This window comes from Neofelis nebulosa, chromosome 6 (assembly GCF_028018385.1).
Source record: "Neofelis nebulosa isolate mNeoNeb1 chromosome 6, mNeoNeb1.pri, whole genome shotgun sequence".
NCBI lineage: Eukaryota > Metazoa > Chordata > Mammalia > Carnivora > Felidae > Neofelis > Neofelis nebulosa.
The window spans coordinates 20,472,800-20,594,695 of NC_080787.1; the positions used below are offsets into that span (position 1 = coordinate 20,472,800).

General features: G+C 44.9%; 1 protein-coding gene and 1 long non-coding RNA gene across 2 annotated transcripts; both read left to right on the forward strand.

The window, feature by feature from the left end:
• The first annotated feature begins 48,247 nt into the window (after positions 1-48,247).
• On the forward strand, positions 48,248-50,356 carry LOC131513783 (uncharacterized). The gene is made up of 4 exons (XR_009262787.1): positions 48,248-48,313; positions 48,447-48,586; positions 49,547-49,719; positions 50,251-50,356. It is a non-coding gene; the product is annotated as an uncharacterized LOC131513783 (long non-coding RNA).
• Positions 50,357-55,212: 4,856 nt separating this feature from the next.
• On the forward strand, positions 55,213-120,738 carry ADTRP (androgen dependent TFPI regulating protein). Its single transcript, XM_058732999.1, has 6 exons — positions 55,213-55,540; positions 65,652-65,786; positions 67,187-67,288; positions 97,558-97,673; positions 110,893-111,044; positions 119,746-120,738. The coding sequence occupies exons 1-6, from the start codon at positions 55,388-55,390 to the stop codon at positions 119,778-119,780; spliced, it is 693 nt and encodes a 230-aa protein (XP_058588982.1). The 5' UTR covers positions 55,213-55,387; the 3' UTR covers positions 119,781-120,738.
• Positions 120,739-121,896: the final 1,158 nt, after the last annotated feature.

Consider the following 121,896-nt stretch of genomic DNA (forward strand, 5'->3'; position numbering starts at 1 on the left):
GTTTAGACTGCAAGATGTTTGTAAGATTGTTATAGTCAATGCCCTCATTAATAAAAATTGAGCTGGAGGGTCTTATGCTCAGCAGAATTAGTCAGTCAGAGCAAGACAAATATATGACTTCACTCGTATGAGGACTTTAAGAGACAAAACAGATGAACATAAGGGACGGGAAACAAAAATAATGTAAAAACAAGGAGGGAGACAAAACAGAAGAGACTCTTAAATATGGAGAACAAACTGAGGGTTGCTGGAGGGGTGTGGGAGGGGGATGGGCTAAATGGGGAAGGGGTGTTAAGGAACCTACTCCTAAAATCGTGGTTGCACTATATGCTAACTAATTTGGGTGTGAATTAAAAAAGAAAAATTAAATTAAAAAAAATTGAGACCATTTCCCAAAAACGTTTGCCCGGGATAATTTTTTCTTTCTTTCTTTCTTTTTTTTTTTTTTTTTTTTAAATTTTTTTTTTTTTTCAACGTTTTTTATTTATTTTTGGGACAGAGAGAGACACAGCATGAACGGGGGAGGGGCAGAGAAAGAGGGAGACACAGAATCGGAAACAGGCTCCAGGCTCCGAGCCATCAGCCCAGAGCCTGACGCGGGGCTCGAACTCACGGACCGCGAGATCGTGACCTGGCTGAAGTCGGACGCTTAACCGACTGCGCCACCCAGGCGCCCCCCTTTTTTTTTTTTTTTTTTTTAATTCAACATTGGTCTCAGCAAATGGAAGACAACTGCGGCTTCCCTTTGTGGCTGGAGCAGAGTTGTGGGGCTGAAGACCAGTTTCCCTGCCTCATTTTTGTCAACCGTCATGGAGATTGTATCATCCTCCCTGGGTTTCTCAAAGGTGCAAAGAGATTAAATAAGGCAAAAGGTGTGATGATTCCCTGGAAAATTTTAGTTGATGTCCAGCGCGGCGAGATATATGGCCCCGGGGCCGTGTGATTCTATGTGTGGTTGTAGTCCATGGTGGAGACACCCATTGTGGACGGCGAAATGGCAAAAGCAACACCAGTCGGCCTTAGGCAAAGGGGAAAGCACTGAGGCATTATGTAGGTGCCACTTCCTGTAGGGTTGCTGGTGAGAACCACACTCTAGCCCCACCAAACACAAATATGGCTTGTCCTCCAACCGGACTGCTTTGTCCCTGTCTCCGCCCCCCCCCCCCCCCCCCACCACAGCTTTCTTGTCTCATGACTCTTCAAAGCAACTTGAGATGTCGTGCAAATGAGGTCAGACATCACTATCCCCCGGGGTCTTTCTGCATTTTAACATGGAACAGTGTCTTAACCCATAGGAATGGCTTTAGCGACAGGGATCTTGGTTTCCTCTTCCTTCATTCCTCGCTGTGTTCTTCCAGCTTTTGATCACTAATCCAGCAAATGTTTCTGGGGTGTTGACTACGTGCCAGGCAATGTGCTGACACTGGGAATACTAACTGAGAACAAGAGGAACATGGTCGGGGCCCTCATTAAGCTGCCTTGGAAATAGATACCCAAATAGACATGAGTGCTGTGGCAGGGCAGCCTGGGGTGCTGTGGGAAGCTTCTAGGACTTGGGACAGGCTTCTTGGGAGACCCTGGGGGCAGCATGTAGGTTTTGATGCCTACGACTTAGGAGAGTGATGTCTTCGTCTACAAACAGGGCCAGTTCTGTCCAGAAGAAACTAATTGGGAAAGGACAAAAAGTATCGGATTGGAGGTCAAATGCCCTAAATTGTGCCTTAGATCTGCTTAACCAATTATGTTTTTCTGGAGAATTCCTTTAACTTTTCTGAGCTTCAGCTTCCTCCTCTGCAACACAACACAAAACAAAACAAAAACCCAAGGCAGAAGAGGTGAGTTTTGTGGTCCTTATCGGTTTTATACTTTAATTTTTTTTTTAACATTTATTCATTTATGAGAGACAGAAAGTGCGAGCAGAGTAGGGGCAGAGAGAGAGGGAGACACAGAATTTGAAGCAGGCTCCAGGCTCTAAACCGTCAGCACAGAGCCCGACGTGGGGCCTGAGCTCACGAGCCATGCAGGAGATCATGACCCGAGCTGAAGTCAGACACTTAACCAACTGTGCCCCATCAATTTTATACCTTTGTATCAAAGTGTTTTCCTAATACCTAAATTAACCTTTTTAAGCCTAAAGGTCTAAAGTGTGGCTCTCCTTTGACTATTTCCAAAGGGTAAATTTCATTGCCCACCTATTTTTTTCCAGTGAAACTATTTCTTGGCCACTGATCATTGCTGTGGGAATAACTTTCTTGGAAATCTCCCGTAAGGACCTTGCTCAAATGAATGATAACCATGTGTCATCTGTTGTAATCCCACAGGCGCTAAAGAATGGGCTGCTAACCAATCTGGGATGTTCAACAAAGCCCAGCCTTCCCCATCAGATGTCTTATCATCTCAGGATTGGAATGCCTAGGTCCATTGCATATGGCAAACTTAATGAACCTAGCCAAGTGGGGTAATGGGAAAGATTAAAGGAAATAGTAATTCTAGGATAGATAAGCATACTTCGTCATGCAAGCTTTCCTTGTGATACAGCTTTAAAAAACATGACCCTCGTAGAGCCAAATCAAAATGACAACTTCTCTCACGCATATCATTATAAAAAATGAAAGGCATGTTAAAAGCCATTTGATCCAGAGCCTACACTTCAGAGATGAGGAAATTGAGGCTCAGATAGGATAAAATGTTTTGGCCAAGAACCCACGGATGGCTGGAAGCAGACCAAGACCAGAATTCAAACTTTCTGATTCCCAAGCTCTGGGATTCTCTCTCTCCTTCACCTTGCTACCACCCCCAGATTGTACCATTTGTCTTTAAGCTGTTCATCTTCCAAAGTGACCCCAGGCTGTTTTAGAGTCTGTTCTGGGTCCTCACCTCTGGAGAGGAAAAAGGATTTCCTTACTTATCCTTAAATGTGCTACCACTTTAATTTTTTTAATGTTTATCTATTTTTGAGACAGAGAGAGAGAGAGAGAGAGAGAGAGAGAGGGAGTGGGGGAGGTGCAGAGAGAGAGGGAGACACAGAATCCGAAGCAGGCTCCAGGCTCTGAGCTGTCAGCACAGAGCCCGATGCAGGGCTCGAACCCACAAACTGCGAGATTAAGACCTGAGCCAAAGTTGGACGCTTAACCAAGTGAGCCACCTAGGCACCCCACTGCCACGTCTTTAGATCCCTCAGCACTCACTCTTTGGGTATCTCTCTTGCCGGCACCTCTGCTCATGGCCTCTGGATACCCCATTTCCTTAACTGTCTTTCTCATGGCCCAACAGTGTCCCGCTTCAACCAAATACATTCAGATTCAGCACCCTGCGCCAAGTCTGTGACGCCTTTGGTTGAATTGGGGCCTGGGGCAACCCCTTCCACTGTTTCCTGCATTTAAGAGGGCATGTGGGCATGGGGGACACGTGGGTGGCTCAGTTGGCTGTGCATCTGACTCTCAGTCTTGGCTCGGGTCATGAGCTTGTGGTTCATGGGATTGAGCCTTGTGTCAGGCTCTGTGGGCTTTTCTCTCCCACTCTCTCTGCTCCTCTCTCTCTCTCTCTCTCTCTCTCTCAAAATAAACAAATAGACTTAAAAAATAATAATAAAGAGGTCATGAAGTAGGACCCGAGGGAAAGGTGACCGGCCCAGCAACCCTGAGCTCCAACATCAGCTTTTGCCTCTAACAGTGAACGTTCCAGCCCCAGGAGGGAACATGAATGCTGTGCCCCTCTTCTTTCTCCTGTACAAGGGACGTAGACTTTGATCAAAATGATTTCTGCAAATTCATCCCCATGTTCTCCGAGAGAGAGGAAATGTGGGCATGTTCTGCATTCTCTTAAGACAAGCAGCAAACACTTGGCAACCCACGTTATAGGAAGAAAGTCAATAAGCAACGAGAACAAGATAAACAGATGATCGTATTAACTTATACAGAGCAAGGACCACTTTCAAAACCATAACCTCCGCACACATACCCACACTTACAAGCTCACTGTCAAGAATTGTTCGTCAAGCAGGATGCAGGCATTTACTAACGATCTATGTGAATGGCACTGGACTAGTAATGATCTTTGGCATCTGAATTCCAAAATTAAAGCGGATTTATAAGCAGAAAGATATGGTATTATCTAAGCGAGAGGAGAAAGAAAGCCCTCAAGTATCCAATACATGCATTGACATGATGTTTGCAAAGGCCACGTCACCCACCTGTTGGTTATTTTAAGAGGGGGAATTCTGGCAGCAGCTGAGGCTCTGCCAGAAATAACTTGCACACCAATGTTCCCACACTGAGCCCTTCTTGTCATCTCTTTCCAAGGGACCTTGATTTGGGAGGTGTCTCAGGTGACCATTCTCTCTCCAGAGCCGTAGAAAATGACAGAGGCCACTCTGCAGCCATCATTTTTCTTCCTGCCGGCCCCTTCCACGTGCAAGCTGCCTATTGGCTTCAAGAGACTTTCCGCTGTTGGAGGCTCAGAAGCACAGCAAAGGCACAAGAATGATCACTGTCACCATCTGAGGCCATTTACATCAACTGCATTAAGTAAACCCACTCGCATGTCAAAATCATCCAATAGCTCCTCATTACCACCGATTTTAACCTCAAAATCCCTATCTGAGCGTTTGAAGGTCTGCCAAAGCTCCCCGCCTCCCCACGATTATGCTCCCTGCCACCTGCAGCTGTATTGGTTCCTTCCTGATTGCATCTGACTCTTTACTTGATCCACTGGTTATCGCCCCAGAACCGTGGCTTTCCCATTACCGAGAAGAGCTCACCATTCACCTTCTCCCCCAAAGCCCTTCCTATCGTGCAGAGTGGAAGAAGCTTTAACCAGGGACGTACATCCTACACTCCCATGAGGTGTGTATGCACACGCGTGTACTTTCTGTGCCCCAGGCCATTTATAGGTAGGCTCACCTGCCCAGTGTTAAAGAAAATTCAAGTCATTCCAAACCACAACCCAGATGAATTCACCCTCAAGACTGGCATTAAAACAATACCAAAAAAAAGCCACCCATAACCAAGCGAGAACTTGAATTGCTGTCTTAATGGGTCTTTGTCAGAAAAAAAAAAAAAAAAAGAGACTCAGAAGGTAGCTCAAGTATCTTTTATTTCGTTTTGTTTTGAGAGATAATTAATGTATAGCATTATATTAATTTCAGGTAAACAATACAGTGATTTCATATTTGTATATATTGCAAAATGATCACCACAGTAAAGCTAGTTAGCATCCGTTTCCACACACAGTTACACATTTTTTTTTCTTGTGAGAATTTTTGAGATCTACTTTCTTAACAGCTTCCAAATATATGACATAAGGTTATTAACTATAGTTACCATGCTGTGTATTATATCCCCATGACTTAATTAATTTATAACTGGAAGTTTGTATCGTTTGACCACCTTCAATCATTTTGCCCACATTCCTACTCCTGACAACCACCAATCACTTCTTTTTATCTGAGTTCAGGTGTTTGTTCTTTTTGGTTTTCAGATTCCACATTCTAAGTGAGATCATACAGTATTTGCCTTTCTCTCTGACTTGTTTCACTTAGCATAATGCCCTCTGTTTTGTTTATCTCTTGAATGGAGTTGGAAAATTTTTGTTGCTAGCACCCTTTTAAAAAAATAAAGTGTTCATGTACAACATTTTGGGGGCTTTGACTGGCATTTTTTCTTCCAAGGGGGACATTTACAGACAAGGGAACCAAACCATAGAAATACCTTTACATTTAAGCTCAAGCACAATTCATACCCCACTTCTGTGAGTAAGATTTAACCACTATGTCTCAAATCTTTATGAAGAAGCATATCATCTTGAAAATACTCTAGTCTCTTGGGGCGCCTGGGTGGCGCAGTCGGTTAAGCATCCAACTTCAGCCAGGTCACGATCTCGCGGTCCGTGAGTTCGAGCCCCGCGTCAGGCTCTGGGCTGATGGCTCGGAGCCTGGAGCCTGTTTCCGATTCTGTGTCTCCCTCTCTCTCTGCCCCTCCCCCGTTCATGCTCTGTCTCTCTCTGTCCCAAAAATAAATAAAAAACGTTGAAAAAAAAAATTAAAAAAAAAAAAAAAAAAGAAAATACTCTAGTCTCAGGTCTTGTCCCCAGAAGGTACTCAGTAAATGCTTCTTGATGTAGTCACTGGGGATTTAGCTCACGAGAAATCAACATAACTGAATTTACCTATTATCTGATTTCCCAACAAAAAATATAAAGTCAACCTCACCTTTGTTTTCGTCTATAGATTTCAAGAGCCTATCTACTTTGGAGTTTTAGGATCAGCTTTTGCTTCAATTGCTTTTCTTTCATGCTGAATATGCATTTATGGTTTTATTTTTTTTTTTAAGTTTTTTTTTTTAACATTTATTCATTTCTGAGACAGAGACAGACAGAGCATGAACGGGGGAGGGGCAGAGAGAGAGGGAGACACAGAATCTGAAACAGGTTCCAGGCTCTGAGCCGTCAGCACAGAGCCCGACGCAGGGCTCGAACTCACATACCGCGAGGTCGTGACCTGAGCCGAAGTCAGACGCTTAACCGACTGAGCCACCCAGGCGCCCCGCATTTATGGTTTTAAAAGATACCAAGCATATTCAAGCTATCATTCGACTTGACATTATAAGAAAAGAGTTATGCTCATGGAAGTGTTTTTCCTATTCACGGGATGCGAGGGAGGACTTTCTGCTAATTGTCTGGTTAACTAAGGGTCAGTGAAGTACATTAACTGTGCCATTGATTTCACATCACAGAAACGTGGATCCTTGGGAACCGGTGTCCTACTTCCTATCTTTCTAGGAGTAAACAACTAATTTCCCAAACTGGTGTTATTTAACAGTTATATTCCTATTTTTAGGCGGGTTTTTTTTTTACATTGTTTTATTTTCAATTAGTTTAGATTAAGTGGATCTACTCCTCGAGTGGAAGATGAACGTCTGTGAGCCAATAAGAACGATTGTTGTCGGTTTAGTTTGAGAATTTACAAGGCAATCAACCATGAATCCCATGAAAATATATGCCATTGTGCCATGAGCCCCGTGTCCCCTGCTGTTGTTCTTTCAAATGTCTCTTTCGGACATGCACCTGTATGCTAGCGGGTTTATATACGCCACTTTGCAGAAGGGGATGGCTCCCAAGAAGTGCTTGGTTTTGAACAGTTAGAGAAGCTGGAATGTAGATACCATTTTCTATTTGGGCACATCCATTTAGCAGTGTTGAATAGCTGCTATGCGAGTAATACAGACCCACCAAGGACAGAGGAGGTGTTGGGAACTGTGACACATCCTTCTGTGACCTCCTGCCACATGCAGAATGCTAGGTAGGCGGGGACTTCCAAGACACTTTCCCCTTTGTGTCAGCCACACCCAACCTTGGATTAGAGGTCCTTGTCCTAATGTCTGCCTGGATGACAGAGATCATCAGCGGGACCCGGGCAAGGATAACTCAACTCAAAGCAGTCGAAAAAATCAGTTTACTGACCTTTCCAGACCACCAGCTCATACTCCACACCACCGATTCCACTGAACTATACAAGGACAGTGTCTTGCCCAGGACTACATCCTTAACACCAGTACAATGCCTATTGCAGAACAGGCCTTCAGTAACCAGATTTCAACTGGGTGAATCGCATGAGCTGTTGGGGTAGCAGTAAGGAAACTCCAGTATCTTATTTCCACAACTGCTAAAGTTCACAGTTGTCAGGCCCTTAAGCTCCAAGGTCAGCCAGGGAAGGGCAGCTGGTAGAGGCTACAGTATTTACCCAGGCTTATGCTTAATCTTTGGTCATTCCCTCTAAACCCACTGCTGAATGGAGCTCCTTCGGTATCTTCAGTAGATACCAATGCGACTAGAACTGCCCAGAGCTTTCTGCTAAAGCTCATGTTCCTTGGCTCATGCTGGCCTGTACCTAGGCTTGGAAGGATGTCTGTGCCTAGTGTGATAATATGGCTAAATGTAGGCTCATGTTTGTTTTTTTTTTTTCATATTAACAATACTCAGGCCTCTCTTGGGTGTTTACTATTCTGTGACTTTGTCAAAGTCAGTTGAATTTCCTCTCTCTTTCCTGCTATGTTCGGGGCGAATAGGAGATATTTGCCATTCACATCACCCAAGCCACACTAAATGCTTTTCTTTTTAAACATTTATTTATTTTTGAGAGAAAGAGAGCGCAAAGGGCAGAAGGGCAGAGAGAGATGGGAACAGAGGACCCCAAGAAGGCTTTGTGCTGACAGCAGAGAACCCGACACGGGGCTCAAGCCCGCAAACCGCAAGATCATGACCTGAGCTGAAGTCAAACGCTTAGCCGACTGAGCCACCCAGGTGCCCCCTTAATTATTCACTTTTGATAGTATGTGAAGTTATACCATTAGTACAAATCCTAAAAGAAAAGTCAAAATATGTCTTTAATATTATATAAAAGTATGTATGAGGAATTTATATGAAAGATACTATGGAGAATCTACCTCATGGTAAAATCAGAAACTATTAAGCATAGAAATCAGAGAATTACTCACTATGTCTATACGTACTACAATAGCCAGTTATCTTCCGCCAATCGGCCAGACTTTCTGTCACTCCGATTTGTTGCAACGGTGACAAATCATTTAATCGTCCTTCTGGTTTGTCCATTCTGGACTAAGAATACCCCCTGCTCACCTCGGAGCTTTGCTCTGAAGAGATGCCATTGTTCTGGGTCCCAAAAGGGCTCTATGAAGACAAGGACACATCTGTCCTGTTGATTGGTGAGAACGTGGTGCCTTGCACGATGCCTGGCCTATAACAGATGGAAGGAATATTTGTTGAATCAATTAATGAATGCTTGAGGTGTTCAATATGTCTGACAAATCTTCCCTTACCCTAGATAAGAGTTACAGACTTTGTCCCTGCTCAAACAAACAAGCTTGTTATGGCTTCTGTGGGAAGAAAAAAAAAAAAGTCAGCCCAATAGGATTTTTTTTTGCCCTTGTATATAAGAGCCATGGTTTCTCTCTTTGAAAATGGAATGCTTCCTAACTCGGCAGTCACTTTCGATACTTCAGAACACATTACTGGGTTGACAGAAAGAATCTTAGAGAAACGCATCTGGAAATTAAATAATTAAACACCATCATGTCAAAATGACTTGAAGAGATGACATGTCTATCCGTTCCCACACTGCGCTCATTTACTATTCTAATCGACCGACGCGTGGCATTGAGCAAATATCCAATAGCTGCATGTGTCACAGGCTTCATTTTCCCCCACATGGACCTCGGATTAACCCCTCACCTTTCACTCTACAGCTAATTAGATCCAGCGATGGTTCAGTGGCACATTCTTTGCCGAGATATTTAGTGAGAGGGTCTTAAATTCCTTCATGTGTGTCCCAATTGCTCTGCTCGCCTCCCCAGAGTACATCTGCTCCAGTGCCACAATATTTTGGCAAAAATTACAGGACTGCCATGGCAACAATCATAAACTCGTCCCTTGCCCAGCTCTTCAAGGAGTTTATAAAAACCCAGCTGTAAAAATTGGCCATAGACTGTAGGGGCTGGTTGTTTTATGTGTGGCTGTTAACCTTTCTCCCCCTTTCTTTCTCCATCATTCCTACTTGCAAAACCACTCATTTGAAAATATTTGCAAAGTAATTTAGCATTTATGGAGCCATCAAAGGGGAAATGGGAGTTCAGCTCAGGTTGACTTTCCTTACTACCATGTGGCTTTCTAAGGTCAAAATTGTCACTTTGTTTCCTTCCTTTTTGCCATCTGGGTGATCTCAGCTAAAAACAGTTTTTCATCCGCCTATCATGTCCTCTGGCTTGGACGTCTTCACTTCCCCGAGCTCCTTTTGAATCAAGGGGGAGCCCCCTATATAGGAAAAATGCACAATTATCCATGGGGTGGGCGAGGAGACAGGTATGGGGGGAAGGGGAACAGATCGCTCCAGGGGTTAATCTCCATTTTACTGGAACCCATTTAACTCCACTTGAAACGGGGTGAAGTTGTTCCTTTTATTTTTTTCTTCAAAGATACGTTACATAAGGCTTCTGTTCTTCCATTATTCCTAATGGTTAGAGGGGCTTTTCCCCCTTTTTCTTTTCACTGATTTTGGGCACTTGTGCTAAAGTCCCATTTATCCTTCTCCTAAAGTTGTAGACAAGGTTGCGTGAGGTTACATGACTCACAGCGGGTAGAGTTGACACAATGGAGCTCTGATGTCCCCAAGGAAAGGGCCATTCTGAATTTTTTTAAATAAAATTAACTTTATTAGGCAAAAAGAGAGAAACAAAAACACTCTAAAAACAGTCAGCCAAAATCCACTGGAACTATTTTGAGTTAGAGCCTTCGAAAGAATATAAATATTCAAGTATACCCATATTAATTATATGACACTTCCTAAATTAAGTGCCCTTGAGCAAAATTCGGTTAGAGCTTTCGACACAATTACCACTGAAGCGAATTTACCTCAGGACAAACATAGAGTCATGTAGCGAAATAGTTCCTGGTGACAGAAGCTTAAATGGTCAGAGTTACCTATCCCAGCCCAAACTGGGGTTTGGTTGTCCCAGAACAAACATGGGTGTGGGACTGTTCTGAGGTGGGCCAGCAAAGGTGTGTGTGGCCAAGATGCATCCAGAGTGATTCTGAGACAATTGGCAAGATTGTGACACTGATAGGCTCAGGGAGCTTGCCTTCGGGATCCTCCCATCATCCTTTCTCCTTACCTGTCTCCCTCACTTATTCTCACAGTACTCCATACCTTGTACTCAACGCATGTGTTCTTTCTGAATGATTTGATTTTCTCTTTTTGTTTTTAGTTAGTAATACTTAATAATGTATGATCTCAAGAATGTATTATTACATCTAAAATCTAAAGAGCTGTAATATCTTGAAACTGTCCACCCTAGCCCAGCAAATGAAATCCCTCAGACTAAAAAAAATTCCCCTCTTCCACCACTGGCAGGGTGTGGTAAGAGCATCAGAGTCCTTAATCATAAAATGACAGAGCCACAGAGTGTTTTCAATGTCGATGGTTATCAGTCAACTTTTAAAAATCATTTTCATGCATCCTGCAGCTTGGAATTCCCCCCCTCACCCCGTCACCTTGATGTCAAGGGAAGCTACACATGTGGGTTCTCTGTAAAGGGTGATACAAGTTCATCTGAGATTACCCTGGAAATTCCCTCCTATGGGTGTCATGGTACAATGCAATGGGAGGTGATTTTACAGATTAAATGTGTTTCAATACAACAACCATTCTGAACAGGGGGGAAAAAAATTGCACTGTGTTTTGCTCGATGCCTGTTATATTCCAGGCAGGGCAAATACGTGGCAAAGCACTGGTCTAAAGATTTTTTTAAAAAACAAGTTTTTTGTGTCTTAGTGAAAGAGAGCCATATGGAGAGATGACCTCATGTAGAAAGTGAGTATAGAGCATGAAGGGAAGGACTTGAAAGGGAAGTTTGAAAATGTGACTCTGAGAAGTGGTCAGAAGAACAGGGGACAAACTAGGAGCCCATGGGCATGCAGAAAACCAGAGAGGAAAGGGTTTCAAGAAGATATGTAGGGACAATCCTCTTGAATCCTCATATTAGGTCAAGTAAAATAAGCAAATGAGAAAATTATTTAGCTTACTATGAACGGAATTATGTTCCCCCAAATGTTGAAGTCCCAATGCCTTGTGTAACTGTTTTTGGATATGGAGCCTTCGAAGAGGTCGTAAGGTTAAATGAGGACATTGGGATGGGCCCTAATCCAGTATGACTGGTCTCCTAAGAGGAAGCAGAGATAATAGGGGTGAACACACACAGAGGAAAGACCCCTGAGGACACAGGGAGAGCACAGCCATCTACAAGCCAAGAGAGAGTTCTCATGAGAAACCACCCGGGCCAGCACTGTCGTTTTGGACTTTCAGCCTCCAGAACTGGAAGAAAAGAAATTTCTGTTGGTGGAAGTGGCTTAGGTCATGAATTTTGTTACAGTCTCCCTAGCAGACTAATGTAAGTAACAAGGGGTCAAAGATAACCTATGATAACATGATTTGGGGGATGATGCAGGCAGAAAACTGGACTGGAGTATGTTGAGGATTGGGCACCAGGTGAGTAAATAGATGGCAACAGGGAACAGCACTAACTCTTTCACGAAACTTAAATATGAAGAGAAAGAGAAAGAAAGAAAGAAAGAAAGAAAGAAAGAAAGAAAGAAAGAAAGGGAGAGAATTTGATCAGCCATGAGAAATGTGGGCTTTTAGGATTAGGAGGATTAAACCCGAAAATTCACAAATAAGGAATGAGATCATCTGTGCAAAAGCCACCTTAAAAAGACAAACTATTTCTCAGATTAAACAGCAGAATTAGAATTCGATCATAAAGTCAATAATAATAAAAGTGACGTGAAACCAATATTACCATTGATTGACCAAATAAAATAACCCAAGTTGCAAGCATCTTGCTTCATGTATTTTCTCTTCATAGAATAGTGCCTGGAACATGCCAGGTATTCGATCCATATTTACTGACTGAATACTGAATATTTATTGAATGAATGACATTACAAAATAGATATTATTATTATTCCCAACTTATTCCTAATTGATATATGAAGAAGTTAAGGCCTGCTAGTTTAAATACCTTGTCCAAGGTTTATGCAGTCCTAAATAATCCATAATGCAGACACATTGAAAGAAAGAATTTGCTAACCAAAGGAAAATATGCTAAGTGAAAATTTTAAAAATGGGAGGTTAGGAAGGGAAAACCTTTATTTGCTGTCCAGAGGAGAGGAAGCGAGGTACTATTAGCCTTGGAGAGTCCAAGAAGCTCTTGGAGAAAAGTATAAAAGGTTTGAGGTGTCTAGTGATTAAAGTCATCACAACACTCAATATCACCTGGGATCCGGAGACCAGCCTATGGACCTCTTAGAAGATGTGAGATGGGAAGTTATTGGACGGTTTGAAGCAGAGGAATTTTATCACCTCATATATTGGTCTGTTAGGGATGCTATAACAAAACATCACAGACTGTGGGGGGGGGGCGATTAAACAACAGAAATTTATTTTCTCACAGTTCTGGAGGTCAGAAATTCAAGATCAGGGTGTCAGAAAGGCTATTTTCTCTTGAGGCCTCTCTCCTCGGTGTGTAGATAGATAGCTATCTTCTCCCTGTCTTCATGTGGCCTTCTTTCTGTACATGTCTATGTCCTAACCTCCGCTTCTTATAAAGATTCCAGTTGTATTGGCTTAGGGCTCACCTTTACTGACCTCATTTTGACTTAATTACCTCTTTAAAGAGCCTGTCTCTAAATGTCACCACTTTCTGAAGTGCGGGGGATAGGCCTTCAACATATGAATTTGGGGGTACAGATTAGCTCATAACACCTCGCCTTAGATTTTTAACACGATCACTGGGGTGCTATGATGAGAACAGACTGTAAGGTTGTAGGGACGCATGAGCGTAAGAAGGGAGAACAATTAGGATTTGCAACAATTCAAGTGGCTCTGTCCAAGGTGACAAGATGGCTGAGGTGGTAAAAAGGGGTTGCACTTGGGAAATATTTTAAAAGTTGAGCCCAAATAAATTGCTTTTAAACTGAGTGCAGGCTATAAAAGAGAAATTCAAGAATAACTCCAGGGCTTTTGGCCTGAAGAGATGAAACAATGGAGTTGCCACTACCAGAGATGAACAGATTGTGGGACAAGGAGACTCAGTGAGAAGTTTAGGAGTTCTGTTTTAGGACATATTAGATTCAAGATGCCTATCAGACATCCAAACAGAGACGTCTGGCGCGTACGTGAGACTGAGTGAAGTTTGAGTAGAGATATGGGCTGCAGGTATAAATTTTGGAGTCATTATTCTGTAGGTAGTAATGAAAAACAAGAGAATGTATGAAATTGTTGAGGGGTTGGTGGGTATCGAGAGGAAAAATAGGCCACGAGTTATGTTCTGCAGCACTGCAATGACAAAGGATCAAATGCAGGAGGAAGAATGAGCAAAAGAGGCTAAGAATGAACGGCCAAGGAGGAAACCCAAAAAGTATGGCCCTTAGAAACCAGGTGATGACATTGTTTCTGGAGCAGAAAGAGTGTTTGCCAAGTGTTAGCTCTGTAAGATGAAGACCATTAGATTTAGCAACATGGGGGTCACCAGTGGGTGACCTTAAATATAAATTTACTTAATGTGAATCAGTTCTTAAGAACGAATCAACTCTCAGGCACTGAAAAGTTGAATTTGTGGATCAAACTACAGAGGGAACAATGCCAGGAAATACACAACCTTCATGGCCTGCCTACGTATCCAGCTGCCCTCTCTAGGTAATCTGCTGCCTCTTTGCTGATCAAATCACAATGCTCTCTTTGTGTCTCGATGATGAGGCTTAAAATGAAGTCAACATAACTTGGTCTTTGGGCTTCTGTAGACTTCAAGTTTTTGTTTCTGATGCCTTAATTGTTTCCACAATGCTTGGGATGTAGTAGATAACCAATAATTATCAAATGAATGTTGTTGGGCAAGTAGACATCAGCCAAGAACTGGTTTTCTTCCTCTATTCGGTGTTAGCCTGCATCCTCCAAGAAAGAGACCTCAAGATGAGATTAGCGATGAAAGAGATTTATTAGGGGACATGCCTTTGCAAGAAAGATAGGGAGGAGGCCATCAGACCTTAAAGAAGATACGGAAGGAAGGAAAGTTGGTTGAGTGGAGGCATCTTACACTAGAGTACAGTGAAGAAAGTATTGGCAATGCTTATGGGGGATGCTTGAGCCATGGAAGCCCGTCAGGGGAATCCTTGTCTTCCAGGAAAGGACCTGCCTTACAACCCACACTCAGCCGTCGGCTGGAGGCAGTCCTAAGGAAGCATGGCCTTGGCATCAACGTGGTGGAATTTCTCAGAGTGGAATCCCTGGGGCTGTTGGTCAATCATACGACCTGGAGCCAAGATCGGAGAGGAACTTTTAACAGCCACCTTATTTCCCATCATGTAGCTGCCTACTCAATATTTGATATAAACGATTGAATGTAAATACGAATACCACAGGAAATCAGAAGAACTCTCTTTTTCAGACTCTCTAGCCAATTCCCTGAATACCCACAACACTATTCAGTTAAGCAAGTCAATAAATGGCAACAAACCATAATTCAGGCAACTTAAATTGGTAGAAGATGAATCTTTTGTCATTATCACTCTCTCATAAAATGATTTCATAGCTTCTAACAGACAGGATAAATGAAAAAGATAAAGAACACTGTCTCTGTTCTGGTTTCCATTTATCCCTTTTGGTTACTAGCCTTGAATCAGCCCAGACCCCAGCTTGCCTTCTCCTCTTCTGTTCTAGCTCTTTCTCGACACAGAAGTTCTTATCAAAGTTAGTCCTTAGACTGCTGCTTAGTTTCTATCCCAGAACGTCCAGCAAAACCTTTTGCTCTCAATCTATGTTTCAAAGGCACCCTTCCATCCCTGAATGCACACTTGTGCTTTTATCAAGATGTGATCCAACAATCATGTACTCAGAGCACACTTTTCGAAAGATGGGTATCGATGAGTCAAAAGTTGATGATTTTTTTGATAAAGGTAAATTCTGAAGGGGAACATCCGATGGATTTTTTTCAACCCTGTGACCTAAGAGTTTTGGAATATGATGTGTTCACTTTCAAAAGAAGTAAACCGAGTCACGAGATGAAGAGTGATTTTGTCTTTACATTTCCTTGTGAATGAGGCGAAAGTCAGAGATCTGAGGTTCTGATCCTGCACCATACTCGACCACTACCTTGTGGTTGTGCTATTTCTGCAGGCTGAGCACATCAATACGGGAGACCCATGTATTGTGTGTGTGCAAGAGTAAATGACTCTACCTTTGAAACTGAATATTGATTCTTCAGTAGTGTGTCTATAATAGACATACCATTTCATTTGAATGAAGCGATGTTCTTTCAGTATTGCAGAAGAAAATAAAATACTAGCCACGGGACAGATTTGCTTGCCTCCTGGTATATTAGTTACAGTTTTTAATTTACTAGTAACCATGTCAGTCCCTGCTTTTGTCATTCCCCCCAATAATATTTATGTGTTTAGGATTTAAAGTTGAGGATGGGTAGGTGGGAGAGGATCACAGATCAGGGGGAAAACTGAGTTTCTCTTTTTTTCCGCAGGGTGAAGGGAGCCAGGAATGCATAAGTACCTAACATCTTTTGTAACTGTTCTTTTTCTGCTGGGATTGAAGGTCAACTGCCCCTGTCCATGTTGCACTGATACCAGCATCTTCTACGGTTTCTAAAGATGAAACAAAAACCTTATAGAACCTCACTTACCTTCACTTAAAGCATTCAGTCATTCTGAGGTTTAATTATTCCAAGCAAAGGAGTTGAGCAATTCGGAGGAATTACAACAGTATTCTCAGGTCTCCAAAAGGCCATTCCTATTTTAGAGCCTCAAGGTTATAGACTCACAGTCCCTGGAAGATCCCTAAGATGTGTCACCTACTGTTTTGTTCAATACAGAAATGGGAAAAACACAGCTTGGAAAAAGCAGTCACTTTTCTCGTGCAGCGCTCTGCAACAAGGGGGAAATGGCTGCTCTCAATTGTGGTGTGAGATGTAATACGATGTTTTTTAACAGACCTAGTATGAAACTACCACACGTATATATCAATTTTATTTCACACAATAAATTACTATTTTCTAAGTGTGGCCTTTGGTCAGGAACACTAGTGAATTCTGGTTCCCATCCTTATTTAGTTTGGCCTCACTTCCTGGAATCCTATGGACGGAATTAAACTTAGACTTCCCGTACAGATGAAAATCTGTAAAATCTTTGGTCTAGTTTACAAAGACCTCAGGAAGACAGATTATGCAAGTTTTGTTCCAGAAAATTCTTTTCCTGTTTTTTTTCTTCTCTTCATGATTCTTACTCCATTAAAAATCTTTGTTCTTCTGTTTAAATCTTTGTTCTTCTGTTTGTGCTCCCTTAAAAATGTTTGCTCTTCTGTTTAAAAAATATATATATACGTGTGTACCATGATTAAGGATCTTTCTACCAACTGTCCAGGATAATCATTCTTGTCTTCTAATTCATTCAAAGCTCTTTTATCCCAGGGCACCTGCGTGGCTCAGTCAATTAAGCAGCCAACCCTCGATTTCAGCTCAGGTCATCATCTCATGGGTTCTGGAGTCTGAGCCCCGCATAGGCTCTGTGCTGACAATGTGGAGCCTGCTTCGGATCCTCTGTCTCCCTCTCTCTGCTTCTCCCCTGCTCTCATGTGTGCACTCTCTCTCCCTCTCTCTCAAAAATAAACATTAAAAAAAATTTAAAGAAAAAAGATCTTTTATCTCAGACTTAACCTGAAAGGTTGTATTTTTTTTTTTTAATTTTTCATGTTATGAAGTATTTGGGTGTCTGTCTTGGGCAAGGCCAGCACTGAGTGCTCTGGAGAAGGTCTGCAGCTGACCTAGATCTGGAGTGTCCCAGGGCAGTAGCACATGGCCCCAAACCATGGAGGATGCTCCTTCTGCGTGGATCTTTCAGTCTGATGAACTTTTCTGTTTGCTTCATCATCACGTTGCTAGCAAAATAGAGAAAGAATGGATGGGATGAAGGTTGCCTCTGCCTCGTTTTTGGTCCTTCTTTTATTTATTTCTCTTTTTTAGAAGCGAGAAAATTTTCCCTAGAAATCCTTCCTAGCTTTTCCCTAACCATGATTTGGTTATAAGATCACTGCTAAAACGATTGCTAATAAAAGGATGGGATTATTATCTTTGGCTTATTATTATCTTTGGCTTTATTATTATCTAACCATTTCGGATGGGGAAGATATTGGGAAGTCAACCAGAAAAGTGACGCAGGCATGTACCCAAGCCATAAAGTACCAGGTAGAGAGTGTTGAACCATAAAAGAAACATAACTAAAGTGTCTTGGGTGTGAAACCTGGAGAAACTTATTTCCAGCTGGGGATTTAGAAAGAACCGACTTCTGCCTTGAAGACTGGAGTCAGGCACAGAAAGATGAAAAGCAACACTTTCATTTGCCAGTCAAGAAATCGCAGTGGGAAGGAAGGGGACGAGTATAGAGTTATGAGTTACATTTGGCCGAGATAGAGGTCTCCGAAGGTGTACCGATTAGCTTTTGCTTTGGCAAGACCCCCCACTTCTCAGAGGTTTATTGCCCCAATTATTTTTGTACCGCTCCTAGATCTGCTGGTTGTCTGCAGCTCTGTTTGGTCCTAAACCACATGTCTTTTTATCCTAGGGAGCCAGGCTAAAGGAGCACTCTTTTTCTGGGATACACTCCTCGTGGCACAGAGCGAAACCCACACCGATGATGAAGTTTCTAGGGGCCCAGTGGTCTGGGGAATGTTGAAGTATTCCTTTGGGATGAAAGCATAGTCACATCATCTTGCCTGTCCTACCACTAAGAAAGAGGCGCAGAGGATGGTGGGATTCATTAGATTCTGGAAGCAGCGAGAGTCAGTTAAGTATACACTCTTTTCCTTAATCTACAAAATAATCGTTAAGTCCGAGAGTTTTGCGAGGGGTTGAGAGGGCAACGGGTCCAGGCTACTATATAAGTACTTTACAGTGTATGTGCTTTGACCTAGCAGACCAAAGGAGCAGAGGCTCTGGGAGCAGTTGTGGTGACACCAAGTTGGCAAAGGGACAAGAAATTGGAAAGACAGATTGGGACTCAATCACGGAGAACCTTAAGTGTCATACCGAGGAAAAAAGCAACGGGGAGTCATTTAAGGTTTTAGGTAGAGGAGTGGCATCATCATGGATTTACTCTGAAGCTCATTCAAGTTCTCTGTAGGTAGGAAGGTCACACAGGTGGACCCAACAGAGTCACGACACTTACCCCTTAACTGTGTTCCGTTATTCCTAGCCCTGAAATATGTCCTTTCATTTAATCTTGCCGCTTAAATCCTTGTGATCCGTTACAGGTAATCCTTCATATATTATCCTTGTGAGGGAGATTTTATCATCCCTATTTTTGACATAAGAAAACTGAGACTCAAAGAGGTTAAGGAATTTGCTCAACTCCCCCCAGCTAAGAAGGTGTAGGAGCTGGTACCTAGGTGGGCTTTCCCTCTCTCGGCATCCCAACACCCACTCTGTTAGACTGCCTCTCCCCATGAACAAAGATGAAAATCCAGGAGCCCCACAGCCAGAGGAGGCCCAGGTGGCATGACAGTCTGAGGGGATGACATCTCCTCTTTGCATGTATTCATTCCTCCATTCAACACATCACGAGGAGCTAGAAGTCAGGCAATGCCGAGGAGAATTGAAGGGCACAACCCAATTATAATCGCCGATATAGTTGTCATCCTCTCCATTAGTCTAAACTCCAACAAGGTAGAACTATGTGTGTGTTGTAGCCCTGGTGTCTAGCACATAGTAAGTGCTCAGTAAAGACTTGACGAGTAAATGCTGGAGTGACTGAGGGATGGCTGAATGAATAAGAACCACACGGAATTTACTTCGACGGTGGTAGGCTTTCTCTCAATGATGGGACGGGTTTTTCAAGCCTGGAGCATGCGCGGTCCCTCACACGTCCTCCAGACTAAGAGCTAATAGTCTGAGAACTCTTGTCCAACCTCAGTCTGACTTCCTGCTAATCCCTTGCCACGAGGGAAAGTGTCTAAAACAAACACTCCGTACATCATGGTATTCTCCCAGTGACAAACCTCCAAAGATCCTCCATTTGGCTCCAACGTTCAGCATGGCATCGAAATTCCCACCCAGAGTCTGTCTTCAGCCTGTCCTTCCAGCTTTCTTTCCATCTCTTACCGTAAGCTCCTCCATCCAATGCCCTAGATCCTATGCTCCGTCCAGGCGAGTCTGTTCGCAGTTGGGTAAATACTCTGGTTCCTCCTCCACTTCTCCACTGGGACTCCAACGAGCCCTTCAAGATACAGCAGCTCAAAAGTTGTCTCGACTGTCCCATCTCCTTCAGGGTTACTCCCATTTGTCACTGAGATCAACGACACTTGCTTTAGAACACTGCTGTGGCTCCTCCCATAGTGCATCCTGGTTATGAATTTCGGTGTCTCGCTCTCCCCAGACTGAGAGAGAGCTCAGCAGTGAGGCTGCATTTATCTTTGCATGGGTGGTTCCTAAAGAGGTGGCCAGCAGGTCATAGGTGCTCAGGGAGTCGTGGTGGATGAACGAGCCTACCAGTGAGTGGTGGACAGGCTTCCATTGGGCCATGACACTTTGATCTGGGCTCCTCTTCTGGCTACAGATACTTCCATGTCCTGTGTGTGCCACTACAAGTGAAGGAGGAACTTGGCACCACACGTCAGCGCCGCACAGGTCGTGTCTCTTCGGTCACAAAAGCGTCCTCTGCTGGAAGCAGTATTCTGGGGTGGTGTGTGCGTGATCACGGAAGGTCCCACGAGATCTTTCTCTGGAAGAGAGGATGAAGTTTATGTATATATGTATGTATGTATGTATTTAATTTTGAGAGAGAGAGAGAGAGAGAGAGAGAGCGAGTGAGGGAGGGGCAGAGAGAGACACACACAGAATCCAAAGCAGGCTCCAGGCTCCGAGCTGTCAGCACAGAGCCCGAAGCGGGGCTTGAACCCACAAACCATGAGACCATGACCTGAGCTGAAGTCAGGCGATTAACCAACTGAGCCACCTGGGCACCCACCCAGGCGCCCCAGAGACCTAGCGGTTTACACGTGAGGTGCTGACCTTTGGATCAGCCAGACCCAGTTTCTTTTTTTTAATTTTTTAAAATGTTTTAATTTATTTTTGAAGGAGAGAGAGACAGAGCAGGGGCGGGGGAGGAGCAGAGAGAGAGGGAGACACAGGATCTGAAGCAGGCTCCAGGCTTCGAGCGGTCAGCACAGAGCCCGAGGTGGGGCTCGAACTCACGAGCTGTGAGATCATGACCGGAGCCAAAGTCGGACGCTCAACCAACTGAGCCACCCAGGAGCCCCCGGCCAGGCCCACTTTAAACCTGGCTTTGCTGCTCTAAGTTGCCTTGTAGTACAGGCTAATTTATGACAAGAGAAAACACACAGTTAGTTGTTTTGTCAAACTGTTGGCTTGTGTGCTATTCATCAAGGCATGTTCTCAAAAGGGGGTAGATATAAGGTTGCCTTTTTTTTTTTTTTTTTTTTTTCAAGTCCGGTAATGTTGAGGATAGGACCAGGCATGCTCCCTTTCAGCTGAGCAATATTCCCCTCTCCTTTGTGGCCGAGTATGAGAATGACAGCCAACTTTCATCTTCCCTGACAAGATAACTCAGACATTTTCCTCAGGGAAAGGCGATTGATCATTTGGTTCTGCTCAAGGATAACACGGAGTGTATAAAAGCACTCACAGGGCTCCATTCTTTATAGCCACCTCCTCTGAACACATACGAGGACACACAGAATGTTCTTCATTAGACAAGGAGCCCACTTGTGATTTTTATTTCTGAAGGCTCTTAAGTACTGGGAGGTATGACAGGAGGCCATTTCTGCTTTATAATGCAGACCAAAAGAGCTCTCTGCTGGCCCCCAAACATGCCCCTCACCTAACTACTCCGGTCGACGTTCATTTCTCGACTCTCTGAACTCTTAAAAGCTCTTTCTGCCTGAAGTCCATTGCGGAACGTTTATTATAGATTATACTGGGTCATGTGTTCTCCTCTCATGTTTCATATTGTTTCAGGGAGATGTAAAACTTCTGAAGGACAGAGGACCCACCATGTGCTTCTTCAGTAACCCTCAGAGTACCTCCCCCAATGCTGAGTACGTAAATTGTGCTCAGCAAGTAATGCGATTGATAAACTCCCAAGCATAGAGTGTGACCAAGATACGTGAGAGACGATGAATTGTATGATGTCACCTTCTCTTTGGGGAACTTCATAAGTAGCCATCGCTAACTCATCACCGAACATCATTTTTTTTGGAACCTGGATAACAGTGCTCCACGACCAATGACACATATAGTTCGCTGTCAACATGAAGTTGCTCCTGCTAACATGGGGATGGTTTCTAGCAATAGAATTGAGGCAACATCACAGTGTCGAACCTAATCAGGATATACCTGCCTGAAGAATTCTGTGGGCCATTCTGTTGTCAGACCTTAAACATGATACCTGAGAACTGCAGAAGCCCATGGGAAGGCATTCCAAGAGTAAAGCGATCGGATGAATTGTTTTAGGAAAAACAGTTGACATACTAGGATTTTTTTAATCCGGACCACAGAGAGGCTTACAAACTTACAAGCATTAAAACTTACAAAATCACGAGGATGAAAATAGAGTGACCAGAGCATCAACTACCAAATCCTATAATTCTACCACCTAAAGACACTTGGCAAACAACAGGCTTGGAGAATCCCTCATTTAGTGATCATATAACTAAAGATCTAAAGAGATCTTAGAAGGATTGGAATCAATTCATGGTGAACAGACCCACAACATATTATTAAGGAAATCAGGAACACTTGGGGTTCTATAAATGACCGTGCCTTCCTACAAAAAATGTACTTGATGGCCTTTTCAGACACGTAATACTGAAGAGATGAGCATATTGGCTTTCCCTGTATGTCTCAAATTGTTATTTCCAGTCTGAAATTATTTTTCATTTCCCTGGATTCCCACAGAATTTTACCTGTACCAACAATGCAATCTGTATACTTTCTGCCTCCTTTTGCAACTGTGTGCAGATTATTTATCCTGCTAGATTCAGAGGTTCTTAATAATGGAAATAATGATAAGGATGATGATGATGATGATAAGAGCTAACATTTATTATACTCTTCCTGTGTGCCACCCTTTAGTGGGCAACATTGATTCCGATTCGTTGAGCCACACCGCATATTTATCTTTGTATGTCCATTAAGCCTAATAGCACTTGGAATAACATTATCTGTGAAATCAACAAATGGTAAGCAAGTTCAGCCGTTCATTTCCCCCTTGAGTAAACTGGGAACGTGGACACATTTGATCGAGATCTAAGTACATGGTTTTTCTCTCTGTTTATCACTTTTCAGAAGCCTCTTCTAAGGCAAGAAGGGTCATGTCTTGTGATGACATATTTCCCTCCCAGTCCCTAGTGTGGTGGTAACTACCTAGTAGGTTCTCAGAAAATCCCCCTTGACTTATATATTCCACAGCACCAATTATGAAAAGCAATGATGATATGCATAGCAATGATAATAGCTTGGGGATATTGCCATAGGTCATATACAGGTAACAGTCTACCGTTTCAAATTTGCAACGAATCACCACTCAGTGTCCCATAAAAATCACGAGGTGTTGGATCTATACAAACATTGAGAGGGCCTTGTGTGTTTACAACTAATTTGTCTACCTTTTTGAAAGTGGGTGGGCTCTAAAACGCCTGGGCTTGAAGCCTTTGAATACCATGAAGATAGTCAAAGAGAAACTGCAAGTGTCATTTTGAAGCTCTAAAAGTTTAAAAATAAGTTACAAACATCCTCGAGAAACTCCCACTCTTGGGGAAATTATTAACTTGTGAGTAATGTGAAGACATTCTCAATAGATTCCCAGTTACGTATCCCATCGTCTTCATTGTTTACTCTTGAATTACAGGGAGACTGTCTCATACTTCTTACGGACTCCCAAATGCATGGAACGGCCCAACAAAAATAATTCCTCTTCCTACTCCCCTCTCTGGCATTTTCCAAGGACTACAGTCTCCTGAGGGAACTTACCCTGGGCCAGTGGAGGTTGAGAGGAGAAGGGCCAGGGGATGTGAAAGTGGATAGCTATGGCAGCCTCGAGCTCCCTCACTACGCTGAAAAGTTCTGCAGTGGGTAGAATTTACCCCCAAAGAGGAAGTTCGATGCTATAGACTTTTCTCTTTTCTGATTAGGGGAGTCTTAGCTGCTGGCACTCAGACTTTGCCTATTTCTTTTTGGTGGTGGGCAGGAAGTCAAAATGGCTGAATTCCCAAGCTTTCTGGATCTATGTGAAAGTTCTCAGCCTCTGCCCAAGCCTTTTTTTTTTTTTTTTTTTTTTTTTTTTTGCTGCCAAGTGGTGTGATAAGAGTTGTGAGAACAGGTTTTCCATGCGAGGTAGCTGATGCATCTGTATCTACTTTTGGCAGAAAAACCAAGAAAGAAAGGACTTGGAGAAACCTTAAAGAACATCATAAAGGGCTTAATATGTGCGCTTTGGGAGTTTAATGATTATTCCCAAGGGATGTGATTTTTGTCTGACCTTTATTCAAGCAGCTTCTCCCTGTCATAATACTCACGCTTAGCTATAACCCAGCGAAACTAGCTGGGACCTAGGCAAGTCACTTTTATTTGGATGAATTATAAGACTTTTCCTGTTCAACATGATCAGCATGTGGCCTAAGAGATTTTTTTCAACGAGGAAGCTGCACCATAATAGGGCCTTTGACCTGTTATAAGTGTCAGAGGTCTCAAAGGCTTATCACTTTTGATCCTAGGATAGAATTGCTCTATCTGTCCAATAAATCCAGTGATTCGAATTCCTCAGTGAAAGCAACATTTTTTTTGTTTTCCACCCTTTCTCTTTAATAAGAAATAGAACCAAAAGGAACATACGTGGCCATGGCTTTTCATCAGAAACAAAGAGGGAACGCTGTTGTGTTCTCCCGGGGCTGAGGTCTCTCTCCACTGGCCTCCGAGGGTGTCACCGTGATCAGTTTTTAACTTTTGTTTACCTCTCCACTCAGACCCAAGGAAGCAGCCGTGGGGACCGAGTTCTCAGCTCTTACCACAAAAACCCAGCAGCTGTTTCATACATGCTTGATGGAGATTCCAAGCCTCAAGGTCACCAATGTAGATTTATAAAATGCTTTACTGGTTATCTCATTGAACTCTGAAGATGAAACTTTGGGGCAGATGTTGTCACCTGTCATTTTAGAGACGAGGAATCAAGATTTTAGTGAGATTAAGTCACTTTTGCTATATTCAAAGCGTGCTCCGTGGACAAACAGCATCCGCATCAAGTCGGGTGGGAGTTTGCTAGAAATGGAGGATCTTAGGCGCTCCCCAGGCCTACAGAACCTGCATGTGACCCAGATCTCAAGTAAATTGTATGCGCATTGAAATATGAGAAGTACTGTTCTACAACCTAACTATTGCCGGCCGAAGGGAAGTTCAGCTGAGGCCCCAAATGCAGAGCGACCTAAGGAGACGGATGTTTCCCCAGGAGGAAACTTATCGCAAGCTCCCTCTGATTTTGCATTATTTATTTGTGGTTAATCTTAAAAGTTAAATCCTGCTAGCTTTTCCAAGTCCAGTGAAACAGAATCGTAGCCTTTATGGGGCAGATGGATCTTTGCTCAATACCCTCTTGGAGGGGCAAAGGCACTGTTTTCATGTGAATCTTATTGAAGGTCCCTAAATGGAAACATGTTTATTGCTCCGGTTAATGTTAGGGTCCTAGGTAATACGGCTTTTTTAAAAATATTTTTTTTAATTTTTAATTTATTTATTTTGAGAGAGAGACAGAGAGAGTGAGCAGGGGAGGGGCAGAGAGAGAGGGAGAGAGACCATCCCAAGCAGGTCAAAGCCTGATGCGAGGCTCGAACTCATGAACCTCGAGACTATGATTGGAGCCGAAACCAAGAGTTGAGCACTTAACTGACTGAGCCACACTCAGGTGCCCCATTATGGCTCTTTTGAAAGCCCATTTAGTTTGAATATTTTTGGAGATATTCACAGATAAGCAATATTGATATTTGCTTGAACAAAAGATAACTGGTAGTGGGGGGGAGGAGAAGGAGTTGGGAAGGAGAGGCTTATAAAGGTCCCCACCAAGCTGCCTCTGACTTCATTCCCCTACCTGAAAAGCATCTTTTACCAAAGAAGGCTGAATAGGCCACTCCGGGTCTGTCTTTAAGACGTCCTTATCTAATCTCATGGTTCGTGGGTTCGAGCCCTGCGTCAGGCTCTGTGCTGACCGCTCAGAGCCTAGAGCCTGCTCTGGATTCTGTGTCTCCCTCTCTCTTTGCCCCTCCCCTGCTCATGCTCTGTCTCTCTCTCAAAAATAAACAAACATTTAAGAATGTTTTAAAGAGATGTCCTTATCTAAATAAAAATATTTCTGGATTCTTTTCACCTTCTATTCTTACGAATTGCCCATAAGAGTGGTCAGGAAACCAAATAGCATGATTTCAGATATTGTGAAAGTCCAGTTGTCCAAAAGGGATCCAATACCCTTGCCACTATCTGCTCTCCTGCACCAGGAATTTCATCAATCAGTGAATCAGGGTTTTTGCTCAAGGAATACTCATTCATATTCTAGAAATCTCAGAGTGGTTGATTAAGGAGCCATAGGTCCTGGGGCACCTGGGTGCCTCAGTCATTTAAGCATCTGACTTCAGCTCAGGTCCTGATCTAGCAGTTTTGGAGTTCAAGCCCCACATTGTGCTGTCTGCTGTCAGCACAGAGCCCACTTGGGATCCTCTGAACCCCCCTTTCTCTACCCCTCCCCCACTCTCTTTCTCTCTCTCTGTTTCTTAAAACTAAATAAACATTAAAGAAAGAAAGAGAGAAAGAAAGAAAGAAAGAAAGAGAAAGAAAGAGAAGAAAGGAAGAAAGAGAAAGAAAGAAAGAAAGAGAGAAAGAAAGAAAGAAAGAAAGAAAGAAAGAAAGAAAGAAGAAAGAAAGAAAAAGAGAAAGAAAGAAAGAAAAAGAGCCACAGGTCCTACTGCACAAATGTGATGATTTTGGGAAAAGATTTCAGGCCCCAAGCTTAACGTGTTTATTTGGGGGCATTGGGACTCAGAAATCCAGACTCTGTGACAAAATGACTCCTCGTTTTTCTTTCCGTCTTGAGTGTCCTGGGTCCAAGCGAAAGCTGCCTTAGTGGACAGATGTGATTCTTCCCTTTCTGTGCAGGCTGCCACATCTGGGATGCATGGCATGATTCAGGCTGCTTGGATAACTCTATATTGTTAGAGGACAAATGTGTGACAATTTTTAGCATGATCTTTCTCAGGCTGTGGCTTTTTCATTTGATCAACTGTATACGAGCTTGAGCCCCTTGTATATTATTTCATCTTTTTCTGTTCTAGGACAAATATAGTAGCTCTAACCACAATCTGTCTAGACTCTAGTTAACCCTGGCCTCTAAGAATCCAAATCCAAAGTGCCCTACCCCATTATTCAAAACTCACTTCACCCCTCAAATTCTCCATAAACCTCTAGGCATTCTGAATCTTCTATGTTAACCTAAATATTAACTCTCTCTTGTGCCTTTTGATTTCTCGTTCTGTTTCTGGGATCGGTGACCTCGGCATCTACACAGTGATGATAATTTTGCTCTGTCAAATCTCTACTCCAAACAGCACGTCTGTATTGGAAAATTGACCTTCAATTCAACATAAAAACCATTTATCGAAGTGAAGAGTTTATTATGTAATCAATGAGGAACATTTAGTTGTTTTTCAACGAGAAACTGATATGATTTAGTCTGTATTTTGGAAAACTCGCTCGTGAAGCAATGTGAAAAGGAAAGTTTCAACCTCAGAATGAATGACACTTCTCTCCCTTCCCAAACTGTGAGATTTACTAGAAATTGCCATGTAAGTAGTAAATATAAAGCTTTAGATACATGCAATGTATAAGACTGGTTTCTTTTTTAAACATCAGTTCACACACACACACACACACACACACACACACACAAGCTAGGCAAAAAAATGAGGTCTTACAGGACCTATTTTGGCTATCCACGGCTGAGTGGCAAATTACCCCAGTACCTTGTGGATTACAAAGGTAAGGTCTTTCATTATTCTTGCAATTTGGGCAGTTCTCCTTTGCATGATGTTGCGGGGGTGCTGGGACAGCTGGAAGATTCACAATGGCCTCAGCCCCATGGCGGGTAGTTGGTGCTGGTGGCTGTCTGGGAACTCAGCTGGGAGCTTTGGTTCTTCTCCATATGAGCCAGTCCACATGTCTGCTTGGGCTTCCTCCTAGAATGGTGGTTGGATTCCAAGAAGCAGCCTCCCAAAAAGTAAAGACAAAGTTAAGGCTTTGCCTTGGAGGTACACAGCATAATTCTGCAACATCATATTAGTCAAAAGAGGTCACTGGGCTGGCTTAGATGCAAGAGGGGTAGAGAGGAAATAGGCTGTACCTGTTTATGGCAGAAAGGCCAGATCCTAGTTCAAAAGACCTATAGAATGAAAGACATTGTTGTAGATACCTTTGAAAATGGAGTGCACTTGTAATGAGCACCGGGTATGGTATGGAAGTGTTGAATCACTGTATTATACACCTGAAACTCATATTACATTGTGCGTTAACGAAATGAAACTTAAAAATTTTTTTAAAAAGAAAAGAAAATGGAGTCCGCCACAAGGTCATTTAAAAGCCCTCTTGCATGGCACTTGAACTGTTCAGAGTGGCAGGAAAAATATTATGGCGCTTTAAGAAAATAAAGGGTAGGATACCTGAGCTTTTGATAGACCTCCTGCTCTAGAGGTGTATTCTTATTCACTGGGTTCAATACATTCCTAACCAGTGTACAGGGTAGAGAAGGACCAGAGTTCATTTTCACCACTTGAACGAAAGTATTAGTTAGCACTAACTAATGGAGCATACCAACTGTATTAACTGATTGCAGTACATTTTATGTGTTCCCTGTTTCTAGCACTGTACTAGGCATGGGTTGCTGCACAGGGCGAAATAGCCAGTCCTTGCCCTCCAGCACTTGCCCCCACGTCTTGCGTACCTAGATGCATGCTTGAAATGAGAACTAATTCCATCAGAACGGAGCAGCCAAAAGTCTACCTAGCCATACGCTTCCGAGAGTCCTGGGAAGTTTGGTTAAACTTATCAAGAGTTTAATGGAAACAAAACTAAGGAATCATTTCTTGACTTGCTACAACGCTTCAAGAACAAATGGTTGGTGGAATCTGGCCTAGGGTAAGATGCAGACCACTCTTCTGGGGGAACAAGTCATAGTAGCAAGTCAGATTAAAGTCAAATTAAAAACTGGAGGCTCTCTGGGGAGTGCGGGAGGTTTGGAAGAAGGCAAAATCTGGTGCATGTTATCCAGGCATGTGGCTCCCAGTTGCCTGACCCCTTGTGGTCGCAGCTTAGTGTAGGATCGGAAGCTTTGTTAGATGACCTTAACCTGGACAGAAAGTCTCTTGGTGCAGTGAACTCTGGCAAGAGAGGAACTGGGCACTCCGTAAAATAATCTGGTTGTGTTATTGGAGTAAGAGACCATAGCGTGATTTGTCTGTTGGCATGATACAAAGCTTATTCGTTTTGTATGATGAACACAAAGATGGGTCTCAACTTGCCCAGAATTTGTATGATGAATACAGAGTTGGGTCCTGACTTGCTCAGAAGTAGCAGATACGTAGTAGGCATTCAGCAACTGTTGAGTGGATAATTGCATGATTCGAACAGACAGATCAATTGAATTTCCAAGTCTCCCCATCTGCCCTCAGCTCCCACCACCATACACACATGCCTACCATTTGAGTTGCCTTCAAGGACCCAAGAGACTATAAGCTGCTCCAGATTCTGAGGCATTTCAGACCAAAAGTTTAGTACATATTTCCTAACTCAAAACCACACAGACTGTATTCAGTCAGTCCTACTACTTGGGAACAGTTGCTTTCCATAGCAAGACACTCAGCAGTTGTAAGTAAGAAACAGGGCTCAAGTGGAAAATATTTGTATAGGGAACAAAAGCAAATGGTGTTGTGTTTGCCAACGACATCTTGGAAAACCAGTGGGTAGTAAGAGAGAGAAAACAAAGAAGCCTGATATTATAATATGCCTTTCTTTCAAGCACACACATACACAAAACCAAAATAAGGCAAGCCCCTGTAAGGGGGAATATTTCTGGCAGAAATAATTACTCTATACTTATTGCTGTTGGAGTTGTGGCCCAACAGGGGAATAAGAAGTGCAAGGCAATGGAGTAGAGCAGCAAGGGGGGACCAACGGGCATTGAGCAATTTATAAAGGGCTCAGTTTGTTCTACCTGGAGAAAGGAGTGTATATTTTAAAATATCACATTTAATTAACACTTGAAGAGAGGAACCTAATGGCTCACACAGTGATTCTAGGCAGCTTTTGTATGAAACAGATGAAGGGGAAAAAACCTGATTAGGCACTGGCCTTAAGCACAGTTTCCTTGGATTTCCTTTTTCCTCTTTACCATATAATAACATGGCTGAAAATTAGTTCTGACGGCTAATCAGGGTGAGTGGCTCTTTCTTTTCCTGGAGTGGTTAACAAGGACTGTGCATTGTGCCAACACACCGTACTACTGAATGGATGTGGGAAGGAAAGACCTGATTAGTTATTTCATTGTAGGCAGCTCTGTGCCTCCCTTCAGTTGAATCAGAGGGCTCCTGTGGTTACCAGGGTCTGCTATGTGTCTGAGGGCAGTCTGGGAATTTCAGAATTCACTTCTACTAATATGGTGGTTCTTCCTTTTCCCTACTGGTCCTTATGTGCCCCCCATCTGTCTCCGATGTCTCCCACTCCTAATTACTTCTGTTTCTGATGGTGTATTGGAAATCTGTACTATTAAAGATGGAGTGTGGTGCTATATTTAAGCTATTGAATGATGAGGCAGGAATTAACTAAAGACAGAAGAACAAAATCAAATCCTGGTTGGCTCAGAATAGGACGAGTATTCACGTGTAAAGGTCAGATGTGAAGCAAGGTCATCCCAGGTGTGTAGGCAGGTGCTTCCCTCACTAAGGGGGTGTCTTTTACTGGGTTGAAGGGAGTTTGCCTTACCAAGAGTTTTGTTTTTCCAGCTTGGGATGCTAAAAGGGCTGCAAAGAAATGGAACGGAGGTAAGGAGCCTTACGATACTCAGAGGAAAGCTGTGCAAAGGAGTGCAATGATTGCCCCACCAATTAAAAATAATAACAATAGCAAAGGTGGTCAAAATGCTGGTATCTGGACCAAAAAGAAGCCCGTGGGATTCCATGACACCTGCCCTGGAGTTGATCTCATTTGAAATCCTGAAGAGTATCCCTAATAGTTTCTGACATGTCCCCTTCCTAGGGAAGGAGCCAAGGGAATGGGTTCTGCGTTTAACGGGAAACATAACAAGCCAAGGACTGAACTGTGGCATCTTCGACTAAGCTAAGAGTAGCCACGTCCATAACAGTGAGCTGGGGTGCTTGGTTATGCCCAAGTGTGGTCCGGGCTGGACTCCTGAAATTTCTCCCTTTTAGATCATCCTTTGAGGGAGGAGTGGGTACTCATATTTTCCAGCCCAGTTTTCTTTGGCCTTCTGGAAAGAAGGGCCCCTGAAATAAGAGTGAGCTTTTTAAAAATTTGTATTTATTTATTTGTATTTCTTTAGCACAAATGTCCTGGCATTTCAGGGCTCTGTTTCGCGGTGTCCACGCAAGACGTTCAAAAGGAGAAAGAGAACCCAAGCCTTCAAAATTGCTTACAAAATGCACAGACTGTATTTTGCCTGGATAGACACTTGTCCTGTCCTTTTTCATAACAGAAAACTTACATTTGAATTATTTAAAAATGTACAGTTCAGTGGCATCGAGCGCATTCATAATGTGCAACCATCACCACCATCTAGTTCCGGAACTTTGCATCACCCTAAAAGGAACTTGTACCCATTATCAGTCATTTCCCATTCCCACCTCCCCCACCCCTGGAAACCACTGCTCTGTTTTTTGTCTCTATGGATTTGCATCTTCTGGATATTTCACGTAAATGGAATCGTACAATATGTGGCCTTTTGTGTCTGGCTCCTTTCACTTCATATAATGTTCTCAAGGTTCATCCGCATTGTGGCACAGATCAGTATTTCATCCCTTTTACGGGCGAATAATGTTCCATTGTATGGATATACACTATTCAGTTTATCCATCCATCAGTTGATAGACATTTAGATTATTTCCACCTTTTGCATCCTGTGAATAGTGTCGCTATAAACAATTGTGTGCAAGTTTTTGTTTGAACATTTCTTTCCAATTCCTTTGAGTACCTGTCTAACAGTGGAAACGCTAGGCCATGTGGCAATTCTATGTTTTACTTATTGAAGGACAGCTAACCTGTTTTCCATAGAGGCTGAGCCATTTTGCGTTCCCACCAGCAATGTATAAAGGTTCTAATTTCTTCACATTTTCACCCACACTTGTTATTTTCTCTATTATTATCGCCATCTTAGCGGATATGGAGTGATATCTTACTGTCGTTTTGATTTGTATTTTCTAATGACTAAGCAATGTTGAGTGTCTTTTCATGTGCTTATTGACTATTTGTCTATCTTCTTTGGAGAAATCACTCTTCAGGTTCTTTGCTTATTTTTAAATTGGGTTGCTTTTTTTGATTTGTAAGAGTTCCTTAAATATTCTGAGTATTAGGCTCATAATCAAATATGAAATTTACAGGGGTGCCTGGGTGGCTCAGTCAGTTGAACGTCCAACTCTTGGTTTTGGCTCAGGTCATGATCCCAGGGTCGTGGGATTGAGCCCTGTGTTGGGCTCCATGCTTGGCATGGAGCCTGCTTAAGATACTCTCTTTCCTTCTGCCTCTCTCCCCTGTTTCCATGTTCTCCCTCGAAAAGAACATAAAAAAAAAAAATGCAATTTACAGATATTTTCTCCTGTTCTATCGGTTGTTGATTTACTGTCCTGTTTTCAAAGAGAGGTATCAGGCAAAGCATTTGGATGCTTTTGAGAAAGGAGTACCAAACAGGACAGTAGCAGCCTTAAGAGTTCTGACCGAAAGGAAGCCTCCTTACTGTCATTTTTCTCTCCCTCTCCTAGCCTCTAGTGGGTAGCTCTCATCCCAAAGTCTCCCGGAAATAATTACATCCACAACAAGTGTGTAAAGATTCCATGTGCCAGGGGTGGTGCTGGGTTGCATGTTCTCCCGTCTTTAGAGCTAGTCTGTAACATAAGAGTTGTTAATCCCATTTTACAGATGGGGAAAGTATGGTGCAGATACGTTTGTGAATGACTGAAGGTCTCCATGCTCCCAAGCATCAGAGTCAGGATCCCAATCCAGATCTGCCAGACCTCTTTCTACTTACCCACCAGTTTATTAAATTTTGTTCTGGGAAGCTCTGGGGCCTCTGGGGCCTACCTGGCTGTAGGAAAGAGGATCAGGTTTGGGTCCTGGGACCAGCTCCCACTCCTGAGAAAACAACTCTGTTTTCATCTTTTTTTTTTTTTTTTTTTTTTTAAATAATTTGGGGCTCTGGTGTGTGACTTAAAAAAAAAAAAAAAAAGAGGCTTCCGGTGCTTTAGAAAAATGTTTGAAAACCACTGTGGACTCATCTTGCTTCATGGAAGAAGATCCCAGAGCCCTTAGAACTTTTTGTAATACAGAAGTTCAAAGAAAAGTCAGTTCTGAACAGGGAGCTGCTGTTCCGTGGGTACAAGGTTTCAGTTACACTGAGTGGGTAGGTTCCAGAGATCGGCTGTATCACATGGTGCCTACAGTTAACGATATGGTACGGTGCCCTTAAAATTTGTTAAGAGGGTAGATCCCACGATAAGCGTTTTTACCACAAACAAAACAAAACAAAAAACACAACAAAAAACAAAAACAACACCAAAAAAGCCCCAGAGACACAAAAACAAGCACTTTGGGAGGCATCAGATGCCCCTGTTCCTTTGAGTCTGTGTGTTCAAACTCATCAGATGGTACACATTAAATACGTGCAGTTTCTTGTATACCGATTATACTTCCATGAAGCTACATTTTAAAAGGAAAAGCCGTTCCTCGCTTCATTGGTAGAAACCTGTCCTACTGTGTTTGCGCACTGCCACCCCCACGCACTCACACGCGCTCTCTCCCTCACCCTTTTCCTGCACTTTCTACTCCGGGTGGGCGATGCCAGCTCCGGAGTGGGTTGCTTCTGAACTCCCACTCACAAAAAAAAAAAAAAAAAAAAAAAAAAAAAAAAGTAGCTTTTGCCAGTGACCGCACCCACGCAACTTCCTGGCAACCAAGACTTTCACCCTTCATCTGCCAGGTATGCAGCCGGCTCACCTCTCACAGCGTTCTCTCAGCCTCACAGCCTCACAGACACCCCAAACCAGAGACACCTTTCTTGCTTTACTTTTCAATCAGCACAATGAGTTATACCGCCCATCAGCAAGCGAGCCTTTAGCTTTCCATCATCTCCAGTCACGGTGACCGGATTCAGGAAGAGAGCTGCTGTGCCAAAAAAACACAGATCTGAGGCCAGCTCTTAAGAGAAATAGCTTGCAGGTGACTGTCCTCCTCGTCTGGCAACAGTTAAGTGTGTGGCCTGGTGAAGGGGTCGTTTAGATTGCCCGTTCCCACTTAACGTGTCCGATGGTCTAGACAGAACTGGGCTCAGCTCGGCAGTGCTCTGGGCCGGGAAATCCCCTGTGCCCAGAAGTTAGGCTTGGTCTCCAGTTCTGCATTTCCCTTCTCGGGAGGCACCGGGAGCCCTGGGGGAGTTTCCTCATGTTGGAATCGACATCTGAGGGTCTTTGCCGTGTGCAGATGAACACTTGACGGGAAGGTGCCCTGTAGTGGCTGGCCAGGGACGTGGGTTTGTGGCTTCTTAGAACTGCGTGCTTCTTGGGTGTCTGAACATTTATTTTGTGTGCCAGTAGCTTGTTGCCAGATAATTGGCTCAATCACGGTTCTGGTGTGCAATCACGTGAAGAGGTTTAATGCTGTTTAACCACTTTGGTCAGAGACGAGGAAAGGGTGATGGGAGACCTTCCTGCGCGCTGAAGAAATTGAGATCCAAAAGTGGAACACCTTCGAATCCTGCACTTGGCGTTTTCCCCGACTTAAACGGAACACAGGACATCTTGTTTCCTTTTGCTCTCAAACACGACTCAACTGAGTATTTATTACCCAACTCCTATAGGGTGAATGGTGCTCCCTGGCTCCCTTAGGCACTGACCATGATCGTTTGGGCCCGAACAACCTGCAAGCAGAAACTGGAGAGCAGGCAGGTGTCAACAGGCCGTACTTTCCAAAATGGCCCAAGGCCTTCCTCACCTCCAAACCCTCCTCCGTTGACTTATGCAATCTAGCAAAACCTTTCTGAACTTTAAACCATTGAAGTCACTCACAGGTTAGCCAATCAATATGGCGCTGTGGCTACCAAAAGGCCCCTGGTAAAGTACACATAGTGTCGTAGACCCAGCTACAGAGTGACCCCTTTTGGGGAACAGCCAGACCACACGGATCCAAGGAGACACAAATAAGAGCAAGCCCAGGTTTGTCCTACCACTTGCTGCTCTGGTGTGCACACCCACGCTGGGCTGTGCCCGACTCACCTAGCCACACTGCAGGTGAACATACGGTGAATCATCCCTGAAACACCGCATGTCCTGAAGTTGGGAAAGTGTCCCCTTTCCTCCGTCCTCGTTCCTTTCAAAGCCTAGGCGTTCACCTCTCATTTGTTCTCTTCTTTACAATCGGGAAAAGTTTTCCCTGTGTCCCAAGAAAGAATAAACGAAGAGGAGTCTGTTATAGCTTGGCTTGCCTCCCCTCCCAGTGTCCCAGATATTTATACAGTGTGGTGTCTAGGTTTTGGTGGTAAGACTTCCAGCTGGGAGTGAGTGAGCAATAGAAGGAAAAGGCATTCCTCCTCTCCTCCAACCCCCCACCCCAACACACACATGCGCGCGCACGCACACACACACACACACGCACACTGCCAGCTGATGGGGAAATCACTGACCACTGTGTTGTGCCATTCAGGCAAGAGCAACAGCTATCTTTAGACTCTCTATTTACCAGAGAGGAAATTAGTTGATAGGCCTTTGGGAAAACAGAAAGCCTCCCTGAAGGCATATAAGAGAGGGGGGATGAGGTGTGGTGGAGAGGCATGGTATCCCTGGAAGGAAAACAGTACGATGAGGTGCAGATATAAACCCTCTGTACTGTGGTGTGGCCTTGCCGTTTAGGGGATCCTTTGCCTTAGGTTTTCCTGTTGAACTGAACTAGCAAATCCGAGGGATCCCGGGTCAGAAAACCCCAGGGATTTGATTTAGAATGGTTCCCAGAATACTTTTCTCTCGGGACCTGCAAGATTTCAATGGGCAAGAAATAATAGATTTATGCTCGAGGATATGTCTTATATGAAATAAAAAGCAAAACAAAACAAAAACAAACAAACAAACAAAAGCCTCCCAAAAAACCCAAGAGAGTCTCCTTCCTCTGAAACGACATAGGCTGTGGGCAGCATTTCAAAGTAATCACAGGGCACAATTGAACACATTGGGTTAGGTACACAAAATATGGTTAGTACAAACATGCTTTCTTTTAAACTATATAGCTTGCCAAATTAATTCCTATAAGCAATGAAGAAAGACATTCCATTGTCTGACTAATTATTGATTTGTCCAGGTCATGCCTCAAAACAAAGAAAATGGTGAAGGTTTAAACTTTGCAATAGGACTTTATGAAGAACCTGCATTTGAAACAATGTTTTATTTCTGTTTCAACAGTACCTATCATTCTCCTTATCAAATGAATAGATTTAGGATCCTCCTTTCTGAACAGTGCCCTGTTTTCATGCTGGGATACAGGCGGTTCTGGATGTGTTTAGGATTTGAGGAGCAGGCACAACTATTTAGAGTCTATCTGCTGGAGCCTAAGAGGTTTCTAGGAAGCAAATTATGCATCCTTCTTCACACTGCCAATTATATACCTGCGGCGAATAGCAGAATGTATAGTTAGAGGTCATATGATGCTTGCGGTGTTTTTGATGCCCCAGTAACAATTTTACCTTGGGACCAAGATTTATACCTGACCTCAGTCTCACTGTTAACCATGAACCAGGACATCCAATTTAAACGATTGCTTTTTCAGGGAGGGGAAATGGCACAGTTGTTAATGAGGCAAGAATTCAAAAATAACTCTTTGGAGGTACTAGATTAAAAAGGTGTGATTTCTAAAGGATAATCTAAGGATAATAGTTTTTTGAAAACAAACATACCCCAGACAAGAGAGAGAAAAAGGAAAACCAATTCTAAGTGTTTAGCTCCGTATATAAAAACCTGGTGTTAATGTCTATATGCATCTACACCCCCACCCACAACCACACTCCTATTTCCCCATCCTCTGACCCAAGGTCATGCTCCCGAGAATGGTCACCCTGTAATAAAGCTGGGTGGTGGTTTTACCCAATTCTGTGGTTGCATTGGTGACCATCTATTCCCACTCTACCTTATTAGACGGCACAGATCTATAAATCCCTGCCAGGGCAGAAAGTTCTGCTGAATGGTGCTGAGCTAGAGGATATTTCCTGCAATTACCTAGAACTGACATCTTTTAAAACAGTGCCCTAGCCCTCACCAGTTGGTTGAGCAAACATGTGATGCTCCTGCCATCTCGGTGAACGCACAGAGTGTGCTGGTTCAGCAAAGTCACAGCGAGCACTTTTGTTTCCAGAGCCCACATTTCCTGACGCATCAGGCTTCTGGAGCTATGCCCTCACTCTTCCTAGATCCCACGAATTTATAACCACTGTTGGTATTGAGTGGAAATGGGGACACGGCATAAGAAACGTCCCCCTCCCCGCCCCCCCCACCCGGCCAGGGGAAAGGCAAGTTAGAAAAAGAAACAGAAACAAACTGCCTGTCGACCTGATGATTCATTGCTGAAAGATCAAATTGTGAGCAAAGGGATTTATTTGTTTTATAAAATAGTGAGCCCCTGCTATGGTCTCTCCTCTGGAGTCCTTCTCAGTCTAGTGGGGGGAGTTTAATGTGTTCACTGATTCTTTTTTTTTTTTTTTAATTTTTAATGTTTATTTTGAGAGAGAGAGAGAGCACATGAGCAGGGGAGGGGCAGAGAGAGAGAGAGAGAGAGAGAGAGAGAGAGAGAGAAAGAGAGAGAGAGAAAATCCCTTACAGGTAACATACAATGCAATATTGGTTTCAGGAGTGGAAAGTCAGTGATTCATTATTTACGTACAGCACCCAGTGCTCATCACAACAAGTGTACCCTTCCCCTATCTAGCCCGTCCCTCACCCAACAAACTCCGTCAACCCTCAGTTTGTTCTCTATTGTGAAGAGTCTCTTGTGGTTTGTGTCCCTCTCCCTTCTTTCTCCCCTCTCCCATAGGTTCATCTGTGTTGTTTCTTAAATTACACGTATGAGTGAAACTGTATGATTGACTTTTTTTCTTTTTCTGATTGGCTTCTTTGTCTCAGCATAATACATTCTAGCTCCACTCACGTCACTGCAAATGGCAAGATTTCGTTCTTTTTGATGGCTGAGTATGAGACTGTATTTTTATATCTTTGGGAAAATACCTGGTAGTACAATTGTTGGATTTCATGGTAATTCTATTTTTAGGTTTTAGGGTTTGTTTTTATTTTTTGTTTTTTTTTTTTGTTTTTTTTTTTTGAGGAACCTCCATACTGTTCTCTAGAGCAGCTGCACCAATTTGCATTTCCACCAACAGTGCAAGAGGGTTCCCCTTTCTCCACATCCTCACCAACACCTATTGTTTCTTGTGTTGTTAACTTTAGCCATTCTGACGGATGTGAGGTGGTATCTCCTCGTGGCTTTGATTTGTATTTCCCTGATGATGAGTGATGTTGAGCATCTTTTCATGTATCTGTTGGCCATCTGGATGTCTTCTTTGGAAAAGTGTCTATTCATGTCTTCTGCCCATTTCTCAACTGGATTATTCATTTTTGGGGTGTTGAGTTTGACAAGTTCTCAAGATAAGATAAGATTTTGGATAATAACCATTTATCAGATACATCATTTGCAAATATCTTCTCCCATTGATAAGTGACAAACTCTCTCTTCTAAGTGCTTTACATGAAGAAGTACAAAATACATTGGGAATGTAGATGCTAGAAGGATCCCCAGGTGAAAATATAACACACTATTTTTCAAAATTTCTGAGAAATATAGCATATAAACCAACCAAAACTTTTATAAGTTATTTGGAAAGATAGAATAGTAGGGCAACTTAGATAATGTTTTTTTTTTCAAATAACCTTTTTTATTTTGGAATGATTTTACATTTATGGAATAGTTGCAAAGAAAGTGCATGGAGTCCCCAGATGACAGTAGGTCTCTGATTCAGGTAGTAATGACTTCAAGTCCCAGTTCTGCAATTTGTTATTGTATCCTTGGACACATTATTTAAACACCCATATACTTGGATATGGCTTCTTGAATTTTAAAATGGCACCAAAATACTTGCTTTAGAGGTCCGTAGGAAAGAAAAAATGATAGAATATGCATGAAGTGTTTTGTACGTGCTTGGGTCATTAATGTGCTTAATAAGCATTAGCACTTATAATTTATATGGGTGATATATTTGTTTTAAGAAATTAATGCAAATCACACATTACAATAATTGTAAATGGCCAATGTTTAGCAATGATAATTTCAGCTCTTCGAAGTATAAGTTCCATTCCCTTCCTTATCTTTCTTCTTTCTTTAGGCAGCTGATGGAGCTCTTGGCTCTAACCTCCATCTAGGCTCATTCCACACCAGCCAAATGGATCCACCGTCTTCTTGTCTCACATTGTCAACCAGCTCTTCCCACCTAAAGAAATGGAGGGAAGGTGGAATGGGTACACCCATTTCTTAGTTCAGACTGTATAACAAAAACACTGGGTGGCTCAACCAACAGTTCTGGAGATGAAAGTTCATGATTAAAGTACCAACAGATCCAGTGACTGGTGAGAACTCACTTCCTGGTTTGCAGAAGGCTGTATTTTCATTGTCTCCTCACACGACAGAAAGCAGAGAGAGGAAGCAAACTCTCTCCAGCCTCTTGTTATAAGAGCTCCAATCCCATCACGAGATGTCCACCCTCATGACCTAATTACCTTTCAAAGGCTCCTGTCTCCAAATACCATTACCTGGGGCGTTGGGGTTTCAATATGCGAATGTTGACAGTCCATAACACTCATCCAGGATAGGAGGTCGGAACATCCTGGTTTGGTCTGTTCAATGGAAGCTCACCGAGGATGGTCACAGTGCACCCTTTCAGGAACTCTGAGAATGGATACAGGACACTATTTTCTTTGGGGCTGGTGAATGATCAGCTTCCCAATGTCTCTCTGCTGAGCTGAGAAAAGGGGTATAAGGGCAGAGAAACCAGGGGGCCCAAGCATCATCTTCCCTTTTCTTCCATGTCTGTGAACTTGGAGGTGCTGAGGGCTGTTTCTCTACCTCACAAACACAGAGAACTCCCAGGATTCTCTGCAGGCCTCTCTGTAGTCCATTAGGGTCATGTACATTTCCCTTCACCATTGACTAACAGTCACTCCTACCATCCGATTTCCTTAGAAGAAAATAGTTTTATCTAGACAGGATTTGGGCTATGCTTTCAAAATCAGCTTTTTCAAGCTTCAAAATTTGGTAAACAGTCAGGCATATTTGAATTGTTTCCATATTTCTCTGTGCTACCAGAAGACTTTTCTGATGGTCACTTAGCACCCCCTTAATTAAATCAAAGACAGCAGCTCAGGGCTGAGTGTTTGCTTTTCCTCCTACCTTTCCTTGCCCACATGAACCTGCATGTGTATCTGTGTGTGTGTGTGTGTGTGTGTGTGTGTGTCTGTCTGTCTCTCTCAAGAGAGAGGTAGTGATAATTTGTAAACATCAGATGTTAGGTCAATTTCAGTTGCTCTTTTCAATTCCTAACAAACTTAGCAGGGACGTTGGGAAATTACTGGTCATTAAAGTTTGAATGGAAAGCCCCAGGTCAAGGGTAACAACTTCTCTTCAGTTTAAAAGCTAATGTGGCCCTGAAGACAACTCTGAAATACATTTGAAAATTGTTCCCATCAATGTGTTTTGGAAAGAACTCAGGCTGCTTGGAATAGACAGCCTGTTAATACCATGCCATTCAGCAAAGATACATAGCAGAAGTTGCCACTGCAAACACACTTCCTGGTGCTTAGGTGCTTGTGCTTCAGATGCGCATTCTGATCAGATGGTGGCTGCGAGGACAGACGTTGTCCAGGGACTTTCTATGAGACCTCACGCTTATGGAATACGTACCATCTTCTAGTCTCTCTCTTTCGCATTTCACACGTACTGTTTCAGTCGACCCGACTGGAAACACTATGACTTGTGCACCATTATCTCCACTTTACAGCCGCAGAAACAGAGACACAGAAAGTTCCACGAGTTTGCTCACAGACACACAGGTGGGAAGAAGTGAGACCAGGACGTGAAGTAAGGCACGCTGATTTTGGAGCTCCTGGCCATTGCATGAAGGCAGTTTGCCTTGCTTTGCTTTGGAGGCCGTACTTCTTTAGAAGTAAACATTTAGCTGCAGGCTGGCAGCCTCACCGAAATGACAGAAAGCAATTCGAGAGTCTTTGAAATCACCCGGCAGCTTTCAGACATTTCCTCTGTCACCCTCTTTCTGATAACGTCCCCACAATGACGTCACCGCTGGCAGGCGGTAACGGACCAAGAGCAGTGTCAGGACTGAGGGCTGGATTTTTCTACTCGGCCCTTGATCCCAGGGCTTCTAGACCTAGCATGTTCTCTCTGAGCTCTTGGGGCAACCGATGCTCACACTAATGCCACTGAAGAGCCAAAAAAAAAAAAAAAATATATATATATATATATATATATATATACATACATACACAAAAACTCTTTTTACGTTACTACTGTGGTGGGGGAGGATGTCATTAGGCCTTCAGTGAAGTAATCATTGTTTCCAAAAACAGGGGGAAAAAGTCAGCTTCTTGCACCTCAAGTAAGTTCATTGGCAAGGAGGCTTCTTGGTCTGAGGACAGCCTTGAAGACAGGTGGCTGTACTTCATGTATTTTCCATTAGGACTTCTCCAGATGCTTTTCGCAAGATTTCCTCTGACTCCTGGAAGGTGGACAGAGAAGGGGAGCAGGTAGAATACTGTGCACAAAAGTTTGTTTTTTTTTTTTTAATGTTTATTTATTTATTTATTTAAATTAATTAATTAATTTTTTTTTAATTTTTTTTTTTAACGTTTATTCATTTTAGAGACAGAGAGAGACAGAGCATGAATGGGGGAAGGTCAGAGAGAGAGGGAGACACAGAATCCGAAACAGGCTCCAGACTCTGAGCCGTCAGCACAGAGCCCGACGCGGGGCTCGAACTCACGGACCGCGAGATCATGACCTGAGCCGAAGTCGGTCGCCTAACCGACTGAGCCACCCAGGCGCCCCAATGTTTATTTATTTTTGAAGGAGAGAGAGTCAGAGCATGAGTGGGGGAGGAGCAGAGAGAGGCAGACACAGAATCCGAAGCAGGATCCAGGCTCCGAACCGTCAGCACAGAGCCCGACGCGGGGCTCGAACCCACAAACCGCGAGATCATGACCTGAGCCAAAGTCGGACGCTCAACCGACTGAGCCACCCAGGCGCCCTGTGCACAAAAGTTTTGACCTCTTTGAAGACAAGTATACAAAGGGTCGGTACCAAAGTAAAGAGTCCGACAATAAATTTCATATATTGAAAAACAAAACAAAACAACACAAAACAAAAGTCAAGAGTCCGAAGGAGACATTTCCTCCAATCAGCTGGGAACCAGCTGTACGTCTGTCTCCAGGAGCTGACAGTCTATAAAACATTCTTATCCTGAGCAGGCCACGTTTCAGAGAAATCTACCTTTGTCGAAGGTAACAGGAAGAGGCTGATTTTCTTCTGTACTGGTGTGTGCTTTATTTGTGACATCACTAAAGGCTGGATTCACTTTAAGTAGCCCCAAATGCCGTGAACGTTCTGGTGGAGAACGGTGCAAATTGCCTAGCGGCCATAGAGAAACCTCCACTAACCAGATAATGTGAAGCGTTTCCAGCTAAATAATTAACATGTAATAATTTAGACTTGCTTGGCAGGGAGAAAATGCCTAGGAGGCCAACAGATTTGACCTTAAGTTTCAGCCATTTGGTTAACACGAATTCTCTGAGGTTTCATGTAATTTTCACCTACTCTGAGGATAGCATTTCTATTCAGAGGGCAGCCAGGTAAACGATTAGCCAAAACAATTCTTTTTGACCAAATGAGTCAAGTCTGCAATAAACAATCTGGCAATTTTTTGTTTTTTTTTTAAGTTAAGGGGATTTTTAAAAGCACAGCAACATTTTCCTCACTTTTATGAAACACTGCCCCATGTTTCCAGGCAGAAAAGCAAAAACTCTCAAAAGGTCATGTAATGTCATTTCAGCAATGCAGAAATAAGAAGAAAACCAACTAACAAGCAAAAAGGATATAACTGATAACGATCTTTGGCAACAGGTCTTAAAGGAGAAGATATAAATATGCACACGTATATATGTAGTGCTAAGAGGATTTCACCTTGAAACTTCATAGCTCTAATTCCATAATAAAGGCCACTTGTTTGTCTCCGGCTAGATTAGCCTTTGAGCTGGGTTATACAGGAAATCAAATCCTGTTTCATTGCAGGAAGCATTGTCAATCTCCTCCCTGAGTACAAGTTTCAACAAATGGAGTAACAGGCAAATAAAGCCTTTTCTTCATACCAGGCTGGAGCAGCGGGTGCACACAAACGCAGACTGGGATCCTGAAGTTCTCCCATGAGGCTCTGGGGAAGAATATATCCTCCCCTCCCCACAGGATCACGGCCTGTCCCACACCGGGGACATTGAATACTTCTGGCTTCTGCCAAGCAGTGCTCCTCAGCTGGCGATGTTATTCTTTCCAGGGGACTTTTGGAAATGTCTGGAGATATTTTTGGCTGTCATACTAGGAGCGAGCTGCAGTGGCACCAGATCAACAAAGCACATCAAAGTAGCATTACGAAGTCTCAAGAAATTAAGTTATCGTTGGAACCAGCGCCTACAAAAGTCAAGCCGGGCCCTGAGTGCTAAAATAAAAGATTTAAATAAGACTCAGAGTCCCTTAAGATAATAATCAAAATGTCTAAGATTAAATGAAGATCACTGGCCACACCAAGAACCAGGAAAAGTACGACTTGAATGAAAAATGGCAATAAACTGACACCAACGGAGAAACAGATATTGGAATTATCTGACAAAGATTTTAAGGAGTTATTATCAAAATGCCTTAAAGAGCAATTATGAATTCTCCTGAAACAAATGAAAAATAAAAACCATTGGCAAAGAAATAGAAGTTATTAAAAAGGACCAAGTTGACATTGTGGAACTGAAAAATACAATAACAGAAATAAAAAAGCAAACAAACAGTAATAGGGTGGGCTCAGTAATAGGGTAGAGATAACAGAGGATCAAATCGATGAACTTGAGGACCAATTAATAGAATTTACTCAATACGAAAAACAGAAAGTGGACTGGAAAAATATAAACAGAGCCTCAGGGAACTGTGGGGATAATAACAAAATTTTCCAAAATTCGTATTGCCGAAGTCCCAGAAGGAGAGTAGAAAACGAGTTGGAATGAACGAGTATTTAAAAAGAATAATGGCTGACAATTTCTCAAATTTGGTGAAGGACATAAATCTACAGATTTAAGAAATTGAACAATTCTCCAAATCTGATAGGCCCAAAGAAATCCAGGCCACAACATATCATAACTAAATGCCTAAAAACTAAAGACAAGGTCATCAAAGCAACCAGAGAGAAACAACACATCAACGATAAGGAACACAAATTCAAATAAAAACACATTTCTCGGGGTGCCTGGGCGGCTCAGTTGGTTAAGCATCCGACTTCGGCTCAGGTCATGATCTCATAGTTTGTGAGTTCGAGCCCCGCATCGGGCTCTGTACGCACAGCTCAGAGCCTGGAGCCTGCTTCAGATTCTGTGTCTCCCTCTCTTTCTGCCCCATCCCCACTCACGCTCTGTCTCTCTCTGTCTTAAAAATAATTAAAACATTAAAAAAAAAAATTCTCATCTGAAACCATGAAGGCCAGAGGAAGTTGTACATTTTTCTTTTTTTTATATAGATTTCTTTTTCTCCTTTTTAAAAATGTTTTTGAAATGTTTATTTAATTTTGAGAAAGAGAGAGAAAGAATGCATGCGCGCACAACTGCGAGAGGGGCAGGGAGAGAGGGAGCCACAGAATCTGAAGCAGGCTCCAGGCTCTGAGCTGTCAGTGCAGAGCCTGACATGGGGCTCGAACCCACAAACCATGAGATCATGACCTAAGCCAAAGTCGGCTGCTTAACCGACTGAGCGACCCAGGTGTCCCACACATTTTTCGAAGAAGAAAACAAAAATATTGTCAATGGTAAATTCTACATCTTACAAAAGTCTTCAGGAATGAAAGGGGAATAGAGGCATTCTCAGATGAAGGAAAACTCAGATGAAGGAAAACTAAAGAATTTTGTTGCTAGCGGTCTTGCCTTCAGAAAATGGTGAAAGGAAATATAATTGACCCTTGAAAACACCAGTTTGAACTGCCCAGGTTCACTTCTATGTAGAGTTTTTTTTTTAAGAGTTGACAGCAGAAGCCACAAAATGTTAATTTACAGCTGGGCACCCGAGTCTCCACAGGACCAGATCAAAGGCAACTGGGGCAGAGGCCCTGTCTGCTGGCCCCTGAGACACAGGGAGGCCGACCAAGGCTGTCAGAAGCCCCTGGGGGCCCCTGGACCAGAGCTGCAGGTTTCCCCGTGCCAACAGGGTGGTTGGGTGAAGTGCTCGGGGCTGGCAGGAGGGAGGCTAGGCCGAGCAGGGGAATGGCACAGAGGGCAGGGACCACAGTAGGTAGGGAGCCTGAGCCCCTGATGTCTCTGTCCCGTGTTCTCCATACACTAGCTTGTGGAAGCTGCTCTGGGCAAGCTTGGAGCTTCAGGCCCCACCTGGGCTGGGCATGGACCCTTCCCCATGTGGTGCTCTGGCTCTGAGGCCTCCTTGGGCACTCACAAATGGCCACAGTTATGGGCTGATGGTATACTTGTAGGCAGAAGTGGCAACCGTACTATTCCTCTACGCTGCTCTTGCCAGCTTTGGGCCCAACCAACAGCTGATACAGCTGAGCTGGGGCCAACAGGAGAGGAACATCGCCATGCTGGGGCCAGGCCCACCCTCACTGCTGTCTTTCGGTGGCCCAGCCTATCTATATGTGGACTGTTTTCAATAAGTATATGAACGGTACTATAAAAGTATTTTCTCGTCCTTATGATTTTCTTAGTGATATTTTTCCCTCTGGCCTGCTTTATTGTAAGAGCACAATATATAACATATACATAATGCTTGTCAATTGGCAGTTATTGGTAAGGCTTCCAGTCAACAGTAGGTTATTAGCAGTTACGTTTCTAAAGAGTCGACAGCTGTATGCAGACGGCTGGGGATTGGCATTCCTCACCTCAGCATTGTTCAAGGGCCAATGGTAATTCAAACCGAAAGATGATGATAAAGGAGGGAAATTGGAAGCATTGGAAAGGATGAAAGAACAATGTAAAGAGCAAAAGTATGATACATACAGTAGACTAACTCTTGTCACGATCTCTGTAAATCATATTTAATGAGTACAACAAAAATTACAATACTATCTGATGTTTAAGACTATGATATTTAAAAGTGGGAGAAGTATAGGAACTAAAATGGAAGCAAGGAGTCCACACGTCATTTGAAATGGCAAAATGTTAATAATAATAGACTCTAATAAGTCACATGTGTATATTGCCATACCCAGGGCAACCATTAAGAAAACTTCCAAATAGATACACTCAAAACCGCTATAATTCAATCAAGATAGAATACTAAAAACATACACAATACACTGGAAGGAAAGGAGGAACAGAGGTGCAAGAAATAGAGGAAACAAGTCATAACAAGTAATTAGATGGTAGACAACTACCTTAAATGTAAATGGTCTAAATATGCCAATTAAAAAGCAGAGATTGGCACAGTGAGTTTAAAATAAAAATAAAAAAAAAAAACACCCACAACCCATCTATGTTATTTATAAGAAATTCACTTTAGGGTCGCCTGGCTGGCTCTGTTGAAGGGGTGTGTGGCTCTTAATCTCAGGGTCATGAACTGGATGGAGCCCTGTGATGAGTGTAGAGATTACTTAAATACATAAAAACTTTACAAAATTCACTTTAATTTCAACAAAATTGGTAGATGGTCAGTAAAAGGATCAAAAAATGTAACTACGTAAACATTAACTTAAAAAAGAAGGAATGGGATGGGGCGCCTGGGTGGCGCAGTCGGTTAAGCGTCCGACTTCAGCCGGGTCACGATCTCGCGGTCCGTGAGTTCGAGCCCCGCGTCGGGCTCTGGGCTGATGGCTCGGAGCCTGGAGCCTGTTTCCGGTTCTGTGTCTCCCTCTCTCTCTGCCCCTCCCCCGTTCATGCTCTGTCTCTCTCTGTCCAAAAATAAATAAAAAACGTTGAAAAAAAAAAATTTAAAGAAAAAAGAAGGAATGGCAATATTAATATCAGATAAGGTAGACCTTATATGAGCAAAGAAACTTATTAGAAACAAAGAAAGACATTGCATAATGATAATTCCTAATCACCAGGAAGACATAGCAATCCTAAGGATGTATGCCCCAAACAAGAGTATTAGATACCTAACGGCAAAATCTGATAGAGCTGAAAAGAGTAATACACAAATCCATAATTATTGTTAGGGATGTCAACACCCCCTTTCAGCAAATCATATAATTATTAGATAGAAAATCAGCAAATCAAAGTGCAGGTTCTGTATATGACTATATATGACTCATACGTATTTCTATACAGACTGCCAAAACAAGATAACCAGAGCTTAACTGCTGATCCTCTTCTGGTGAATTTCCCAGGAAAGCAGAAATTCACACGAGAAATTTCAAAAGATTGAAATTAGAGTGTGCCCAAAAGATTGAAATTAGAGTGTGCCGAAAAGATTGAAACTAGAATGTGCCGATTGGTCAGTATTGAATATGTTTCTTAAGTATGCCAATTCATTTAGAAGGAAAAAATCTGTTGGCAGTATCTGAGTTCTCTTATGAAAAAACTTAAGTCTGATTAACATGGTGTTTGCAAAATACATGAAATCTGACATGGAGTCTGAAAAAGGCATTTTTTTCTCTTTCTTTCTTTCTTTTTTTCTTTCTTTCTTTCTTTTCTTCCCTCCTTCCTTCCTTCCTTTCTTTCTTTCTTTTTCTTTTTTTTTATAGATTTTATTTATTTATTCATTCATTCATTTATTTATTTATTTAGAAGAGGTGGGGTAGGGGCAGAGAGAGAGGGAGAGAGGGAATCCTAAGCAGGTTCCATGCCCAGCACAGAGCCCAATGTGGGACTCAGTCTCACAACTGGGAGATCATGACTTGAGCCACCCAGGCACCCCTGAAAAAGGCATTTATGAGTAGATACTTTTTCTTTAATAACTTCATCAGACCTCACATAATCAAGTGATGCACAAATTCAAGCGAGAAAAATTCACCTGAAAATTCTAGAACTTGGGTACAGAACAAAGCAATTCAAAAGACAGTGAGAGCTCCCTGGCTTGATTGGGAGACATGTATTCTAGTCACTGCTCCCCTATTAATAGGTCTGTGATTTGGGGTAAGTGCCTTCACCTCTCTGAGCTTTAATTTTCTCATCTAAAAGATGAAAGAGGTTGAATTAACTGACCTCAAAAGGTTCTTTCCTGCCCTGAACTTTTAAAACAATGTGTCAATTTCAAGCTTGTAAACAGGAAGCTGCTTTGGCCTCTGGATTGAAAATGCCTCTTCAAAACTGCCAACAGAGAACTTCTCTCCTTTGAGTGAGTTCAAGAAGATCACCACAGAACACTGCATTCCACTGTGAAAACAAACCTGGAGGCCAAAGCGTAAGGTGGGCCTGAAGGAGGTGTCCCAGTGCAACAGGCAGAGTAGAGTGGTGGGCCAGGAAAGTTCTGCTAGACCAAAAAAAAAAAAAAAGGATAAGACTCTTCTGCTTTTCAGAGTTGACGTTGGTAGCTGGAAACTCACACATGTTCTCACCCAAGAGACTTCAGAAGGGGTCTCCAACGAATGTTCTAGTTTTTAAAAAGCAGAGTAGTTGCAGTGCCCTCTAAGAAAACAAATGTGCCGGGATGGGGTATAAATAACCCAATGAGTGAAATGCTTCATTCTAACTCAGCTCTTAGCTGCATGTATAGCAAATGGACAAAGGCTCGTAGGGGAGCAAAATGCACTGAAAATAAGAGCCTGCTCCCCCTGCACCTTGGCTCCAAGTGCACATCACACACATTTGTTAATTTATTTATTTCCAGAATCACTCTCTTTTTACTGGGGAGAGTCCTTTAGAAGTCAATGATGTGACACTGAGTCAGAGGCAGCAGGGTTCTAGGAAAACACAACCAGCTCTAGGTGATGAGGTGGGTAATGGTCGGGAGAACCACGGGTTCAAGACCCCCTAGGTAGATATTAAGAATACCACAATACTAGAATTGATCCTTGCAAACAAATATTCGTTAGCATCTGGAATTTGCTTACAACCACGAATAGTTCTGAGGTCCCGGAGGTGTCCCAGACACCCCTGGAAGAGCTCACAGTTTGGTTGGCCCCATCAGGTAGGGTTCCGGCAGGAAACGGTCACCTTCTCAGATGGGAATTTAAGGATGGGACTATTGACTGAAGAGTGGGCGAAGTTAAGGGAGGTTGAAAGGCGTGTGGAGGCATATCAGCTTTCAAGGGAATGAGCCATCTCAAAATGGCCGGGTGCAAGTTAAGAGGCAAGTGGAATGCAGACAAGGTCTACTGACCTTGCAGCTTAACACGACGGGGATTCGCTAGGATTTTGTTTGCTCAGCACTTGCAGTTGGAGGGGCCTCTCTCTTGTGCCGAAACGAAACCATACTTCTCAACCTTTTCACCATGACCCCAAGAATGCTGAGCTCTGCCAGCCTGATTTCCTTCTTACCGCTGTGCTACCTGTAACCAACCTGCCAACACTGAAGAGCTCTAGTTGGCTCCATGGAATGAGTTAAGTATATATCTGTGTGGGCTTGGGGCTTCCCTCCAGTGTCTTCAGAGGCCACCCTTGGCCAGTTCCTCCTTTGGCTCAGTAAATGTCCTGGTTTTCGGAAGCAAGACAATCACCACCCTAGGTACCCCAAGTCCCATTTCACCTTCAAGGTAACTAACATCCCATTGAGGCTGATGGCCAGCCAGCCCAAGGTCACACAGTAGACTCAAGCCCAGCTTGGGCCCCTGCTTTTCGTACCTCATCGTTTTATGACTGGCCTAGGAATGGGTTATAATCTCTCCCGGGCAAAGCCGTTATCTATGCTGGCGGCCAGAGCTACTGTGTTCAGTGAAATCGCTTTAATCTTTATCTTCTCCTACATAGCTTCTGGAGTTTTCCCATGATTCACTCAACACACTTATCTTGAACTCAATCTTCTGTATATTTAGAATGACGGAAAATATGCAGGATAATTTAGGTTCAATTAGTAGGCTATGCGTGCCTCTGTTATAGTACTTATCACATCATGCTATAATTTTTTTGTTTAGATATCTGTCTCTGCCACTTGACTGTGAGTTCCTCCAGAGCCCGGGATATACCTTACTCATGTTAGTGTTCCAGCTCGTCCGCAGAACTAAGCAGCTGAACACTTTGAACATAGTAAGTTTTTAATGAATGAACTGGCTTTATAGTAAGGCTCAGTAGACACATATCCCGGGTAGATGCGTATTTGTGTATTTGACAGATATTTCTTAAGTTTTTACTGTGTGTCCAGCACTATGCTGAGCTCTAAGAATCCCCAAACACCACCTCTGAACCCAGGGAGAGAACAGCTGATTAAAGAGATTCATTTCTAATTGCTATGGAGTAAATCTTTTGTTTCTCCAAAATTTTTGTGTTGAAATCTTAACCTTCAAAGTGATGGTATTAGGGGGTGAGACCCTAGAGAGGTAATTAGACCCTTAGGGTGGAGCGCTCATGAATGGGATTATTGCCCTTACATAGGAGTCCCCAGAGGGATCCCTCACCCCTCCTCACATGCGGAGTTGTAGGAAGATGACCGTCTATGAACCTGGCAGCTCTCATCAGACACTACATCTGCTGGCGCCTTGACCTTGCACTTCCCAGACTCCAGAACTGAAGGGAATACATTTTTGTTGTTTATAAGCTACTCAGTCTACATTTTTTTTTTGTTATAGCATCCTGAATGGACTAAGACGCTAATAATCATCATGCAATTTGCAGAGATGCAGGGTATTAAAGAAAACTAGAGGGGAATATTTAATATGGCCTGTTTTTTTTTAAGTATGAAATTTATTGTCACATTGGTTTCCCTACAACACCCAGTGCTCATCCCAACAGGTGCCCTCCTCAGTGCCCCTCACCCACCCACACTTCCCTCCCACCGCCCATCAACCTTCAGTTTGTTCTTAGTTTTTAAGAGTTTCTTTGGCTCCCTCCCTCTCTAACCTTTCTTTCTTTCTTTTTTTTTTTTTCCTTCCCTTCCCCCATGGTCTTCTGGTAAGTTTCTCAGGCTCCACATAAGAGTGAAAACATATGGTATCTGTCTTTCTCTATGTGACTTATTTCACTTAGCATCACACTCTCCAGTTCCATCCAGGTTGCTACAAAAGGCCATAATATGGCCTGTTTGAGGAGATGTTCAGGGAAGGATTCCTAGAGAAGGAAAGTGCTGAGCTGCATTTTTTAGAGGTTGGTATCCAGTCAAAGGCACTGGCACACGACATAGCCAGGTGTGGCTGGAGGAACATCAAATGTAAAACCAAAATGAGGCTGGAGAGAATACCAAGTTGGGGATAAGACTAGAATCAGGAAAACCAGGTAGAAGACGGTTGTCGTGGTCCTGGAAAGAGATTGGAAAGACTTGAACTGGGGCAGTTAGAGACAGATGGAAAGAAGAGGACCGACTTGTGCTTGATTTAGAGATGAAGTTGTCAGGATCTGGGGAAAGTGGGAGACAGAGGAGACCAGGAAGACTCCCAGGTGGACCATGGGGCCATCCCCCCAAGACAGAGGATAAAGGCAGAAAGTCAGGTTTGGGGCAAGACGGTGAGTTCATTTAAGAGATCTTGAGTTTGAGGTGCATCTGACTCATTCAGGAAATATGCAACATGTACTCAAAGATCTATTTGAAGCTTTGTGAGGATGGGGAGAGGGCTGGGAGTACATATATAAAATTTGTGGTCATAAACTGGAAAGTAGTGGCAAACACTGTGATTTGCGGTGGGCGGTGTCACCAGGGTGGGTATGTAAGGAGATGGACAGAGGGCTGGAGCAGGTCCCTGGGTAACACCAACACATAAGGAAGAGCAAAGATAGAGGAGCTCACACAAAAGACTGGGTAGAACAGTCAGAGCATGTTGGAGGCGTGGGGAGGGCAGCCCTGGTCATGTGTGGCTTCCTAGGGCCAGCTTCCCTGACCTCAGACCACTCCAGGTCTTGTGCGATTATCCTCCACAGAAGTTACCAGAATTATAAATTAACACCCAATTGTATTATTCTTTAATGTCCACACCCCCTACTAGAATAAAGATTCCATGAGGCCAGGGATTGGATCTCTCAATATTTCTCTCTCTCTCTCTCTCTCTCTCTCTCTCTCTCTCTCTCTCTCTCTTTCCCCAAGGAATCCACAGTACTTGGCAATTAGCAGTTGCTCAGTAAGCATTTGTGACATCAAAGACTGGTGTTCCAAACTCCCAGAGGGTAGAGAGTTTCAAAGAATGTTCTTTTTAGTAGTCAAGTTATCTGTTCAATTCAAAGTATAAAATATGCTTATTGTATGTTTTTATACTTCCTATGAAAAAAACGCATGTTTCTGTCAGTTTTTTATTAAATTAGGAAACAATTCTCTGTTGCTTCGTCTGGATATGATGTGAGGTCTCAAGATACTTGGAAAATGGAGAAAGGCAGGCTAACAGCAGATTTAGTATGTATTAGTTTATAATATTGTGTAGCTAAACAGTAACACTCATTATTCCCCAGAGCTCTACCTGTTCTCAGAGCAGGAGACAGATGGCCAAAGTGCTTCATGAAAATGTATCTGGTTATTCAACCACAGGTACAAATTGTGATGTGAACATGGTCACAGGTAGAACTTCATTTTCACAACATCTTTATAAGAAATATGCTGAATTAAAAAATTATATATTTTCTTTTTTTTAAAAATGTTTATTTATTTTTGAGACAGAGAGAGACAGAGCATGAGCAGGGGAGGGCCAGAGAGAGAGGGAGACACAGAATCCGAAGCAGCTCCAGGCTCTGAGTTGTCAGCACAGAGCCTGATGCGGGGCTCGAACTCACAGACGGAGAGATCATGACCTGATCTGAAGTCGGACGCTCAACCAACTGAGCCACCTAGGCACCCCCAAAAATTATATATTTTCTATACACAAATCCTCATATATCATCTTATCCATTCATTAAAAAGCTAACAATTGGATTCCAATGTCAAACATTGAGCAACTTACAAATTTAAATAATCGTATCAATATTTATGAAAGGCTTCATCGATGGGCATTGAGGTTAATGCAGGAAAGAAAAAAAATCCTGGTGTTAAAAGGTACCCCCAGGTTGGGTGTATGCATCCCAGACATTTGCATGTTTCTCTTCCTCTCTTTTCTCACTTTTTCCCCAAATCCTTACACATCTGCAGATTTTTGCTTGATATTTTTGTGTAAGGGGATAAAACCCCTAAATCCATAATGGCAGGTACCGTGAAAACACCCCAGGAGACATAGCACAATAGCTTATATGTGCGCCAAGTTTCAAAACGGACCTGTCCTTTCCTGAGAGAACTTTCCCATGGGAGAGATAGAGGAATAAGAGGGGTTAGCGGGGAGTGGAGAAACGTTTGCAAAGGAAGTCATAGGTTCTGCAGAGCAAACATTGTTGCTTTGTGGTCAGGCTCGCTGGTTAGAGTGCAGACTATAGCTCTGTCTCTTGCTACTTTTCGAGCATCCTTTTAGCAGCCTGGCTTCCATTTCCTCATCTGAGAATGGAGTTCCTAATAGTGAGGTTCATCGTGGTACTTACTTCATAGTGGTGTTTAGAGTGTTAAACGAGCTAAGGTGTGAAGCACTCAGAACAAGGCCTGTCACGGTAAGTATTGGCAAAGCATTAGCTGCTTTTGTAATTTGCCATTATTTTATTCATTTAATTTTTTGAGGATGAGAGAAAGCATGAGCAGGTGAGGGGCAGAGAGAGAAGGGGACAGGGGATCTGCAGCAGGCTCTGTGCTGACAGCAGTAAGCCGGGCGGGGGGCTCGAACTCACGAACTGCAAGATCACGATCTGAGCCGAGGGTGGACGCTCAACCGACCGAGGCACCCAGGCGCCCCTGTCATTTGCAATTTTAACCCAGGCCATGGATGGAGTTGTGTCTAGAGTTTTATGTCACCATTTGCCAGATCACCCTCTCCCTTGGTAACACTTACGAGGAAGACCCTCCATTGCTGGCTCGGGTTTGCTCTCCCCACCCTGGGCCACCATCTACCATGCTTCCTGATGTCTGGGGCCTGATGACTCTTAGGAGGTGGGTCTGTTTTTCTCTTGCAGCCCACGTGCAGCCTATGGTTCCTTCTCCCAGTACTCGCAAGCCCTGATTAAATCATGCAACAGCATCAACTCCAGACTTACATACTGGCACTGGGAGCCCTTCCCTTGGGGATTTGCGCAGAACCCTCTGAGTCAGTTGCCCGGGGAAACAAGCTGGTGACGTCACAAGGTATGACACTTCTGGCGCTCTCTCAGGGTCCTTCTGTTGAACCTGAGCAGGGCCCGGTTCTGCTGCCCGGCCCGAGCACATGCTCGTCCTCTCTAAGGCAATGCAGAGACCCTCACTGTCTCCCAGCAATGTCTAAACTCAGGTATGTTGGGGTCATGACTACATACCTCTTCCTGTGCTTCTTTGGCCACCGACCTCACGCCATGCTTCTTCCCTCTCAGGGCTCAGAAATACCCATGCAAATATATATCTGGGGGAGCCCTGGCTAACCTTTGATTCTCTTGGGCTTAGATATAAAACTTAAAAAAAAAAAAAAAACAACCTTGGAGCCGTTCCCCGGAGAGCAAAGTTTGTTGCAGGTTTCATAGAGCCCTGGAGACCTCGGGAACAAGATTACAACATCCTTTCCCATTCTCCTTACCTCCCTCTCCCTCGGTGGCATAAACATGCCCATAATGTCTCCCTTCTGGTACATCGACCTGATCCTCATCTATCAAGAAGTATTGTCCCAGCTTTCTTGTTCTGTCCAAATGAAAAGGAAAGAAAAGAGAAAAAGAGAAAAGAGAGAAATACTGTGGCCAGGACAGTATTTATTAGTTTATTGGCGTTTCACAATAAGGTTATTTAACCCCCACCCCAGCCAAACAGTGCAAAGGGCAGTTCTGGTCTTCCTCCCTGCCTAAGTATTTATGCAAATCTGAGGATTACTTGTTATCTAAAGGAAAGCATCTCAAAGCCAAGAATAATCCTGTTTCCCAAGTTTATCAGGGAGGGAGCCTATGAGAGAAGCAAAATTCAGCCTTGTTGGAACTCTCAATCCCTGAGGGGTGTATTTTACAGCTCTCTGGCCTGCCCCGGGACTCCACCTGTGACCCACAGGAGGAGAAGGACGCTGAGGAGAGCTCCCTGAGACATTCACTGCTCCGTGGTCAGAGCTAGCCATGAGAAGAACTTGCACATGCATTTACCACTTCCTTGTTTGGAGCTGGTATCTTTTTCTCAATTACTACATCTCGCAGCAAGGAGGGGACCAGCGGAAATCCAAAATCTTTCTAAATGGTGGACAGTGGAAATACTTGACCTTCCTAAATCTGGTAAGTCGGTATGACCATACCAGGAAGCGATCTGTTTGTCTAGAGTATCAGTGTTTTTGCACCTATCACCTCTGAATTTTATCGGATGCCCGATCCCATTCTTTGCCTTCCTTCTTCGTTGTCTGGAAATTTTGGCTTTTTCCTTGACAATTTGCTCTGAGAGACCCAATTCAGAAGGTACCTGTAGCTACGTGTTGAACTAGTTGCCCAGGGCTCTTTCGAAAAGGATCCTGTCGTGGAGCTCTTCTCAGAGAGCCCAAATGGAAAGACTAAATGAATGGCTTCACCAGGGGACTGACTACAAACACAGGCAGGATTTTGAACTTTGCTTGGGGAAATCTGTGAGGGAAGGCAGAGTGGCGGATGTTGTGTGGGAAGCGTAATTTCCAATGGGGGGAACGATGCCATTTCCCAGCGCAGACTAACAGATTTATCTAAGAAAAGCAAACACGTTTTGCCATGTTCAGATCCCACTTCAATTTTTTATAGGCTCAGGCTCCATCTTAAAGGATAAATCACCCAACCAAATGGCAAATACACATTTTCAACCATTTATAAACCAATCCAATGACTTGATTCCTTCTCGTCTCTCTAGCCCAGCTGACCACATTCTGATGAATGAAGGGAAAATGAATGGGAGAAAACTCGATTAAAAACAATGTGTTGGAAATATGTAAAAATATTTTCAGACTTAAAAGCTAAAAATAGCACATCCTTTGGGGATGCTAATGGATGTTTGAGATTTTTAACTAAAATGTAGGGTGTGGTGAAAACCTCTGATTTCAGAGAGCGGGCAAAAATATTCCAGTCCTTTGGAATCACGATCCTAAGCAGAGGTTACGCGTGGTCAGAACGCATTACGCTGTAAGGGGAGGAAATTCAGAGGGTTCGAAGCAAAGACGCCTGGATGTTCCGTTTCCCCCTCCCTGGCCATTTGCTGGCTTTTGATTTTGGCCTGGAAGACCCAAGCCCCCGTAGCTCCAGGGTCCCTGGAAATTATCAAGATGACTGCTTGTTTGAGTCATAGGATTTTATGAAATAGACACACAAATGGAAAACAACAAAGAAATGCTTTTGTGAAGCTAGAATAATTCAGTAAAAACCTCTGCTCTGTGCATCCATTGGCTTTATCTTAGAAATGGTCAACTAAAAGACAAGGGTGTCTGTAGTCGGGGTGGATAGTGGAATCTAACCCAAGTCCCAGTATGGAACCTCACACTAAGCATGGCTGAGAACAGACTTATCACCTACTCCCACAAACCAGCTCCCTGACTTCTTCGTTTTCACTCAGTTCCGTGCCCCAGAGCTGTCATATTTCCAAGTATGGAAAAAAGCCACTTATCTTGTCAAAGACACTATCATTTCCTAGTATTAATCCCCTTTCCGCTTCCCTGACTAATCAGCCACCAAATCCTATCTTTTTCCTGTTGTTAGGCTCCTTCCTTCTTCCCCAATCTTAATATCCCTCTTATTACAGGCTCTTATTAATTTGTACCTGGGTGACGAGATTATCTCTTCATTGCCCTCTCATTAGCAATTCATCTATCTACCGCTCAGATTCCAGATTAATCTTCCCAAAGCACTGTTTTTGGTTTAGTTTTGTTATAAACATCATGAGCCTGCTTGAGAAATGGGGTCTGCTACTGAAGAAACCACAGTGGCTCCCTCCTACCTTATGGAACCAATTGCAAATTCCTGACGTGTGAGCTCACCTGCCTACCCAGCCTTCAGGCGCCCCTCTCCCCAGAAAAGCTGGTCTCTTCTCCAGGAAGGCCTGTGTCTTTTCCAGCATTGGTCCCTACGCTTCTTGCCGTCACTGTTCTGCCTGTATTTACACCGTCCTTGAATGAAAGGCCTACCTGCCCCTCCACCATTTTGCTGTTTTCATAGACCCCTGATATCCCATGTTTTCCTTAAAATCTCTGCTGACCAACTCCAGCCCACATTTGTTTTTTTATTTCTGAGGTTTTTTTTTAAACTCTTTTTAATGTTTGTTTTATCTATTTTGAGAGAGAGAGAGAGAGAGAGAGAGAGAGTGTGTGTGTGTGTGTGTGTGTGTATGTGTGTGTGAGCAGGGGAGGGGCAGAGGTAGAGGGAGAGAGAGAGAATCCCAAGCAGGCTCCGTGCCATCGGTGCAGAGCCTGATGTGGGGCTTGAACTCACGAACCATGAGGTTATGACCTGAGCCTAACTGAAGAGTCAGAAGCTTAACTGACTGAGCCACCCAGGCTCCCCTTTCCCTGAGTTTTTATGACATCTCTCAGCCCCTGCTTATTTAGGTATAGTATGATTTTCTTATTTCCACCCACATGTGAGTCTTAACATTCCGATAAAATCATAAATCCTCTAAACCAGGAGATTTGTCTCCTGACATTCTGGTCCTACACTGGATTTGCTACAATGGCTGGCATGGCGTAACCCCCGTATAAAAACTGAGCGACTTGGAACGTTGACCGCACTTGACCTTCAGTGTTTTCTGCCTCCCTGTGCAATATTATCTCTTCTGACATCTTCTGGCCTTTGAAATGAGCAGAGGGAGGCTCACCTGCAGCTGTTTCCTTTCCGGGCTCTGTTAGGTGTCACTGAAAGTGTGACTTGATGCAGAGTTTCTCAGTTGGCGACGATGGGTTGACTGTGCTTGGCTGTGTGTCAGCGGATCGATTTAAAGAATAGATTTCACATATGTTACCCAAGGTGAGATACTGGGCCTGAACATTGCTCTGCTTTTAAGGCCTCATGGGCTGATGAAGGGTTGCGTCTCTTAATGATTAATTGGTGTTAACTAAGGATTAATTAGTGACTAGCTAATGGCTGTGTTTATAAAGTCATAGAAGTCTCGTAACCTGCTCTAACACTCTTCAGTTTATTTTATGTAAGCCTGTGGAAGTCAGTACCCCAGCCTGCTCTCCAGGAAAATTACACCCCCTCCCTTGAAACAGCCTCAATTTTTACTTGGCTGAGTGTCAGTTATGCCTCCTTTCAAGAGCACAATCCACTTTGGTGCGGGTCAACATTCTAAGCGTCCCATTTCCTCTTGAAGCATCCCAGGGCGTTCAAAGGGAAGACACACAGGCTTGGTGGCGGGGTTGGGGGGCTGGGGTGGGATGGGTGTCACTGAGAGTTGGGCACAGTGACCTATTCCTGCCTGGTGCTTAAGGAGAGTAAAGGAAGGAGAGGGCAGTTGGGAGGTTTTGCCTAATGAGGGAGTCCACCCTCCCCAGGGAAGGGGCAGCCGATTCTCTGTGGGGAGGGAGAGGCTGTGTAGCCTGGTGGTTATAAGCATGAGCTCTAGGGTCATGAGTCTCTGGGATGGTACCTCAGCCTCCCCACCTCCAGGCTCCGTGACACTGGGCTAGGTATTTCTTTGTGTTTTGGGTTCCCAAAGCTGCCAAATAGAAAGAAAAGCAGTGCATCATCACAGAGTGACCATGAGGGGTGCGTGGCCTGGTGTGCCAGAAGCACTCAGAATGCTGTATGTGCTGGATGATGAAAAGAGAAGGTAGGAGGGTGGGGATGAGCTTCTAGTCATCCCGTCTTTGAATAGAGGTCGTGCGGAGGGAAAGGCGGTTTAGTGGGACATCGGTCCCCTCACAGCACCATGGTTGGTGGCTCCCGGCTCCGGGCAAGGGTCGCCCACCTGCCTCACTGCTCCGGTATCTCCCTCTGTGGGTGACACGCTCCAGCTTCCCAGCCAAAGGGTGGCCACCGCGGAGCCCCCGCTAGAGCTGTGCAGGTGCAGCCCTCGGGATCTGGGGCCGTCCTGGGAGTAGACTTTGCAGGCTCAAGCAGGGAGCATATGATGAATGGGGAAACCCCTGAAGCTGGGAGCGGAGACAAGGCAGTGCTATGGACATCCTCATGGTCCCCATGTTGGCTCTGGCTTCCAGCGCCCGGGACCTCCACAAATTTTGTGTCCCCGCCTCCGTAGTCCACTCCATTTCCATCCAGGGACTGTCTCTGACCTCAAGGAATATAAGCTAGGAGGTGGGGGACGGAGGGGACTTTTAGCTTCAATTTAGCTTGTTGACTGAACGGCTTGCTGGGTTTTCCTCTTTTTAAAAGTAAGGTTCCTTCTGAAGCCCTGTTGGAGGTGGTGCCACATAACTGGGATCTCCAGGGGAGATTCTGGGTGGGGCCCTCCCCACTTCACCAACCGAGACACGACCTTTCCCTCCATTTGTCATAAAGTTGCCCAAGCCTCAGGCAGCTCCAACCTCATTCTCTTCAAGCTGTCACCATGACAAGAGCAACCTCATCACAGAGGTCCTCAGGGACGGTAAAGCAGGGCCAGCGGAAGAGAGATCCTTGAGGAGCCTCCATGGGTCCAAACTCCAAAGCAGCTCCCGAACACTGGGAAGACAGGGACCCATTTACGTTCCGGCCCCCACTTCGATACTCGGGGCCAACCTTGGATTTCCATCATCAGGTCAATATATCAATCCGTGGATCTCTGATGCACAACAGAGTCAGAAATACACTGAACTGTCCTTTCCCAAAAATGCTTAAGGCCCCCGTTGTTAGCGCTCAGGTGGCTGAAAGGAGGAGAACCGATGGCAGGAACCTGTCACCACCAGCACCCAAAACAGAATAGCTGTAGCTTACTGAGCAGCCATGACATTTTGGTGGGTTCTTTACACACAGTATAGATAGAGGGCGGGTGACCTGGGTGTGAGTGCTGGCTCTGTCGTTCACGGGCTGTGTGATCTTGTGTGGGTTACCTAACTTCCCTGAGCCTCAGTGTCCTCATAGGTAGTGGATACTGTGGTGTGGCCCCCAGGATCCCCCCCATCTCCCTAGCATCGAAGTACCCGTTCCCCAGTTCCTGGGAAGAGTGTTGGCTGGTGATGACTCACAGCTAGGGTCCTGTCGTAGGATTGCCCTTTAGCCTAAGGGAGCCGCCTAGACAAGACTTAGGGCCCTCCCTGGAGTTGCTGCATCCAGTGACTGACTGATTTGTGGTGCGAAGGCCGGGCTCTGGGACCACACCGAAGAGTCAGCTCGGATCCAGAGTTCCTTTGGGGACCAGACGATTTCATGCCCATGCATTGCTTTTCCTCTTTTCCTGCCGCTCAGACCTGCTGTCCCCCCCTCTTCCCTCCCACTCACAGTTGTTCCGGGGGGTACCCCTCAATGAACACTCTGCAGGCAGATCTAAGCATCTGATCCTTTCCCAGGGAACCTGACCTACATAACATAAAAGAGTAAATGTACAGGAAAGATGCCTCCTCCTGCTTCTCCTCTCTTCTTCGTCCTAATAAAGACACATTAGCACAGGGCCTGCCCTGGCCTGTACTGTATCTAATACAGGTTGTGGCACCTACACTCTGTGAATGTTGGTGGCATGAATAAATGACCAGAACATGGGTCTAACTGGGGAGAGTTAAACCCTGGTCTCTCGGGCCGCCCATCCCACCTGTAGGGTCGTCTCCCCACCCCCATCCCGCTGTTTCTCGCAGCCAGTGATCATCAGCACACAACACTGGCTGAGCGTTCTTAGAATTCTTCTTCCAACCCCCCGCCGGTGTTCTTGGTCTCTTCTCTCGTTTTCCTCCACTTGTTGCCAGCTTATATTTTCCATTTCTCCTATGTCTTCTATCTCATTCTCTTATCTCAGTGTTTTACTGAAGCTAACTGCACCCGAATGATGCTTGAAACAGTACATTGCACATTCGGCAGCTAGATTTGAGCAAAGGTTTCTTCTACCTGCCCCCAAACACCACTACTCTCATCACCGCAATTATAGAAAATACTCACCACAGTTAGTCCCCATTTGCTGTTTTATCCTGGAATAGTCTCCCACCGTAAACCTTGCCTCATTTGGAAGGCAAGACCTAAGAAAGGTCCAGCCCGTTCAAGTCAGGCACAGAGCTGGGCTGGGCGTTGGATGACGACTCATCCAATGAGAGTTGTAATGCCTTGTTCAGAAAAACTTGTGGAATCTCCCTCTCTGGAGTTATTTCTTAAATAGAAGAAATTCTCATTTCCTGAGACAGTTGAAGACAGTTCTGGCTTAAAGGCAAAGAAATGAACTTAATGACTTAGAAAGGCTAAGTTTCCATAATTTCAAGATTTTTGCGAATCTTGCGGAGACACATGAATATAAAAACGAAATTTCCTTTAGCTATGGTTTCTTAAATTGCCCTAGTTATAAAAAACGTAATTCAGCCTTCCCAGGTGGTAAATTTGTTAGCTAGCAACAAAAAAAAAAAAAAGCGGAAGCCAGCTAACAAACTTAGACCAGCAACATTTCAGAATAAAAGGCACAAAGACCAAAGAGATTTAGAGCAGACCTGGTCGAAAAGATAAATCACAGGGCAGTAGCTCTAAGGCAAATGCTGGTCAAGAAGATACCATTAGCTGTGCCTTCCTGGTGGCCAAAATAGTTGAGAAATGTAAATGACAGTGGGGCGCCTGGGTGGCTCAGTCGGCTGAGTGTCGGACTTGGGCTCAGGTCGTGATCTCGTGGTACGTGAGTTCGAGCCCCGCGTCGGGCTCTGTGCTGACGGCTCGGAGCCTGGAGCCGGCTTCCGATTCTGTGTCTCCCTCTCTCTCTGCCCCTCCCGCGCTTGCTCTCTGTCCCTCTCAAAAATAAACTTTAAAAAACATTAAAAAAAAGAAAAGAAATGTAAATGACAGTAATTTTGTTGTAAGATTCTTAACAGGGCCAGTTGTTGCTACCTTGTTTTAATGCTCCCGTGTTGGTCTGCTCCGGCCACCATAACAAAGTATGACGGACGGGTGGCTTAGACAACAGAAATTCATTTTTCCACAGTTCCAGAGGCTAAAAGTCCAAGATGACTGTATCAGCGGTGTTGGTTTTTCCTGAGGCCCCTTCCTCAGCATGCTGACGTGCTCCCCGTGTCTCACTCGGTCATGCCTCACTCTGGCTGTTGTCTGTGTCCTAGAACTCCCCTTGTAAAGACACCAGCCTTATTGGATCAGGACTCACCCTTACTGACCTCATTTTAGCTCACTTGCTTCTGTAAAGCCACTTTCAGAGGCACTGGGGATTATAACTTCAATGTGAATTGGGGGGGGGGCATCATTCAGTCCCTAATAACTACCATTGTCGTCCTTGACTGCTCTTGCTGTGCTTGTTTGACAACCATTTCACTGTATTGTCCTTAGGGACTGAGCAGACCCTTGTCCCATTGGGCGAGCTGATCGAGACCTGTTCTTGTGGCCGTCCAAGGAGCCTACCCATTGAATGAGCTTATGGCACCTCCCTCTCCCTGCCCTCCAGCTCAGCTGTGTGGCTCCTCTCTGCCCTAGTTCTGGCTTACGTATTTCTCTTGGCAACATCCTAGCGCCTCCCTCCCGAGCTCCTTTGTGAGGGCTCCACAAATATTCCTTGTTGAGACAGATGATGGCATGCCAATGCAAGATGAAGATCGGCGGGGACAAGGCTGCTCTACGCACCCAGCTGGCATCTTCACAGCGTGGCGTATATACGGGAGCTGGGGGGTAGAGGTGGAGAAGCGACTGGCCAGTTTGCGGCACGGAGAAAAGTTTTATTCATGAAGGAGAAGCCAGGGAGCCTCTGAGTAATGTGTTCTTTTCCTCAGTCCGATTTCGACATTTTTGACTGGGAAAAGCAAGAGTTAGGACCAGCTTGACTCATGGGGACTCTAGAAAGCTCTTGCTAAGGAAAGCGGTCACATGGACCTCACATGCTGGGTGGAGGCGGCCTGTCCCCAAAGAGAGAAACCGTGGCAGACTCTCCGAGCTCAGGACGTGATTAATTGCTATGTTGATAGAAGAGTGTGGGCCTCCTCGCCAGGGCCCGGGCCCCATGCCTGTCCTTCCTTACTAAAGCAGCTGCCTGCTGCAGCCTGAACAGCTGGAAGTGAAACCAGGGGTGAGGTGAGGGCTGCTGGAGGGGTGGGAGTGGGGAAGGGTGGAGGAGGCGACTTCCTCTAACATCCATGTACTCCAGATTCTACAGCCTGAGGGCTGAGTGTCAAAAGTAGATGACGAGTATTGGGGTGGCTGCGGGTTTATGACATTTAACGCTTGCTTCCCACCCCTCCCTGGAACCACCCTTCTGGCTCGAAGCTTCCTCCTCCCTTCTGGGGCTCCTGTATGTTCTGTCTTGTACCATCAGATCATTCTTTGCTACTTTGCTGACCCTCTTGGCCCTGTGCCCTTTAGACGAAGGCATCGCCCCAGCATTTGCTTTCCATCTCTCTCTCCCTCTCTCTCTCTTTGTCCATTGCATCCCGCCTCTCTTGGGAAGGCCGGATCCAAATGTCCAAATGGAAGTTCCTCTAGGCAAGTGGTTCTCAACCTTATCTGTCCTAATTAGAACCACTTGGGAGATTTTTTAAAAATCCTGACACCTAGGCCACACCCCCAGAAAATTAGAATCTCTGAGGGAAAGGGTGGCAATCAGGCATCAGTATTTTTCAAAGCCATTTTTCATTCTTCCACCTGGAGATAGTTTTCTTTCTTCTGACCTCTCACGGTGCTTTACCTGAACTGTTCTTAGAAACCTCTGTTTTTTAAAGTCTGACTCTTGTATGGAAACCAATCTGACAACAAATTTCATATTAAAAAAAATAAAATTAAATAAAAAATTAAATTAAAAAAGAAAATAAAGTCTGACTCAAGAACCAGACTCTGGGTTTCAAATCCCCATGTATCCACCACGAGACTTTAGGCAAGTGTGTTCATGCCTCTATGCCTCAGTTTCCTCATCTGTAAAATGGGTCGGGAGAGAGCATAATAATAGGACTTACCTCATAAGGTTGTTACGAGAAATTAAAAGCCTAGATCAGTGCCGGGCACATGACATCAGTGAAAGTCGTCTATTAGCTTTGAGGAGTCAGTAGGATTTGTAAGTGATAAATTTATGTCTAACCCAGTGAGTGTCTCCAGAACTTCCTGGAGAGTTTGCTAACGAGTTCCTGGACCTCACTCCCAGAGATTCTGACTGCGTAGTCTGGGGTGGGGCTGAGGTCTGCATTTCTCATGAGTTTTGGGGTAACACCAGTGCTGCTGGTCTGCGGATCCAGCTATGCATATTGCTGGCCTAATTCACCTCTGTATCCTCTCCCACCTGCTTCTTCACGCTGAAGATTGGTAGGAGGCCAACTCTGCTAGAACTCTCCTCGAGTTCAGACCTCAGAGGTCATTCCCTGACAGCTGATTGATCCCTCCTGAGTACAATGCCCTGGGGTCCAGAACTTGCCTGACTCATACTCTCAGAGAGGAGTCCAGATGGCCCCTTTTGTACCAACCCAGAGCTTTTAAGGAGTAGGATGGGGTCTAACGCAAGCACAACTCAAAACCAACCCCAGCTCTGTAGTGTGACCCATGAGGTCTTAAATCAGGAGCCATGGGTTTGTACGAAACGGTAAGAATGGGCAAAGTTTGCCCTTGATTTGGTTTTACTTCTCCGAAGAAGGCCGTCCTTCTCTTATATCTGGGCTCAGGGACCTCGTGGTATTTAGTGACACAGCAGAGCCCCTGGGTTGCTATATCCCTGTGGATTTAAGTCACTGCCTTAGCCAGATTTTCTTTGTAAGGCCTTCGCGCACCCCCTTGCAATCAGAGAAGGACATCAACTTCTCCCTCAGATAAGCAAGATGCCATTTTGTGCTTCTCCCTCATAAGAGCACAGAGCTGCCTTGTGGTGCTCTTGACCCTGATTCTGGCTTCTTTAATGCGATTGTAGCGCTAGGCACTTAAACATTTTTTGGTTCCTTCTGGAAGAGGCCAGAATATGCCCACCATTGTGTCTGGCTCTTTGCCCTCGTGTTGTTTATTTGGTTTTGCCCACCTCTGTGCAGCTAAGGTACCTATCTCATTACATTCTCCTTTTAAGCTGACTATTTTGTTTCCATTTTAGCTCAAGTCCATTACGCTAAATACTGTACACATTATTATCCCCTAAACGACTTTACTCAATCAGTTTTAGCAAGCAAGGTCAGGGCCCACTGAGCTGGAAGACCAGCCCTTGAATTGGCTCTCAACCAAAACAGCCAACAGCCCCCCCCGCCCCCCACCTCCTCAAATCAACATTGCTCCCAGAGGGACGGAGCTTTACGTCGGTGAAGAATGTATTAATTAAAGCAAATGAAAATGCCCTCATTTGTTGTAATGAATTTAGCTCTTGCAGGCCATTTTCTACGGGGTCGCCTGCGTGGAAGATGTGCTGAAAAGAATTAAAGGGGAAAGAGACCTTAAGTTCGTGACCGCCTTCAGAGACCTGCTTTTTACCACGCTGGCTTTTCCAATATCCACAGTAAGTGACGAAGGTGTGTTAGTAATATAATACCCAGGTAGATTCGCAGGAACAACACATCCCCCGGGCAGCAAGGCTGTTCAGGCCCCCATTATTGCAAACCAGAGCAACTGCGTTTGCATGAATGTCTTGCCTGAGGACTGTACCGTGTTGCCCAGTGGCATCCGGAAGCAGGGCTCATTACGGACTGGAGTTAACACTGCCTTCTTATCTTGGTGAACGTTCGATACAAGATCCTTGTTGATGTCTAATGGGGAAGGGTTTGAAGGATCTTTCTTCATCAAACGACAGCTAAGATAACCTTGGCTCCATGGGAGTACCGGGAATGCAGGGTGCTGGGGAGACAGATGACTCATTTTCCCTTTTATACATCTTGTTTCACTTGCTACAATGAGCATATGTTACTTCTGCAAGTGGAAACCATAAAAAAAAAAAAAAAGGGTATGAGAACTTCAGAGTTGGTACGTGGAAAAGACAATTGGGGAGAGAGCGAGACAGTCTGTCCAAAATATCTCGTGTGGGGTGCACAGTGAGAGCCTCATTCATTTTGTTGAATGAATGGACCCTGGAAAGAAGTACAACATATGCCAGTGACAGTGAGCGTATCTGCTGATACGGTCCACGTTTCGATGACGTGGCTCCTGTTTCCATTCATCTGGCAGAATGGGAATGAACTGGGATCAAGCCCGTCGGCCGCCCAGCGGAATCTGTGCTTAGAAATGGCTGCCTCTTTCCACCTATCCTTGTCCTGAATTCTCTAGCATTGAGCCTTCAAACTCAGATGGGCAAGGAAAGTGTAAGACTCAAACCACCCCGCGTGGCTGCTCTCAGTATTTCTGATGAAAGCTTAGACAAGAGAGGTCATTGGTTAAAATAAAATGACTTGGGGCACCTGGGTGGCTCAGTCAGTTGGGTGTCTGACTTTGGCTCAGGTCATGATCTCACAGATCGTGAGTTTGAACCCCAGGCCGGGCTCTGTGCTGACAGCTCAGAGCCTGGAGCCTGCTTCGGATTCTGCGTCTCCCTCTCTCTCGGCCCCTCCCCGCTCACGCTCTGTCTCTCTCAGTCTCTCAAATATAAATAAACATTAAAAAAATTAAAAAAAAAAACAAATGAAAATAAAATAAAATGACTTAAGAGTCGGTGAATCCTGTTTATCTATATCTACCCTGTCTGCTACGATGACAAATAATTAATCCCCAACTCTCTGGAATCCCCAGAGTGGACCTAGCAATTCAACAGTGAGGAATTTTGTCTTCGTTTTACATTTCTATAATGTGTCTGGAGGATATCTTTAAAACTGGTGTCTATTCTTATTTCGCCATGTTTCCTTGGTTAACTTAGAAAGCTCCGACTGACAAAAAAATTTAATGATGCTATTTTTGTGTTCTATTTTCCAGTTTGTATTTTTGTCATTCTGGATCCTCTTTCTCTACGATCGAGAGCTCGTTTACCCGAAGGCCCTAGATGGTATCTTTCCAGAATGGTTGAATCATGCAATGGTGAGTGAGGGGGAAATTCAGTGACTTTGGAAAGGCAACAGCCTCTGTACTAAGAACTCCACAGTGCCTTATTTATGTTTCCAAACTTCTCAGCCCCCAGCATCCTGTTCACTTCTCACTCTCCATCCCATCACTATTTATTTCAAGAGCACAGTAAGGATACAAAATGAACAAACATGGCTGCTGTAATTGGAGCCACTGAGAGCAGAGGGGATGTCGAGGCAACCCTTTTTGCCAAGTTACTTCTGAAGTCATTGAAAAGACACCCAGCCATAAGGACAGGCAACCTCTTGGTAGCTGCAGTCCTGAAAGAGAGGTGACTTCCGCAAATGGCATGTAATGAAAACCTGATCTAGGAAAGAAGTCAAGCAACCTTTAAAAAAAAATCCACCCCAGCATCCAAGGAGCAGCTCACACAGCTTAGCTTTTTAGCTAATACTTGATAGGGCTATACATGGCAACTGGAATTATCATTAACACATTTCTGTGGATATATTCCCATTTCGTTTTTTATTCGCATGTTTATTTTTGAGGGGCTAGATAGTAAACAGAACCTGTTCTGAGATATTCAGGTCACTGGTATCTGAACGCCAGTAACAGTGAGCTGGACAAGTGGTCCTGGCACACGGCTGTCTAGGTCTTAGATGAAAGGGGAGGTCTGAGTCATTGGCATTGCATGCATGCGCTAATCATTCAAAGTCCTAGCTCAGCTCTCAATATTTACGAAGGAGGCAACATCACATGAAAGCTCTTCAAGCTCACAAACTTTCTTCTGCTCCCAATCCTTACATTGTCTTAAAGCTCAGATGATTACCAATTTGGAAAAGCAACTCATTCCATTAACTCTGCCCCTCTGTGTGCCCTACCCCTGGAAAAATATAGTCTTTCACTTTTACTATGTACTCAGTGAGATACTGATGATTAATTGACAACGATACACAAGTTCTGATCTAACTTAGAGTTCGGGACAAAAACTATATATTAAATGAGTCCCACCTCTCGGGAATCCCTCCACCACCTTCTTTCGGTTAGACCACTCCTCGCCTTCCCAATTTCCCATTAGCATTAATCTCAGATACCCATGTAGGGAATATTTCTGCTTTTTAATGGCACGATACACTGTGCTAAGCTTGTTCCTCAAATATGAGTTCATTTAATTCACACAACCTTCTTCAGATGACAACTGTAATCCTGATTTTTTGTACACACACACAAAAAAAAAAGCTCAGAGAGGTTAAGTGATTTGTGTGGGGCTACCAAGCTCAAAAATGGGACAGCTGGGTTTAAATCCAAGGCTAATTCACTGTTGCTTTTTAGTACAATAAGTGCAAAATTTGTGGCTTGATCGGGTTTCATAATTCACCAGGCAATCAAAAAGATGTCACTCAGCTTGATTAACATAGCAAAGTGAGAATTGTCACTTAAAAAAAAAAAAAAAGTCCAGAATCCCCATCTGTATGCTCATAAGCCAAAATATGACTTAAGAAAATGAAGTGATTGGGGACAAGTGACTGAGCTAGATGTTATTAAAATATAAAGACAGAGTCTAGGAAATATCTCTTATTTGGAGCCAAACACATATGTCAAACACCTTTTTCCTGGCTTTATGAGTTCATGCAGGAATTTTCCTACAACCATCACAGGCTTCCCTACCTCTTGCAGGTTCCATTTTCCACATAGAAGAAGTCAAGTTGGACTTCTTCCAAATAGTTGCAATGGTGATGTCTGGCATTTGTGACCTTGCTAAGCAGCCATATGGATTTTTGATAATTTTGGAAGCAGATAGTTGGATAATGTGCATCATATCCACAAACTAATTAGCAAGGCAGATATTGTACAACAGAGGTCTTAAGATATTTTTGTGCTTTCACAATCTAGGGGTTTCTGTTGACCCTTCTATGTGGCCTCTGGTCAATTAAGTAACTTGAATCTCTTAGAGAGAAAGGACTAGAGTCAACAGAGGAGTGACACAGGTGACAAAGAGAGGAGAGGGGGAGGCAAGCTGTCTTGGGTCAGACACAGACTCTCCTGTGTTTCTGTTCGTTTCATTGGAGGAACTCCCAACAGAGCCTTGATGGAAAAATGTTGGCATCGCAGAACCAACAGCGGGTGTCCCTGATGTGGTCACCTTCAAAGTATCATGCTTCCTTTTGTTCTGCTCCAAATCCAATGTCTTCAGGACTGCACCTCATCCCTCTTTCCCAGAGTGTGTCCCTTACCGTCTCTAGTTTCTGTCCTAATTATTAAATTTTCCTAGTCTATTGCCTTGAGGAATGCTGTCTACTAATTTCTTAAATACCAGTATGAATGAATATGAAAATGGCTATCACAGGGTCAACTTGTCGACTCTTTCTAAATTCTAACAGTGTCCTTCCATGACAATCCAGAGGAGTGAATACCTGGAAACCACCACTGTGGCAGCCAGGGTGATAATGAGCAGTTAGGCTAGACATTTGGTACCAGTCGTCTCCATATGGGGCCGGCCCTGTTCTGAAGGGAATCGCCCCCTTTTCTCTTCCACAAGATAAGGATTATTGTTGTCCATAGCCAGTCACAAGCTTTCCTTAAAGATTCTCTCATTTCACAACAGTCCTCATGTTTGTGATTCTAGCCTTAGCCCTGAAATATTTCCCCTGTTGCCATTTGTGATGTTGCCCTGGGCTTTATGAGTAGTATTTGTCATATTAAGAAATACCACTCTCTCCTTTGACACAGTGTGGTTATAAAACCTTCATGATTCATCAGGTCTTTGGAACCCTACCAGCCTGACCCTTCTAGCTCCTTGGCGGCGTATCATCGAAGAAGAGTCATTCAGAGTTGACTGTCATCTCTCATGGACATTTTCGTACCCTTGTTTTTTAGTCAAACCAAATAGTAACATGAGATATTTGCATTCACCATTGCCAGGCTGCCATTCGCTGGTGCCCTAGGAACTCGAGTAGATCAACCTGACTCACTGCTCAGTGGTTCTCCAGTCTTCATGAAAGAAAGGGAAGATCAGCAAAGTATTCCTCCAGGTTTCACCGGGGAAAACACTACCTCCCTGGGTCTTATCTAAATGACTCCTGAAGATAGAACCAGAGCAGCCATATTTAAATAGCAGGAAGACGACTCAGTAACTGAGGAAACCATCAGATCCTAACCTGAAGAGAGCTAGGGAACTTATTTCTCTGGAAACCAACTTAAATTGTTCAGGTTGCCCCTAAGGAGAGTTGAAATAGATCAGAGAACCCCCCTCAGAGCCCCTCTACATTTGAAAATAGTACCCAGTTATTGAGAATGCGTTATTGCAAGCACTTTTACGAAATATAAAGGATGGCATAGATATGTGATGGTCATAGAAAACTCTCAATCCATGGTCACAGAATTTTAGAACTGAAAAGCTTTCTTTCGTGTTAACAGAGGTTTCAAAATCATCTGCTCTTAAGAGACAGGCCTTACCTTGGCTGTTTAAATTGGAGCAGGTGCCGGATACGGCTTCTTAGTTATTAAGTGCCTTGCCATTTATTCATTTGAAAAAAATAATTAAGTACCAACTATGTGTGGAGCATCATGATCAATGTTTGACAAGGGTTTTGATTTCAAGCACCCTTAAATCTGATTGAGGCTAGTATATACACACAGAGGTGAAATAATAAAATAACACTTAATACAAATGTAAGACATTGACGTATGAGGCGTCATATAGAAGTTAGTCATTATTACCAAATGAATGACGTAGACAGGAGGGCTTCTGTGCCCCCTGTGTCCTGGTATGGCTGTGACCGACACATGGTTCATGTCTAGAAGGCCAGTGGGCCCTCTCTGGGGATGTGCTGGGGAGTCAAAATGTCGTGACAGTGAAAATCTAAACCTTCCAGTTTCTTCCTCCCTCATAGCATGCAAGATGCTGTCTCCCACAAATTCATACCCAATCTCAGATTTTTCTCTCCCACCCATAAACCTGGTGTGAAATAGTTGGGCTGCCGAGTAGGTGAGTTCTGAAGGTCAACTGTGGACCTATCAGTACCAAATAGCCACACTTTGTTGTCAAAAATTACCAACCCATCCTCCATACCTTCCTGATTCCTCATCCCAGCCCTGCCTCTGAGCAGAGGAGACCCACAATCTAGATATCTATGGATAGGTCAGTGGTTTTCAGCCTTTAGGGAATAGACCTTTTTGTGAATTGGGAAGTCTCTGAGTCTATAAATTCCATTTATGGGACTCAGGTTAACCTTTCCTGGCATAACTGAGCATATGCCTGGAAAGAGGACCCCTAGATGATTTTGATGCTCAGTTCAAATCGAAAAGACAGAATCAAGAATTATGCATTAATTTTTTTCATTTAAATGTTTGAACGTTTATTTATTTTTGAGAGAGAGACAGAGTATAAGCAGGGGAAGGGCCGAGAGAGGGAGGGAGACACAGAATCCGAAACAGGCTCCAGGCTCTGAGCTGTCAGCACAGAGCCCGACGCGGGGCTCAAACTCACACACCATGAGACCATGACCTGAGCCAAAGTCTAATGCTTAACCAACTGAGCCACCCAGGTTCCCCAAGGATTATTCATTAAAAAAAAAAAAAAAGCCATTATGATATACTTAGATCTGTTTTCATCTTTATGGGGTGAAATGTGAGATATGTGTCCTAACTGCAAAAAGCTTAAACTATAGATATTATATATATATGTATACCATACACATATATATTCCCACTCAGCCTTTTAACTTACTAAATGCAGAGGCTGTGTTTTGTAGCATCTTTGGGAGGATATTTGTGACAGTAAAAAAATACAAAAACAACCCCCACCTCAGTATTATTAACCAGAACGTCCACATCTAAAAGGAAAGAGGGACCTGGTCAAGTTCCCATGGGATACTCCACCTCCCATCCACCTCTGCCGTCCCCATGATGTAAGACATCAGCCAAAGTATGTCCTGTTGGTAGAGTGCCCCAGCCCATGTCACTCTTAGGGTGGTAAATGAGATCTGTTGGAGGATATTTGAATCACAGTCCAAAGTCACTGGAAGCCATGCAGCTCTCCTACAGTGAGATAGCTGGAAATAAACTCTCCTCAGAAATACCTTTGTAAACCCTACCTTGATGGACACCATTTTTATCAAATGTTATCTCACTATAGGGAGCCTCCTTTATATTATATCTACATATTTTTATATAATATATAACCATATATATTTTTTTCTAGCTAATGTATATAATAATAAGCAAGACCTTTAACTTTAACATGAGGCAGTGCTAACAAGCATTTATAGAGTAGCTTCTATGTACCAGGCCCTCTTTTAGGCACTAAAGATGTAAAAACAAACAATCCAAAGAAATCTGTTCTTGTGAAGAATATATATAATCTTAGTGGGGGAGAGAAGCAATAAATGAATAAATAGTGAATGATGTCAAGGAGTGAAAGTATTAAAATGAAAAGTAAATCAGGGTGAGGGGACAAAGGAGTGTGTGTGTGTGTGTGTGTGTGTGTGTATAAAACTAGTAGGTTTATAGGGTGTAGGCCAATCAGAGTGGTCAGGGATGCCTCTGTGGTGAGCTGATATTTTCAGAGAAATTTGGATAAAGTGAGGAAGGTGGCCACAGGAAATTTTGGCAAAAGGGCTCAGGCAGACAGTAAAGCAAGTACTTGGGGCTTGATCTCACAAACACGAGATCATGACCTGAGCTGAAATCAAGAGTCAGACGCTTAACTGACTGAGCCACCAGATGCACCAAGAGAGATAAGGTTTTTAAGCTAAAGCATGGGGAAAGGGTATGGATGGAGATCCTAGGCACAGTGCAAGGGTTGAGGAGGACATGTTCCGTTTGGACATGTTTGAGATGCCTGTTAGATGGCAAAATCGAGGTGCAGAACAGCAGGTTGCCATTTGAGCATTGGGGAGATTTTCGGACTGGTGCTATAAATTTGGTTGTCTACATCATGATGATTCTTTTTAAAGTTAATTAAGATCACCTAAGGGGTAAGTACAGCTCCTGAAGATACTCCAGGACTAAGCCTTAGAACATTCCATTTCCTGTGCCTGGGAGGAAAAGCAGAGTTTTACGAAGGAGATTGTGAAGGGGCTGCCCATGAGTTAGGAGGAAACCCAATGCCTTTAGGTCTCCCAGAAGTCAAGTACACAAATGTTTCAAGAAAGAGGAAGTATTGCATGTCAGAAGCTTCCAAGAGGTCAAGTATGATGATATTGTAAGATGACCTGACTTAGAATCTTCCATTGGCTTTGGCAATACTAAACTCTCCAGTGACTTGCACAAGAGCAATTTGATGGAGTGAGAAGGGGAGGTAGAGCCTTGGTAATGCTACATGCATTCGTCTCCTGTTGCTACTTAACAAAGTAATGGAAACTTTATGACTTAAGACAACATAAATCTGTCAGCTTAGAGTTCTGGAGGTCAGAAGATCAAAATGCGTCTTGTGGGGTGAGGTCAAGACATCAGTGCAGCTGCATTCCTTCTGGAGACTCCACAGGAGAATCGGTTTCCTTGCCTTTTCCACCTACAATCTGCTTACATTCCTTGGTTCGTGGCCTCTTCCCCCTTCTTCAAATCTGTTGTACCATTACATTCTAAAATCTTCTCTGGTGATTTTCTATTCTGGACTAGGTTCACGTCAGAACGAAAATATGACTGCCCAAAAAGATCAGAAAATGGTCTTGGGACATGATTCATCCTGGGACTTTAGGGAGGGTAGGGATACACTAGTTAAGTCCTTGAATGGATGGTGTGCCGCTGAAGAGATCCTTTTCCAGAGCATTGTTCCAAAGCTCCTGAACCAAGAATGAAAATATGGTCAATGGCCACACCCTGATATTTCCTTGGATATTTTTTCCAGGTTTAATCACTACAGTGTTATTTATGGGTTGTCCTCTTGTTTAAAACCATTTCTAGCTATTACTTTATTCACACTATTCCTTTGCTAATCTAAGGCGGGTTAGACTCTCCAACAGACATTCACCTGGGAAACAGGTTGAGTGAATGCTTAAGGCTCAGCAGTGAAATCAGAAGCTAAGCTGGGATTAGGGAGCAGAAGTCACTGAGTAAGGACAATAAAGCCATCTTGCCCCTCAGGAAGTCTTAAGGTGAACAGCAGATTTTGATAATGAGCTGCCAAAGGAGTACCAATCCACTCACAGTTTTATATAACTACAACCAAGCGATCACAGTGCGTGCTTTTCTTTGATGTTCATTTACTTTTGAGAGAGACAGAGTGTGAGTGGGGGAGGGGCCAAGAGGGAGGGAGCCACAGAATCCAAAGCAGGTTCCAGGCTCTGAGCTGTCAGCACAGAGCCCCAAGCAGGGCTTAAACTCACAAACTACGAGATCATGACCTGAGCTGAAGTCTGATGCTGAATCGACTTAGCCACCCAGGCGCCCCATGCTTTCTTCATCTCCTGAGAGCAGGGAGGGACCCGAGTGGTGAAAGTTTATCTTTATTTTTCTTTTTTTAAATCCCACTTTGGAGAACTTCCGAGGTGTGCTGAAGAGTGGCTCTCTTTTACGATTCCACGATCTAGTATTTCTTCGTATTTCTAAACAGAATACCCATTAGAAAATACATCCCAGTTTCAAAATGAAGGTCCAAGACTTTTATTTTATTTTTTTAATATCCAAACGATATACGTGTCTTCTAAGTAGTTACTAGGAATTTGAATAATTAAAATCATTTGGTGCCCTTGAGGCTGTGCTGCTGAGTCTGCCCTCCCATGTGATGTAATTAATCCCTACTTCCATGGCAACTGTGTGTAACACTACCAACAAGAAGAATGACTTTGTGTTGAAGAATAACCGGGACGGAGAAACTCAGAACGGGAGGTCCTAAACCCCTCTGAAATACCAAGAGAGAGAATAAAAAAAAAAAAAAAAGCTAAGTGGGTAGGAAAGAGCTTACTAACATCCCGTGATCTCAGAACAGAAGTGAAAATGCCCAAGAGCAGCAGGGTGGGTGGGTGGGAGAGCCTTCTCCTCCGCCAGATTCCAATGAACGTCACCCGCCTGATTACAGAGGCAGCACAAAGTCCCCCCATGCCTGTGGCTGCTTGGGAAACCCACTGGAAGCCACTCAGACAGCTGTGGAGCCCGGTCCTCTCCTGGAGCAGGGAGCCGCTGTGGGACTTTCAACCAGCCCCCAGCCCCCAGCCCCCTTCCCTGGTCTCTGCATCCTTTCTGCCTGTGGAGCAGTCACCTGTGCCCCGCTGGAAATTTTGAGCTTGTCTGAGTCCACCACCTTGCTCTCACCTCCAGGTGCTCGTGTTACCGAGCAGGAGAACATTTCTGCAGGACACTGTCTGCTCTCCTGGATGGTGTCTCCACTTACCCACACGCTACACGCCCATGGCATGGATTCCTGGCTCGGAGACGCTTCTCTGTCTTGAGTTTTGAATTCTCCGCCCTGCCCTTCCTCTCCCTCTCATGATCTAATGGGCACATTCGTGTATACGGGCGCTTGTTTTCCCGGTTCGGTCCTAAATCTCGCCCACTCTGGTGCCCTAGCAGCGACCGTACTTTCTTACGAGCTGCCCCCTGTCTCACCTGCAGGTACTCATGAGATTCATCCATTTTCTTGAAGGTTTCAGGAAGTGAGCACATGGGGGCAAGAGAGAGCTCTTTCTCCAGGGAGGTCCTGCATGCTGAGCCAGGAGGCCTGGGGGGCCACTGGGCTCCGGGAGTGGGAGTAAAAGCTTTGCTCAAAGTGGGCATCCTGCTTTGATGCTCAGTGATTCTACATGCGCACGGGGCATATACTTACAGCCCTTTGGTTTGTTTAAAAAAAATTTTTTTTAACATTCATTTATAGAGAGACAGAGTGAGACACAGAGTATGAGCAATAGAGGGGCAGAAAGAGAGGGAGACACAGAATCCCAAGCCGGCTCCAGGCTCTGAGCCATCAGCACAGAGCCCCATGCGGGGCTCGAACTCACAAACTGTGAGATCATGACCTGAGCCGAAGTCGGACACTTAACCCACTGAGCCACCCAGGCGCCCCCCCTTGTTTGTTTTTATAGATAAAATCCTTGTCCTAGTCCCGTGCTTTTGAGGGAGGGATGAATTAAGGAGCCAAATTAGAGCAGAGCATTTTTTTTTTAATTTATTTTTTAATCTTTATTTATTTTTGAGACAGAGACAGAGCACGAGCAGGGGAGGAGCAGAGAGAGAGGGAGACACAGACTCTGAAGCGGGTTCCAGGTTCTGAGCTGTCAGCATAGAGCCCGACGCGGGGCTCGAACCCACGAAAGCAAGTTCACGACCCGAGCCAAAGTCGGACACTTAGGTGCCCCAAGAGCAGGACATTTTTGCGCCTTTGCTGGGCGTCCAGATCGTGTCTGCCGTGTGCTGTGTGTATGGGGCCAGATGACGTATGATACAGACCTAGCCCCCGTCTTCGTGGAGTGTATAGTCTAGAGAAGGGACAGATATTAAACAGTCTCCTAAAGTAATGGATAAGGACAAACTTTACGTATTCTATGAGAAAGACCCACAGCACAATGTGGATTTGTCGGTCAGAAAAAAGGCCTCTGTGAGGATGAGTGGCGGGTAGCCGGGAAGGAGCAGGGGGCAAAAAAAGGAGTTCAGGCAGAGGTAAGCGCACATGAAGCCCCCAGGGTGAGAAGGAGCTCGGTGCACAGAGGAAGGGAGAGCAAGGGAGAGGTGCCCGACCAGGTCGGAGAGCAGCTGGTGGGGTTGTCGGGGCCAGAGCATGAAGCCCCGTGGACACCAGGCTGAGGACTGTGCATCCTGTTTTTCTTGCCATGGGAAGGCTCTGTGGAATCATTGCCCGGGGGGGGGGGGGGTGACATGATCCGCTCTGTGTCAGGAGAGGCCCACCCCGGCTGCCATCTACAGAACACTGTGCAGGTGACAGGACCACTGAGGACGCCTTTGCAGGCATCCAGGTGTGGGTCGTGGTGCCGGGTGGAGCCAGGTGTGGAGATGAGCAGAGACAGAGGGACGTCGGGAGTGTTTGGGTGGTAGAATTAACAAACTTGCTGATGGCTTGAAGCATAAGGCAAAAGAAAGGAGCCAAGATTACTCCCCTGAGACTTAGCTTGAGACACTGGGGGTGACTTTGCATAGAGGGGGAAGACTGGGGAGGGGAAGACCTGGTAACTTGGCGGGCTTTCTTTCCCTTTTCTGGGGCCGTGGGCTTTTTTGTATTCTGCTTAGTGCACAGCGGACCTAATGGCCCTTCCAAATTTGAAGCTGTAATGGGGCCCATGCATCCAAATGCATGCAGGCTTGGAGGCTGCCATAAAGCAGCTTTGGGGGGACCATTTGCAGTCATGACCAGGAACGTCTACAATTACCAGAGATGCTACATGGATCGTTTCGTACTCGATTTCCCTACGCCACGGTGTCCCAACACAGATCCTAGCGCTGGGAGGCTCTCCAAGTCCCTGAAAGGTCTCTGGTCCTGCAGTTATGAGCCACTGCTTACCTTCAAGGTCTCTTCCTCTGTGAGTAATCAGAATTAGAAATAAGGCGTTCTGGAGGGATAGCATTTAAAAAAAAAAAATTGCTTTCAGTCATTATTGTTATTGTCGTCATTTCTTTCTAAATAAAAACCAAGGAGCAGATGATAGACCCGATTCCAGGCCTTCCCCTCGGTGCTGTGGAAACAGCAGGGAGTAGTCTTACATGGCCTTAAGGGGTAGCTAGTATTTACAAAAACAAACAAACAAAACAAAAAGCTGGAAATCCGCATTTTGAAAAATTGTGAAAACTACACAGTTAAAACTACTAGCTCTTGGAGTGCCTGGGTAGCTCAGTCAGTTGAGTGTCTGACTCATGATTTCAGCTCAGGTCATGGTCCCAAGGTGGTGGGGTTGAGCCCTGCATAGGGCTCCATGCTGAACGTGTAGCCTGCTTGGGATTCTCTCTCTCTCACTCTCTCTCTCTCGGAAAAAAAAAAAAAAAAAGAAAGTTCTGGCTCTAACTATGATTCGTTGAATGTATTTTCCTTTTTGTTTTTCTTTTAATCCTTTTTGAATGTTTATTTATCTTTGAGAGAGAGAGACAGAGCACAAGCCGGGGATGGCCAGAGAGAGAGAGAGGGAGGCACAGAGTCCAAAGCAGGCACCAGGCTCTGGGCTGTCAGCACAGAGCCCGATGCGGGACTTGAACCCACCAGCCGTGAGATCATGACCTGAGCCAAAGTCGGACGCTTAACCGACTGAGCCATCCAGGGGCCTCTGAACGCACTTTCCTTTTAATCAGACTGTTTTTCTTACTTATCACAAATGCCTCTCACTTATCATGACGGAGAGTATCAGAAAACATAGCAGCTTCTTATTCCACTGATTTCCTACCCACGAAAGTCTGCCTTGATTAAACCTGGGAGTGAGGAGTGGACAGCTGGGCCGAGCCCTGTGACTCTGTAAAACACATACTTATATAAGGAGCTAGAGTTATCAACATTTGGGTAGAACTTAGACTTTTGAAAGCTTTCGTTCATGTGTCTGTGAAATTTGTCCACCTATTCCCATTGTTAAAATCTCCCTTTCTGCCAATTGTCTAAGACTTTTTGTAACTTACGGACACCCTGCTTTTCGTATGATTGGAGAGAAAATGTCTTCTCTCACTTGTGGGGGTTTGCGTATTTGTACCTGCTTTTCTTGTTGTGGATATACTTGTAGTCTTTAAGCGTTTACTGAAAACTAAAAATGCCCTGGATGCCATTACAAAGACCCTCCATTAGCACAAAAATCTGCATCTCTCTGCTCAGAGAATCAGCTGTCTAATTATGAATGTTTAAAACCAGAATTAGGGGTGCCTGGGTGGCTCAGGGGGTTAAGCATCTGACTCAGGTCATGATCGAATAAGAACCCCCTATTGGATTCCAAGCAGTGGACCTGCTTGTGATTCTCTCTCCCCCTCTACCACTCTTGCATGCTCTCTCTCTCTCTCTCTCTCTCTCTCTCAAAAAAAAAACCAACACAAAACAAAACAGGATGAAAGCCTGATGTTAGATAAGGGGCAAAAGGGTAGGGCCACTGCTTGAAAACGCTACCTTTTGCGATTGTCTTAGTTAGGACGTGTGACTCTCATAGACAATAATACAGCGATAGTTCTCTTTTTTACCCATTTCATGCTTGGCAATAAATATTCTTTTATTCATTTTTATTCAATATACATTTGTAGCAGTGATTGGCAGAGATACTACAATACTTAACCTATCAAACAGTATTTAATAAAAGTCTTTTGTCTCCAATCAGCCCAGGGAGGTTAGTTTAAGGCTTATATGTGGGAACATTTTAATTAATATGCATGCTTTTACTGACATATTTTAAAATACTTTGCTAACCTAATAATGTCAGAGTTAGAAGCATTGAAGTATCATGATGATCACAGAAACGGTGAGCCCGACACAAAAGGTGCTTAAGAAATATTTGTTGAGTGATTTTTGACACCTGGAATATGAGTTGTATACCCAATGACAATGGGACTTAATGGTAGTCGGGTTTTTTTTTTGGGGGGGGGGCGTTGACTCGTAGAGTACAGTAAGGTACAAATAATCTAAGACGTCGTCAAGTGCAGGCCATCAGGAAATGGACCATCTGGTGAAGAATTTTCTGTCTTCACATCTGTTAAGTTTCTTCTGGGGCTAAAAAGTTGAAAGGGGTAAATTATTAGGAAAAGGTGCTGGAGCTTGATCCTCAAAAATCAGGTTGGGGTGAAAGGACACAAAATTTCTTCTCTCTGTGTCTAAGTTGCACAAATGATTGAACTCAGATGTTTCCTAAAGTTAATTTTTTTATTTCCTGACAAGAATGGCCTTTAAGTACCAGAAAATCCCAGTTTTGGCCCCATTCCTGCCATTGTCTTGCTGTGTGATCCTGGGAACGTTAGTAAACCTCTCTGGGTACTGGGTCCCTTAAGACAGGCGTGTTTACTATTCTTCCCAAGGATGTTATTAGGAGCAAAGAAAATTATCTATGTGCAACGTGAAGCTATCAGTGATACATAAATGACCCATACCAAATCGTTGTCAACTTAGAATCACCATGACTCCCTTCTCCAACCTTCTATGCGTAGCAAGGAGAAGCCTGGGACCACACACAGCTTCTAGAATCACTTTCTCCGTATGGTTCCAGGCGAGAGTCAGCCAACGAGGGGCATCCTCATGAGATGTGCAAGAGAATAAGCCATTATTCTCTAGTGGCAGTTGAGAACAGCTTTGTGGGAAAACACACAAGTTTAGCCGCATCTGCTGCACAAGGATCTAGGAATCACACACTTTATACTACAGCAGCTAAATCAATGGTGGCAGCTCCCAGAGACTTCTGAGGGCTGCCACGGCCTCTTGGCCAGCTCCCTTAAATCCTCCCTTTGAGCAGAAGTTTCCCTGACTCTTACTGCCCTACCTTGTCCAACGGTTGCCTATCCCCCCAAGACCTTCCTCCTTGGAATCTCTCAATGGGCTTCTGTGTTCGTGCTGGGCTCCTGGCGGATACATGGCCATAAAATTCCTGCTTCCTTCTGAATCATGCCCACACCCTTCACATGAGAAAAGATCCATCCAAAGGAAACAAGGTCTCCAGTGACTTCTGTTTCTGGCTCCAGAGTGGGCATAAGTACCCTGAAACCAACAGGACAAGATACCTAAGACATTTAATAAAGTATTTTTAAAAATATTTAAAAATGTTTGACTGACAAGAAAGTTATGGAAATTCCCCCAGATAACCAAAAGAGGAGCTAACAAAGAGAGGGAGGTATAGGCAATATTTGAAGAGCGGATCACTGGTTATTTCCTAGAATTTTTGAAAAATTAACTCTCCGATTCCAGAAGAACCAAAAATTGTCACGCAGGACGAAGGGCAGACATGTAGCCACTTGTATGACCCCGTGGACACGTTAGACGTGAGGAAGATCCTAGAAACAGCCAGACTAACAAGATGGGTTTCCCAAATAGAAATCTGATAGCTGATTTCTCATTAGCAATGCCAGGAGACAGTAAAGTAACCGCTTCAAGCATTGAAGAAAGAAACAAAAACAAAAACAAAAAAACCCCACCAACCTATTTACTCTATGCAAGTGTCTTCTGAAACAGGGGCAAGAGGAAGGCATTTTCAAACACACAGAAACAGACTTTATCACCTGTAAAGGGTAATGGGGATACTTCAGGAAGCAGGAAAATGATGTCAGAAGGGAGGTCGGCGATCCTAAAAGCAAATGGCAAACAATTTGTTCAACTTCCGGTGATTTAAAAAAAGAATGCATTAAAATGCTGGATGGAAATAGGATGCAAATTGGGAGAGGATGGTTGGAAGGAAGGCATTCTAAGGCTGCCTTGGATTGCGGGGGGGGGGGGGGGTGGTGGGTGGGGAGGAAGGGGCGAGAGATAAGGACTTCTATTGGCCCCTACTGAGTTAAAGGAGCACGTTGTAATGTCTACAAGGGCGACATAAAAATGGAGCGTATGGCTTCTGCATCAGTAGAAGAAGAAAAACTGAAGAGGAAAAAAAACATACACTGGTGAAAATTTGAATCCATTATCAGAGGCAGTTCCAGGGAGTAGAGAAAAGAGAGAGCACAGGACTCCCGTGGGGTAGGTTCAAACCCATGAATGCAAGTGCACTTTATGGGGGACAGGCCTTTGAGCACCATTGAGTTACCTCCCCACCCTCACCCCGCAAGCATTTCTACTGCTTTTAAAGGCACAAATCTCTAAATTATGCAACTAACCCCTAATTGAACGATGCCAGTTATTAATGTCGTCAGACACGGGGACAGGAGTGGTAATATGGGAAGATCAAAATACATTTGAGGGGAAAATGCAAAGTTTCTAAAGTACTCGGGTGAAAGGGACCAGCAGAAAAAGAGAGTGAGTGATGAAGCAATCCATTTTGTTCATCCGTTTATCAGGGACAAGAGCCCAGCTCCCTAAGGCTTATTCCACAGGCCGCCATTTAATAATATTAAATTGTGATTATAGATGCATTTGGTGGAGTGTCCTCCTTTCTAATCCTGGCAGGTGTCCCTGGAGGGGAGGTCCTTAGAGGTTTCTGGCATTAAGGAGAGGCTCTTGATCATAAAGTGATCCCTTCAGGTGACCAAATTGCCTGCCTTCCATGCCGGGCAGCATCACAATTAAGCACAAGTAGTATGTGCTTCTTTATATTGTGGCTCGTGCTGTTTAGCTAGTGTATAAGTAAAGCTTTGGTGTTGACTTTTAATGTCCTCGGGATTTCTTGATTTACTTTCCGGTTCACATCAACGTGGGGGTTCTGCACAAGCCTCCGGGACAGCCTGGGCCACCCCACCAGGGGAAGGGTGAAATGCAAGTCCTGTTTGCGATATGGGCTGGGCCCCATGGAGAGATTTAACCAGAAACCAAACTCCTAGCTCTCCTCCAAGCCTCCACGAGCTGTGAATGCCCCAAGACGAAGACGTTGCCAACGCGGAAGCTGCTTCCTCTCCCCCACACCCCCAGTTCCCTAATCCCTTCCATCCTTGTCCGTCAGAGTGGTCTGTCTTGTCCCTTTTGCTTAAGGCCCGGCCAGAAGCAAGATGGCAGCCTGCTGCTTGGTCCCTTTTCTGAGACCCACTCTCCGGCTTCCAATCAGCCTTTCAATCCGACCACTCTAAGAGAAGATGAAAGGAAGGACACCCTCCTCTTTACCACCCAAAGCAAAGACAGACCTCAAGTTAAAACTTCACTGTCCCGGGCCTATCCCTGATTCTCACCAGGGTTTTGGGGCGGGGGCGGGGGGGGGGGGGGGTGAGGGCAGGGTAGGCTAATTAGGAGTTTCCTTCTGGGCAGACAAGCCACAATGGAAAAGAAGCAGGTGAGTCTCTCCAAACGGGACAGCGCCCAAGAGCTTACTAAGGAGCGTCTACGCTTGTTCTGCTCCTTCCTATTCTGGTCACCAACGAGCTCCACGTTGCCAGACCGTGCAAGACCTACCTGTGGGTGGGACGCAGAGACCGGTGGGTCAGTGTGGCACTCACCGCCAAACCTGGCCTGGGCTCCTCTCTCTCAGAAAATGGAGCCGCCGTCCTCCCAGTTGCTCAACGTAGAAGCCAGCGTTGACCTTGCCACCTCCCCGCCTTCCACCACACTCACACCGAATCCATTCTACCTCCAAAATGCTTAGCAAATCTGTTCACCTTCTAGCTCTACTGCCAACACCCTGGTGTCCACATGCACTTCTCATCCAAAATAGCCATTACCTCCCAACTGGTCTTGCTTCCATTCTTAACCTTTTCCACACAACAGCAAAAGAGATTGAAACAGAGTGTTCCCTTCTTGACACTCTTCAGTGACTCTCTGTTGCACCGAGAATGACACCTAAATTCCTTTCTGCGGCCTACCATGTCTGATGAACCTGGCCTCTGCTCTGAGCCTGAAATCCTCAGAACTCTTTCCTGCACCAGGACCTTTGCACATGCTGTCCCCTTTGCCAGAAATGATCTCCTTCTACTCTTCCATGGCTCGCGCTTATCATTTGGGCCCCAGCTTAAAAATGACCTCTCCAAGATGGCCTTTGCTGTCTACCCTACTTAAACGTACGTCCCTGGCCCTAATGCATAGATTCCTGTTTGTTTACTTCATAACACATATCATGATTGGTATCTCTGTGGTTTTTTTTACTTGTTTATAGAAAATCTTGCTGATTCGACTATAAGATCTACAAAGGCAGGGACCACATTGTTTACCATTTAATCCCAGCACCTCTCACAGCGCCTGGCATGAAGTAGGCACTTAATAAAGATTGTTTCATGGAAGAATGAGTGAAATCTTCACCTCTTACTGTCTTAGCTTCTCTGTGCCCTTGACTGGCCCCAAAGTTCCCCCTTAGGGGCAGAGTGGGGTGTGCTCGGGCTAAGGGGGTGTTGGAGGCAGAGAGGAAGCCTTTAGCAGCCCTGCATTGAGAGTCTGTGGCTCACACTATATGCTTTGAAACTGTGAGGTGTTCTTTTGTTCAGAAAGGTGTAAGTGAGGAAAATTCTAGAGGGATTACTGATAGCTTGAAATATCTATGGGAGTTTTGGTTGTTATATCTGAGATATGACGTACTACCAATTGACTTTTGTTCAAAGAGATGCACAGAGACATAACAATTCCATATGTTTTATGAAAGGAAAGATACTGTTGTTTCCGATCAGGGCTGTGGCTCCAAGATGGACCATTCTCTGGCAGAAACACTTTGCGGCTCACGCTTTCTTCTGCTATCACCATTCTCGGATGTGAATTAGGTAACTGAGTATTCACGTAGCCCACGGGAGTTCAAAAAAGTTATTGAATCAGGGAAGAAAAATGGCAGAGGCTGAAACTAAGAACAGGAATAAAGACATGACCACATTGGAGGTAACCAGGTGAAAGAAAGGTGGTCAAAGGAAAAACAACGAGAATCCAAAGAGCCTCTTTCTATCTCTGTGAAAAATGTGTAAAAGGCCAATTCCCCAGCTTCTTTATTGCTGCCTTTCTTGGTTGATAATATATCCAACCAAGGGCTTCTATTGATGGGCAAAGAGGCTAGTAATGGGGTGCATTAGTATATGTAGGTGCCGAGTGAATCTATGAACGTAGAACTTCAATAGAAACAATAAATTCTTTGGTGGCCTGCCACAGAACCTAATGTTTGAACATCTCAATAGTAATCAAGAGTCTTCTTAAGTTGAGGGCAGAATTTAAAAAAAAAAAAAAAAAAAAAAAAAAAAAAAAAAAAAAAAAGCTTTGGGCCACCTGGGTGGCTCCGTTGGTTAAGCATCCAATTCCTGATTTTGGCTCAGGTCATGATCTGACAGTTCATGAGATCAAGCCCCACATCGGACCTTGTGCTGGCAGAGTGCAAAGCCTGCTTGAGATTCTCTCTCCTCGCTCTCTGCCCCTCCCCCAGCTCACGCTTGTGCATGTGCCTTCTCTCTCTCTCTCTTTCTCAAAACAGAAAAATAAACTTAAAATTTTTTTTTTTGGAAAAGCCTCATAAAGGCAGGCGAGAGTTCAGCACTTCCCTTCCCTTCCTAGGAATAGATTTTACCAGTGAAAATTCAGATTTGAAGGCTAAACAAAAACAAAAAACCTTTGTGGGCTTTTCTTTTTTTTTTCCTGAGTTTGGAAACCAAAAAGTGCATGATTATTTCAGAGGGTTATTCCAGAGAGCTCTCCTAGTAAGAGCTTGTGTGTTTTGCGTCTGCCTCTCCAAACACATCTAGGAACTCATAAAAGCCACATTTTACTATTCAGTGGTGCGAAGGAATTTTGTGACCTTTTGAGAAATTTTGTTTTGTTTTTCCTAAGAAAACCGCGATAAGGAAGTGAGGCAAACTTCTTGGCAACGGGAAGACTGTCTCAGCGCCCCAGGTTTGCGTTCCCAGTGGCGTGGGGGGGACTCTGGGCAAGCAAACTGTCACCAAGTTGTCCTGCATGTGAGTTCCCAGATCTTGCACTCAGAAAGGTGTTCTAATGTCCACCCACCCTTGGGATTTGTGGAACAGACATCTGTGGCAACCACGGACACATCCCCCTGCTATTTCCCCAGTGCCCAGGGGCTCCAAGGTCCAAGTCCAAGAACACCATGAATAAAAGGTTGAAACCAAGGGGACAGGGAACTGAACAAAGAACATGGGAGTCAACCTGGAAGAAAGAACAAAACATTTGGGGAACGTAAGAAATAAGCTCCTGCGTTCCCTTCTTGTCTCTGAAACCAAGGGGGTTGGGACTCAAGCCTTAATACCTTCTCAGCGTTTGACACATTTGGCCATATTTATCGAAGAATTCTCTTCCCTTTGTCTTACCTCCAGACTTTCTAACTTGCTCCTTGTCGACTACCTCTGCAAGATGTTCTTCCAAATCAGGCATTCTCAACTGGGATTGATTTTGCTCTCCAGGGGACACTTGGCAATATCTGGAGATGGTTTTGATGGGGACACCTAGGGGAGGGTGGGTGCTCCCGGCATCTAGGAAGGAGGCAAGGGTGCTGCTAACCATCCTACAACACACAGGCAACCCTCCTCAAAGACCTCTCAGTTCCACACCATGAGTAGTGCAAGTGTTCCATAGTGTTTATTCCTAGATTCTTTATTCTTTGCACTCATACACTCTTTGGGGGGTCATCTCATCTTCTGCTACTTAAAAAAGTTGTAGCTACACTCTAATGGCTCCCAAGTCTCTGTCTCTAGCTAGATGTCTCTTCTGAGCACAAAACTCGGATTTCAACCATTCTGTTGGACATCTTCAGTGTGATAACCTACAGACAGCCCTTTTGTTTTGCTTTTTAAAACATTCTTTATTTAAAAATGTTTTTTAATGTTTATTTACTTTTGAGAGAGACAGAGCACGAGCAGGGGAGGGGCAGAGAGAGAGGGAGACACAGAATCTGAAAGAGGCTCCAGGCTCCGAGCTGTCAGCACAGAGCCAGACGCGGAGTTCCAGCTCACAAACTGTGAGATCAAGACCTGAATCCAACTTAGGCCACCCAGGGGCTTGGGCCACCCAGGTCCCCCCAGAATTTTTTATTTTAAAGAGAGAGAGAGAACACGTGAGTGAGTGAGAGGGGCAGAGGGAGAGAGACTTTTCCAAGCAGGCTCTGTGCTCAGCACAAAGCCTGATGTGAGGCTTGATCTCATGACCCTTGGGATCACGACCTGAGCTGAAATCAAGAGTCAGATGACCAACTGACTGAGCAATTTAAAAAAAAAAAAAAATTCTCGATGGAGTGCCTGGGTGGCTCATTTGGTGGAGCGTCTGACTTCCGCTCAGGTCACGATCTCGCGGTTCATGGGTTCCAGCCCCGCGTTGGGCTCTGTGCTGACAGCTCGGAGCCTGGAGCCTGCTTCGGATTCTGTGTCTCCCTCTCTCTCTGCCCCTGCCCCGTTCACACTCTGTCTCTCAAAAAGTAAATACAGGTTAAAACAAGTGTTTTTTTAATACTAAAAAAATAGAAGAATTCTCAGCAAGGAAAAAAAAAATGTTTATCATTGAACAACTAGTGTGTGCTATATCATCTTTTAATAAAAGGGGATTAAAATGAGTTTTTGTTCTGAAAGAACAAAGCACCGATTAGTGACGCACTGTGAGAGGAGACACAGTTTGGGATGCTGCTGAGGAAGAGAAACCCTAGAGTCGCTTAGGTCAGACTGATTCGCCCCTAGCGAGCCTCGCAAAAGAGAAAGGGGGTCTTTGCGTTAAACAAGGACTTTCACCGTGAACTCCAGGCACTCCCCCCAGCGGTACCTCTTGTTGGCCAACACCTCCCGAAGAGTCTCCACTCCGTTATGCTTTAGAGCTCACCAAGTCCCAGGTCGCACTGCAGGGCGCTAATAAATACGCACTGAAATTCATTAATGTTTCTTTGAGTTTGAAGCTCCTGCCCCATATACTTTCCAGTTTCCCGGAGTGCTGAAATGGAACTGCTTTTCGTGAGATAGTTGATGGATATCGAATGAGGGTGTTTCCCAAGCAAACTTCTTCTTTTCTCCTGCCCCTGTGGCCCCCTCCCAGATGCCTTCCCTTCTGCGGGTTAGACCCCCGCCTCCCCTGCGGTGAACACACGTGTCCCTCTTCACCCCCGTGGAGGCTAACCCCAAACCAACCAACTACTTGCGTTTGGGAACGCCACCAGAGAGCAGCAAGCACCCCTCTTCAAGAACAGCTGGCGTGTCGCTTCAGGAATACCCTGATGGGTCAGCAAGGGAGAGCCGGAGGCAGGAAGGCGAGAGAGTTTGGAAACCGGTCCCTCATGGGATCAGTCATGTGGGGAATTTGGAACTTTGCCCCGGAGCTTGTGCGTGCAGGGTGCTTTCCTGAATCGCTGTTATCTCCCAGGGAAACCAGCTGCCCACACATCGTGTCCTTTACTGACATCACGATGTGCTATCTGAGGGGAAGCGACGGTGGCCCGAGACACCGTGGCTCTTAAAGCAAGAGCAGATTCTCATGCTTCTGCAACTTTCTCTTTCGTGAAAAGAACAGTCTCCTCTCTCCAACTTGGAGCAGCTTTCTAGAGAGCTGCCCATCTGTCTATGTCTTAAAAACAAGTCTCCATGTGTGCTATCTGGAGCCAGGCTCAGAAGCACGGAGGAAGGGTGGATCACACTCCAATTCAGAGGAGGAGATGCAAAGAAGATACTGGACAAAACCTGGGGCTTTCCACCTGGCCCAATCCCAGAGCGGAGGGCCAAGGCCAGCAGACCCCAAGACGAACAAAGTACAGCGTCTGCTGGTTACATAGGTTTTGACTTCCTGCAGGGCTGCTGGCTCCTGGGTGCTGACACCCCTTTAGCTGAGTCTCCACGGTAGTCGTCGTGACGTTGACACCCTGAGCTTGTTCCCAGGCGTCCCATTTTCTCACGGGTTTCCTTGTGACCCACGACGTCCACTCTCAGGACCTGGGGTTCCGTCTGTAGCCGTGGCAAAAGATAAAGGTGATCGCCCAAAGAGGGATTGATGTGGCCCTGCGACCGTGGACACAGCCCGCTCTGCGGCCGCCCACGTCAGCTGCACCTGGCCTTCAGCTGCTGTCTTCTCCTTCCAGAACGCTGCGTGGTCTTGCCAGGAGAGGTGGAGGACGGCCCCTTCCTCTTCTGCCCCACTCCATCGTTCCACTGATCTGTGCCTGAATGCCACAAACAGTCACGTGGCCGGAGAAGGGCAAGTAGTGGGTCGGGCGCTGGCGATGAAACGGGAATAGCCCTAAGCCTCGAGTCTTTTCTATCCCTGGGAGGTTTGGCCAGTGTCACGTGAGCACAGTGATGTGACTCTGATGTGAAGGAGCACGGGAGGTCCAGCTGTGGCCGGGAAGGGAACGTACTGGAGGTTTCAGGATGCGGCGAAGGCTCCCCGGAGGCAGCGATATCTACGCCAAGCCCTGTAAGGTGAGAAGAAGGTGAAGGAGACGACAGAGGGGAGGGACAAGTGTGTGACGTATCACTGTGGGTGGCAGAAGAGGGGCGAAGGGGACAGCACGGCCTAGGGGCAAGGCGGGCGAGGCAACCAGATCATCGGGAGCTCTGCAGGCTGCACGGAGGACTTAATTCTACTTTGCAACACATACATTCAAATCGAGGAAATCGATCAGAAAGCACTTATTAAGTGGAGGAGGGAGGCGTCCTGAAAAAGTAGATGAGATCTTTGCCCTCAAAGAGTTGATAATCTGATGACACCAGGGGAAGAAAAATTGACCGTGGAAACACGAAAGTGACAGCGTAAAAAACAGAACGGAATGGAACTGAGCACCGCAGGGCGGAGGGCAGCCCCAAAGAGCTGTGGGAGGGACAGGAGCGTGCGCACCTCGTGCAAAGGCAGGATGTGACATGGGTGTGGCGTGGCCAGGGCATGGGCCCCAGAAGTTGCAGAAAGGGCTGAGTGCTCAGCTCCAAGAGGCGGGCTGGCTTCTCCTTTGCAGTAAGGGGCTGTCATTGTTACCACTGACTGAAATCCTCCAAGCATTTAGATCTCTGTGTCACCAACTGGGGTAGAATACCTCCGCTCCAGCCTCTCAGCACAGAATAAAATACGGGCTGTTGTCCGACTCATAAGGGGAACAAAACCAACCAAAAACACCCCAGGGGGGGGAAAGGGTATTTATGGGAGTCGATCTACTACTCTGTTCATGAGAAGCCTAATTACACAATATTATCTCCTTACGGGCAGAGTCCCCACCTAGAGATTCTGTTTTATTATTTTGCTTTCAGATCTTATCAGTTTATGGAACCTAGATCTCTGACCTGTTCTGCGTCGGGGACACCACCTACTAGTGGAAAATGTTAGTGGAACAATTTGCTTTCCCCTAAACACGGACAAACGAGAAAAGAGACTGTTCGTTCCATCTCTCTCTTTTTACTTCGGTTGTCTGGCAACCTATTGCTGAGTTTCAATCTCAGTAAGAGCAGCCCAGCAAAGCTCTGGTTGGTAGATCTGCATTTCAGTGCCTCCTAGGTCCTGATTTTCCTTCATGTCTCCTCATGGTAAGGCGGGTGCTTTGGGTTGCAAGGCATCTCAAAGGTGTGTGGGGCTGGTCGGGAGAGAAGCATTCTAGAGCTCAGCAAATGGAGGGGGAAAAGAAAGGAAGTCTAGGGAAGGAAACAGAATGATGAGGAGATTGGTTTGAGTCAAAGGAGGGGGGAGCCTGTTGAGAAGCTGTGGAAAATCAGAGATGAGATGAGATCAGGAGTTTAAACAGTGGACCCCAGGCAGCAGGGAGCTGCAGAAGGCTTTTTGAGCAGAAGTAGCAACATGAAACTTGTTTTAGGAAGGTTAGTCTAATTGCAATGTTGAGTATGTACAAGAAAGGGTAAAGCTAGGGGGGGGTGATGCTGGGGAAGATAAAAGGATATAGACAGCCATGGGATGAATTGGAAAGGAAAAGTGAATCAAGTTTGGGTATGACCCACATGAAGAAGTGGGTCGGTGATTACAGCAGGTGTCTAGGGTGTTGTTATTGCCAGAGAGAATTAAACGAGAGGAAGGGATTTGGGTGCTTTGGAGAGGTACTGAGAGAGAGAACAGGAAAAGGCAAATATATATCCCTAGATTGTAGAGTCCTAAGATCCCAGATCTTTCTTTTCGTCCTACCCTTAACTAGATAGAGTCTAAACAGGCACCTCTTCACCAGGCTGGATGCTGTCAAAGCCAAGTAGCTTCCTATCAGAAGATCTGCTGCTCTGAGCTGTTGGCCAAACTCCATGTTAACCCAAGGGACAACAGTGTAGTAAGTGAGAAATCACTTAGAAACCCTCTTCAGAAGATTTACAAATGTATCACTTAACTCTCTGTTCAAGCCATGTATGAGTTCATAAATAACACCACGCTTTTTTTTGCTCAGCCCAGTGGAGCATTTACTTCTCTTTCCAGGTCAGTAAAGACTATTCACATTGCTCCCAAGCTTTTGTTATGAAAATTTTCAAACCAAGTGCAGTTGAAAGAATTTTTGCAGTGATCCGCTGTAATACCTGCCACTTGGATTCTACTATTTGTAGTTAACTGGATTTGCTTTACCCCAAATCTGTGCATCTGCCCATCCATCAACTCATCTTATTTTTGGTATATTTCAGAGTAAATTGCAAACATCACTACTCTTCCTTGGTAAATAAGACTACTGGTGTTTAACTTCTGTGTCTGGAGTTTTGCCACGCTGGGCTGTGTCAGCCCACCCAGGAAGACCACGAAGATCAAAGGCAAACCCGTGGCTCTTTCTGTGGGTGGTTTATCTTCCCAATCCCCCTCCCCAGGCATTTGAACATTGGCTCTTTAATTATAGTGGTGCCTACCTTGTGCACTTGACTTTCTAGAAAGTGGGAAAGGGACTTTTTACAAATCCAATGGCAGTGTCTTCTATTCTCTGGTATTTGAGGCTGAAAAGACACCTACAGGCAGTGTAGGTGGAAAAGTTTATAGAAAAGAAAGAAAGAAAGAAAGAAAGAAAGAAAGAAAGAAAGAAAGAAAAGTTTGGAAGGGAGAAAGAAAGAAAGAGAAAGAGGAAGGAAGGGAAGGGAAGTAAGGAAAGGAAGAAAGAAAGAAAGAAAGAAAGAAAGAAAGAAAGAAAGAAAGAAAGAAAAAGAAAGAAAAGAAAGAGGAAGGAGGAAAGGAAAGGAAAGGAAAGGAAAGGAAAGGAAAGGAAAGGAAAGGAAAGGAAAGGAAAGGAAAGATATAACCTATGTCTACGTTTCTGGGTATCGATGGATTTAAAGCAAAATTGTAACTGTAACAACATAGGGGCCAGAAAGAATACAGATGGTCTCTGCTTTTGGATACAAAATATTCCCAGGGAGACCTTCACCATTGTCCCAACCTGTGGGTGTCAGAGTCAGAAATTACAGTGGTGAGGAAGGAGGCAAAAGTTTTTCGCTGGCAAATGAATGGTAGTTATTGAAATCAGAGATGGTCTTACAAGGATTTACAAAACAATTATTACTGTGTGTTTTTACCACATGGAGTTTGCGAGCTTAAGGAACATGACCCAGCAGTGTAATAACAAGCCCGCGTATAATAGCATTCTATTAAGGTTTGTTTTGCCTCCTTTTCCATGTCTGCTGTATTTACATTTAAGTTTTAATGGATGTTTTGGCCATGTGTTTGCCCCTGAGGAGATTTTGTAAAGGCTTTTGTGTTTTTTAATACAGAAGAAGTGTTATATTTAATGCATAGTAAGCAAAAAATACCCTGAATGTCCCCAGAAATGAGATCTTGCTGGTGCAATAAAACTTCATCTTTCTTTAAGTTTATTTTGATATAGAGCGTGTGGGGGAGGAGCAGAGAGAGAGGGAGAGAGACAAAATCTTAAGCAGGCACAGAGCCTGACACGGGGATCTGTCTCTCACGAACCGTGAGATCATGACCTGAGCCGAAATCGAGAGTTGGACACTTGGGGCGCCTGGGTGGCTCAGTCAGTTAGGCGTCTGACTTTGGCTCGGGTCATGATCTCAACGCTCCCAAGTTCGAGCCCCACGTTGGGCTCTGTGCTGACAGCTCAGAGCCTGGGGCTTGCTTTGGATTCTGTGTCTCCCTCTCTTTCTGCCCCTCCCCTGCTTGTGCTCTGTCTCTGTCTCTCAAAATTAAATAAACTTTAAAAAAAAAAAGTTAAAAAAAAAAAGAATTGGACGCTTAACTGACTGAGCCACCCCAGCACCCTTAAAACTTCATTTAAAATTATCAATCCATTAGCACCATAAACAAACCAAAGACATTGTTTTAGAGACTTGGGGGAAAGGACCTCAGTTTAGAGTCAGTGTAAGGAACTGATTCTAAGATTTCAGCGTTGCCTGAACAGAGGGAAGGAGGCGAACACTGATAAGAACACAAAGCGGGTGATATTACGGAAGCTCATTGTGAGAAACAGCTTCTGAAGGACAAAGTCTCTCAATGACCAGTCCAAGAGGCTAGAAGCAGCCGTTTCTATCTTGATCAACTCAAATCAACACGAGAGCCAGTCCAACCAGGAAATGAAACAGAGGAAAAAGGCAGAGACCGTATTTTTAAGCGTTACCTGCTTTTCAAAATGTGGAGGCTCCCTGAATCCTTTCACTGGAGAAAATTAAGTGCTCTTGCCCCTCGAGGATCTTAGAGATAAGAGTGGGACCATCCTAGGCTTATGGATTTAAGGCTTGGAGCCTGCATGACTGTGATGGAAACCTGGGGGCTCCATGGGTTATCTCGGGGATTAAGGCTTGCTTCTTTCTCCAGAATCAGGCAAATGCATCTTTCTCCAGAATCAGGCAAATGATTGTACCCATAGCCTCAAAAACAGGGAAGCTCTTGGGGCGCCAAGGTGGCTCAGTCGGTTGAGCATTTGACTTCGGCTTAGGTCATGATCACGCAGTCAGTGAGTTTGAGCCCTGCGTTGGGCTCTGTGCTGACAGCTCAGAGCCTGGAACCTGTGTCTCCCTCTCTCTCTTCCCCTCCCTCCACTCATGCTCTGTCTCTCTCTCTGTCAAAAATAAATAAACATTAAAAAAATTTTTTTTAAAAACCCAACAGGATAGCTCTTTATAAAAGCTCCATAGCTCCCCAAGGGAGAAGTGAGTAAAAGTAAATGCTCCTTATGTTTCACGTTGCCACTCGTGTAACCTTGTAAGAATGCTCTGTGCCCTGGTAAATTTAAGTTCTTATGGCCAAGGCTATTTTGCAACAAGGTATCTAAAATGCTTTACCAATAGGGGTGCCTGGGTGGCTCAGTCGCTTGAGGGTCTGACTCTTGATTACGTCTCAGGCCATGACCTCCTGGTTTTGTGAGTTGGAGCCCCGTGTAGGGCTCTGCGCTAACAGTGTGGAGCCTGCTTGGGGTTCTCTCTCTCTCCCTCTCTGCCCCTCCCCTGCTCACATTCTCTCTGTCTTTCTCTCTTTCTCTCATATAAACATTTGGGGCACCTGGGTGGCTCAGCCGGTTGGGCGTCCGACTTCGGCTCAGGTCATGATCTCACCGTCTGTGGGTTCGAGCCCTGCGTCCGGCTCTGTGCAGACCGCCCGGAGCCTGGAGCCTGCTTGGGATTCTGTGTCTCCCTCGCTCTCTGCCCCTCCCCCACTCACGCTCTGTCTCTCTCTCTCAAAATAAACATTCCAAACATTTTTAAAAAGTAACCATTAACATTTTTTTTAAATAAAAATTGAAAGATAAAATGCTTTAATATCCTAATTCTTAAATCCCTGTCTCAGGCTTAGCATTACGTCTGCAAGAGATTCAGACCAAAGTGGGCGTTCCACTGAGGACAGGACACAAAGGCATAATTTGGTAGAGAAGGATGGCGAAAGAGCAACACTGTCCTTTTAACCAATGCATTTGGAACGAGATATTCAAGGGAAAACTGTACCAAAATGATGGCTAGTTGACAAGGGAAGATCATTTCACTGCATCCTCTCTGTGAGCACGTACTATTGTTTCAGCCCATGATGTTTTTGTTTACTCTGGAAGGAAATATTTTACCCCCTCTGAGATAATTAATTTTTGTCAGTTTCACTGTTTATAAGGGAAACTGAGAAACTGTTAATTGAAATACAGAATGAGTCACTGTTTTCAGTAATTTTTGGCAGTGTTCTAATTTGTGTCAATCCCAGCCTAATTATTAGATTTTTTGGAAGCAGAAAGCATATTTGATTTTTCTCTTCCTGAGTTGTTTTTTCTTCCTCAGAGGAAAAAAAAAAATCATGCGCAGCCTGATAAAGGTTATACAATGTATATGAACGCGAGGTGAAATACCAGGACGTTTGAAACAGCAGGAGGTTTATTGTATCACGCTTGTCTCCTCACGGTAGCTCCATGTTTAGAAAGCTCTCAGAAGGCCGTCTTCCTCCTATCCCCCAGCTCCGGCCAAAAAATGTGATTCTTTTAAAGACCTTTTAGCTGGTATTAAGCCACAGTATATGGCCCGTCACTAATGACATCACCGAGGTAAACTTCCCAGAAGTCATCAGGGAGAAGTCATTTGGAAATCCGATTGAATGTCACTTGCAAAGGGCAGGCTTCTAGAAGAGGTGACCAGTCATGCATTCCTGAGTTATTTGTTGCAAGAGCATTAATCACTACGAACTCATTTGCTCCTAATGCGAACGCACTACATTATTCCCCGGGAATTCTGTTCCAAATGATCGTTAATGTAGAGAATGGAAGCTGCTGACGACAGACAGGGTTAATAAAATCTGTCAGATCAATGGCCAGTATAATGGGACTGTTAATGCTTCCTAATAGAAGCCGGATCTTCCTGGCTGCGGCAGAGGGAGGGCAGGTGGAGAGGCAGGTGGCCGTGCTGGGCAGACAAGCCCCGTCTCTTGCCTCCCGAGGTGGCCTCTGGGTGAAAAGATCATTGACGGCAGTCACGGGGCGTAGCCAGGGCTCGGAGGTGGCCACGGCTGGGAGCATAGGCAACCGCCGTGGGCTGGGGAGGGAGCCACAGGGTGGCCACAGGGACCACTGTGCTACCCTCTTCCAGCTGCTTGCACGCCTGCATCTGAACACCTGGCGCTGTGGGCAGCCCAGAACCTCCCTTCAGCCACACTGGGCCACCAAGGGGATGAAGGACAGCGGTCACAGTGATAATGGTGGCAATCCCAGCTAACACTCACTGGAAGTGCTCAGGGGTGGAGGACAAAGCCCTTTACACGCTCTACCCCTAATCCTCAGGGTGGTGTTCCCTGTGACATGTGGACTGGCTATTCTCCATCGTATAGCCTAGGAAGCTGAAGTTCAGGTTCAAGTCACGAGCCCAAGGTCGGATCTGAAAGTTCGTGCCTGCAATCACGATGCACTTTATTAGAGGGAGAGACGTAGAAACTATAGCCGAAAATCAGACCAGAGAAAGATGTGGGGTATGCCAATTGGCCTACGTGTCTTTCCACTTGTACATGCAACCCGTCAGTAAGTTCAGGACCATCCTGGGGCAAAGTCTATCAAAGCTGTAGCATGGGGACGCCGGGCGGGGGGGTTGAAGGGGCTCAGTCAGTTGAGCGTCCAACTCTTGATTTCGGCTCAGGTCATGATGGGTTGTGGGATGGAACCCTGAATGGGGCTGAGTGCGGAGCCTCCTGGAGATTCTCTCCTTCTGCCCCTCTCCCCCACTTGTGCTCTCTCTCTCCTCTCTCTCTCTCTGATATTAAAAAAAAAAAAAATTGTATATATAAAAGCTATAGCTTGTCTGCAACACTGTTCCTCTAAGCTTTGCTACTAACATGAGGGAACCCGGGGCCTGGAAGAGGCCTAATTACTTTGTACCAACCAACTGCAGCCTTGTCAGGGCCCCAGGAGGCCCTCTCTGCTCAGCAATGCCCTTTTATTAAGATTTGTTCCTTCTCCTTCCACCCCTACCACATAAAAACTTGCCACATTTCTTGTCATCTGCGGGTCTGGATCTCCTGACTGTACCCTCCCTAGTTCAGGTAGAGTGAGAAGAAACTGTGGTCTTCTGGAGATGCCTCTGAGCACGACGCAGACATGACTGAGAGCAAAGGCCACCCAGAGCTGGCACCCAGGGGCCCAGCCACACAGCCGGGCATGGGAGCACGGTGATATGGGCCCCGTGACATCTCTAAGCCCCAGCGACTATTGCCTTGGGGATCAGGAATGGGAATGAGTTGGGGTTTACAAGCGGAGCCTGAGGACACAAGAGGCTACCAAGAGCCGAGGCAATCGGGGACTGGGGATGAAGGGGGAGTGATAGCTGTACGTGTGAAAATATATATACATGAAATACTCACACTACTAGATGTTCCCAGTAAGCAGTATTCTCCACCACCCCACCCCCAGATCTTACGAGTACACATCGTAAGTGCCAGACTACATGGAGCGGGATACAAATGCAGTGGAATTCGGTGAGAGAAATTAGCAAGAGGAAAATTCAGAGACAGCATCGTGGAAGATTGTCTTGGCTGTGAAGAACATGAATGATTAGAATACAGGGAGAGAAGGCATTCCACACGGAGAGTTGGGGCATGAACAGAAGTGTGAGGGTGGGAACTAGCACGCTGAGTGCAAAGGGGAATGAAGGAAACAGCTTTGTTCTAGTGAAGGAGTGTGTGTGGGTGTGTGTGTAAGTGTGTGTGTGTGGGGGTGGGTGGGTGGGTGGGAAGAGAAGAGCAGAGAGCAATAAGCAGGAGCAGAGAAGGTGCTAGAACATTACAAAGAGCCTTGGTGGCCAGACAACGGAGTTTGGACCAGTATGGCAGGCAGTAGGGAGCCATTGGAGGCTCTTGGGCATCTAAGGAGCATGATGCGAGCCAAGTTTGGGGAAGTTTCAGCTGGTAGTTGCATAAGAAGGTAGATTGGAAAGGAAGGAGAGAACTGGGGGCATGGCAGGCCGCTGGGGCTGTCTGACGTGACGATTTATCATTTCTTCTCCTCCAGCACACATCCATACTGCCCTTCTCGCTGGTTGAAGTCATCCTCAGGCCACATTGCTACCCACTGAAGAAGAAAGGACTCACCTTGTTGGCTGTGGCCAGCCTCGCTTACATCAGCAGGTACGCATCGCAGAGAGGAAATCTCCTTAGACTTTTCTTTCAAGACTCTGGATACCCCAGAAGCAGCACTCTGTTCTATAGGAATGCCTCCATCTTGGGTTAACAGGGATTTAACCATCATTACATCGTTAGGCAGGATAGATTCTTACTGTCTGATGTGGACGCTCACGGGAACGTCACTTGTGCCAGAGTGCACGGGTGTGAGTGCACAGGGAGCAGTTGCACACTCCTCTCTCTGTCTCGTGAAGAAGTCATCATTGCACAGCTATGCATGTTACTCCCCCCAAGAAAACATTGATCGTTGGTTCCGTTTGCAATTAAAAAGGCATTTGATGGCTCGGGCATGCTCCTTTGGCCCGTTTCTGTGGCCTGTATCTTTAGGGGCTTATTTGCATCAACATCCTGCACCAGAGCTCCTACAGGGCGTTGGGGCAATTTCCCAGCGCCTTGCAGACCAGCCACGCTGGAGGCACGGGAGAGCTGGCCTAGACTTCATTATTCAACTACCTGCTGCCACCAATACTCAGGAACGCTGCCCAATGGTCTGTAATCAAGGGAAAAGGCTTGGCCTTCCACCCAATGACTAGAACCGCCCCCCACTTCCCATGCTGTCGCCTTCTCATCCGCTATCTCGCTCTACAGACAGGGGCATGCCAAGCATGATCCCTGCAGATCAGAAGCTAATCTTGCTGTTCCTTCTCTAGTCTAGACTCATCTAAGCCGTTCGTGCTTGACAGTCTGGGTAATCCCCCAATCCCTCCTTATATATGGAGGTTCAATTAAGTATAGGGCTCTGCTGGAGGTAGCAGCCAGAATGAGAGCACATCCCATAGGATGCTGCTTGTTTCATTGGCTTTGCCGTCCTTTGCTTCAGAGCCCATAACCTTTGTGCCCAGAACTCAGATGATGGCTCCTCCCGTGCCTTTTGTGTCCTTCTGGAATGTATGTCCCTCCTCCCCTGCTGCACCTCTCCTTCTCTGAGTGCCCCACATCTTTCTTGCTTCTCTTCTTTTGAAGAAAGAAAGTACTTGCTCAATAAATCTACCTTAGAATGCTACACTGGTCTCCACTCTGGGGCCTTTACTTTTTTTTTTTTTTTTTTTTTTTTTTTTAGAGACAGAGAGCATGAGCAGGGGAGGAGTAGAGAAAGAGAGAAGGAATCCCAATCAGGCTCCACATCTATCCCAGATCCTGACACGGGGCTCAATTGTATGGCTGTCAGATCACGACCTGAGCTGAAATCAAGTCAGAGGCTTAACCGACTGAGCCACCCAGGCACTCCTGGGGTCCTTGCACTTTAACAAAGGACACTTTTAGGGAGCAGGTGATGGTTGGACACCTGCTGGCAGTTGATTCTGGAGCACAGTGTCGAGAAGGATTCTGAGACCCTACAAAAAAGAGTTTTGTCATCCTTAGCAATATCTGTCCATAGTGTAAGAATGGCAGGTGGGAAGATACGTGCCACGTACTTAGCATATCTGGCTTAACCCATAGGACTAAATCCCTAAAGATAGAATATCTGGATCCTGAGGTTGGGTAAGAGTATGTATATATCAAGATATTTTCTCGTATTATTATGTGTGGACCCGAAGCAGGGTGGCCCCTGGCAGATTATCCACACGAATTTCAATACTTTTGCCTTTTTTGGGCGGACTTTCATCGGATTGAGTTCTCCTTGCTGAGTGTAACTTTTGGAGTTTATATATACGGTAACATCTTTGGTCTGTTAACTTCTTCCACCTAACGACTTGGAAGGCGGTCACCGGTCGTCACACCCGACTTTTGCCCTCTTATCTTCAGAGACCAAGAGGGTAGAAAAGCACCTAACGCCACTGGTATCTTGGGGAGTAATTGTGGCGGCCGCAAAGATGAGAAGCAGCAGTCAAGAGAGCTTAGCTTGTCGGTGGAGAAAAGAGTTGCAATGAGATGGGGGTCCGGTGCGAGAGTATCATGTGTCCATTCGATTATTCATCAGTGCCAGGCACTGTGTTAACCAACTGAAGACACAGCGGTGTGCAAGGCACCATGCTGCCTTTAGCGTCTGTCTGAGAGACAGGAAATTGCCCACAGGGCCAACAGGGTGAGGGGACTATAATAGGAGGAAGCACAGGATGCTGTGGGTGCCCAGGAAGGATGTTGAGAGCTGGCTTCGGCAGGGAATTGATGTCTCAGCTGAGACCCAAAGAATGAGAAGGAATAAGTCAAGACAGATGTGGGAAAGATCTTCACGCAGAGGGAACAGCATCTGCAAAGGGCTGGAGTTGCTGAGGGTAGGGCTGAATTGGAGGACAGGAAAAGCCGGCTCATGAAATCACATCAGTGCATCTGGACCGTAGGAGGTAAGGGCTTGTCTGTGGGAAAGTTTTAAGCGGAGGAGTAAATGATTGATTGGAAAGATGACTCTGGAGGCAATTAAAGAAGAACAAGACGGGGAGACCAATTAGTGGCACTTGTAGCTGGAAAGAATGGATGTTAGCCAACCGATGACAATATCGGTCAATCTGCAAACGGAATCAGAGAGGGCGAGTGATGGAAGTGACTGGGAGGTCATCTAGCACCGAAGGCCTGAAGCCTCACAGATTAAATGACATGCCCCAGGTCCTGTGGCTGGGGAAAAGTTGAAGCTGGGACTTACACTCAGGGCTCCCGTTTCCAAATCCAGTTCACTTTCCACCGTCTCCACACGGCCGGAGATTTGCTCAGCTCCCCGCGTGAGCAAAACATACTCTGCAAAGTGAGCTGGGGGGTGAGCATGAGCCGAAGCTTAACCTCATTTCCACGGTCGAAAAACTTCGGTGATGTCGTTGTTCCCAGCTCTGTGCTCGGACTGGATGTTACAGTGATACAATGGAACGAGGGGAGGGAGGGAGGTGACAGAGACCTGTCACCAGTAGGAACGTGACTGGGTGGGCCCGGGTGAGGAGCGGAAGAGGTTTGCGATTTGGACCTCCTCATCACCGATGAAGTACCAAGGCGGCATTTGGCCCCGTTAGGCTCCACTTTTGCTGGGACAAAGAGGACACTTTCGCTGCTACATTGACTACAGCTTCCCTACCTCTGCCCACTCCCGGTGGTGGGAGCTCAGACTCGGCCGTCGGCCGCCTCCGCCCTTACGCAATGCCCTGGGGCCCGTGGGGCCCTCGCAGCGACAGATGGCCATCAACCAAGTTCCACAAAGTGTGGCTATCCACAGAGACGTTTTAGGGAAGTGGCTGGGGGCCAGCTGTTAGGCAGGCCGGTTTGGATGGTCAAATAGGGAAACGGCGTGGCAAGAATGAGGTAAAGAGTATGGGCCGGGGCCAGGGTGAGCGTGAGAAACAAACATGAGTCAGAAAAACGGCAGTAACGTTGAGCCGGGGAAGCAGCGCACTGCCGAAACCGTGTCACGACGACCTAAAAATAGCCACTGGGACCGTGGGGACTGCCTCACACGTGGCCCTTGATTTTTGTCATTTTTCAGATTGCAGAATTGGAGGGCTGGCCCGTAAGTGGGAAAAGAAAGCTTTGCAAAGGAGCGATGACTGCAAACGTTTCATTTCCTTTGGCAAGCCTTACTCACCTAGAAATACGGTAGCTTGCTCCCCGTTCCCTTCTCTCTCACCCCTAAACTCGTCACCCAGCTCTCTCTGAGGTCATGGCGAGGAGCGGGAAAACCGACCTGTTCCTACCGCTGGCTCTGATCTGCTCTTTTAGTGAACAAATATTCCCCCTAACACGAGGCTGGTCCTGCTGGGAAGAGCCAAGTTATATAAGGCCCAGCCCCAGTCTACGGGGGGTTTGTGCTTCATAAGTGGGGATGAGCCGCGCATCGTCAGAGCACAAGATGGGAGGTGAGGAAATACAGCAAATACAAGGAGCCACGGGGAACACAGAGGAGGAAGCAGCTTTGCACGGGAAGCAAAACAGAATAAAATAACCCCCAAACAAAAGGTGGGCGGAATATTCTTATCATTGAGTTTGATCCCAATGTCCTAGTCTTTTTTTTTATTTTTTTTATTTTTTTTTATTTTTGGGACAGAGAGAGACAGAGCATGAACAGGGGAGGGGCAGAGAGAGAGGGAGACACAGAACCGGAAACAGGCTCCAGGCTCCGAGCCATCAGCCCAGAGCCTGACGCGGGGCTCGAACTCAAGGACCGCGAGATCGTGACCTGGCTGAAGTCGGACGCTTAACCGACTGCGCCACCCAGGTGCCCCAACCAATGTCCTAGTCTTGATCCATGGTTACATCATAGCTCCCGTGTCTGCCCATGTCTGGGTGCTCCGGGCACTATTTTCCTGGCGGCAGGTGGCCCGGGTCTCCAAGATCCTCCTCCCTGAGCGTTCCAATAAGCCCATGAGTGTTCACACCTGCTGACTGGTCATGCACACCTAGCCTCCTGGGCCCCCCGTCTCCACCGGGCTCCGCATCCAAGTCAGTTTGCACTCCACCCCCCATCTGCTGAGACCCACACTGTTATCGCCCACAGGTCCCCTGTGTCCATAGGATAACACTACCGGCCGCGACGACAGCCCCAGCTGACCTGCAGCGGGTCGCCACCTTGCTCTCGGTAGACCAGAAATCTGCAGGTGCCGCAGGTGTCTCTGCTATCGCGTGAGGTCTTGCCAGGGACGAGCATCACACAGATACGCAGCTATGACCCAGCAGCGGGGGAGGTGTCTGTAAAGTCGTCCTCAATAGCAGCTCCTGTGAGGCAAGAGAGATCATTTCTGTCTTCTATACTCGGCTCACTCAGGTGAGCTTCCCCATCAAAGGTGCCTGGGCCCTCAGGGACAACAATCCTCTAAATCTGGGCATCCATTTCCATGCACACACATTTACACATACAGATACCTCAGTGCCGGAATACATTAAAAGCTGCCAGAGCGATGCACTAAGCTGAGTTCCAAGATCAGCATCTACGTCCACTAAGGCATCATGGTAAATCGCTGCCCGGAACCACTGTTAACTTTTTCCCGGGTATAAATACAACGCTTGTCTGGGATTGTCTAGACGCACTGGAGTTTCACACCCTTGAATCTTGAGATCAGACTCCCAGTCCCATTTTTCCCAGAGGTACTCCTTTGTCCCCATGTAAATTAATATATGAAATAAATATAAAGATGCCAACACAAGGCCCCTAGTTGTCCACATTTGGAGCCCAGGCCAGCTGGGCAGCAATCTGGAGACAGTTAAAAGTAGAGGACTGGGAGAGGGAAGGGTCGTCCACACTTATCCCTCCTGTGCAAACCTTGGCTCTTGCTCGACCCAAATGCCTGTTTCAAAAATTAGAAGTAATACAATGCTGAAGAGTGATACTCCTGTACAAGAGGGAATGAGGGCACCCGAGACACATTGTGGAAGTAACAGAATAGGTTTGTGGCTTCATTGGCATGCCATGGGCCAACGAGAAGAAAAAGTCAAGGACGGTTCTATGAGTTTTTGGCTGGTAGACGAGGGAAGATGGTGGTCACACTAATACATGTAGAAACGTTAGGGAAACAAAATGGCTTGAGGGTGTAAGTGAAAGACTCCATTTAAAACCCCCTATCTGTGTCCTATTCCAAAAGATTCTGGTTTAATTAGTTTAGGGTGCGTCCTGAGCATTGGGATTTTTAAAGCTCCCCATGGCAGTTCTCATCTTCAGCCAAGGCTGAGAACCACTTGCCTAGAGGAACTTCCGTTTGGACATCCTTCCCAGGAGAGGTGGGACAGTGGAGATCCAGGGGGTAAACCCTCCTGGTAGAATGAGCTTCCTGGAAAAAGAGTGAGAGACTGAGAGTGGGGAGAGAGAGAGAGAGAGGGAGAAATGGAAAGTAAATGCTGGGGGGCAATGCCCTCCTCTAAGGGGCAGGAAGAACAATGGGGCAGCAGAGTAGCAAAGAATGATCCAGTGGTAGAAAATGGAGAAGGTACAAGAGCCCAACAGTCCCTGAAGGGAGGATGAGGCACCGACCCAGAAGGGGGCAATATCGTGAGGGTGGGCAACAGTTTTAACTGTCTTGAACAGGTGGCCTCCCCAAACAACTCTCATTATTGCTGATATTTTTCAACATCTAGGTAAATAATTTAGCCCTCTAGCTTCACCGTTTCTTTCTACTCCATTTAAAATTTCCTTTTCTTTTCTCTTCCTTTTCTTTTTTCTTTCCTTTCCTTTCCTTTTCTTTTCCTTTTCTTTTATCTTTTCCTTTCCATTCTTTTTTTTCCTTTCCTTTCCTTTCCTTTCCTTTCCTTTCCTTTTCTTTTTTCTTTTCTTTTCTTTTCCTTTTCTTTTTTCTTTTCTTTTTTCTTTTCTTTTCTCCTTTCCTTTCCTTTCCTTTCCTTTTCTTTTCCTTTTCTTTTATCTTTTCCTTTCCATTCTTTTCCTTTCCTTTCCTTTCCTTTCCTTTCCTTTCTTCTTTTCTTTTTTCTTTTCTTTTCCTTTCTTTTCTTTTCCTTTTCTTTTATCTTTTCTTTTCTTTTCTCTTTCCTCTCCTCTCCTCTCCTCATTCTCTTCTCTTCTCTTTCTTACATTCTTTACCTAACATGGATTTTTTTAAGACAGTGGTAGAAGAGACGTCTGGATGTCTCAGTCGGTTAAACATCTGACTCTTGATTTCTGCTCAGGTCATGATCTCATGGTTTCTGAGTTCAAACCCCACATCGGATGCTGCGCTGACAATGCAGAGCCTGCTTGGGATTCTCTTTCTTCCTCTCTCTTTGCTCTTCTCCTGCTCTCGCGCTCTCCCTCTCTCAGAATGAATAAATGAACTTAAAAAAAAAAAAGACAGTGGTAGAAATTCACAAGTTGCTATTAAAAAGCCAGGAGCTGGCAGGTATCTTTGACCTTCCATTGTTTGTGTTTGGGAGCCTGGGAAGGCAGGTGAACAGAAGGGTGACACGGGGCTGCATTGCAAAGGCAGCAATAGGCTCTGTCCCCACCTTAAAGAATCACCAGGTCCCAGTTGTTCTCAAGGACATTTTCATGGTAGGAAGTCTTCTGCTAATTTGTTGAATTTGTTGACAAAATGTGAATTCAGGTTGTGCTTGCCTTCTGGTCTCAGGTGCAATGTGACCATCTTGCATGCTTTTGTAGGAAGTCAGCATGAAAATATGGGGCCAGAGGGCCCTTTAATTCTATTATTCTACTGATACAGCATGAGTGTTCATGCTTTACGAAGTATATGCATACAAGAGCCTAGATGGCTCAGTTGGTAAAGCATCCCGCTTCAGCTCAGGTCATGATCTCATAGTTTGTGAGTTCGAGCCCCACATCAGGCTGTGCACTGGCAGTGTGGAACCTGCTTAGGATTCTCTCTCTCCCCCTCTCTCTCTCTGCCCCTCCCCCACTTGTGCTCACTCTCCCTCAAAAAAAAAAAATTTAAAAAAGCAAGTATATGTGTAAAGCCCACAAAACCCCTTTTTATCTACTAGTCCCTAACCCACAGACTTCCACTGTTTGTGTACTGATAAGACACAGAAAATATGAATTTTATGAGAACCATCGGATGCTATAATATCTAGGATAAGAAAACTATAAAAGATTAATTTTGGGCTGCCAGTCTGTGCCTGCCCAGCCTGACTCATATAGATTCACTCAGCAGACAGCTCTAGAAGGACATAGAGTATTGCTCTCTGAACTGAGGGTCAGAATTATTGGCCTCTTCAAAGTATTAATAAAGTGAGCAATCGATTAACTAAAGTCTGGAAGGCCAAAGGTACATCTCCCTGGTTTTTTTTTTTTTTTAATTTTTTTTAACATTTATTCATTTTTGAAAGGCAGAGAGAGACAGAGCACAAATGGGGGAGGGGCAGAAAGAGAGGGAGACACAGAATCCGAAGCAGGCTCCAGGCTCCGAGCTGTCAGCACAGAGCCCCACGCGGGGCTCGAACTCACGGACTGCGAGATCATGACCTGAGCTGAAGTCGGCCGCTTAACTGACTGAGCCACCCAGGCGCCCCTCCCTGGTTTTAGAGGCTGTGATGTTCTTGGTGGGTCACGCAGCTGAGAGCTGTCTGCAGAAGCTGCAGTGAACAGCAGTTAGAGAACCATAGGTGCTGGGGTACCTGGGTGGTTCAGTCGGTTGAGCATCCAACTTCGGCTCAGCTCATGATCTCACAGTCTGTGATTTCGAGCCCACGTCGGGCTCTGTGCTGACAGCTCAGAGCCTAGAGCCTACTTTGAATTCTGTGTCTCCTTCTTTCTCTGCCCCTCCCCTGCTCATGCTCTCTCTCTGTCTCAAAAATATACGTTAATATATATATATGTTATATACATATATGTTATATATATATTATATATGTGTTATATATATATTATATATATGTTATATATATTATATATATGTTATATATATGTTATATATATATATTATATATGTTATATATATATGTTATATATATATTATATATATGTTATATATGTTATATATATATGTTATATATATATTATATATATGTTATATATTATATATTATATATACGTAATATATAATATATAATATATAATATATATAAAGAGGGAACTATAGGTGCTAGTAGAAACACCCCAGAGTCATTTGCTTAAAAGTATAAAGAACTTGCTATGTTCCCAGCACTTGGGAAACAGATGTACATGATAGATATAATCCTTGTCCCATTCCAGGTTGAGAAAGACAATCAAATAAACAACAAGGGTAAGTTCGTGGTAAAGGAAGTAAATGGCAAAGGAACCTAACTGAATGGGTGTTATGGGATCTTCGGGAAATCTTTTCTAGAGAAATTGACTTATAAGCTGAAACTTGAAGTGTGAGTATGGTTCGGCCAGGCACAGAGCAAGGAGAAGTGTGTCCTAGGAAGCGAAAAGATCACAGGTGTTCCAGGCAGAGACAACAGCATGAGTGAAAGCCCAGAGCTGCAGTGCTCGGTTTATTTAAGAAACAGAAAAGGGTCTAATATGGATGGATTCTAGATCTGAAGGTGGACAGGTGGGCAGGACAAGGCCAGGTAGGCTGGGTAAAGGAGCTTGGGTATTCTCCTAAAGCATTGGTGGGGTCCACTGGAGGCAGGGTAGTGCCCTGAACAGATTTCTCTTTTGGAAAGATTAATGGATCGCTAGTAGCTTGTGGTAAGGAAAGTGGATTGAAGGGTCCGAGAAAGCCCAGCAAGTAGACAATTACAGAAACCCTTCTGGATGAAGGAGCCTGGACCAAGATTAGGAAATGAGTGCAATAGATAAACAATTAGATGTGGTTTCGTGGGATCTTACATGGGGGCTGGGAAGGAGCTGACATTGACTAAGAAGACATTGATGAATTCCATTTTGGCCTCCATCTGCCTTCCTTCCTTCCTCCTCCTCCTCCTCCTCCTCCTCCTCCTCCTCCTCCTCCTCTCTCTCTCTCTTTCTCTGACTGCCCTTCATTAAATAACTGTACTTCTACCTGCTGTTGTATTTGTATTTTCTTTACTTTTCTGCTGACAGTCAATACACTTCTAACTTTCTTCGTGCTTTCTCTGTGAAACTACAGACTTCATTAACTTACCTCAGGAACTTTCCTTTATGGAACCTTATGCTGAAGGAAACAAAAATGAAGTAAATAAAGAGAAACTTTCCAGGCCTCCAGGGGAATGTCCTTATTCACAGACTATCTTACATAAATGTGCATGGAAACTAGGAAGCCCTAATTTCTGGTGTATAAAGTAAACAAAGTGAACTAATTAAAACAATCTGTTTGGAGTGTATTCAGCTCTCCCTGTTGACCCCAAATTCCAGCCCTAGCTCCTTGGGGGTTTACTTTCTGTCCTTTATACCTTCTCTGGTCTGTCATGAGAAGCAGCCATGTAACAAAGAAGTGCTGTAGATATCCTCCTAATGCACATGCCCGTGGGATGCACATCGCACAGAATCCCAATATTGGTAATAATGACAACGTAGGGGAACGAAACCCACAACGTCTCTTAGGCATGAGGACAGTTTTCTTTTCATTTTTTAAAATTTTGTTATTCATTTATTTTGAGAATGGGAGAGGGGAAGACAGAGAGAGAGGAGAGAGAACCCCAAGCAGTCTCCATCCTGTCAGCACAGAGCCCAATGAGCGGCTTGCACTCACGAACCATGAGATCATGATCTGAATCGAAATCAAGAGTTGGATGTTTAACTGACTGAGTCACCCAGGCACCCAGGCATGAGGACTATTTTATGTTGATTAGTTTTAAGAAGCAGAAGGTTGAGGAAGAAACTTTGACCTTCACCCAACTGCCTAAAAGAATTTAAATGGAGGGTCTGCTCTGGGAAGGGAGCTGTCCCCATAGATAAGAGTAGTGTAATATGAACTAGGTGAGGGGGACAGGGAGGACCCTAGCAAAGTCTGTTTATGCCCTCCTTGTGTATGGCCCAGCAAACATTCAGTTAACAAATCTCTACTCTCTCTCATCTTCCTGTGAGTTGTCTTCCTTCCCTTTGAAGACCCAGAACACCCTCCCCTATCCCTTGATTTCAAATGACATCTAAGTTTCCATTGTTTGACTGCATATGGGCCCCATATTCTTGTGGAGCCCCCATACATACAAAATTAAATTTGGTATTCTCCTGTTTGTCACGTGTCAATGTAATTCTTAGACCAGCCAAAAGGACCGTGAAAGGTGGAGGAAATGTTTTCCTCCCAAACAATAATAATTATTGTTTGTTTTGTATCTAGTAAAGTTTTAATTACGTAAAAGAAGCATCTAGATGAGTTTGGGACAGCAGAGTGATACGAGCATGGCCAGGACTAGGCACCCAGGGCCAGCCCTAGATTGATTTCTACTACCCTAAGACAGATGCTTCCTTGAATTGTTTTTATTCTGGTAAAATACACATAACAAAAATTTACCATTTTCATTATTTTTAAGTTCAGTGGCATTAAATAGTTACAATGTTGTGCAGCCATCACCAACATCCGTCTCTAGGACTTTTTTCTTCCCAAACTGAAAATCTGTACACATGAAACAGTAATCCCCCATTCCCTCCTTCCCACAAGCCCTGACAGCCACCGTTTTGCCTTCTGTCCCTATGGATTTGATCGTATAGTAGGTATTCTCTGGGACTGGTTTATATCCTCGAGGTTCGTTCATGATGTACCATGTGTCAGAATTTCCTTCCTTTTTTATGGGTTAATAATATTCCAGTGTGCATCTATGCCACGTTTTACTTATCTCTTCATTCATAGATGGACACTTGGATGCTTCCATGTTTTAGCTCTTGAAAATAATACTGCTGGGGCGCCTGGGTGGCTCAGTCAGTTGGGCGTCCGACTTCAGCTCAGGTCACGATCTCGCGGTCCGTGGGTTCAAGCCCCGCGTCGGGCTCTGTGCTGACAGCTCAGAGCCTGGAGCCCGTTTCAGATTCTGTGTCTCCCTCTCTCTCTGACCCTCCCCCATTCATGCTCTGTCTCTCTCTGTCTCAAAAATAAATAAACGTTAAAAAAAAAAAATTAAAAAAAATAAACGTTAAAAAAAAGAAAAAAGAAAATAATACTGCTATGGGCACAGGTATACAAATATGTCTTTGAGTCCTTGCTTTCGATTTTTTGGGGGTAGGTACCAGGAAGTGGCATTGCCAGATCATATGATAATCCTATATCTACCTGTTTGAGTAACTGCCACACTGTTTTCCACAGCAGTCTCTTTGGCTGATGACGTGCTGAGTACCGTTTGTTGGCCATTTGTGTATCTTCTTTGGAAAAAGGTCCATTTATTCTTTTGCCCATTTTTAATGGGGTTGTTTGGGGTGTTTTGTTGCTGTTGTTGAGTTGTAGGAGTACTTTGTATATCATGGATATTAATCCTCTAACAGATACGTGACTTGAAAATATTGTTTCCCATTCCATAGGCTTCCTTGTCACCATATTGATTGTGTTCTGGATGTACAGAGATGGCCCCTTGAATTTCATACCATAGGTGCCTCCCTTGCCTCACCCCAGTCCTGACGCTGATTTTAGTCCTTGTCTCTTCCGTAAGCATTTGAAAAATCTAAAGCATTTTAAACAACCCAGAGTACACTTGGGTTTCTGAAAGTTTAATTAAGCTCAGAATTTTATTCTTCCCTCTGAACTGATAACCTAGGGGATCAAAATTTGCCTGTTGTTTCTGAAGCATGACCCGGTCTATCCTAATTGTTACTGGAGACAGGGAGCCTCAAAGAAAGGTTGCTAAGACCCCTCTGTGCCATCCCTAAGAAGGGGAAAGCTTTAAAACTCTTATTAAGTGATCACCGTGGGCCAGACACTATTTTATTCTACACGGGTTAACTCCCTTAAGCTTGATGACAGCTTTATAATATGGACGCTGTTTGCACCCCTCATGTTTCACATGAGGGCAGGAGACAGAGGGGGTTCAATAAACAGCTAAAGGTAAGAGAGGTAATAGGCAGCAGAACTAGACTTTGAATCACAGAAGGAAGGGCTGGTTTCAGACTCTGTCCGCTTCACCAATTATAAACTCTGCTACATACATCATCTTCCCCATGTTTAATTTTAAAAGTTATTTCAGATTTTGGCATCGGGCGATGCAGTTGGTTTCCAGCATGCTGCCTTTGCAGGCTTCTCTTAGATATCGTGGCTCCTCTCCCGGCATTTCTTTTCCTTCTCTTGGCTTACAGAAGTGACTTCTATTTTATCCTCACGTGAGCAAGATCCGAACCTCCTGTAAATCCATCCTTTCCTACCGCACACTGTATCCGTGGCTAGATTCGTGAGCTGAAAATCGGGGCCAACAATTAAACCTCTCCTACCTCTAAAAGGCTTATTGCAATAGAGCAACGAGGTTCCATCTCTGTCCCTCCTACCCTAAGAGGCTCAGGGCTACACCTGACTCTTAGGTGCAGAAACGCAAACCCCACTTGTCTGGCTGAGAGCCAGAAAATGATGCCATCTCGGCAAGTTCAATGTCTCGGCAGGCCTTACCTCTCAGGGAAAAGAATAATTCGCGTCCTCACATACTCTCTTCGGCTGATGATGTGTTTGATGTTCTCCCATATTCTTTCACCAGCATCGAATTTTAATGGATTAGGTAGAAGAGCCCAGCACACCTTATGAAATAGGATGTGTCTTTGAATCAAGCCTATTTATCCAGAAAAGAATCACTTCTGTAGGTTTGTGGAGCACCTCAGCTGTTGACAAATGATCCCCATGGCTTCTTTTCATCTGCCTGGGCTCCAGAACCCCGTTGATCTTGAGGATAAAGCGGCTTTGCCACCACGCCACCCCCCATCGTCCTAATTATTGTGATTTGTCATTATCTGCAGGGTCCTATGGATCTACTCTGAGACCGGTACGTGGGTGTATCCTTTGTTTGCCAGACTCAGCCCGGTGGGGCTGACAGCCTTCTTCTCCCTCAGCTACATCTTTACTGCCAGCATTTATCTACTTGGAGAGAAGCTCAACCACTGGAAATGGGGTCAGTTTATTTCTCTTTTACCTACAGAGACACATCTTCCTTACACTCTCTCCACTCCTCCTGAAAACAGAGGGAGAGTCTAGTCCAAAGCAGAAGGAAGCTGTCCTTGATGGCTCTGTCCAGAGGACTCAGGTCCTACCAAAGCAGACAAAGGGAAAGCCTGGAAGAAGTTTGCATTTTCTTAAAGGACCCCATCACATTCTTTCCCTGCCCACACCCCCCCCCCCCCACCACACACACACAGCACCTCCTTTAACTTTAAGGCTAAAAATAATCTTATTTAGAGAGTTCAGGACCCAGAGCAAGAGCAAGGTGTCACTATCCCCGCGTGAAAAACTGAACTCAGAGTCTTCCTCCCTTAAGCGAGGGACTGAGCGATCCAAGCTGTTAAATGTCAAGGTTTTCTTCTTGAAGGGTGTGGGTCCAGATGACCTCTTAGTTCTCACCCTCAGTAGCACTTTCCCAGACGGCCTCCCATCCCTCTCCCATTCGGCTGCTTCTCAACCCTTAGCACAACATTTACCAGATAAAATCACCCCCTGTACTTGAGATGGGAATTGCCATTTAGACAGGGTCTTAGGCCAAGTGAATAGGTCAGCAAGCTAAGCTTCCCAATTCTAGGTGGTTGGAACCATATTGCTTCTTCATTAAAAAAAAAAAAAAAAACTCAGCTGACTTTAAAATAGATTTTCTTTGATTCCTTGCTCCCCCCACTGCCCTGACCCCCAGAATATTATTTTGCTGGGGAAGTAACTATCAAAAAGTCAGGCTGCAAAATAATCATGATTTTTTTTCCCCACCCAAAGGGAAGTACAGGAACTCTTCCCTGATTTTTGTATATAAGGAAGACAAGAGTCACATACAGTCCCCCACATCACTCGCCCACATGCCATTCTGTTCTATCAAAATAGAAATGGCAGAAGTGGCTTCTTCCGCCCAATCTATGAACTGGTGTGAAAACATAAGCCCGTGTATGCAAAAAAGAAAAAAAAAAAAAAGAAAAAAGAAAAACAACATGACAGTTTCAGAAGCTTCAGTACAAGAGTGTATATTTCTGAGAGGAGAATGAGACCCTAGAGAAATAAGCAGGCAACTTGGCTTTTTCACTTGTTTTCTCCTTTTGGAGAATTTAACTGGTTGGGGAAATCTTAAAGGCAATATCCTTGAAAGCAAACACTTAAAAACCAGTTCATTCATGTTGTGTTTATTTATTCCCAAAATCAGCATTCCAAATCGCAGGAAATTATCCGGGGGGGCGGGGAATTTGTTGACATTTCAGATGTGTTGACATCTGATTCTAACTGGTTTGGCAACTTGAAGTTCTTGGTAAGGATTTTTGATGTCTTCTATATATATATATATATATATATATATATATATATATATATATATAAAGAAAGAAAAAAAGAACCTAATCCATTTGAAATGTGACAGAAACAAGACGTGCAGAGAAAAATATGATTACTCAGGGCTTGGAGAATGTTAACTTTTTAAAACAACTGTATTGAATTCAATAATGATGAATTTTTAAGTTCTTATTCTACAGCAGCTTTTAAACATCCACTAATTAAAAATTTTTTCACCAAATTTAGTAGTATTGAGATCACTATGTTCAACACAAAGCTCGCTTTTTTTTTTACGTTCATTTATTTTGAGAGAGACAGAGATAGTATGAGTGGGGGAGGGGCAGAGAGAGAGAGAGAGAGAGAGAGAGAGAGAGAAAGAATCCCAAGCAGGCTCTGCACTGTCAGCAAGGAGACTGAAAACAGGGCTTGAACCTGCAAAACCGTGAGATCCTGATCTGAGCCCAAACCAAGAGTCATGCCTAACCGACTGAGCCACCCAGGTGCCCCACAACACAAAGTGCGTTTAAATAAGCTTAGTTGGTTAAGAACTACATCTAATTTTTCACTACAGTTAGGTCCCAATGAGTAACTAGGCTAGGGTCAACACGTGGACCCTCACATGCACACATGGGAATGTTCATGTGAGTGATAGAGATTACTGTGGGTGGCCACGCATCCCTCTCCTCTCTCTAGATTTTTAAGAAATCTAGAGTCTCCTTAAAGAATAGACTGGGTCAAAAGTCTATATAGTATCAGAATAAGATCATAAATGGGTTAAATTCTAAACAGATCATAATTACAAATCATCTAATAAGAATTAAAAGAGAAATTACAGGGGCGCCTGGGTGGCTCAGTGGGTTAAGCTTCCGACTCTTGGCTTCGGCTCGGAGCATGATCTCACAGTTCGTGAGTTCGAGCCCTGCGTCAGGCTCTGTGCTGACAGCACGGAGCCTACTTGGGATTTCTCTCTCCCTGTTTCTCTGCCCCTCCCTGGCTTGCTCGTGCTCTCTCTCTCTCTCTTTTAAAAAAATAAATAAATAAACATTTTTAAAAATTTAAAAGAGAGGGAGAAATTAGATCACTTAACATTCCAATGGCAGTGAACACTTTTAAATTGCCTAAAAGTAAACAGAACTATCTATGTGAACACACTTTCTCACGTCTTAGTCTCTTTAAAACACTTTAAGCCTTCCCCAATTTACAGATGAAAATCCAAGTTCTTGGGATGACACATGAGGGTCTCTGTGAACCAATCCCTGCCTTGGCTTCTCCTCTGCCTTTTCTAAATGTGTGCCCCAGCACCCTCAAATTGCTTGTTTTCTTTACACATTGATGCTGTTCCTCCCCATCCTGGGCTTCAGTCTCTCACATTCCCCAGTCTTTGCCTGTCTCACACCCACTGTGAATCATATCAACTCACCCCTTCCAGGAAGCCTTCTCTGGTCTGCACAGAGATTTGTTTTTACCCTAGACCCTGAGTTCTATAAGGGTTAGGGTATGTCTTCTCCATCTTTGAATCTCCCCTTTCCATTAGCTTATCCCATGGATGAATCAATGCAGACAAAAGATATCTGAGGGTTCTTCTGTCTAGGCATTTAATGGGATTTTGTGCACAAGGATTCTGGATATAGTGGTCAAGGAGTGACTCTGATGGTTGGAGATTAAAGCACTGGACGGAGAGTTTAAGGAGTAGAGACAGTGACGCTATGGAATCCTGGTTGGGGAGCTGTTGAAAAGAGATGCACGTTATGGCAGGCGGTGCAAAGCGGGGGGTAGAGCCCTGGGCTAGAAATCAGGAAACTAGGCTACGTCCCCCACCAAGCCACAAACGGGCCACGTAAGTAAGCTGTGTCAGTACCCTTCAACGACTCAGTGACGGGACCTCATGCCAGTTTGCCTCGGACAGTCCTGGTTAATGCCTGCCACGCCAGTGTGCATGTAGCTTAGCCTTGTCGAGGCTTGGACGATCAACTGTGTGGTTCTTCTACCTCGGGTTCCTCTCCGAACCTTCTGTTCTGGATCCAGGGAGAGACGAAGGCAGCCACCTCCTCGGTCCAAATCCGGGGCTCCCTCGATTTTGTCACCTGTTCACACCTGAGCTTCCTTGGATGAGAGCAAAACTCTAAGGAGTGCTTTGGTGACACAGGGGGAGGTGGTGGTTAGGGGAAAAACTCTGTGCCAGCCTGCCCGGGCTCCTACCTTGGTCCTACTCCTGGTAGGCCTGTGACACCGGGCAAGGCACTGAATAGTGCCTTCACAGTAGTGTTCCCGTTTTCCTTGCGTGTCACAGAGACAATCCTAGTAGCCTCCTCCTAACATCCCGGAAAACCGTAAACGATGGGAGAAGTGTCAAGTGACTAGAGCAGGGCCTGGCACATAGAACCCGTGACCATTGCCGTTAACGTCATTCTCCCTCCTCAGAACCCAGTCACCTTTTCTATGCGGGCGTTCCCATCCTCTCCCTCAGTTTTATGCATCAATGACCAGTTTCCCCAGCCGAAGGCCCTTGCAAAGCAACGATCACACAGCTGCGGGCAAATCGACAGAGGTGAAACAATTCTTACAAAGCTAGAGTGATGGAGGAGGTCAGGCTAACCGAGGCTGGAATTAATCAGAATCCCCGGTTCTGAAATCCTGAGACACAGCGCGGTCCACTCAGGAGTTATCAGCCAAGCACCAAGTGGTCAAGAAAATACCAGTGAGGACCCATCGACCATGCGAGGAACTCTCTAGCAACGGTCCTTAATCTCCTCGCCACGTTGTAAAATCACTGTTGCTAAGTCACTGGGGGCGTTTGAGAAACACTGATCCTCGGGTCCACCCCAGACCAATGACGTCGCTGTCTCTGGTGGTGGGTCCTTGGCATTGATAGTCTTCAGAGCTTTCCAGTTACTGTGGTTTGCAGGCAACATCCGGAGCCACCGTCTCAGAGCAGCACTACCCAGACTTGAATGCACCTCCAGCCCTTGCTAACACAAGGCTCTTGTTAAAATGCAGTAGATTCGGCAGATTTGAGGTATGGCAGGGCATTCTGGCCTTCCGATGCCTACACCCAAAGAAAGATACTGATGCTGCTGGCCTGTTGCAGTGATGGCCACAGTGGCTGAACGCCTACCCTCTTCCTACCTCCTCGAGTGTCACGTTGGTGGGTGACAGTGGGGAGGAGTGAGAAGGGCCGTAGGAAAAGGTGATCACATGTAAACTTGGATAGTACGTGATGTCTCCCAGGAGCACGCAGACTCACGGGACCGGCCCTGTGTGCAGGGAGACAAATGCTATCAGGCCCTCAGGAAGGTCTTGCTGGTCTCCAAGGGGATGCTGTGGCCCGAAGAGCTCTCAGGCGGTGCCGGAGGGCCACCCTGCCTGACTTGTCGCCATCTCACCCCCCTTCTTGTGCTAGCTGTCATGTGTTACAGGACAGAGGACTGGACCAGCACTGGGTCACTTTGGGGGGACCAGACGTCCACCAGGAAAGATTCGATTTCTACTTTTTGGGCCGAGTTAGATGGAACATACATTTCAAACGATAGTAGAATCAGGCAAGGTGAAACAGCCTCTGGCAGATTGGTGTAAGCTTGGCCCGCCATGTCTGAGCACCTAGGGAGGCCCCAGACATATTCTTTCCACCCTGATTTGGAGAAAGGGACTGTCAAGGGATTCCGGTTCAGGCTTCCTTGTCTGCCATTTAAGTACTGAATTTTCTTTCTTTTCTTGTTTTCTCCTTGATAAGACACAAGAATGCTGACGTCCAGATGCAGGTCTCTTCCTCAGGAAGAGAAACACAACCCACAAGACAGGTCAGGCACAGGAAGGAGCTAAGTGCCTCCAGGACATCATGGCAAAGCCTCTTATATGTAGCTGTGGCCAGAGACGTAATCAGCTTATCTCTGGCCCCTGACCCCTCTTCTTACATTCCTGAGAGACTTGTGCCCGGAATCAGACTATCCTTTGTCAGGGCCTGAGACCACAAATCCTCGTCTTCCTAAAGAGAGTTTATAAACTGAAAATTCTAGTCTAACCAAGTGACTTTGTCTATGGCTAGGACAGAATAACGTTAAGGCCTTCCTTTAATACTATTTTCTGTAGACAGGATCTTTTTTTTTAGTGTTTATTTACTTATTTGGAGGGAAAGAGTGAATGAGACTAGGGTCAGGAAAAGGGGAGAGAGAGAGAGAGAGAGAGAGAGAGAGAGAGAGAGAGACACTCCACACTCAGCACAGAGCCCGACTCAGGGTGATACCATGACCCTGGGGTAGTGACCTGACCTGAAATCAAGAGCCCAGCACTTCACCGACTGAGCTGCCCAGGGGCCCCTGTAGACCAGATATTTTAAAAGGGAGATTTCATTGTTGAAACTGCTTAGAGGCCATCTAGTCAACCTCTTTAGTTTTACACATGAAGATATTTGCTTTGCGATTTTTTTCTCTCTTGCATATTGCCCCTGATCATTTCCTCACAAAAGAATCTTATCAGGAGATGACTCCATATGCATTTCTTTTTATTTTTTTTTATTTTTTTAAATGTTTGTTCATTTTTGAGAGAGTGAGACAGAGCACAAGCGGGGGAGGAGAAGAGAAACAGGGAGACACAGACTCTGAAGCAGGCTCCAGGCTCCGAGCCGTCAGCCCAGAGCCCAACGTGGGGCTCGAACTTGCGAGCATTAAGATCATGACCTGAGCCAAAGTCAGAGGCTTAACTGACCGAGCCACTCAGGCGCCCCAGTCCGTATGTATTTCTAAAGCGTGGTCTCACAGGAGCAGCATTCAGTCAACAACAAAATTGCGTCTCCTTTTTGCCTTTCTTGCCCTGATTTCATCTCCCTCAGCTCAAACAGAGTCCAAACTGGATTATTGCTTCTCCTCCTTTCACTGCCTCTTTCCTCACGAGGGTTTCTCCAGCCAGAACCTCGAATCCATCGCCTTCCTGCTACGTCTGCACTGAAACTTTTACTCATTCATGTGCAAACCTCATTCTTCTAACACCTCCTATCTCCCCAGCCATCTGCCTTCTCACCCTTTTCCAAGCCAACCCGCATAAACTAGGCAAATATTCTTCAAGTTTTCAGTTCAAAGTCTAGCAGCAGTAGCTTTTGTGATTGTAGATACATAAGTGTAAATCTTTGTGAATGTAATGTTTTTACTTACTCTGTTTTCTGACTATTGGAATAATAAGGAATATAATTACATATGGTACCCATAGTGATGTTGGTTAAAAGAATGTTTTTTTTTTTTTTTTTTTTTTTTTGCTATGACGGCAGAAAACGTTTGGATCTTGCACAAGACAAACGTTAAATGCTTGGCCTAAAATGTCTCTCCTCCTTGGTATCTAACAGAAGATTAAGAAAGGACTAACATGAAGCAGGGGTGGACATAGCTCCCTAACTCCCTGCCAACTCCTAGTGGGCATCCCACGGGAAGAACTGTCCTGCCACGAAGAAAAGAGCGATAACAAACATTGTTTCCCTGTCAGAATTTGGAGTCCTTGTTGTGAACTTTGCGTAAGGTAATACTATCCATTATTAAGTCAACGGTTCCTTTATCTCCAGCCACGTGCTGTGGAATCGTGGTCAGAGACCAATTCTGAGCATTCAAAGAAGCCTAGAGACCTCTCAGTTCTGTGAGAATCCAGGACTAAGGACCCACCCCTACCTGCCAGAAACAAAAAGAAAAATATGGTTTCTGTGATGTTCACACCACGGAGGTCACTACAGAAGAAATGATTGTTGGAAGTCCACACAGAGACATACTCGATGCCTTCTCTAATGTGTTTGTGGGTATATGGAAATGTCTCAGTGCTCCGTCTAGCTGTTTAGTGTTAGACGTGGGAGATTCTGATCCAGGAGAAAGAGCCACCTGCGCTCCTCCCACAAAGGAACTTCCTGCCACCACTTCCGGTCCTGGGCTCTTTCTAAGTCTTCAGTTTCTGTCATGTTTCTTAAATGGAGAAGGACTCTCCAATCATTGGCAACTGGGGATGCAGAAGTATGGTTATGGTTACAGTTACACTTGAGGGGCTGGGGGGTTGGTAAACAGCATGGATAAAGAGAGTTTTAGGAACCTTCAAAGGGACAGCGGGGAGGCGGGGGGACAAAGGTGAGAAGCTTATGTTGCCCAAGATCTTGAACAGGAAGGAATTAATGTGTCATTTAGCTGAAAAAGGATTCATTAGAGACAAAATGGGTATGCTTCAGAAAAGAGGAGGTCCTTTGTTTGTAGTCAGAGACCTGGGGAGGAGAGAAACTACATGGAAAATGAAAAATAAGTGAGATCATAAATGAAAATGACATGAAGCCTGTAAAGCTGGATATATTAAGAAGGCTTCTCTGGAGTGACTGAGGGTATCTGGATTGATGAGTAGAAGAATAAGAGAGAGGACTGTCCTTAAGTGTTGAGAGACATGAATGCAGGATGGCCCCAAAGGCTGTGTGATTAGGAGTCTGCTGTCCTAGAAAATCAGTGTGATAAGGGGGATTTCAGGTCATCAGTCACTACAGCCCCCGAGAAGGGGACTTCTAGCAAAATAAAATTAGTAGAAGATATTTAAGGATATAATTGATGGAGGGGGCAGAATCTGAAGGGTAAAGCATGAAACTAGGGGCATGAGGTCGCTGTGGCACAAAGCCAGAACTAACAGGGCTCTGGAATGGGCAAGGAGAGGCTGACTTGAGAAAAGTTTTCAAAGTAGGATTGTTAACATTTGGCAACAGGTGGAAAGGATAATGCATTCGTGAGGTGTTAGACATTTCAGAGCTTGTGTGAAGATGTATGATCAATAAAGACAGAGGTACCAACCTGGCTGAATGGAAGTGATTCTAGAACTCTAATGCTATAATTTCAGTAGAAGAATGCCCCTCTCAAGAGCTTACTAGAATCTAATATGCCAGTACTTTTCCATCCTGATAAGGTGATTCGATGAGAGGTTGCAGAATGAACCCTAAATAGGTGAATAGCCACTCTTCTATTTCTCCTCTAACTTGATGTCTCTTCATCTCCGTTTGCAACAATCTCCGAGTTAGTCGATGGGTGGTGTGCCGCCTGTAAAGACTTGACCAAAAGCGACATCAGTCAGTGCACATTAGACGTGCAGAAGCCTTGAAGGCAAATGGAACCATTGGTCAACAGGCTAGCTGTGAGCCAAGCACCAAATGGGGACAACAGAGTCACTTCTTGCCCTCTCTGGAGAGGTGGTAGGTTTTCAGAACTTCATAAAGTGCATCTACTTGCCTTGGGATAATTGCCCTTGATCTTCCACTGGCCCAAGGCACAGTGAATGTCTATTCACACAAGAATACCCATTAGGGAAACCCTGAAGTCTGATCTCTCTCTCTCTCTGTCTCTCTGTTCTTCATTGTGCAGGTGACATGATCCAGCCAAGGAAGAAGAGGAAGTGATCACAGGCCATTTTTTAAGAACAAAAGAGGAAGAAAACATGAGATACTTCTCTTTTCTTTTCTTTTCTTTTCTTTTTTTTCTTTTCTTTTCTTTCTGGTTGGCGGGGAGGTGATAGAGTCAGGTAGGAAGGCAGAAAGGACAGAGGATGATATTAAATTTAATAGGAGGGTTTCTGAAGGTAGCTTAATTTGGGGACTCTTCGTTTTTTGAAAGGTTTTACTGGACATGTAAAGGTTTTACTGGACAGTTGTTCAAAAACAACTGCTGTCTCAGAATCTGTTCCCTTCTTCTGGCCTCTGCGGTCAAAATCTGGCCAAAGGCCAAGGAAATTTGCATAAATTTGGCGTTAGAGAATGCTTAGGAGAGAGAAAGCAACTTAGGGTCGTCAAAACTCTTCACTTTAGAGAGGAGGGTGCTGAAGACCTAGATAAAAAGTAACCTGCATGAGGGCCAAAGACAATCGCATTTGTCCCCCCGATCTTCTACTTCTCAGTCCGGTGCCATTTTTAATAACCCCAACTTTCCTAAAAGCAAGTATTTTCGTAAACTAGTCATTTTCACGGATTGCTCATCTATTTTGTTTTCCACAGTCTAGACATAAATGTAGGGAGACGGGTGCTGCCGAAGTTGTCTGTTCACCTCACAGGATAGCAAACTGATTGGTGCAATGAGACAGTTAAGTTGTAAAAAAAAATATGGGGAAATCTGTCCATCTTGGGAGCGAGCATCTGGGGCAGGTCCAAAGACGGGACATAGCAATGTCATCAACATCTCTTCCATTCAAATGTGGATTACTTCATCAAATAAATGTACCTCTTGGGGAGCAAGTGACGGGAAGTGACATGGCCCTGAGGCGCCCCGAGAACACGTTGGTACAAAACACCTCGCTGAGTGAGCTCTTAATGGTTTAACAAAGCTGACTGCCGGTTGACTAACAACGCACATCCGTGAACCCTACTTTGATCTTCCTAGGGGGTTTTTGTGGGTCTTTCTTTACAGGGTCTTTATTTACTGGGCCTTCATTTTGTAAAGAACATGGATAACAAGGGTTTACATGTGGGTCAACATGTTGGAGTCTGGCAGCGTGTCACCAGGTCCCGGTGGGTTGGGTGCGGGCCCCAGAGTAGACTGTGCTTGGGCTTCCTAACCTAACGCCGTACAGGAGAAATTTGGCAACAATCGATAACATTTGGTAAAAACTGTTCCTGGAATCACAGTAAGCCTTGACTGCCATTTGACCGGCCACCGTGCCGTATCTATCCCAACACCAGAAAACCTCAGAAAGACCAAGAAGTCTTGAAGTGTCAGAGAAGGCCGCCAACTGACACAGCAGGGCGGGCGGCCCACAGGAAGCCTAGGGCAGGCACCGAGAAACCTGCTGCCTTCCTAATCCTTGATCCACTAATATATAGATATGAGCCTCCAGTCTTTTGGGGCTGAGCTGAGAACACCGACCGCCTCCTTTCCTATACCTGCTGCTGCCTGACTGCTCCAAGCACCTGGTCTCCGCAGGAGCCCCGAAGCAGTTGTCAAGGCGGAAATTCCCCAAATGGGAAACCCGCAGGGGATCACCCACATTTTCCACACCCGGAAACTGACTCGGGCTGCATACTTATCAGAGCGATTGTGAGCTGTTGGCCGGAAAGAGCCTGCAGAATTCTCTCTGTGGCTTCGCTGTCCCTGGAAACAAATGAAACCTTGATTTCTGCATGACTGACAAAAGTGCAGCAGCCATTCCAACACCAGAAATCCCTCAGAACCACCTCCCGGTTGGGCACACACATCAGCCCTTAGGTGGCTCCAGGGTGCCGCGGTAAAGGGAAAATCGGCAGAATACCTGCGATGAGCACTGAATAAGCATTACGAGGTCCGCAGGGTTTGCTGCCTGCGTAAAGCTACGCCAGGCCCTGCGTGGTTAGAAAACAACACCCATCAGTGAGAGAATCGGCGATAATATTTGTATAGGGGCATGTAATTTACAAGCTGCACTCACCCCATGGTCTCATTCTACCCGCACAAAAATATAAGTCGAAAATATATTAGGTTCTCATTTTCCAGATGAACAAACGGAGTTTCTGATATTGGTGTGCTCCGTGAATGTTTAAAAATTAACTT

Excerpts from the sequence above, each read along its gene's own strand:
- ADTRP (XM_058732999.1), top strand. The coding sequence starts at position 55,388 with ATGAGAAGAACTTGCACATGCATTTACCACTTCCTTGTTTGGAGCTGG. Across the intron at positions 55,541-65,651 it reads ACTTGACCTTCCTAAATCTG|CTCTTGCAGGCCATTTTCTA; the intron begins GTAAGTCGGTAT and ends TAATGAATTTAG. Across the intron at positions 65,787-67,186 it reads TGGCTTTTCCAATATCCACA|TTTGTATTTTTGTCATTCTG; the intron begins GTAAGTGACGAA and ends TCTATTTTCCAG.